This window comes from Medicago truncatula, chromosome 8 (assembly GCF_003473485.1).
Source record: "Medicago truncatula cultivar Jemalong A17 chromosome 8, MtrunA17r5.0-ANR, whole genome shotgun sequence".
NCBI lineage: Eukaryota > Viridiplantae > Streptophyta > Magnoliopsida > Fabales > Fabaceae > Medicago > Medicago truncatula.
Genome location: NC_053049.1, coordinates 8,151,635 through 8,295,813, shown reverse-complemented (window position 1 = coordinate 8,295,813; position 144,179 = coordinate 8,151,635). Strand labels below are relative to the sequence as shown.

General features: G+C 34.3%; 10 protein-coding genes, 2 long non-coding RNA genes, 2 other non-coding genes and 1 pseudogene across 15 annotated transcripts; 10 read left to right on the top strand and 5 right to left on the bottom strand.

Annotated features, from left to right (window-relative positions):
• Positions 1-2,836: 2,836 nt before the first annotated feature.
• LOC120577766 (small nucleolar RNA R71) lies at positions 2,837-2,943 on the bottom strand. The gene has a single exon (XR_005643748.1). It is a non-coding gene; the product is annotated as a small nucleolar RNA R71 (small nucleolar RNA).
• Positions 2,944-20,563: 17,620 nt separating this feature from the next.
• On the top strand, positions 20,564-20,670 carry LOC120577814 (small nucleolar RNA R71). The gene has a single exon (XR_005643794.1). It is a non-coding gene; the product is annotated as a small nucleolar RNA R71 (small nucleolar RNA).
• Positions 20,671-23,130: 2,460 nt separating this feature from the next.
• On the top strand, positions 23,131-25,761 carry LOC112417300 (uncharacterized). The gene is made up of 4 exons (XM_024772846.1): positions 23,131-24,073; positions 24,360-24,497; positions 24,752-25,402; positions 25,487-25,761. Exons 1-4 carry the CDS (start codon positions 23,131-23,133, stop codon positions 25,759-25,761), a joined length of 2,007 nt encoding a protein of 668 aa, XP_024628614.1.
• A 9,882-nt stretch (positions 25,762-35,643) lies between these two features.
• Positions 35,644-39,412, top strand: LOC11445925 (pectinesterase 3). The gene is made up of 3 exons (XM_003627401.4): positions 35,644-36,528; positions 36,769-37,094; positions 38,465-39,412. Exons 1-3 carry the CDS (start codon positions 35,792-35,794, stop codon positions 39,148-39,150), a joined length of 1,749 nt encoding a protein of 582 aa, XP_003627449.1. The 5' UTR covers positions 35,644-35,791; the 3' UTR covers positions 39,151-39,412.
• Positions 39,413-43,021: 3,609 nt separating this feature from the next.
• Positions 43,022-49,631, top strand: LOC11444017 (alanine aminotransferase 2). The gene is made up of 15 exons (XM_003627400.4): positions 43,022-43,309; positions 44,239-44,289; positions 44,643-44,693; positions 45,390-45,455; positions 45,542-45,603; positions 46,322-46,400; positions 46,494-46,598; positions 46,686-46,796; positions 47,144-47,281; positions 47,391-47,465; positions 47,804-47,924; positions 48,025-48,179; positions 48,361-48,435; positions 48,573-48,776; positions 49,131-49,631. The coding sequence occupies exons 1-15, from the start codon at positions 43,145-43,147 to the stop codon at positions 49,245-49,247; spliced, it is 1,575 nt and encodes a 524-aa protein (XP_003627448.1). The 5' UTR covers positions 43,022-43,144; the 3' UTR covers positions 49,248-49,631.
• A 1,455-nt stretch (positions 49,632-51,086) lies between these two features.
• LOC11445924 (uncharacterized) lies at positions 51,087-55,362 on the bottom strand. The gene is made up of 4 exons (XM_003627399.4): positions 54,357-55,362; positions 52,917-53,418; positions 52,519-52,600; positions 51,087-51,381 (listed from the first exon to the last, which is right to left on the bottom strand). Exons 1-4 carry the CDS (start codon positions 54,940-54,942, stop codon positions 51,160-51,162), a joined length of 1,392 nt encoding a protein of 463 aa, XP_003627447.1. The 5' UTR covers positions 54,943-55,362; the 3' UTR covers positions 51,087-51,159.
• A 4,964-nt stretch (positions 55,363-60,326) lies between these two features.
• LOC120577677 (protein MAIN-LIKE 1-like) lies at positions 60,327-61,947 on the bottom strand. Its single transcript, XM_039829451.1, has 2 exons — positions 60,853-61,947; positions 60,327-60,770 (listed from the first exon to the last, which is right to left on the bottom strand). The coding sequence occupies exons 1-2, from the start codon at positions 61,294-61,296 to the stop codon at positions 60,705-60,707; spliced, it is 510 nt and encodes a 169-aa protein (XP_039685385.1). The 5' UTR covers positions 61,297-61,947; the 3' UTR covers positions 60,327-60,704.
• An 8,029-nt stretch (positions 61,948-69,976) lies between these two features.
• On the top strand, positions 69,977-71,203 carry LOC11446284 (uncharacterized). Its single transcript, XM_003627398.4, has 3 exons — positions 69,977-70,265; positions 70,680-70,804; positions 70,887-71,203. The coding sequence occupies exons 1-3, from the start codon at positions 70,098-70,100 to the stop codon at positions 70,993-70,995; spliced, it is 402 nt and encodes a 133-aa protein (XP_003627446.1). The 5' UTR covers positions 69,977-70,097; the 3' UTR covers positions 70,996-71,203.
• A 269-nt stretch (positions 71,204-71,472) lies between these two features.
• On the bottom strand, positions 71,473-72,472 carry LOC120577288 (uncharacterized). 2 transcript variants are annotated; one of them, XR_005643357.1, is made up of 2 exons: positions 72,317-72,472; positions 71,473-71,846 (listed from the first exon to the last, which is right to left on the bottom strand). It is a non-coding gene; the product is annotated as an uncharacterized lncRNA (long non-coding RNA). The 2 variants fall into 2 exon arrangements; XR_005643358.1 differs by having other exon boundaries at positions 72,310-72,460.
• A 1,642-nt stretch (positions 72,473-74,114) lies between these two features.
• On the bottom strand, positions 74,115-85,815 carry LOC11446911 (1-phosphatidylinositol-3-phosphate 5-kinase FAB1B). The gene is made up of 12 exons (XM_013589039.3): positions 85,343-85,815; positions 83,827-84,670; positions 81,983-82,717; positions 81,223-81,376; positions 80,790-81,134; positions 79,798-80,658; positions 79,381-79,712; positions 78,244-78,367; positions 78,002-78,172; positions 75,918-77,417; positions 75,273-75,539; positions 74,115-74,756 (listed from the first exon to the last, which is right to left on the bottom strand). Exons 2-12 carry the CDS (start codon positions 84,459-84,461, stop codon positions 74,421-74,423), a joined length of 5,460 nt encoding a protein of 1,819 aa, XP_013444493.1. The 5' UTR covers positions 84,462-84,670; positions 85,343-85,815; the 3' UTR covers positions 74,115-74,420.
• Positions 85,816-99,730: 13,915 nt separating this feature from the next.
• LOC11445045 (protein LURP-one-related 11) lies at positions 99,731-100,898 on the top strand. Its single transcript, XM_003627394.4, has 3 exons — positions 99,731-100,025; positions 100,236-100,466; positions 100,570-100,898. Exons 1-3 carry the CDS (start codon positions 99,792-99,794, stop codon positions 100,702-100,704), a joined length of 600 nt encoding a protein of 199 aa, XP_003627442.1. The 5' UTR covers positions 99,731-99,791; the 3' UTR covers positions 100,705-100,898.
• A 4,296-nt stretch (positions 100,899-105,194) lies between these two features.
• On the top strand, positions 105,195-106,184 carry LOC112417019 (uncharacterized). Its single transcript, XR_003007448.2, has 3 exons — positions 105,195-105,245; positions 105,365-105,419; positions 105,899-106,184. It is a non-coding gene; the product is annotated as an uncharacterized lncRNA (long non-coding RNA).
• A 1,047-nt stretch (positions 106,185-107,231) lies between these two features.
• On the top strand, positions 107,232-111,567 carry LOC11439840 (uncharacterized). The gene is made up of 3 exons (XM_003627393.4): positions 107,232-107,978; positions 109,966-110,129; positions 110,243-111,567. The coding sequence occupies exons 1-3, from the start codon at positions 107,360-107,362 to the stop codon at positions 111,326-111,328; spliced, it is 1,869 nt and encodes a 622-aa protein (XP_003627441.1). The 5' UTR covers positions 107,232-107,359; the 3' UTR covers positions 111,329-111,567.
• A 1,248-nt stretch (positions 111,568-112,815) lies between these two features.
• Positions 112,816-116,335, top strand: LOC11440383 (translation initiation factor eIF-2B subunit alpha). Its single transcript, XM_003627392.4, has 5 exons — positions 112,816-113,217; positions 114,020-114,172; positions 114,264-114,405; positions 115,282-115,523; positions 115,908-116,335. Exons 1-5 carry the CDS (start codon positions 112,882-112,884, stop codon positions 116,112-116,114), a joined length of 1,080 nt encoding a protein of 359 aa, XP_003627440.1. The 5' UTR covers positions 112,816-112,881; the 3' UTR covers positions 116,115-116,335.
• A 4,637-nt stretch (positions 116,336-120,972) lies between these two features.
• Positions 120,973-141,975, top strand: LOC11444633 (protein MOR1-like; annotated as a pseudogene).
• The last annotated feature ends 2,204 nt before the right edge of the window (positions 141,976-144,179 follow it).

Genomic DNA, 144,179 nt, shown 5'->3' with positions numbered 1-144,179 from the left:
TTAAATTAATTATTTAATTTATCATTTCCAAATAATAATATATATATATATCAATATATATTTTTTCTCTAGTGCTTATTTCGTTCACATAATTATGTACCCCCGTTAATTAGAGGTACACCCCTACTATATAAACACTACTAATGTGTGATCCATCCGATGTGGGACTTTCACTTTTTTCAATTCACACTATGCTAGTTCTACCCATTGTGGGAATTTGTGTTTAGTCAATTACTCAATTTCCACATATGTTCCAACAATCTCCCACTTGAATTTAAAAAATGATTTCAACAATAACGTCAAAGACGTTTCCATAAGGTTGCTAATAAACAAAGGTGTTGCAAACAAATTGAACCTTTGCATAGCGGATAATACTCTGACTTGTCAATTGTTTCCTATAGCATTGAACTCTATCTCAGACATAGAACTCGCACACAAACCTTTTCCTTAAGGTGTATTCTATAAGTCGGTGTGTTTATGGCCTTGCACGTGTATCCCAGTTTTAATGAACACTATAGGAATTCTGCCTCTAAATTTCATAGGACCGGCCTCAGTTCCACATTCATATAGGTGAGTTTATCAAGGGTACTCTTGTAACTAGGTACCCCACTCAACATAGAGTATAGACCTCATTAAGAGTTTCTATTACCTCATCCTTCTTTCGCTGCAGGATCATGCTTTCTTAAACCTTATCATAGTATGTTTTACCACTTCATGACTTGTTATTACCCATTGAACCTAGGTCTTGGGATCTCCAATCATGTAGGTCGGATTCCCATCACTTAGTGATCTATAAGCATTAGTCCCATCCTATTGGATGTGTTTAGGACTTTCTTTCTAGTAATTCCTTTCGTCAAATGATTTACTAATTCTTTCATCAGTACGTACATGATATACTTTAACCGTTCCTTTTGATAGTAGCTAGCTCTCTAATCCTATGTGTTCGTGCCTTAATAATCGCCTCTTGCCATTGCAATAACGATTCTCAATTTTGTAATATGTTGTGATGAGTCATTTATATGTTATTTTAATATGCTTTTTAGTTTAGTTTTAATTAGATTTTATATAATTTTATATTAGTATTATTTCCTTTTTAGAATAGTTTACTTTAAAATGCAATTTATTATATTTCAGGGAAGAATATTGGATGGAGAGAGTCTTGGAGCAAAAGAAAGGGGTTTGGAGCAGATTGGACACAAAAACATGAAGATTGGGAAACAAAATATATCTCCCACAAGTCAGAAGCCTGGCACGGCCCGTGCTAGCCTTGGCACGGCCGTGCCACCCTCCAGAGACCTTTTGCTGCTTTTGCTTTGACTCCAAGCTATTCTATTTTGGCGCACAATCTACCGAGGAATATTCTTGGAATATACTTGCTTAGATTTTAAGTCAATTGTGTACTATAAGTAGAGTAGCTAGCCATCACTAATATTCATCTTTACTTGGAATACAATAAGTGACATTTGCTTTTCTAAATAAAGTTCTTTTCCTTTCCTTTATTTTATTGTCTTTTACTTTCATGCTTTCTCTCTTCTCCCCCATGTCTACGATGAACATGAGTGAGTAGACTTCTTCTTGTCTTGGGATTGTTGGATAAGTCTAAATGACATAATCCTAATCAAACCAAGCCCTAAGCCTTAATCTTATGTAACCCTAATTTCTTATCTGAATTCACCGTCTTAACATGGATTAACCATTATCAAACTGTGGAAACGAAAGTGGAGGGTTTGATAATTGTTCGTCCATTATTCCAAATATCAATTCATAAAACGAAAGTGGAGCTTTGATATTCGAACAAGTGAATTCAGACAAGGATTGCAAAGTCAGCGAAATAGGCTTTGCAATCTTTGAGACATATAGTTTCGATCTTCAAGGGAACTAATAACAATCAAGTCAGCGAAATAGGCTTGGTTGTTAGAGGAACCAAAATCCAATAGTAATCAAGTCAGCGAAATAGGTTTGGTTGCTAGAGGAACTTAAGAGAAACTGTCTTGAGAAATTAGGTCCAACATAACATTATAAGCTTATGGTTTTGGTTTGAGAAGGACTTGTCACTTAGATGAAACCAACGATCCCAAGGCTCTTTTATTATATTGCTTTCAACCGTTTAAAAACCCCCAATCTACAATCTCTTCTCACTTTTAATCATCTCTAAAGGTTAATTAAATTGAACTACTCCCTGTCGGAACGATACTCTTTATTACTACTTCGGTAAGACCGTGCACTTGCGGTTTTATCTCATCAAGTTTTTGGCGCCGCTGCCGGGGAGTAAACTAATTTAATTAACTCTTTCTTAGTGATTAGAACTCTCTTCTCTTTTCTCTTCTCTTCTATTTTTCTTTCTTTTGTTTTTACCACTAACTTCTTGGGTTCTCGGTTTCTTATGCGAAGAAGTAAAAGTCTCGGAGAATTTATTCCTGAGATCGAAAGGTTTTTGCATAAGAAAAAGAGAGAGGCACAAAATAATACCGCTATGGCTGAACGTACTCTCAAAGAGTATGCTACTCCTTCAACGGAAGAGCCACAAGCTATTATCGTGTACCCAACGGTTGCGGGTAATAACTTCGAAGTCAAGCCTGCACTACTCAATTTAGTGCAGCAAAACCAGTTTTCTGGATCACCCACTGAGGATCCAAATCTCCATATTTCTTCCTTCCTTAGACTCAGTGGCACCATAAAAGAGAACCAAGAAGCCGTAAGACTTCATCTCTTTCCCTTTTCCTTAAGGGATAGAGCTGGCGCTTGGTTCCATTCCCTAGAAGTCGGTTCCATTACTTCATGGGACGATATGAGGCGAGCATTCCTCGCCCGATTTTTCCCCCCATCTAAAACAGCTAAGCTTAGAGACCAAATTACGCGTTTCAATCAAAAAGATGGGGAGTCTCTCTATGAGGCGTGGGAGCGTTTCAAGGAAATGCTTAGACTTTGTCCCCACCATGGCCTAGAGAAGTGGCTTATAGTCCACACGTTTTATAATGGCTTGACATATACCACTAAAATGTCTGTTGATGCAGCTGCAGGTGGAGCTCTAATGAACAAAAACTACACGGAGGCTTACGCTTTGATTGAGGACATGGCTCAAAATCACTATCAATGGACCAACGAAAGAGCGGTCACCACTCCTACTCCCTCTAAGAAAGAGGCAGGTATATACGAAGTCTCTGAATATAACCACCTTGCTGCTAAGGTTGAGGCATTAACACAAAAAATTGAAAAACTTAATGTTAATGCTGCCCCACCTTCTCCTGCATCCCCTACTTGTGAAGTCTGTGGTATAACTGGTCATACAGGTGTTGATTGTCAGTTAGGTAGTGCTGCCAATATTGAGCAACTAAATTACGCTCAATACAACCAAGGAATGAGGCCAAATCAAAAATTTTACAAAAATCCTCAAGGTTCCTATGGGCAAACAGCACCACCTGGCTATACAAACAACCAGAGAGTAGCTCAGAAATCTAGTTTGGAAATAATGTTGGAAAATTGCATGATGAATCAAAATAAACAACTTCAAGAGTTAAAAAACCAAACAGGATCTCTGAACGACTCTCTCTCCAAGCTCAATACCAAGGTTGATTCCATCGCCACACACACCAAAATGCTTGAGACCCAAATCTCCCAAGTGGCCCAGCAAGTGGCCACCTCTTCTCAAACACCGGGAGTCTTTCCCGGTCAACCTGAAACAAACCCCAAAGCTCATGTCAACGCTATTTTTCTGGGGGGTAGTAAGATAGAAGAGACTGTTACTAAGGCCAAAAATGTCAAGAAGGAGAGTGTTAGGTGTCTAAGTAAGAATGGTGTGATAAAAGGTGAGAAACAACTTGATAAGAACAAAGCCCCAACACCTTTAAGGCCTACTAAGCTCAACTCGGAGGCTCAATTCACTAAACTCTTTAACATAATTCGAAACATTTGCGTTAAAATCCCCTATGCTGAAGCCTTGTCTCGTATGCCTCTATACGCCAAGCTTTTAAAAGAAATTTTTTCAAAGAAAAAGGCTATAGATCATAATGAAACAATAGCTTTGACAAGGGACACTAGTACAATCATCAAGAAGCCACCTACTAAGCTTAGAGATCCCGGAAGTTTTGCCATCCCTTGTATGATAGGGAATGAAACCTTAAACCATGCCTTGTGTGACTTAGGAGCTAGTGTTAGTCTGTTGCCCCTACCCCTCTTTACAAGGCTGGGGTTGGGCAAGCTAAAGCCTACCGACACAACATTGAAGTTAGCCGATCGTTCTGATATACAACCTGTCGGATATGTCGAGGACGTCCCCGTCAAAATAGAAGGGATGGAAATCCCAACTGATTTCATGGTGCTTGACATAGATGAGGACAATGCATGCCCTATAATCTTAGGACGACCCTTTCTCGCAACTGCGGGTGCTATAGTAGATGTTCAAAATGGTAGGATTGTTTTTCAAGTGAGTGATGAGTTGATAGGATTTGAGTTGGAGAATTATATGAAAGGTCCCGCCCTCTACTCTTGTAATATGATCAAAGGTCATAAAGTGAAAGAACGCTTATTAGCGCCATCTACACAACATGACCTCTTTGACCCATTCTAAGGACACTTTCTTATAACGTCAAGCTAATGACTATAAAGAAGCGCTTCGTGGGAGGCAACCCACGTATTTAACTGCTTTCGTTTTTGTTTTTAAGTTATTCTGTAGGTAATAGTCCGAAGGTGATTCAAGCAAAACGAGAAAAATTTTGAGGCCACTGTCCAAAACCTTGGCACGGCCCGTGCTCACACTGGCACGGCCGTGCCAGACCTTAACCATCCAAATGCCAGTTTAAATCCAGAAAGTTGGCACGGCCCGTGCTAAGGTTGGCACGGCCGTGCCCGACTACAGGTAAGGATAAACCCACCTTTTCATCTTCTTCTTCCCTCATTCTCCACCACAAACTTTCTCTCCATTTACACTTCTCTCAAAAACCTCCATAACCATAGAATTTCAAAGCTTCCATATCTCCCCCAAAACCTTACCATTTCACATAATTTCTTCACCCAATCATTCACAAACCCATTTCAATCATAACCCATCAATCAAAAACAACTTTCCTCCATCCCTCCCAAATATCATCAAATTCGTAGCCCCCATTCACCTACCTAAAAACCAACAAATTCTTCATCAATTCACCCAATCCAACTCCTAACACTTACTCAAACCCCAACCCCATCACCCAACCAACCTTTTCTACTCAAAACATTTCTCAAAACCCAACCCTCACCCACAACACAAACGGTCAACCAAGGTTCTGGATAAAATGGCATCTAGGAAAGGTGGAGCAAGCTCTTCCGGAGGACCACAACAAAAAAAGAAAACTCAAGCCAAGAATCATGGAATAATCTTTAAGGACACCAAGCAAAGGGACAGGTATAAAATTCTTCTCTCTAAACCTTTGCATCCTTGTCGATATCCAGATCCTTATACTTTGAGTGTGCTAGGACTAAGGGATAATGTGTTTAGCTTACTAGGAAATTTAGGATGGGTTGACATGCTTAGACCTATGAAGGGCTTCGAAAATTTCACTTATGAATTCTTAAGTTCTATTGAATTTACGAAGGATAAGGTGAATTTTGACAACCCCGATCATAGAGTTTCCTTCCGACTTTTGAATATGGATTATGAGATGTCTCTTGAAAATTTCTGTTTAGAGATGGACTTTGCAAATGCGGGGTTCATCCATGACTCTTGGAATCCAAATTTAAAGTCGGAACACTATGACCCCGCTCTCTTTTGGAAACGCATTACCGGGTTAAGGCAATACAATCCTCGCAACAACAAGGCTAGTAACATTCACAACCCCGTGCTTAGATACCTCCAGAGAGTCATGGCTTGTACAATTTGGGGTAGAAAAGAAGTAGGAACAACTAGGACGGATGAACTTTTTATGCTTTGGGCAATGCTTAATAACAACCCCGTTAATACTTGTTTCTACCTACTTGACTACCTTTCCTCCATAGGAGCTAGACCTGACAATAGAGCTGAGATAGTAGTCGGTGGTATCATTACCTTCATCGCTAAAAAGTTTGGAGTAGGTGAGGAAGATGGGATAAATCCAATTGAGGGCAACAATAGACTTAATATTGAAACTCTTGTTGCTATGAACTTCATTAAAATTCACCCACCCATGACTTATGCACTTCAACTTCGCATACCACTTTTATTTCTACTTCCTAACCCATCTCGGACTAACCCCGAGGTGGAGGAAAATTTGTTGTATGTTGGTGATGGATTACAGGTACATGAAGAGCATAATCAAGGTGACGAAGAAGGTGCCCAGATGCACCATGAGGAAGAGCCCCATGACCATAACGACAACAATGAAAGATGGGCATGGATGCAAACCGAGGTACAAAGGATAAGCACCGAGCAACAAAGGCAAGGTGTTGAATTATCTGGGCTAAGAAATGATGTCCTACGAGGCAACCGCATATCCGAAGAAAATAACCGAATGCTTCGGAACATGATGCAACACTTACACCTTCAGGGCCCTCCCTATGGACCTCAATAAAAATGTGAGCTTTCCTCTTCCTCTTTTTCACCTTATCTCTTCCATCTCTATCTCACTCTTCCACCTCTCCTTCTCTTTTATTTTTCTTTTCCCTTGAATCATTGAGGACAATGCTTCTCCTAAGTGTGGGGGGAGCCTAATAAAGTGTCTTTAGTCGTAGTGTTTCCAAACTCCCTTGAACTTCATTCTTTTGTTTTGTTTTATTGTAAAAGGCATAGTTAAGCAGCTAATTTTTATTGAAAAAAAAATCATGACACAAAATTTTTCATTGTCTCCTCTTATTTTGTTGATTCTTGTACATGAAAGCAAACTCTTGTGTTTTAAGTCTTCTTGATATAACCACATCTTGTTTTAAAGTGAATAAAATTCTCCAATAAGAAAAACACAAAGTTGCTTCCCTTGAGTGAATGTATGAATGGGTATTTTAAGGAAACGCGTTCTAATCTTAGTGGTACATTAACCTTTAAAAATTCTCAAAGCGCCAGTAGTATAAGTGAGTATAAGGGAGATCATAAAAAGCCAAAAAGCCAAATAATTCCAAGATCTCATCACTGAATCTAGATTGGGGAAGGAGGTAGGCCCTCCGACTTCCTACGTGAAGGTGATTGTTATCTTGAGAAAAACTTTAAAAAGCATCGTTGAAACTAGATTGGGGAAGGAGGTAGGCCCTCCGACTTCCTACGTGAAGACGATGTTTTAAGGAATATCATTGAATCTAGATTGGGGAAGGGGGTAGGCCCTCCGACCTCCTACGTGAAAATGTTGTTCCTTAAATAAAGAACTTAAAATGTGCATATGGCAAAAGAACAAAGATTCTCAAAAAAAATCCCATATCTCTTATGTGAATTGTAGAAGGAATTTTTCTTGGTTAGTTTAGTGCTAGGATTAGACCATGTTTCCTCATAATACCTATCTTATACAGGAGCAAGAAAAGGGTTGGACTTCACACACACACTCACTTGAAACTTGATCGTTGGGTAGAATAAAGATTTCAAGAAATACTTGAGTTTGTGATTAGTGTACATTTTGGGATTTAAGCCCTTGAGGAGACATGTGCTTTAATTAATTTGTCATTTGATTTAACTGTCGATGCTACTATGTTTATGCCTTTTGCTTGAGGACAAGCAAAGATTCAAGTATGAGGGAGTTTGATGAGTCATTTATATGTTATTTTAATATGCTTTTTAGTTTAGTTTTAATTAGATTTTATATAATTTTATATTAGTATTATTTCCTTTTTAGAATAGTTTACTTTAAAATGCAATTTATTATATTTCAGGGAAGAATATTGGATGGAGAGAGTCTTGGAGCAAAAGAAAGGGATTTGGAGCAGATTGGACACAAAAAAATGAAGATTGGGAAACAAAATATATCTCCCACAAGTCAGAAGCCTGGCACGGCCCGTGCTAGCCTTGGCACGGCCGTGCCACCCTCCAGAGACCTTTTGCTGCTTTTGCTTTGACTCCAAGCTATTCTATTTTGGCGCACAATCTACCGAGGAATATTCTTGGAATATACTTGCTTAGATTTTAAGTCAATTGTGTACTATAAATAGAGTAGCTAGCCATCACTAATATTCATCTTTACTTGGAATACAATAAGTGACATTTGCTTTTCTAAATAAAGTTCTTTTCCTTTCCTTTATTTTATTGTCTTTTACTTTCATGCTTTCTCTCTTCTCCCCCATGTCTACGATGAACATGAGTGAGTAGACTTCTTCTTGTCTTGGGATTGTTGGATAAGTCTAAATGACATAATCATAATCAAACCAAGCCCTAAGCCTTAATCTTATGTAACCCTAATTTCTTATCTGAATTCACCGTCTTAACATGGATTAACCATTATCAAACTGTGGAAACGAAAGTGGAGGGTTTGATAATTGTTCGTCCATTATTCCAAATATCAATTCATAAAACGAAAGTGGAGCTTTGATATTCGAACAAGTGAATTCAGACAATGATTGCAAAGTCAGCGAAATAGGCTTTGCAATCTTTGAGACATATAGTTTCGATCTTCAAGGGAACTAATAACAATCAAGTCAGCGAAATAGGCTTGGTTGTTAGAGGAACCAAAATCCAATAGTAATCAAGTCAGCGAAATAGGCTTGGTTGCTAGAGGAACTTAAGAGAAACTGTCTTGAGAAATTACGTCCAACATAACATTATAAGCTTATGGTTTTGGTTTGAGAAGGACTTGTCACTTAGATGAAACCAACGATCTCAAGGCTCTTTTATTATATTGCTTTCAACCGTTTAAAAACCCCCAATCTACAATCTCTTCTCTCTTCTAATCATCTCTAAAGGTTAATTAAATTGAACTACTCCCTGTCGGAACGATACTCTTTATTACTACTTCGATAAGACCGTGCACTTGCGGTTTTATCTCATCATGTTGCAGCAATGAATTAACACTTCTGGAAACATTTCACCCACTAAGGTTTTTCAACTAACAAGCATCTTCTCAACTCGCTTCTTCACTAGTTTTCTCTAGTGTTTTCATCTCAGATTCATTCCATAGTGGATTGAGTCAATATCATTTGTTTCAACAAACAACTCCTCCAGTGATGCTCAATGTGCAGCCACTGTCGCTTACGACTCATTTGAATGATGTTCTATTTTGTATCTTGTATCTTCAAGTACGATATGATACTTCTCATTTGTATCTTGTACTAGTCAAGTACAATATGATACTTCTCATAAGTATCTTGTACCATTCAAGTACAATAGGATACTTCTCATAATGTAATACTAGAGTCATAATTTTCTTAAGGCACCTCATGACTCTTTCAATAGCATGGCAATGCTTCTCATGCGTCTACTAGTAAACTTGAAAAAAAGTTTCACGACGTGGCCAACGTCGAGTCTAATACATTCAATGACATACTTAAAGACTGCCAATGATGCTCACATATTCTGTTTATCTAACACCATCTCAAGTGTTCTTGAAAAGTTTTACACTTGGATCATAAAGTGTGCTAGCAAGTTTACAGTCAAATAATTACATTTCCTTAAGATATTCTCAACTTTGTGAGATTCATCGAAAAAGTTCTCTTTTCTGATCTAGTAATCTTGAAACCAAGAATTACTTCAACTTTGTCTAGGTCTTTCTTATCAATGTTGTTGATAAACAATGATTTCACATATGATCGTGCAAATATTATTTACATATTTGTTGTAAATACATTTGTCACTTTCATTCACATCATACTCATTTGTTAACATTAAAATGTCAAATTTATCATGTGATTCCTTAGAAGTTTATGTTAGACCTCACAAAGAATTGTTTAACTTACAAACTTCGTTTTCTTGTTCATGAATCACAAAACCTTCAGGTTGTTCCATATAGATTTCTTCTTTTAGTTCACCATAAAAAAGGAAACTTTCACATCCATTTGGAGTACTATCGAGTTATGAATTGCGGCTAAAGGGACTAGTACTCTTATGGATATGGTTCTAGTGACTCGTGAATGAATGTCGAAGAAGTCTATATTTTTCTATGTCTAAAACCTTTTATTACAAGGATAGCCTTGCATTCATAAACCATACCATTAGGTTTTAGTTATTTCCTCCAAAATTCAATATACAACTGATTAGTTTGCAACCATGAGGCAAGTCAACTAAGTGTCATGTTTCGTTAGACTTTAGAGAATCCATTTCATCGTTTATTGTTTCTTGCCATAATTCAGCATCCAATGAGGATATAGCTTCTTTAAGGCTTAATGGATCTTCTTCCAACGTATAAACCATAAGGTTCATACTCTTTAGCAGTTCTTGCTTTCTTACCTCTTCGAGGTTCTATAACATCTCATATGATGTTTTTATAACTATTTATGATTACTCAAATGTGATCAGATATAGTGCCCCCACTGGTTCTTAATACAAGGGGAATTTAGTTTACCCCCACTAGTGCCCCCACTATTCTTTAATTTACAGGGGTACTAGCTTCATAGAAATCAACATAATTTAACTTTATGATCACTTTAGCATTTAAGTCATAAAACCTATAAGCTTCCCTAATTATAGCATATCCAATGAATGCACATTCATAGGCTCTACTAGTGAGTTTAACTCTCTTGGCTTCGAAATCCGAACTTATGTCAGACAATCCCAAGTTCAAAAATAAGACAAGTTGGATTGTCTTTTCTTCAAAAATTTCTTAATTAGAATTTTTGTTCTTAGACTTGGGTACTCTATCCAACATAGATTTCAATTTTCATTATAGAAATTGAACATTTTAAGCATATCAATTTTATTTTTCAAAATTCGCAGTCACCAATAAATTTGATAAAATATCGTTTTATCATTTCTAGGTTATGTGCCATCAAGTTTGCACATATCATAATTTATTAAAGTTTAGAGATTCAAATTCTCTAAACACTGATTTATATGAACTTTTGGTTCATTTAACTTGACTGCAAAAAATAAAATTGTTTAATCATATAACTTTGGAATTAAGTCAAAGTTACTCAAGTATAAAATTAAAAGCTTGTTCTCATAATAAATTTTGATATGTCAAATATTAAAATCACACAACTTATAAAATAAGGAAGAATTTAATTTTGAACATATTATCAAAGGCGCAGTCTTTTCGCACAAGAATGCATGGTACACATGTCTCTCTTTTAAGTCTGAGTCAACTCAGTCTTATCCAATAGAAATCTGAAATACAGATTCTTTCATATCTTTGGAGCATACATCACGTCCTATAGAATATTATTTTTCTTTCCGGATGTGAATTGCAACTTCATATCTCCAATGTCAGCTACTTTAGTGGTGTAAGAAGATTCTAACAACACTTTCCTAATTTAGAATGCACGTAAGGTGTTTGATGAAATGTCTAAGTGAGAAAATGTTGCTTTGTTTGTGTAATTTTTTTTTCAAATATGTTCAATTTTATAATGTATATATGTTGTAATTATTATAAACTTGGATTTTTAAATTTTTTGGCAAGTTTGGAGAATGACATAATGTGATGTGTTATATAAATGCCTAGGTTGTTGATTGATTGTAAGTGTGGATTTGTATGAATGCCTAAGTTTAATTATTGATATGTTACATGTTACTTGCTTGGATTTTTATGCTATGGTCAATGCCTTAAAAGTATATAGTTTTTAGGAAATCCCTAAATACATTGTTCACGTATTTATGTTATTTTTAATTTGTTTTGTACAGATGGCTGGGGAGGAGGATGCGCGGGAGCGGCGTATTAAAGAGGGTAGGGTGTGCAAAGGTAAATCTGCTATGACAAATAACACTCGAAAGGAGATTGAGGTTGAAAACCCGTATGTTCCAAAGACCCGAAGACGTAAGGACTTGAGGATAGGTGGAGGAGATGGGTCAGGTTCACATTCACAGATGGATTACTCATCCCAGGTGGTTGATCCGACACCGACGCATGATGAGGATGTGTATGAGGAGGGTTTTGTTGGATATGATCGGATGGAGGAGAATAGAATGTTTCATCAGCCGGAGGACGAGGCAGAGGATGAGGAGGTGCCAGAGGATGTTGTGGCAGATTATATGGAGGCAGAGAATGTTATTCCTGAGGGTGACCCTGAGCCTCAGACTCAACGACGTCGTCGTCTTCCACAGTTACCGCCATATCCTCTTGGAGAGCCTCCCTATCCTGGAGGACCTAAGACCACGTCACTGTTGTCTGACTACGCGATGCACGTGGCGAACCCTCTTTGGGTGAACCATCATAATGTAAGTGTTTAAATTATTTAAAATTCTTTAAATGCTTTAAAGTGATTATTTAAAATAATGTAGCGTAAATGTTTTAATTATTTAAAAGAATGCAGCGTTAGTGTTTTAATTATATAATATTATGTAGCGTAAGTGTTTTAATTATTTAAAAGAATGTAGCGTTAGTTTTTTAATTATATAATATTATGTAGCGTAAGTGTTTTAATTATATAAATCACTGACAATGTAATAATTAATTTGAATATCAGATGTGGCATGATCAGACGGGTTACAAGTGTATAAATGCGGGGGAAAAGATGAGAGAGCTTGGTAAGCCGGAGGCGGGTTTGAGGTGGTTTTGGGAGCCTGTGGAGGGATCTGGCCTGCATGATTTGATATACACGGGGTATAAATTTTATTATCATGTTAGATTATTTTTTCCTAAGTTAGACTGCATTTATTTAGGATTTAATTTAAATTTTTGTATGAAGATTTTATAATATATTTTATTTATTTATTGTAGGGATGGATTTTGGAGCATTTGCCAGGTCTGTACCCAAGGAAGAAAAATAGGGAGTGGACGCCGGAGAGACCATGTGCTGGGAGATGGCTTACAAGCAAAGGACATAAAGATGTGCACCATTACCGCTTACGCCTGGATCACTTGGAGGTGGATGACGTCAGATTTTCTACTTATGGTGATCACAGAGACGTGCACTCATTCCAGCTTATTGTCACTAACTCGGGATGGCTGATGTGCGGGAAGGAGAGGGTAAACCGTCATTTACCTGAGCGGGTAACGATACAGCTTTTCTATGTACAAGATGTTCCCAGACATCCGCCATCTGTCGCTCAGGTGCTTACAGATGATATCACCACCGTGCTGCAAAACGCTCAGGCGTGATTCTTCACTGCTTGGGGAGATGCTATTGAGAGACCATGGCATCATGCTCCTGGCTACATAGCTTGGTATCCCAAAGTCTCTCACCCTCGTATTCTCCCACCTGATGAAGGATCTCCTCCCAGGGCGGCGAACGTGGACCAGATCATAGAGGAGGAGCATGCCAGGGAGATGCTTGACACACTGACGATCATCCGGGATGTGGTGCATATTGCTGACGATATTGTGGCCAAGCAAACCGAGATCACTAAATAGGAGATTGTCCAGGAGGTGATGCGGATAGCTACTACTAGTCGCCCTGCCCTTACTTATCAGATTGCCAGGCGGCGCATGAGGCAGAGACATGCTAGGTAGCAGGGTTGATTGTGATTAGGCTTTTCTTTTGTATTTTTTGACCAGGCTTAAATATGTATTTGATCCTTGCAATTAGGGGTCGTTTAAAAATTGGTCCTTGTAATCGCTAATCCTGGCAATTTACCCTTGCATTGTTTAATCATTTAAAATTTCGTCCATCTCCCCACTTAATCACTGCCACGCCACATGAAATATCAATGTTACCCCTGTGTTTCCAATTCTTTCTTCAATATTTTGTCCTCTTCTTAAGGGCAAAATTGGAATTTCATGTGTGGCAGTGATTAAGTTGGTCAAAGGACGAAATTTTAAATGATTAATGATTGCAAGGCTAGTTTGCAAGGATTAACGAATACATGGACCAATTTTTAAACGACCCCTAATTGCAAGGATGAAATGCATATTTAAGCCTTTTGACTATGATGATGATAATGTATTATTATGACATTTTTGTATTTCTATGACATTTACGTACGTACGTTTTATATTATTTCTTGCGTTTTAATTTTACCATTTTCGTGTTAAATATTGGATGAATATGTTTAGGTATCAATTGATTATTAGATGAAAATTTTAGATGAATTTTCAATTGGTTATTGGATGAAAATCTTAGATGAATTTGTTTAGGTACCAAAGGATTTGGTTAGGAAAAACACTGGAAAATGAGTCTCTGGAAAATGATCCAGACACGTAGCGGTAGTTAACATCCGTTGGACGCCAGCGGCAGTTAACTGCTGGCGCATGGCCTAACGGTTGTTAACGGCCGTTGAGGACATTTAAGTATTTTACTTGTGTCAATGTGAACTTATCAATGTCAGAAAAGCAATTTTCCATGGACTCATCATTGGGTCTATTGGGTTGGCCCATTCATTGGTTCAGTTACTATTCTCTTTGATAATATCTTCATTGGTTATGATGATGCTCATGAACCCCTTTCAAACAGTGACTTCTAGAATTTTTATTATTTTTTCTTCTTTTTTTATTGGATGTAGTTTGGTCCTCAACATATTGAGGGATGAATAATTGGTTAATAGGTTTTTACCCCCTGTATTATAGATCATTTCTAGTTTCCCCCCTGTAAAATTTTTATTTTGATTCACCCCTGTAAAATATTTTTGTTTTGATTTACCTCCTAATAGGCCAAATGATGAGATAAAACCGCAAGTGCACGGTCTTACCGAAGTAGTATAAAAGAGTATCGTTCCGACAGGGAGTAGTTCAATTTAATTAATCTTTAGAGAAGATTAGAAGAGAGAAGAGATTGTAGATTGGGGGTTTTTTAAACGGTTGAAAGCAATATAATAAAAGAGCCTTGGGATCGTTGGTTTCATCTAATTAACAAGTCCTTCTCAAATCGAAACCATAAGCTTATAATGTTATGTTAGACCTAATTTCTCAAGACAGTTTCTCTTAAGTTCCTCTAGCAACCAAGCCTATTTCGCTGACTTGATTACTATTGGATTTTGGTTCCTCTAACAACCAAGCCTATTTCGCTGACTTGATTGTTATTAGTTCCCTTAAAGATCGAAACTATGTGTCTCAAAGATTGCAAAGCCTATTTCGCTGACTTTGCAATCCTTGTCTGAATTCACTTGTTCGAATATCAAAGCTCCACTTTCGTTTTATGAATTGATATTTGGAATAATGGACGAACAATCATCAAACCCTCCACTTTCGTTTCCACAGTTTGATAATGGTTAATCCATGTTAAGACGGTGAATTCAGATAAGAAACTAGGGTTACATAAGATTAAGGCTTAGGGCTTGGTTTGATTAGGATTATGTCATTTAGACTTATCCAACAATCCCAAGACAAGAAGAAGTCTACTCACTCATGTTCATCGTAGACATGGGGGAGAAGAGAGAAAGCATGAAAGTGAAAGACAGGAAAATAAAGGAAAGGAAAAGAACTTTATTGAAAAGCAATTGTCACTTATTGTATTCCAAGTAAAGATGAATATTTAGTGATGGCTAGCTACTCTATTTATAGTACACAATTGACTTAAAATCTAAGCAAGTATATTCCTAGAATATTCCTCGGTAGATTGTGCGCCAAAATAGAATAGCTTGGAGTCAAAGCAAAAGCAGCAAAAGGCATCTGGAGGGTGGCACGGCCGTGCCAAGGCTAGCACGGGCCGTGCCAAGCTTCTGACTTGTGGGAGATATATTTTGTTTCCCAATCTTCATATTTTTGTGTCCAATCTGCTCCAAATCCCTTTCTTTTGCTCCAAGACTCTCTCCATCCAATATTCTTCCCTGAAATATAATAAATTGCATTTTAAAGTAAACTATTCTAAAAAGGAAATAATACTAATATAAAACTAAATAAAATCTAAATAAAACTAAACTAAAAAGCATATTAAAATAACATATAATTGACTCATCAAACTCCCCCATACTTGAATCTTTGCTTGTCCTCAAGCAAAAGGCATAAACATAGTAGCATCAACATTTAAATCAAATGACAATTAAATTTAAAGCACATGTCTCCTCAAGGGCTTAAATCCCAAATGTACACTAATCACAAACTCAAGTATTTCTTGAAATCTTTATTCTACCCAACGATCAAGTTTTAAGTGAGTGTGTGTGTGAAGTCCAACCCTTTTCTTGCTCCTATATAAGATAGGCATAATGAGGAAACATGGTCTAATCCTAGCACTAAACTAACCAAGAAAAATTCCTTCTACAATTCATATAAGAGAGATGGGAGTTTTTGAGAATCTTTGTTCTTTTGCCATATGCACAATTTAAGTTCTTTATTTAAGGAACAACATTTTCACGTAGGAGGTCGGAGGGCCTACCCCCTTCCCCAATCTAGATTCAATGGTATTCCTTAAAACATCGTCTTCACGTAGGAAGTCAGAGGGCCTACCTCCTTCCCCAATCTAGTTTCAACAATGCTTTTTAAAGTTTTTTCTCAAGATAACAATCACCTTCACGTAGGAAGTCGGAGGGCCTACCTCCTTCCCCAATCTAGATTCAGTGATGAGATCTTGGAATTATTTGGCTTTTTGGCTTTTTATGGTCTCCCTTATACTCACTTATACTACTGGCGCTTTGAGAATTTTTAAAGGTTAATGCACCACTAAGATTAAAACGTGTTTCCTTAAATTACCTATTCATACACTTACTCAAGGGAAGCAACTTTGTGTTTTTCTCATTGAAGAACTTTATTCACTTTAAAACAAGATGTGGGTATATCAAGAAGGCTTAAAACACAAGAGTTTGCTTTCATGTACAAGAATCAACAAAATAAGAGGAGACAATGAAAATTTTTGTGTCATGATGTTTTCAATAAAAATTAGCTACTTAATCATGCCTTTTACAATAAAACAAAACAAAAGAATAAAGTTCAAGGGAGTTTGGAAACACTACGACTAAAGACACTTTATTAGGCTCCCCCCACACTTAGGAGAAGCATTGTCCTCAATGATTCAAGATAAAAGAAAAATAAAAGAAAAGGAGAGGTAGAAGAGTGAGATAGAGTTTGGAGAGATAAGGTGAAAAAGAGGAAGAGGAAAGCTCACATTTTTATTGAGGTCCATAGGGAGGGCCCTGAAGGTGTAAATGTTGCATCATGTTCCGAAGCATGTGGTTATTTTCTTCGGATATGCGGTTGCCCCGAAGGACATCATTTCTTAGCCCAGATAATTCAACACCTTGCCTTTGTTGCTCGGTGCTTATCCTTTGTACCTCGGTTTGCATCCATGCCCATCTTTCATTGTAGTCGTTATGGTCATGGGGCTCTTCTTCATGGTGCATGTGGGCACCTTCTTCGTCACCTTGATTATGCTCTTCATGTACCTGTAATCCATCACCAACATACAACAAATTTTCCTCCACCTCGGGGTTAGTCCGAGATGGGTTAGGAAGTAGAAATAATAGTGGTATTCGAAGTTGAAGTGCAAAAGTCATGGGTGGGTGAATCTTAATGAAGTTCATAGCAACAAGGGTTTCAATATTAAGTCTATTGTTGCCCTCAATTGGATTTATCCCATCTTCCTCACCCACTCCAAACTTTCTAGCGATGAAGGTAAGGATACCACCGACTACTATCTCAGCTCTATTGTCAGGTCTAGCTCCTATGGAGGAAAGGTAGTCAAGTAGGTAGAAACAAGTATTAACGGGATTGTTACTAAGCATTGCCCAAAGCATAAAAAGTTCATCCGTCCTAGTTGTTCCTACTTCTTTTCTACCCCAAATGGTACAAGCCATGACTCTCTGGAGGTATCTAAGCACGGGGTTGTGAATGTTACTAGCCTTGTTGTTGCGAGGATTGTATTGCCTTAACCCGGTAATGCGTTTCCAAAAGAGAGCGGGGTCATAGTGTTCTGACTTCAAATTTGGATTCCAAGAGTCATGGATGAACCCCGCATTTGCAAAGTCCATCTCTAAGCAGAAATTTTCAAGAGACATCTCGTAATCCATATTCAAAAGTCGGAAAGAGACTCTATGATCGGGGTTGTCAAAATTCACCTTATCCTTCGTAAATTCAATAGAACTTAAGAATTCATAAGTGAAATTTTCGAAGCCCTTCATAGGTCTAAGCATATCAATCCATCCTAAATTTCCTAGTAAGCCGAACACATTATCCATTAGTCCTAGCACACTCAAAGTATAAGGATCTGGATATCGACAAGGATGTAAAGGTTTAGAGATAAGAATTTTATACCTGTCCCTTTGCTTGGTGTCCTTGAAGATTATGCCATGATTCTTGGCTTGAGTCTTCTTCTTTTGTTGTTGTCCACCGGAAGAGCTTGCTCCACCTTTCCTAGATGCAATTTATCCGGAACCTTGGTTGACCGTTTGTGTTTTGGGTGAGGGTTGGTTTTTGGGAAATGTTTTGAGTAGAAAAGGTTGGTTGGGTGATGGGGTTGGGGTTTGAGTAAGTGTTAGGGGTTGGATTGGGTGAATTGGTGAAGAATTTGTGGGGTTTTAGGTAGGTTTATGGGGGCTACGAATTTGGTGATATTTGGGAGGGATGGAGGAAAGTTGTTTTTGATTGATGGTTTATGATTGAAATGGGTTTGTGATTGATTGGGTGAAGAAATTATGTGAAATGGTGAAGTTTTGGGGTGGATATGGAAGCTTTGAATTTCTATGGTTATGGAGGTTTTTGAGAGAAGTGTAAATGGAGAGAGGGTTTGTGGTGGAGAATGAGGGAAGGAGAAGATGAAAAGGTGGGTTTATCCTTACCTGTAGTCGGGCACGGCCGTGCCAACCTTAGCACGGGCCGTGCCAACTTTCTGGAGTTTTGGCTGGTTTTGGATGGGTATGGTCTGGCACGGCCGTGCCAGTGTGAGCACGGGCCGTGCCAAGGTTCTGGACAGTGGCCTCAAAATTTTTCTCGTTTTCTTGAATCACCTTCGGACAATTACCTACAAAATAACTTAAAAACAAAAACGAAAGCAGTTAAATACGTGGGTTGCCTCCCACGAAGCGCTTCTTTATAGTCATTAGCTTGACGTTATAAGAAAGTGTCCTTAGAATGGATCAAAGAGGTCATGTTGTGTAGATGGCGCTAATAAGCGTTCTTTCACATTATGACCTTTAATCATATTACAAGAATAAAGGGCGGGACCTTTCATATAATTCTCCAACTCAAATCCTATCAACTCATTACTCACTTGGAAAACAATCCTACCGTTTTGAACATCTACTATAGCACCCGCAGTGGCGAGAAAGGGTCGTCCTAAGATTATAGGGCACGCATTGTCCTCATCTATGTCAAGCACCATGAAATCAGTTGGGATGTCTATCCCTTCTATCTTAACGGGGATGTCCTCGACATATCCGACAGGTTGGATATCAGAACGATCGGCTAACTTCAATGTTGTTTCGGTAGGCTTTAGCTTGCCCAACCTCAGCCTTGTAAAGAGGGGTAAGGGCAACAGACTAACACTAGCTCCTAAGTCACACAAGGCTCGGTTGAAGGTTTCATTCCCTAGCATACAAGGGATGGCAAAACTTCCTGGATCTCTAAGCTTTGTAGGTGGCTTCTTGATGATTGCACTATTGTCCTTTGTCAAAGCTATTGTTTCATTATGATCTATAGCCTTTTTCTTTGAAAAAATTTCTTTTAAAAACTTGGCGTATAGAGGCATACGAGACAAAGCTTCAGCATAGGGGATTTTAACGCAAATCTTTCGAATTATGTTAAAGAGTTTAGTGAATTGAGCCTCCAAGTTGAGCTTAGTAAGCCTTAAAGGTGTTAGGGCTTTGTTTTTATCAAGCGGTTTCTCACTTTTTATCACACCATTCTTACCTAGACACCTGACACTCTCCTTCTTGACATTTTTGGCCTTAGTAACAGTCTCTTCTATCTTACTACCCCCTAGAAAAATAGCGTTGACATGGGCTTTGGGGTTTGTTTCAGGCTGACCAGGAAAGACTCCTGGTGTTTGAGAAGAGGTGGCCACTTGTTGGGCCACTTGGGAGATTTGGGTCTCAAGCATTTTGGTGTGCGTGGCGATGGAATCAACCTTGGTATTGAGTTTGGAGAGAGAGTCGTTCAGAAATCCTGTTTGGTTTTTCAATTCTTGAAGATTTTTATTTTGATTTGCAATGCAATTTTCCAGTAAAATCTCCAAACTTGATTTCTGAGCCACTCTCTGGTTGTTTGTATAGCCAGGTGGTGCTGCTTGTCCATAGGAACCTTGAGGATTTTTGTAAAAATTTTGATTTGGCCTCATTCCTTGGTTGTATTGAGCGTAATTCAGTTGCTCAATGTTTGCAACACTACCTAACTGACAATCAACACCTATATGACCAGTTATACCACAGATTTCACAAGGACGGGATGCAGAAGAAGGTGGGACAGCATTAACATTAAGTTTTTCAATTTTTTGTGTTAATGCCTCAACCTTAGCAGCAAGGTGGTTATATTCAGAGACTTCGTGTATACCTGCCTCTTTCTTAGAGGGAGTAGGAGTGGTGACGGCTCTTTCGTTGGTCCATTGGTAATGATTCTGAGCCATGTCCTCAATCAAAGCATAAGCCTCCGTGTAGTTTTTGTTCATTAGAGCTCCACCTGCAGCTGCATCAACAGACATCTTAGTGGTATATGACAAGCCATTATAAAACGTGTGGACTATAAGCCACTTCTCTAGGCCATGGTGGGGACAAAGTCTAAGCATTTCCTTGAAACGCTCCCACGCCTCATAGAGAGACTCCCCATCTTTTTGATTGAAACGCGTAATTTGGTCTCTAAGCTTAGCTGTTTTAGATGGGGGAAAGAATCGGGCGAGGAATGCTCGTCTCATATCGTCCCATGAAGTAATGGAACCGACTTCTAGGGAATGGAACCAAGCGCTAGCTCTATCCCTTAAGGAAAAGGGAAAGAGATGAAGTCTTACGGCTTCTTGGTTCTCTTTTATGGTGCCACTGAGTCTAAGGAAGGAAGAAATATGGAGATTTGGATCCTCAGTGGGTGATCCAGAAAACTGGTTTTGCTGCACTAAATTGAGTAGTGCAGGCTTGATTTCGAAGTTATTACCCGCAACCGTTGGGTACACGATAATAGCTTGTGGCTCTTCCGTTGAAGGAGTAGCATACTCTTTGAGAGTACGTTCAGCCATAGCGGTATTATTTTGTGCCTCTCTCTTTTTCTTATGCAAAAATCTTTCGATCTCAGGAATAAATTCTCCGAGACTTTTACTTCTTCGCATAAGAAACCGAGAACCCAAGAAGTTAGTGGTAAAAAAAAAAAGGAAGAAAAGTAGAAGAGAAGAGAGTTCTAATCACAAAGAAAGAATTAATCAAATTAGTTTACTCCCCGGCAGCGGCGCCAAAAACTTGATGAGATAAAACCGCAAGTGCACGGTCTTACCGAAGTAGTAAAAAGAGTATCGTTCCGACAGGGAGTAGTTCAATTTAATTAATCTTTAGAGAAGATTAGAAGAGAGAAGAGATTGTAGATTGGGGGTTTTTTAAACGGTTGAAAGCAATATAATAAAAGAGCCTTGGGATCGTTGGTTTCATCTAATTAACAAGTCCTTCTCAAACCGAAACCATAAGCTTATAATGTTATGTTAGACCTAATTTCTCAAGACAGTTTCTCTTAAGTTCCTCTAGCAACCAAGCCTATTTCGCTGACTTGATTACTATTGGATTTTGGTTCCTCTAACAACCAAGCCTATTTCGCTGACTTGATTGCTATTAGTTCCCTTAAAGATCGAAACTATGTGTCTCAAAGATTGCAAAGCCTATTTCGCTGACTTTGCAATCCTTGTCTGAATTCACTTGTTCGAATATCAAAGCTCCACTTTCGTTTTATGAATTGATATTTGGAATAATGGACGAACAATTATCAAACCCTCCACTTTCGTTTCCACAGTTTGATAATGGTTAATCCATGTTAAGACGGTGAATTCAGATAAGAAACTAGGGTTACATAAGATTAAGGCTTAGGGCTTGGTTTGATTAGGATTATGTCATTTAGACTTATCCAACAATCCCAAGACAAGAAGAAGTCTACTCACTCATGTTCATCGTAGACATGGGGGAGAAGAGAGAAAGCATGAAAGTGAAAGACAGGAAAATAAAGGAAAGGAAAAGAACTTTATTGAAAAGCAATTGTCACTTATTGTATTCCAAGTAAAGATGAATATTTAGTGATGGCTAGCTACTCTATTTATAGTACACAATTGACTTAAAATCTAAGCAAGTATATTCCTAGAATATTCCTCGGTAGATTGTGCGCCAAAATAGAATAGCTTGGAGTCAAAGCAAAAGCAGCAAAAGGCATCTGGAGGGTGGCACGGCCGTGCCAAGGCTAGCACGGGCCGTGCCAAGCTTCTGACTTGTGGGAGATATATTTTGTTTCCCAATCTTCATATTTTTGTGTCCAATCTGCTCCAAATCCCTTTCTTTTGCTCCAAGACTTTCTCCATCCAATATTCTTCCCTGAAATATAATAAATTGCATTTTAAAGTAAACTATTCTAAAAAGGAAATAATACTAATATAAAACTAAATAAAATCTAAATAAAACTAAACTAAAAAGCATATTAGAATAACATATAATTGACTCATCACCAAACAAAAACCAATTTTTTTTTTCAAGGAATTTTCATTTTTGTTTGGCCTATTAGGGGGGTAAATCAAAACAAAAATATTTTACAGGGTGAAAAACCAAAAATGTTCTATATTACAGGGGATAAAGACATATTAACCATTCATTCAATGTAGCTTTAAAATGTCAAATGAATGCATGTGTCATTTATTCTGCAGCAGAATTAACATATTTTGTTTAAATATTCAATATTTTTATTGCCTAGAAGTGATTACAAAGATTTTTTCATTACATTATAGTTCCAAAATGTCTATCCAAATGGGCTGCACACACAAGCATGTGTATATGTTGGTCTCATACAGAATGGACAAATGTTGGTTACTTATAGAATTTTTATGTGCAAGAAAGAGAGTTAAAAAATAACAATGTTCCTTTCAAATTTATTAAGAATGACAATGTTCCTTAATTTGCTCATTTTTTCTTTGTAACAATTATTTTAGAAAATACATTATTCAACACGTGCGAAGCACGGGTTTGTAATTAGTTTAATCAACAATTAAAAATAAAATAAAGGGGAGGAGTCCAACTTATTGGAAGAAGAAACTCATGAAATTCGTGAGTTGTCTGTCAAATTACATTCCTTGTCATGTGTGCATACTAGTATGAATTGGCAGAAGGCGATGATGAATTGGGTTAGAGAAGGTGATGCAAATTCTAAATTCTTCCATAATATGATGTCTAACAGACAGCGTCGAAATTCTCTTCACTTGATTCATGTTGATGGAGTACTTGTCGAAGGGGTTCAGAACATTCGTGCGGCTGCCTTTAATCATTTTGCCAATCAATTTCGTGCTTCAGAGGGTAGCCGACCTGGAATTCAAGGTTTAAATTTCCGGAAGTTGTCTTATGCTCAATCAGATAGTTTGATTCGTCCTTTTTCTGTTGATGAAGTTAAACAGGCTGTGTGGGATTGTGAGAGCTTCAAAAGTCCCGGGCCGGATGGTATTAATCTTGGTTTTATTAAAGATTTTTGGAATGAGTTGAAAGATGATTTTATGAAATTTCTTCTCGATTTCCATCGTAATGGGAAGCTGACGAAGGGTGTCAACTCCACTTTTATTGCCCTAATTCCAAAGGTGGCCAGTCCCCAGAAGCTTGGTGATTTTCGACCTATTTCTCTTGTTGGTTGTATGTATAAAGTGTTGGCAAAGGTTCTTGCAAATCGTTTACGTTCTATCTTGAGTTATGTGGTGTCTGATAATCAGTCAGCTTTTGTGCGGGGTAGACAAATTCTTGATGGCATTCTTATTGCAAATGAGGTTGTTGATGAAGCAAAGCGTCAGAAAAAAGAATTATTATTGTTCAAAGTCGATTTTGAAAAGGCTTATGACTCGGTAGATCTTAATTATTTGAATTCAGTGATGCTTAACATGAATTTTCCGACACTTTGGCGGAAGTGGATAATGGAGTGTGTTGGAACAGCTACTGCTTCGGTTCTTGCCAATGGGTGCCCGACAGAAGAGTTTCCTATTCAGAGGGGACTTAGACAGGGGGACCCTTTGTCGCCTTTTTTATTTTTACTAGCGGCAGAAGGTTTTGATGAAGGTTGCGGTGTCGTCAAATTTATTTAATGCTTATGGTATTGGAACTCATCGTGAAGTCAAAATTTCACATTTACAGTTTGTTGATGACACTATCATTATTGGAGAGAAATGTTGGTTGAATGTTCGCACTATGAGGGTGGTATTGCTATTACTTGAAGAGGTGTCGGGGTTGAAGGTAAAGTTTAATAAAAGCATGTTGACAGGTGTAAATATTTCTCATAATTGGTTGGTGGAAGCGGCTTCGGTGTTGAACTGTAAAACTGGTACAATTCCCTTTTTGTACTTAGGATTACCTATAGGCGGAGATAGTAGAAGACTTAGTTTCTGGAAACCGGTTGTGGACCGAATTGTTCCTAGATTGTCGTCGTGGAATAATAAATTTCTATCGCTTGGTTCTTCTGAAATTTTTCCTATCCTCTCTTCCGGTTTATTTTCTTTCCTTCTTCAAGGCACCTGCAGGTATAATTTCTTCTATCGAATCGAACTTTAAAAAAAAAATTGGGGGGGTTGTGAGGTCTCTAAAAAAATTGCTTGGATTAAATGGGATATTATTTGTTTACCTGTGAATCGAGGTGGTTTGGGGGTGCGGATGTTAGGTGAATTTAATTTATCTTTGTTAGGAAAATGGTGTTGGAGGTTGTTGATTGACAAAGAAGGATTGTGGTATCGCGTTTTAAAGGCACGGTACGGGGAGGTTGGTGGTCAATTCAGGAAGGAGGGAGAGAAGCGTCTGGTTGGTGGAGTATGTTGTGCAAGGTGAGGGATGGGGTGGGATCAGGAGTAGATAACTGGTTTGATGGTAATGTTAGGAGGGAGGTAGGAAATGGCAGTAGTACTTTCTTTTGGACTGATAAATGGCTAGGAGGAGTACCCTTAAAGATTCAATTTAGTCATCTTTATGATTTAGCGGTGCATAAGGAGTGTTCGGTGGCAGATATCGAGCGTTGGGGGTGGGTTGAGGGCGGCAATGGGTGGGTTTGGAGACGGAGGTTATTAGCCTGGGAGGAGGAGAGCATGAGGGAGTGTATCACTTTGCTGGTTAACATTGTTTTACAGGTTAATATTCATGACCGTTGGCGGTGGTTACTAGATCCTGTTCATGAATATAGTGTTGGTGGGACTTATCGTTTTCTCACAACTTATGAAGAACAGTTGACTGATGAGAATTTTATTGATGTGTGGCACAAATTAGTTCCGAAAAAAGTGTCGTTTTTTGCTTGGCGGATGCTACAAGACATAATTCCTACAAGAGCAAATTTGGTGTGTCGTCTCATTCTTCAACCAAACGACAGTGTGTGTGTTGGAGGGTGTGGTTTATCAGAAACGACAGGTCATCTCTTCATTGGATGCGAATCTTTTGGAAGAGTCTGGGTTTTACTTTGTCACTGACTTGGGTTTTCTTTTGTTTCTCCAGGTTCTATTAAGGATCATTATATTCAGTTTACTCACTTGGCGAGTTTGCCTAGATCTACTCACGTGTTTTTTAAGGTTATTTGGCTTGCTTGTGTTTGGGCAATATGGAAGGAGAGAAACAACCGTGTCTTCTCTGATACGATTATTGATCCGTTACATATTGTTGAAAAAGTTAAGTTAAATTCTTTTCTCTGGCTATCTTCGAATGTTGAGCCTATTTCTTTTGGCTTTTACGATTGGTGGAGACACCCCCTTTTTTGTATGGGTGTGATTTAAGTTGTTTTCGTCATTTATGTTTAGGTGGTGGCATCTTTATTTTTAGGTGCTATGGTGTTGTAACAGATATTAGAGGATTCATCACTTTAGCACACTTTGTGCGGGGTGAATTACGCTGTTTTTTTAGTAATATATTCCATTTTGATTTGTTAAAAAAAAAAAAAAAAAAAAAAAACATTAAACCATAACAATTAAACCATTGTTTTACTTTCCTATCACTCAGCCCACTTAATTAGACTTATTTTATGATCTACACCCCACTAATTATATATACTCATATAACCAATATTATTTCTAAAATACTCATATGAGAATTATTAATCACTAAATCATAATAATATACATAAAATAGTCACGACATACAATATATATATATAGTTAGGATTCATTGACACCAAATATCAACGGATTCGTTGACACCTAATCTCAATCGTCTTTTTTTTTTAGATCAACGGCTTAAAAATATTTTAAAGTTAACCCATGCTAGTCCTGAATTTTGACCTCGCAGACATCTTGAATTTTAATGGGTTAATAGTGTTTTTGGTCCCTGTAATATAGTGCACTTTTGATTTTAGCCCCTGTAATTTTTTTTTTTAGATTCCACCCTTGAAAAATGAAGATTCTTCAGGATTGGCCCCTCACTCCAATGAGTCAGCAGAATCTCCTACATGGCAGGGACGTGTCAATTTTTTTTTCATGCCACGTGTGTAAATGAACGCTACGTGGCATTTATAATTTTTAAAAAAAAAATAATGAAATATTAATAATGATTAAAAAAATATGGAAAAATTATAAATATAATTTTAAAAAACGTGAAATTTAAAAACGAAAAAATCTTAAAAAATTAAAACAAAACCTGGAAATTTTATGAAAAAATTTAAAAATTCTGGAAAAATTAATAAAAATAAAAAATATGGTAAAAAGAAAAATAATGAAAAAATTCAGGAAAAAAAAAAAATCTGGAAAAGATTAATATATATTAAAATTTTCTAAAAATTAATATATTTAGAAAAAAAATTAAATTTTAAGATTTTTTTAAATTCCGATAAAATTAAAAAATTCTGGAAAAAATTCATATTTTTATTCTCAAAAGTAAGAAGTTTTATTTAAATCTTTTCCATAATTTTTTTCGAAAAGTTAGTTTTTTTAAATATGATTAATTTTTTTTCCAAAATTTTGTTCTTTTAAATATGATATTCTGGAGAAAAATATTCGAAAATTTCAATATATATTCGAAAAAAATATTCGAATATTTTTTTCCAGATTTTTTTTTTCCCAAATTTTTTCATTATTAGTGTTTTTGGGTTAATAGTGTTTTTTCATTATTTTCCTTTTTACCAGATTTGTTTAATCATTTTTTATTTTTATTAATTTTTCCAGAATTTTTAAATTTTTTCATAAAATTTCCAGGTTTTGTTTTAATTTTTTAAGATTTTTTTCGTTTTTAAATTTCACGTTTTTTAAAATTATATTTATAATTTTTCCAGATTTTTTTAATCATTATTAATTTTTCCATTTTTTTTTTAAATTTTTGATTATTTTAAAAAAATCATAAATGCCACGTGGCGTTCATTTACACACGTGGCATGAAAAAAAAATTAAAAAAAAGAAAAGAAATTGACATGTCGCTGCGACGTAGGAGATTCTGCTGACTCATTGGGGTGAGTGGCCAATCCTGAAGAATCTTCATTTTTCAAGGGTGGAATCTAAAAAAAAAATTCTACAGGACTAAAACCAAAAGTGCACTATATTATAGGGGGCCAAAAACACTATTAACTTGTGTATTCAGGAAACAAAGATGGAGGTTATTGATGATTTTCTCTGTACTTCGCTGTGGGGCCCTTCGAATCATGGTTTTTCTTATAGTCCGTCTGTGGGGGCGTCTGGATGTCTGGTTACGATTTGGGATAGGTTGGAGGTGGAGGTTTGGTTAACTATTCGTGGTGCGCACTTTTTGATGATTCATGGCAAGTTTATTAATTCTAACGAGGATTTTTATATTTTTAATGTTTATGCACCTTGCAATCGGAGTGCTCAACAAGAGTTGTGGAATTTACTATCCTCGAGGTTGCTTTCTTTAGGTAATAATAAAGTGTGTGTTTGTGGAGATTTTAACACTGTGCGGTCAGTTGAAGAAAGGCGGTCGGTTAGGGGTTCTCAGGTGGTAGCTGATTGTGCACCTTTTAATGATTTTATTGAAGATCGAGTTTTGATTGATTTACCGCTAAGTGGGAGGAAGTTTACTTGGTATAAGGGGGATGGTCGTTCGATGAGTAGGTTGGATAGGTTCTTGCTCTCTGAAGAATGGTGTATGGTGTGGCCTAATTGCATTCAGATAGCTCAGTTAAGAGGTTTATCTGATCATTGTCCCATTGTGTTGTCTGTGGATGAAGAGAATTGGGGGCCGAGACCGGTGCGTCTCCTGAAATGTTGGCAAGATATGCCTGGTTATAATGATTTTGTTCGTGCAAAGTGGGGTTCTTTTCAGGTGTCTGGGTGGGGTGGTCATGTTCTTAAAGAAAAATTGAAACTTCTGAAGGTATCTCTGAAAGACTGGCATGCTGCAAATACGCATAATCTACCGTCTAAGATTGCTGAGTTAAAGATCAGACAAGCGTCCTTAGACAGTAAAGGGGAGGAGGAGGAGTTGTCTGAGGAAGAACTCGGTGAACTTCATGGTATTTCGACGGATATTCATTCTTTGTCTCGTCTTAATACAAGTATTTGTTGGCAGCAGTCAAGATTAAATTGGCTCCGGGATGGTGACGCTAATTCCAAATTTTTTCACTCTGTCTTAGCCGCTAGAAGAAGAACTAATTCGTTGTCTTCGATTTCGGTGGACGGGGTTGTGGTGGAGGGTGTTCAACCTGTTCGTCAAGCTGTGTTTTCTCATTTTAAAAATCATTTTCTTGATCCAAGATTGGAGCGGCCGGGTGTGGGACACCTCCAGTTTCGGAAACTCTCTTATCTTGAAAGGGGCGGGTTGACTAAACCCTTTTCTGAGGATGAAATTAAGGCAGCAGTGTGGGATTGTGACAGTTTTAAGAGTCCGGGCCCTGATGGGTTCAACTTGGGTTTCTTTAAGTCTTTTTGGCCTGAGATAAAAACAGATTTAGTGCGATTTGTAACCGAATTTCATAGGAATGGAAAATTAGCGAAAGGCATAAATTCTACGTTCATTGCCCTAATTCCTAAAGTTGCAAGTCCACAATCTCTGAATGAGTTTCGGCCTATCTCTTTAGTGGGGAGCATGTATAAAATTCTGGCGAAAATTCTAGCCAACAGGTTGAGGCAGGTTATGGGGAGTGTAGTGTCCGAGGCTCAGTCTGCTTTTGTTAAAAACAGACAAATTCTTGATGGAATTCTGATCGCTAATGAGGTGGTAGATGAGGCTAGGAAACTTAAGAAAGAACTTCTGTTGTTCAAAGTGGATTTTGAAAAGGCGTTTGATTCTGTTGATTGGGGGTATCTTGATGAGGTTATGGGGAGTATGTCGTTTCCGGTAGTGTGGCGTAAGTGGATAAAAGAATGTGTTGGTACCGCTACTGCCTCTGTCCTTGTGAATGGAAGTCCTACTGATGAGTTCCATCTTGAACGGGGATTGCGTGAAGGTGACCCTTTATCTCCTTTTTTATTTTTATTGGCAGCAGAAGGTTTGAATGTGTTGATGAAAGCGTTAGTAGACGCAGGTATGTTTTCGGGGTATAGAGTGGGGCGTGCGGATCCGGTGGTTGTGTCTCATCTTTAGTTCGCTGACGATACGCTTCTTATTGGGAATAAAAGCTGGGCTAATGTGCGGGCGCTGAGGGCTGGTCTTGTTCTGTTTGAAGCTATGTCGGGATTGAAAGTTAATTTTCATAAGAGTTCTCTGGTAGGGGTCAATATTAATGATTCGTGGTTGTCAGAAGCGGCATCTGTGTTGGGGTGCAAAGTAGGTAAAATCCCGTTTCTCTATTTGGGGCTCTCGATTGGCGGCGATCCTCGTCGACTTTTGTTTTGGGAAGCTGTTGTGAACCGTATTAAATCTAGATTGGCTGGTTGGCAAAGTCGGTTTCTTTCCTTCGGTGGCCGTTTGATTCTTCTAAAGTCCGTCCTGACTGCTCTACCTGTCTATGCACTTTCCTTTTTCAAAGCTCCGGCAGGTATAATCTCTTCCATTGAATCTTTGTTTAATAAATTTTTTTGGGGAGGGGGTGAGGAAAAAAGAAAAATATTTTGGGTTAGGTGGGATACTTTGAGTATGAGGAAGGAGTATGGAGGGTTGGGGGTTAAGAGGTTGAGGGAGTTTAACATTGCTTTGTTGGGTAAATGGTGTTGGAGGTTGTTATTGGAGAGGGATGCTTTGTGGAGAAAGGTGTTAGTGGCTAGGTATGGTGTGGAGGATGGCGGTTTGGAGGATGGGGGCCGGAGTTGTTCTTCGTGGTGGAGGGAGATCGTGAGGATTAGAGATGGGATAGGTGAGGGTGGCGAGGGATGGTTTGGGTCTTGTGTTAGGAGGAGAGTGGGAGATGGGGCAGATACTGATTTTTGGCGTGATTGTTGGTGTGGAGATGTTCCTCTTTGTGTCCGGTTTAGGCGCCTTTTTGACTTGTCTGTTCACAAATCAATCTCAGTTAGGAATATGTTCCTGCTGGGGGTGGATGTGGGCGGGGAGGCGTTGAGGTGGCGTCGGCGGTTGTGGGCTTGGGAGGAGGAGTTGGTAGAGGAGTGTAGGGCTTTGTTACTAACAGTTTCTTTGCAGGAATCAGTGTTAGACAGATGGCTCTGGTTACCTAATCATGATGATGGGTATTCTGTACGTGGAGTCTATGACATGCTGACATCACAGGAGTAGCCCCAATTACACCATAATTTGGACTTAATTTGGCATAAACAGGTCCCTCTCAAAGTATCTATCCTTGCTTGGCGACTACTGAGGGATCGGTTACCTACAAAACTTAATTTGGCAAATCGTGGCATTCTATCTGTGGAGGAGCGATTATGTGTTGCTGGATGTGGGATTGTCGAAGATGTTACTCATTTGTTTTTGTCCTGTGCAACTTTTGGTGCATTATGGCCGATGGTGCGGCATTGGTTAGGAGTGGTAGGTGTCGACTCTCAATCAACTTCAGATCACTTTGTGCAATTTATTCATTATGCAGGTTGTTCGAGAGGGCGACGGTCTTTCTTCCACTTGATTTGGTTGCTTTGTGTTTCGGTGCTGTGGAATGAAAGGAATGATAGGCTTTTTAGAAATAGACATAGTACTGTGCCTCAATTGCTAGATAAAGTGAAATTAACTTCGTTGTGGTGGCTAAAGGCTAGTAATGTTGTATTTAGTTTTGGCACTCATCAGTGGTGGTCGAGCCCTCTTTTATGTCTGGGTATTGACTGATTTGTTTCTAATTTTTGCTTAGACTCTGACATTTTTGTGATTGTTGGGCACATCTTGTGCGGTAACAATTGCGGTGTCCGTATTAATATATCTCATTTTTGCATCTTAAAAAAAAACTATTAACCCAATTTTAATCATATACTTTTATTGCTTCTGAAAAAATTATTCCCCTCCACTCATCGATATTCTATAGTAATATCTTTATTCTTCTTGGGCTAATTGACTAATTCTTCATATAGATAGATTAGATTGCAACAAACAATTTAGGTCAAAGTATGAAACCCTTCGTAATTAGGGGAAAGTAGTATTTTAAATGATTGCTTCGATTGGTGGAATTGCAGGTGTGGAAATTGAGTTTTTGATGTGCTTGCTTATATTGGTGGAATATTTTGCCATGATTAATAATTAAAGGCTAAAATATGGTTTTGGTCCCTGCAAATATGTCTCGTTTTGGTTTTAGTCCCTGTAAAAAAAATTTGTTGTTTTTGGTCCCTGCAAAATATTTTGTTTTTGAAAATCATGGACTATTTTCAAAAACAAAATATTTTGCAGGGACTATTTTCAAAAACAAAATATTTTGCAGGGACCTTTTTCAAAATCAAAAGATTTTGCAGGGACTATTTCTCTAATAAATGGGTTCAGTCATCATGTGCCACGTGTGCAAATCATCACAAAAGTGGAGTCAGGGACCAAAACCAAAATGAGGCATATTTGCAGGGACCAAAAACAACAAATTTTTTTTACAGGGACTAAAACCAAAACGAGACATATTTGCAGGGACCAAAACCATATTTTAGCCATAATTAAAAGCAATTGCATATTTGATTGTGTGATAGTTGTGATCATACGTAGTTCTTCGATGAGTTTTGTAAAATAAAAACCCTTCAAAATTAAATTGAATTGGTGATTAGTTTTTGATAAACAAGAAATGATGTGTTGTGTGGTTGAGATCGGTAAGAAGACAGATGGTTTCATGGATGTTCTTTAAGACTTTGTTCTGTTAGAGCAAATTGAACAGATAAAATATGATGCACTGTTAAGGAATGCCGGTGTGAGGTAAACCATGGGATTAATTGAAATAGACGGTTGAGATTTGGTGTCAACGAATCCGTTAACACCTGTTGTATATTCTATTGCACTGCACTTACCATCAGTTTGTTGAGAATTCATTCAAATTTTAGTCAAAATAACTTAATTACTTTTGACACAAGTAATGTAATAATAGAGTTTGTAAGATTATTTGATGCGCAATTAACATAGTGATAGAGCTTCAAAATTCTGTTTTTACAGTTGGAAGTTAGTTATAGTAGTTTGTTACTCATTTTGAGAACTTGTAGCTCTTATATAAGACCAAAAGTGGTGATTGAAAAATTTATAGGAACTAAAAGTCAAAGAAATTTTTTAAAGAGACTAAAACAAAAGGTTAATATATTTATAAGGATCAAAAAGATATTTAAATCACTATTGAAAAAATTGTTTAAAGTTACAATTGAAATAATATAAAAGTCAACTCAAAATCCTTTATTTATTTAATGAGTAAATTACACTCCCCTCCCCTCTTAAGTTAAAATATACACTTCCATCCCCTCTTATTCAAAACATATTAGAAAAAATTTCACCCTCTTCCCCTAAGAGAAGCTTGAATTACATCCCCCTCCCCTCTTATGTTAAAATCTACACTTTACTCCCTCAATATTCTATTTTATTATTTCTAATAATCTAGCAAAAAATAATAATTTAACACACTTAAAAAAAATATTATTGTGGGTCTATTTTAATATAATAAAAAATTGAATACATATTTTTCGCTATTTTTTATTCACAATTTCATTAACATGTAGTTTTAAACTCTATTATAAAACATGAAACAACCCAAAACAAAATTAAAATATGTGAAAAATTACTAAAATCATTAAAATATGATTATTTAAAAGTTAATTTTATACTCTAATTTATAAAATCAATAGCAATATATTTAAATTTAATTATCATGACATTTAAACTATAAAGAAATAAATTAATTTTTCTTAAATGGTGATTCAAAATTAATATATATATATATATATATATATATTATAAGAATATTTATTTATGTTCAAATAGATTAAAGTGTAGTGCATATTTAATTATTAAGGGAGGGGTTTGTAATTCAAGCATCTTATAAGAGAGGGGAGTATAAATTTTAACATAAAAAAAATATTGAGGGAGTAAAGTGTATATTTTAACTTAAGAGGGGAGGGAAGTGTAATTCAAGCATCTTTAAGGGGAGGGAGTGTAATTTACTCTTATTTAATTTATATATAGTATAGATTAACAAGGTAGATATATCTATATATAGCATAGATTACCAATGTAAATATCTTTTTTTTAGGGACCATTGTAAATATCTTTTATCAAACGTATTTTGTTTTTGAAAAAATCAAACATATTTTTTTCTTGAATCATACTACCTAATTTGAAAGTCATATAGTATGGTTTGTACAAAAAAAAAAAAAAGGTAATGTATCATACTATCATTTGTAGTTGGTTTACAATATAATAAACTTTCGCAATCAGTCTCTAAAATTATCGAGTTTACACGAAAACTTTTACAATATTTTTTTTTTCTTACTCGAAAACTTTTGCAATAATTGCTCAAAAAAACTAATGAGAATAATAACATGTAGACAGGTGGGGAACAAAGAACCAAATGGCATGCATTTTAGCGCAATTACCGGCTATTTGATTGATTCTTGTTTCTGCTACGGCCTGCGATTCTCAACTTGCCATTTGCCCATTTCCATTTTCCACTACTATTAACTTGCTAAAAAAAATTGTATTAACTTTGCTTAGAGTGTTTTCTAATGATAATAATAAATTGTTTGGTAAAAAAAATGATAATAAATTTATAGGATGCCTTTCAAGAAAAAATTTGTTAGGATATATTTGGACGGTTGATATATACTATATTATATATATATACACACAAAAAAACAAAAAAGACTTGCTAATTTCCTCACTTTGATCCAAATTTACAAAACGATTTCATAATGACTTCAAACAGTGAAAAATGATTGAAATAATGAAAATGTGCACACTCCCTAATTTACACTAGATGATATTAAGTGGGTGTAAATTATCGGTTCCCGTATGGATATAAAGTTGAATAAAATTTCATTAAAAAAAATTAATGGATTGAGTCTAGCAGAAAGAGTTAGATTAACATCATGGCGTACTAAAATTCAATTTCTAACTTAGAGATGTATCCTGATTTGTGTTTAACACATCTCAAATATGATAACCTCAAATGGAAGAAACGCATGTGAAAAAAATGAATTTCATACAAAATTTGGAATAGAATTATACACAGTTGATTCAGTTTTTTCTTTTGAAGGACACAAGTTGATTCAATTGTTAAATAAGTTGATTTATATTCCATAAGGTGTGTGTTCTACTCTTTCATCCTGTATCATTTTTTTAGGGGAAGCGACTTAATTCATATCATTGATAATGAGAGTACTAATACAATTGAGTACATAAGTGGAAACCCGCTAGAGATGTGGCTGTCTTTACTAAGGCATGAGCAACCACATTGGCTTGTGTTCATTCAAACTAACTCAACACAAGAATAGGGAAAAGTAGAATTACATGTACGTTTACAATCTCAAATGATATCTCCAAGCTTTCAAACAATATCTATCTCCTTGCTTTTGAATATGTTTACCATCGTTGGAGAATCGAGCTCAAAAATCATATCTTTCAAACCGAGATCATGAACCCATTGGATGGCTCGAAGGAGTCTACCTTAATCATCGAAGATACAAGTCCTAATTTCAACTTTATTCATAATTTAATAATAGAATGAACATTTTTAAATTTCAATTTATAATTTTTCCTAGGTAAATTTAAGAATATCATTCTTCTCTTTACTAATAAATTTGAATGGCTATTCGTTTCATACAACCCTAGAAAGTAGAAACCACCCCTACATAAGCAGGTACTTTTAAATAGTTTGATGGTTTGACTAAAACTTGCTGCCTGAATTGAAAGAGAAAGTCCTTTTCTATGAACCCAAAACTGTTGTGATAGTAACTATATGATCCATACAACACATACACAGCTCAGCTTCACTTAGAAATGAGCCATTAACATAACCAAACCGCGTACATTAACAACTTTACCACAAAATCAGCTTGACTCAATCACTCCTAACTAAACTAAGAGATAAATACACTCAACCGAGTAATATTGTACAACCACAAGTGTCCAAAATATTATTTCTTTTTGTTAGCTAAGATGCTGAAATGGATTAATTATGTGCTCAATTAACCAAACACTATGATGTTAACTTGTCGACCCATAAATTATTAACAAAAGTTTTTTCTTTAATACTCTGAGCTAGTCATTACATTACTCAAGATCTTAACAATGAAGCATCGTAGAAATAAGTCATGAACAAGTCAACACGTTCTCATCATCCCATAAAAACCATTCATTCATAATAATACAAAAAAGTAATTTATATCTTAACCTAAAAACCTGTCATCTACTTACTTATCTTATCTTTCCCATACTCCTATATAAAGTGCCAATGCCAACCAAAGTTACCAAAAACCTATAAACAACAGCATAACAAGTTGCAACTTCAAAAAAGACACACAAAGCAAAACAACAACAATGGATACTATGAAATCTTTCAAAGGTTATGGCAAAGTAGACGAAATAGAACAACAAGCATTCCAAAAAAAGACACGTAAACGCATCACAATCATAATCATCTCCTCCATCATTCTAGTAGCAGTCATCATAGCTGCAGTTGCAGGAATCCTCATACACAAGCACAACACTGAATCCTCTTCCTCACCTAACTCACTCCCCAACACCGAGTTAACACCCGCTACCTCACTCAAAGCAGTTTGTGAGTCAACTCAGTACCCTAACTCATGCTTCTCTTCCATCTCTTCTCTTCCTGATTCCAACACCACTGATCCTGAACAACTCTTCAAACTCTCACTCAAAGTCGCCATTGATGAACTCTCCAAGCTTTCTCTCACGCGCTTCAGTGAAAAAGCCACTGAACCGCGTGTTAAGAAAGCTATTGGAGTTTGTGATAATGTACTTGCTGATTCATTGGATCGGTTGAATGATTCAATGTCGACGATTGTTGATGGTGGAAAGATGCTTTCTCCGGCGAAGATTCGTGATGTGGAGACATGGCTGAGTGCGGCGTTAACGGATCATGATACTTGTTTGGATGCTGTTGGGGAAGTTAACTCCACGGCGGCGCGTGGTGTTATACCGGAAATAGAGAGGATCATGAGAAACTCTACGGAGTTTGCTAGTAATAGTTTGGCCATTGTGTCCAAGGTGATCAGATTGTTGTCAAATTTTGAAGTTTCAAATCATCACCGCAGGTAATTGATGTAATAGTTAGTTGCTATAACTGCACTTGTTAGATTGCTTGGAGAGCTACACTCCTCGGATTAGGTGTGTCCAGGTGTCAGATATGTGTCATGTTTGACACCGACACATATAATTACACTGAATTACGTGATGGTATTCAGACTTCATAGTCGAAGAGTAATCTAGTAAGCATTGCTAATTTGATGTATAAGCGTTGTTGTATACTAATTATTGTTATTGTTACCAATTAGGTTGCTCGGAGAGTTTCCGGAGTGGTTGGGAACGGCAGAGAGGAGGCTGCTTGCGACGGTGGTGAATGAAACAGTGCCGGATGCGGTGGTGGCGAAGGATGGAAGTGGACAGTATAAGACAATAGGCGAGGCGTTGAAGTTGGTGAAGAAGAAGAGTCTGCAGAGATTTGTGGTGTATGTGAAGAAAGGGGTGTATGTAGAGAATATTGATTTGGATAAGAATACATGGAATGTGATGATTTATGGTGATGGTATGACGGAAACCGTCGTATCCGGTAGCCGGAATTACATCGACGGCACACCAACCTTTGAAACCGCCACTTTCGGTAAGTGTTTACTTTTTTATTCATTAATCTTTACAGTTGTGTGCAGCCGATTCACACTAAAATTAAGCTAATATATAATTCCTGCTATTGATTTGGTTATTTCATCTGTTTAATACTCTGCAATGGTTTTTTTTATTAAGCACCCTGCAATGAATTTGGCTCTGTGTGCAAGATGTGATTTATCGAAAATGTATAAAATTGAGTGATTTTTTTAGTACTTTGTTTATAATAAATGCAAGTGATATTTGTTTTTACTTAATAACAATTATTTGACTCGTGGATTTATTACAAATTCATTTATTTGATTGCACCTCAAAGAGTTTATAGAGAAAAAACTTGTTTATTGATTAAGATAAAAGTCTTACAGATAATTGAACAAGAGGATATGTGTCTTGAATACTCAAGTGTGGGATGATAGGTTTAGCATATGTTTGGATTGACGATAAGTTTTGTAAAATTATAGTGCGCCATTGTGATTTTGACAAAAGTTATCCTACAAAATCACGGTGGCACCATGAATTTACCAAATTCATCTTCAATCTAGACATACACTTAGCTTAGTTTGAATTTGTACATGATGGGAGGAAACTGTTAGGAATCAATTAACTTGCTTGTTATATTATCATGGGAATCTAAACATATATTATCATGCGGCATGTGGTTTAGTGGGAAATGTCTTTTTTGTGTGTCTGGGAATCACATGGTATCATCATGTGAACTTGATCTGATAGCAGGTCCACAAAATTTGTTGTCTGTCCCCTCTTTCGTTTTCTGAGCCACCTATAATCATTGATGTTTTGACTATGAATAAGATATTTGGTTTGGATATCTTTCCTGACTTCAATGTGCATAGCCTCCCATGTGGATGCATGTTATACATCTAAATCAATAATAACATCTTACCATATATCCACGCATTAGTGCATGTTTAGATTTGTGGTGAGTTTAACAAAATTCATATATGAATGCACATCTGGATTTGCAGTGATTTTAGTAAAATCAAGATGACACGGATATTTTTGAAGATCTAAAGTGTAGTTTTTGTCAATATCACAGTGGCGGTTCTGTGAAAGTCACTGTCAATCCAAACATTAAACATAGTTTTGTGTTTTAGGAGCTGACCTTTTCTTTTGTTTGAAACTATGATGTTGATGCAAAATCCTACAAATATTCCTGTAATGTTAATTTAGTGAGCATTTTTTTTAGCAAGAAAGAAACTTAGTGAACATTTTATTTGCAGCATTACCTTCAGATGAGATTAAATTATACCCACATTGCACACCATATAGCATATGTACTATATCATACAATAGTTCAACATAAGATCTTGTTGCATTGATACTAATCTGGATCATGTTGATTCTTTGCAGCTGTTAAAGGCAAGGGATTCATTGCCAAAGACATACAATTCTTGAACACTGCAGGTGCATCTAAGCACCAAGCTGTGGCAATGCGATCCGGCTCAGATCAATCCGTGTTCTACAGGTGTTCATTTGTTGGATATCAGGACACCCTTTATGCACATTCAAATCGTCAATTCTACCGCGACTGTGACATTACAGGCACCATAGATTTCATATTCGGAAATGCCGCTGCTGTGTTCCAAAATTGCAAAATCATGCCTAGACAGCCTATGTCAAACCAGTTCAACACAATAACAGCTCAGGGTAAAAAGGATCCTAATCAAAACTCTGGAATTGTGATCCAGAAATCAACTTTCACCACATTACCTGGTGACAATCTCATAGCACCTACTTACCTTGGTAGGCCATGGAAAGATTTCTCCACCACTATTATCATGAAATCAGAAATTGGCTCATTCTTGAAACCAGTAGGGTGGATAAGTTGGGTTGCTAATGTGGAGCCTCCAAGTAGCATCCTCTATGCTGAATATCAGAACACTGGGCCAGGAGCAGATGTAGCCGGGAGAGTCAAATGGGCCGGTTATAAGCCCGCTCTCGGAGACGAAGATGCTATCAAATTCACTGTGGATTCCTTTATCCAAGGCCCAGAGTGGTTGCCAAGTGCTTCTGTGCAGTTTGATTCTACCATTTGATTTTAATACATTACTGACCCAATAGGCCAATACCATCAAATTTATTGTATTATCATACCCTTGTAAGTTGTAACTTATATTGCACTCATTTTTTTTGACCTGCTTTGGAATGGTTTGTAAAATTAGTAGCTAATGTGGTTTGGAAAGGGATTTCAAATCCAGAATATGAAACACCTTTTAAAAGACTGGTTTGGCAGAAAGACTTGTATACTTTAAATGATCGTGTAAAAATGTAATATTGACTTATAAGAGTTTTTGAAAATATTTTTATAATCAAATTTTTGTTTGAATTTTTACAAATTTATATCATAACAATTTATGACATTTGTGAGTATTTTATATATTTACAAGACTATTGTAGTCTTTATTTGTTTTTAAAAGTGATATTCATTTTTAATATATCTAACAAATTCTCAACTAATTCGATTATGATTGCATGATTCACACCAAGTTCCTAAAGTCCAATCCACCATCCACTTTATGCCAACATAGCTTCTCCCAAGTGAAATTTTTGACTTTCATAGCATCAACAAGCATGCTCCATACAAAGTCTCTACAAAAAAACTGCAACTTTCATTCTAATATTGGAATTTGCATTGGTCAGATAACATACCAAAGAATATTAATTAATTAGGCAGGCCTGATCCAAAGTTACCTAAAGTCAAGGACTTAGCTTTTCATTGAGGGAGTTTTTTCTTCATCTTATCAAAAAAGGATGGAGAATAAAGTTTTGAAAATTCTTTGGTGGATCATTAGGGGGACCAAGGTACATAACTAAATTGAATACACTACTTTTCAACTATTTTTCTTTTTTTATATTTGTTGTTTCCTTAACAAGTGTTATAATACATTTTAACATTTTCCTTAAAGTAATACCAAAGTAAAGATTAAATAAAACATAATGAATTAAAAAGGACAATAGCACCCAAAAAAAGTAGCAGCACCAATAAAAGTTAAAAGGGTAAGATTGAAAGGAGATAAAGAAAAGGTAACCGTGTAATGAGAACCAATAAACCATACAAGCAGATATATATATATATATATATATATATATATATATTCGACTGTTCCCAAAAATGATATATATTCGATTCTGATGCATTGCATGAAATGGACAAAATTTGATAGAATAAGGTGGACATGTTAAAAAGTCTCAAGTCTCAACAAGTTCATAGGTTGTTATATGCTGCAAGAGTGTTTCACATTAGTTTTTTTTTTTTAACTATGCATATGACACACCAAAAACCGGTTGAGATTACTAATTCAAACCAAGTTTGTTTAGTGTAAATAGAAGTTTTTAGTTAGTTTGTGTTTGCAATTAATTTTTTTTCCTCGTTTTTACTTGTTGCATAAGTAACTGCATTAGGAGTAGTATTTTTCTTGGTTAGTAAACTTATGACCCAAATCACATAAATCATGATAGTATTAAATGCCAGCCAAGAATTTTTCGAAGAAAAAAAAACCCTAGCCCACCAAACTGCAAAACAATCAACATCAGAAGTGGCCGTTGAGAAATCTAACCAACCGAAAATCAAAGATCAAAGTCTCTCATGCAAATCACATTTAGTAATAAATTATCTATATCTTCAAAGCACCCACAATCTGCCAAACAATCAACATGAGAAGTAGCCAAAATATGTGCCTAAGCAAATCAACCTTAGTTGAAATCCGATTCAGAAACAACCGCGAAACAAAAATGTTGATTTTAAGCTGCACCACTTTAAGCCACAAAACATGATTAAACCCATATTAAAATTTATTTCCACCATAGTCAAGTTGTTATAATCACTTGTGACAGTATACCGTTGATAAGAATGAATTTCCAAACCCAAAGATCCGCCACATCAACCTGCAAAACAACATAAGTCAACTGATCCACACATCCCCCCACCAACTCCTTGTCCAAAGCAAACAACCTTTTGCACCATTTTCACGCTTCACCATTCACTCCTCACCCTAAAAATGCATATCCACAAGAATTGCCAATATTATCCGCTAACTCAAAAAGCCTTCTAAATCTAAGGTCTAAAGAAGAGCCATCAAGCCACGGATCTCGTCAAAACAAAGTAAAGGACTCGTCTTCCACCTCACGATGAATATTATCCAACAACCACCCCTCATATAGCATACCAACTTCCACTCTAATTTTATTTAGAGTTTGCCACCACATTGAACATTGATCCTCTACATTCCCCAAAACATAACCTCTCTTCTTCCTCATCATACCTCACACATAACACTTTATACCAAAAACTCTCCCTTTCCTCCAACACCCTCCAACCCATTTATCAAGTAAGGATAAATTAAATTCCTTCCCCAGCCCTCCATTTTCCCTTTCCAAGCATAATGTATCCCATTTAATCCAAGATATTGGGGCGACTTGACAGAGGAAAGAACATATACTAGTATGGAGGGCAAAACAGACTTGAGAAGAATCACATGTCCCCCACAAAGAAAGGTTCCCACTTTTCCAGCCCGACAATCTACTTCTAATACGCGCAATTAGGGGATACAAAAAATGCAGCTTTCTAAGATCACCATCAATGGGCAGCCCCAATACAAAAAAGGAAAAGGAAGGTGGCCATGTTTAAAATTCATTACCGAAGTCACATCACGCAACCATGACTCACCAACATTAACACCAAACAACATACTTTTGTGGAAATTTACTTTTAAAGCATAAATCTCCTTGAAAAGAAGTAAAACAACCTTAAACGATCTAAGATTGGCCTAACTTTTAGTCCTCACCAACAAAGTATCATCAGCGAACTGTAAACAAGAAACAAACACAATGGCTTGCAACCCCACACCAAAACCAGTAAACAAACCATTATCCACATCAACAAACTTGTATTAAGAGTGGTTTTTGAACTCTTCCTTTTCTCTTTTAGTTGTAATTGGTTGGTTCTTGTTGCGTAGATTGCACATTGTACTTTTCTTCGCCTTGTGGATTTAGTACTTCTCTCTCCTTTTCTAATAAAATTTTATTTTTCCGTTAAAAAATAAATAAAAAGATTGGGAAAGTGACACACATTTACTCCAAACACATTTCATTATCAAATTAGTTTATACACGTGATATGCGACGTTGTCAGACATATCAACATTGAACATTGCACAACATTGTGTTTAGCATTTACACTTGTCGAAATGACTCATTTGATTTATGTGGAAAAAAATTGATAAACAATTTGACTATTTCGACAAATTGTAGGACAAGACTAACCGATGGTTACAAATTCCGCCCCCGATTCATTACCATAGTGGATTCACATAGTTCCACACTCCAATCTCGACTGTTTTATTTGAGATTGAACGATTCAGATTTTAAACACAGTTTGACACATTAAGATAATCTTAACCTCATAATTGAGATTGAATGACCAAAATCTATTTCAAGAATGAGTCTATTTCCTAAAAGGGTACCAATGAAATGAGGTAAAAAAAAGGCTTAGTTGCACTTTTGGACCCCTATCTTTTCAAAAGTTGCGGTTATGGACCCTTAACTAATTTAAATACAAAATAACCCCCTATGTTTTGATTCTTTGGCAGTTTTGGACCCCCAGTCCATTGTTGACTCGGTCAACGCTGACGTGACACCCTAAGTGAGGTGCCACGTGTCATTTTTTATTTTATTTTTTTGTCTTGGGGGTCCAAAACTGCCAAAGAATCAAAACATAGGAGGCTGTTTTGTATTTAAATTAGTTAGGATCTATAATCGCAACTTTTAAAAAGATAGGAGTTCAAAAGTGCAATTAAGCTTAAAAAAAAAAAAAAAAAGTAACAAGGTATGGTGACAAGAACAATTCAATATTCTATGACATAAAAACGTGGGCGCTCGTGGACAATTGATACGTCTCAACAATTCATAGGTTGTATTGTTTTCTTGTGCTACAAGAGTTTCTAGACGCACACACACCCACGTTACTTTTCAACTTCGCATCAAAAAACAAAACCATCTTTCTCACAATATATAAACCCAAGCACACCACACAATGCGGAAATCCGCTGCAGATAGATTCAGACATCTTTTCAACCGTTCGCTTGTCTTTGTTCGGAATCAAAACCAACAATATCACCATCCTTCTCCCCTTCGTTCTTTGTCTTCAATGGCTTCTGATTCACCTTTCCCTGTTACCGCTCAAAATATTAACCCTCAGGTTTTGTTTTTAATTGCCCTTTTATTCTTGTTTTTCAGTGGTTTTTAGTGATGCCCTTTTTGTTTTTAGGTCTGTTTTAGTTTAAAGTTTTGAATTTTATCAATTTTTTTATGTGGGTTTTTTATCATGATTTATTTGATGCTTATGTGATTGATTTCAGTGATTTTTAGTGATGTCCTTTTTGTTATTTTTGGTTTTTAGGTGTGTGTTTGAGTTTAATTTTTTGAGATTTATTTGATTTGGGTTTTTGATCATGATGAATTTGATGCGTCTGTGATTACACAAGGGTTTTGGGTTTGGTTCGTTTGTTTTTTCTTACTTTATAATTTGTTTGTCTGTTTGCATGCAAAATTGAGGTGTGGTGTGGTTGTTGATCAAAGGGTAAACTTTTGATTGAATTATTGGGTTTTTAATTTTTTGGTTTATAATGACTGAGGTTTGGCTCTGATATTTTGATTTTGCTTTGGTTTCTGTTTGGTTGTGTGACTGAGGACTGGTTCATAGCTAATTTATGTAGTATTATGCTCAATTAAGTCCTTTTTGCTTTGTTTTTGTTTTCTACCATGGGATCAGTGAATAGTTTGTGGCAGAAGACATGTTATGGTTAAAATTTTATGCAAATTTGATAAATAGTTTGATGGCTTAGTGTATATTTGAGTTCGGTGAAATCATGGTAAGTCTCTGAAGCGCAGTTTTTGCTAAAATTGCGGTGGCACACCGTGATTTTGTTGAACCCGTTGCCAATTTAAACATGCATATGCACTTAAGCTATTTAAGTAAATTTTCTGAAACTTTTCTTATATCAACAAAAACTGTTCTTTATTTGTAACGTACAATGTTTTTGGGTCTGAATACTTGCTCCACTTTACTTACACCAATATTTGATCTTCAGTTACATGTCTGAAACAATGGTTTTTTTTCCTGCATAGGTTCTGAAATGTCAGTATGCTGTTCGAGGAGAGATTGTTACACTTGCTCAGGTACTGTAATTTTCCTGTATATATTAAGTTTGTGCCATTCATTGAAAACAGTTTTGTTAAATTGTGGCCTTGGCAGAATGGTGTTGCGGATTTTTTGACAACCATATTAGGCAATCTGTGAAGGGATGCCTGCCATAGACCGCAATGGCATGTTTGTATGCAAATGTTTGACTTCCGTCATCAAAACACTGATTCAAAATTTTGTTCTGACTTGGCACATTTCATAGATAATATAGCGAAAAACACTTGCTACAGTGCTTTGAGTATAATACAGTTTGAAAATTGAAATATTCTCTGCTACTTAAAGTTTGAAATTGACGACTGTTATAACTTACAATACCTTAATGTTGCAGAACTTGCAAAAAGCTTTGCAAGCCAATCCAGATGCTCATTCGTTTGATGAGGTACTTCTCTTTTACAATTTCATATCTTCTGGAGTATTTGGTTTTTTATTATCAGGATTCAGGATGGCTTTTAAAAGGCATCATGATGATGCTATAAAGCTCCTAATAGGGTCACTGGAAGGGTTGGACTCTCTGTGTGGGGTTATAGTAGGCAGCCTTATTTTATGGACACAATCCAAAAGTGTGAGGCTGCGACTCTAGAATATATCATGACAACTCAAACTGTTACGCCGAAGTCATTGAATCTAGAGAATACAGAAAAGACAAGGGACACAAATTCAGCGCGTCACGATGGAGACGAGGATGTGACTGAAGTTAAAAATTATACGATGCAACTTAAAATTAGCTCGAGTCGTTTTAGATATAACATGTTATCATTTATGTTATGATTATGATATTCCAATCTAGATAACAAAATGCTGTCATTTATCTTATGATTCCGATATTCCAATTTATCAATTGGTGTAGAAGTTAAAAAAATAGAAAAAATATAAAATATACAACTAGAAGCATCTGGTATGAATGTGAATACTGTGTTAAAATGGTGTGCTTCTATCTTTCGGGATTTGTTTGAAAAACTGACCAATAAAATGAACCTGCTGCATAGATTTTCTTCAGCACTTCTACTCGATGAAGTTTTTTCTATGTTTGTTGTTTTTGTTTTTCTCGTCTGACTACTCTTTTATCTGAAAATAGATAATTTACTGCAACATTGGAAATCCTCAGTCTCTGGGCCAGCAGCCAATTACTTTTTTCCGAGAGGTTTGTTTCTTATAGTTCTGTATGGTGAATGCAACTGTCTTGATACAAATTAACCAATTCTTATTTTACAATCTCATCTCTGTCAGGTTCTTGCTTTATGTGACTATCCAGCTCTTCTGGACAAAAGTGAAACACAGGGTTTGTTCAGGTATTGCAATAATATAAAACTAAGTAGCATCATTTAAATTGCGAATCATAGAGGATCAGTAATCTTAGTGGTTGTGTCGATGGAAAATGTATTTGGGCTTGAATAGTCTCTCTATCCACAATATCAAAATTGTAATTGAATATGTCAATGAATATCAGATTGGGTTTGTCTAACATGTGCAGTATTGCACATGTTAAAGCAACTAAAAGTAGTAACTTTTTATTAAAAAAGAACAATTATTTATTAAAAAGACCACCTATTTAATATAAAATACACAAGTTCCAAGTCGAAGTTGCTAATTTAAACTTCTTAACATGTACAAATTTGCACATGATAGAAAAACCCTATCAGATTTATAATCCATTTTTACAATGCTGTAGTCTATTCTCTGAAGCAAAGTAAACTTGCTTTTGTTACCGATGATTTTGGTCTATGTTGTAGCCTCTAATCAGTGCTGTCAAATAAAGGCTATAGTGGTGCTACGGCTCTCTAGCATAGTGGAATTTGAACAAATCACCATTGTTCCGCGATACGCTTTTTAGTACAAAGTGTTGTTGGATAGTAGTTATAGTGGCTCTATAACACTGCAGCGTTGCGGAATATGAACAAACTGCTATTTCCGTGATCCACCGTTGACAACATTGGTTTTAATATTCCTCTTATTGTCTTCACGAATTATGTTTTTCCCTGTGTGGTTGACCTTTCATTTATATTGCAGTGCTGATTCAATAGAGAGAGCTTGGCAAATTGTGGATCAGATTCCTGGAAGAGCAACTGGTGCCTATAGTCATAGTCAGGTATTGATTTGGTTATCTAATTTGGTTTATTTGATTATTGCTCCTTTACTATTCACTGGGCGGTCTATGAAACTGTTCATATTTCCATATCAGGGTATTCAGGGTTTACGTGATACAATAGCCGCTGGAATTGAAGAGCGTGATGGTTTTCCTTGTAATGCCAATGACATTTTCTTGACAGATGGTGCAAGCCCAGCAGTATGTTTCTATTTTGCTTTCGAGATTTTTTTGTTAGTTTCATATGGTTACAGTGTATTTAAAGACTATCATTTCTCTATTTTTTAGGTCCATATGATGATGCAATTACTCATTAGATCGGAAAAGGATGGTATTTTGTGTCCCATCCCCCAGTACCCTCTCTATTCAGCCTCAATTACCCTCCATGGTGGCCACCTGGTAAAGTTTCTTATATAGAATCACGCAAATCATAATTTAGGTCACTATTTAGTTGCATTTCAGCTCAAGTATTTAGCATTGTTGTCAAATGGCGGCTATAGCGGCACTACAGTACCAAAGCATAGCATTCTTTGGCACAAAGTGTAGTTAAGTTGCAGCGCTATAGTTTGCAGTTTGGTACTGAGTATAGTCAAACTGCTGCTATAGCGTAGCAGAATTTGAAAAGGCAGCTATTCTCCGCAATCCGCAATTGATAACAATAACATTGGTATTTAGTAGGTTAGCTATGCTTTTATATTACGGGGATTGGTTGGAATATCATATTGATTTTGTTATTGTTTCTAAAGGTACCATATTATCTTGATGAAGCAACTGGTTGGGGGCTGGAAATATCTGAACTCAAGAAGCAGTTGGAAGATGCCAAGTCCAAAGGCATCAGTGTTAGGGCTTTAGCTGTTATAAATCCCGGCAATCCAACAGGGCAGGTAAGCTGCAAATTACTATGGAGTGTTAATATAGGAGGATGCATAATGATTAGAATATGAAGCTAAGTTGATCATATTTGATAATATGGAATTTCTGTCATGTCTGTAGGTTCTTGCTGAGGATAATCAACGGGCTATAGTAGAATTTTGCAAGCAAGAAGGTTTGGTTCTTTTGGCTGATGAGGTAACCTGACTGTTTTTAAAGTTCATGAAAATTGAAAATTGAAGTTGTTGAATAGTATCTGAACTTTTTCTGATGTCAAGAGACATACTTTAGTCTCACTCAGTGTTGTTAAACAGTACCGCCGCTATACTGTATCAGAATTTGAACAAATAGCTATTGTCTTGTGATATGCGATTTATTACAAAATGTTCTCAAATAGCGGTACTATAGTGCACAGGGGAATTTGAACAAACCATTATTTTCCGCAATTCTCTATTGACAACGATGAGCAACTTTTTTTTGTTGAAACCATTTGGCAGAATAGCATTCTTATTCTGTGCACGGAATTCATTTTTTAGGTTTATCAAGAAAATGTTTATGTTCCTGAGAAGAAATTTCACTCTTTCAAGAAGGTATCTCGATCCATGGGATATGGTGACAACGATATCTGCTTAGTATCTTTTCAGTCCGTCTCCAAAGGTAAGTCGGTATAACGATCAACTTATTGGATCAAGAGAGAATAGACTTTTATGCTAATAGGTAATCCATACCGATTGAAAATGTCTCTGTTTGGCTTCAGGCTATCACGGGGAGTGTGGAAAACGAGGAGGTTATATGGAGGTGACTGGGTTTTCTCCAGATGTAAGGGAACAAATTTATAAAGTGGCATCTGTGAATCTTTGTTCAAACATCACTGGTCAAATTCTTGCAAGTTTGATCATGAGTCCGCCTAAGGTTAACCCTTTTGCCTCTTAAAGAAAATTTTCTTTTTGGTTATAACTCTCCAGTTTGTGTAAACATAACGCTAACCTCAATTAAGATGAGTTGGGACAAGTACTAAGAAGGAGGACATGCGTTACTAGTTTCATATTGAGTTCCACATGTAACATTGAGTGAATTCCATGGATGTTTGCAGGTTGGAGATGAGTCTTATGAGTCATTCATGGCTGAGAGGGGTGCTATTTTATCTTCCCTTACGACGCGTGCAAAGGTTAGTTATCTGGCAATTCTTGTATACATTATGAAGCCACAACTATAAACAGTAAAGTATTTACAAATTTTACCATCCCATACCGCCAATGAGTAAAAACATTAACCAATTTTGTGTGATTTATATTATGTGCATAGGCACTGGAAGAGGCTTTAAACAAATTAGAGGGTGTAACCTGCAACAAAGCAGAAGGAGCAATGTATCTGTTTCCACGGATTCGCCTGCCTGAAAAGGCTATCAAAGCTGCAGAGGCTGAAAAGTCCGCACCTGATGCCTTCTATTGCAAACGCTTACTTAATGCCACTGGAATTGTCGTTGTTCCTGGTTCTGGTTTTGGACAGGTTAGTTCATATACTGATTTATTAGTAAATGCATTGCAAGGTTAATTCTACATATGATATATACCCCATCCTCTCATTTTATCTACAATTAGGGTAGATTTTCATCAAAATATTTTGATGTATTGACAACTTTGTTTTTTGGTCAAATATTGAAAAAAAATTACACTGTCGAGCAATTACAACCAGTGACTTTTAAAAGATTTTACACTAATATTTGATCAATGAAATTGCAAGTAAATAGTGATTTTCTTAAAATGCGTGGATTATCTTGATCATTGGTTCCTACTAAGTTGCATTTTCAATCCTTTTATTGATTATAAACTAATTGTATAATTTAAATCATTGTCTTTCAAGGTTCCTGGCACATGGCATTTTAGGTGCACCATATTGCCTCAAGAAGATAGGATTCCGGCCATTGTCACCCGCTTGACAGAGTTCCATCAAAAGTTCATGGATGAGTTTCGCGATTGAGTAGTCCTCACTTTGAGTTTTTCCCCCCTATAAATTTAAGGGGTGTGCCCAATTGATATATTTAACGTTGATGGTTTTGTGCTTTGAGAAACTAGGCTCTTAGTTTTGTTTCTTGATGAATAAATTTTGTTACAATTCAACTTTCAACTTATAGTTACATGCTGAAAGAAAACTAGGCTCTCTAAATTGTGTCTCTTGATGAATAATTTTTTTGTTACAACTTTCAACTTATAGTTGCATGTTGAATATGAAAGACTTGAAATAATATGGTCTCCCCTGTTCTTTTCTGTCCTTAAATTAGGTCCTATTAAATATTAACAATGACATATGGGAAATGAATCAAAATTGCAGTTGCCATGTGACCTGCATTATTTAACATGCCAATATGATGAAGATTTGAGAATACATTTATTGAGCCTTTGACTGGAAATTCAACGTTTCTATGTGTGGCAATTTTAGATTTCACATCCATGATATTAGGTGAAGTTTGTCAGTGATATCAATTTTTTACTAATGCGATCAATCACTTTTAGGTTTTTAAGAAAGCATTTAATTGAATGGAAGTCTGTGGTCCAATTATTATAGGTCAATTAGGAAGATTCAAATGGATAATAACTGTTGTGTATGCTTCAATAATCATATTTTGCAGATTGTTTTCTTCTAGTTTTCATCAAAATTGTTTCATCATTCAAGATGAGACTGTAGCAGCTAAGGCCATCCTTTTAGTGGAATGAACTAACCTCTTGTAGCAGATATGGAGACAAACTCACCCGAAATGTTGTAGGTTTAACTATCATCGCATGTGTGAGGTTCTCTTTGGAGGTAGTCTATAATCAGTTTGTGATCCTTGAGTTTTGAGGTCTACTCTCACTCTAACTCTAGTGAATTCTTGGAGTCCAACTCACATCTTAATGTATTCCAAAATAAACTTGTGCTCTTTACGTGTCAGTGTTGCTGCTTCAACAAGCTTAATTTGGCGTTTCATTGCTTTCAATAGAAACAGAAATCTGAGATGTGTTGAAATCAAAACAAACTTAGCTTTTTATATTCTATTTTTTGAAAGGTAAATTAAATTAAATTGAAGTGAAAATGAATGTCACACTCATATATGTGACATAATAGACACCACGAGATCTAATAGTTTATTACACGCCTCTCTGCATGGCAGTGAATAGCCATGTTCATGTAATGTAACCTCACTAGTCATGAATGACAGAAATCTGAAAAACAGATTACACTTTATATCAATTGTGAATATTTTACCACTCAGTTACTATAATCCTTATAGAAAACGACACATGCATGAAAACAAACACATAAAAACAACAATAACCATCACTTTCTCTCTGTAATTTTTATGCTTCCAGAACCATACTGTTCAGTCCATGAATTAAATACACTCTACCTTACTTGGATTTACCTTCTTACTCTCAAATTCTGCATTTATTGAAATTCTATAAATATTTTTTACAGTGTTACAATTGGAAGAAAACAAAATTACACCGGTTTATCACATGGGGGGTTAAAAAGTCAAAACATGAAGCGCTAGTGTCAATGAAATTGTTACATGTGTTAGTATCGTGTCAATCACTAGACATGATTTCAACATGAAGTGTAATAATCAATATTCTAATTTTTATCTTATTGTTTGGTTTCACATCTTTACTTCCTAGAAGCACTTTTAGACTAGTCAAACGTGATTCGACCATAAATTGTATGTTTATAGCATCCAACCTTAGAACTAATTATAATCATAAAATCAATTATATCCAAAAACTAATATTTAAAAATCACTTTTTTGAAATGGATCAAATATAAATAACTTTACGTCTAACTCAATTTCAACAAAAATCAACTTCATAAAAGCAATTCATTCAAAATCATTTTTTATCGATGCAGAACAAACACATGTTTAATGGTTGTTATTGCAAGGAAAGCATCCACATGAACTGTGCCTAGAAAATTGTGAGTTATGCCTATGAATAATCTTTTTAGCATGTTGAGTTGATTTCTCCATTTGCTCTAAGTGTTGTTGTCTAGCTGTTTCTCTCCAATCCTCAGCTTTCCTGTGAACCACTGACATCCTCTTCATTAACTTCTCTTCTAGGTTTGATCTCATCTTTTGGATTTTCACCTATAAATTAATAAAGCATGCTTAGTTAGTTTCAAAGATTTTCAACTTTCAACATTAAAAATTTGCTTGGTAATGTGTAATATATATTTTTTTAACACATTTGTGGTTTTCAATGATTTTGTGGACTTTGAAACATTTTATAGTATTCTTAAGGTTTGAAAAGAATATGCCTAGTAGTTTTCAACTTGGATTTTGTTTTTATTAACATTATTATCATTATTCTTATGGTTTAAATAAAATAGTAGATTGATTCCCTAGATTACGATCTATTATCTAGCTGTCCAATACATAAACAATTTTCTTTAACTAATAATAGTGGAGTATATTTTTATATTTTTTAACAAATCACTATGTGAAAAAATAAATAAACATGACTATATTTATTGGTTTTCAAGGATATTTTTATTTTTGAAATTAGGGAAGCATGTTGATAAAAAATCAGAAATGGACTATAGTATTGACTGGTCAAGAAAATAATAATTAATAAATGGTATCCATAAATTGAGGGTGGCTCGAGGAAATAAGCCAGCAATATGCCCGGCAATGCATTCTATTGTAGTCAAAAGTTCATACCAGAAGAATCTCATGTACTATAAAACTTGTATAATGTACACTGTATATGGCCTTGGATTCTACATACTTTAGGACAACATGCTATCCCATCCCATGTGCATTACACATAAATCTGCCACCTATAAACAGTTCAAGCTGCTTGCAAAAGAGTGAATTGCTGACTTTACACTATCATTACATCGAAAACCGTTGGATCCCGATCAGGCGGTCCATATTTTAAGTTTGGTATTTCAGATAAAAAAATCAACATAATTTGTTAACTATATAATATAATTTAGAGGGTGAGGGTGAGGGTGGGTGATAGTAGAGGTTGAGGACTAGTAATGTGGTCAAAGGTTCTAATGAATTATAGAGTGAGCAACCATGATCCATTAGTAAACTATCATTAACAATAATGAACAATTTATGGTTTAATACATTTATTATTGATTGCTATTTATAGCTTAGAATAGCTTTTTGTATCACATTAATGATATTTTCAAGTGGATTTTGGTGGATAGGTTAAGTAAAAACCATTTTAAACTAACCAAAGTTTATGAGAAAATAGATTTGGCAATGAAATACCTCAAGCTTTTTTGACCTGGCTTCTGCTTTAGCATTTTGGAGGTTTATCCATGCTTGGATTTTTGCTTCTTCTCTCTGATACCTGCATCAATTCAAACTACAATTTAGTGCTAGCCAATGCAAATAAGATGAATGCATGAAACTATATGATAAGTTGAAGTAGAGAAGGTAAGGTGTCAGTTCATCGACGAAAATGGTCGTTTTAGCAGTTAAATTGTAAGCAATGTTTTAAAAATCAAACCGGCATCAGGTCAATGTTCAACTACTTAAAATCAGAACAAAATCACGATTGAACAGCTAAAATAACCTAAGTGAAGAAAGTGTGGTTCACGGTTCAACCAATTGAACTTTTCGATTAAATTTTTAAAACATTGGTTTGTAAGGTATAGTTTAGTTACCTAAGACAGCACTTGTTCTTCTCATCTTCTTCCCAACTGGCAGCTATACAATCAGAATCGGCTTTCAAACTAGCATTATGTCTCAAACTTTTCGATATTTCCTTTTCCTCCTCTTCACTTGAGCTCCAATTTGGTGCAACCAAATCATACTTTGTCGTTCCAAATTGCAGTTTAGAAAAATGACACTCTTCTAGCTGAATAGCATCAACACTGCATCCATTGCTGTCAATGTTAGATAATGCCAATGGTCCTGACCTACTAGCAGGAGTGTTATGGCGCGCAGGCGATGAACTCTTGAATGGTGTGTGACATCTTGAAGTTGTGGAACTTCCTAATGGAGTCATTTCTGTGCCAACATCTTTGTGTTTAACTTCATGAATCACTTCTGTGTAAGATTCATGCATTGCCTCACAAGCTTGATTTCTGAATAAGAATCCTTCTTTTGTTGGTTCTGAATACCGGAATTTTGGTAAAATTGGCTCTATGCTGTCTGTGTACTTATCTGCAGTGTAAACCAGTTGTTGAATTAATAAAATTTGAAATGTGATACATTGTATATCAAGGATTGTGGATTGCAATACAGCTGATTATTGTGATACACAACATTATTTACATCATTCAAGAGGGTTTTAAATAAAGTCGCCACCTCAATATGGGCTGGCAACACAAGTGCGATTGCGATTGAGGCCACATCCGGTGTGATTCTCTGCAATATCAAAGATTGTGACACGACCGCAACCATTATCGTGACTGTGTTAAAACCTTGTCATTAAATGGCCAAATAGCAAGAGGAAGTTGGGTTCTCTTCCAATTTTCATTATGGGCTAGTGCCAGACACTAACAATCTGACTCAAAAGCTCGAAATCTATGAATCATGAACACAAACACGAACTCAAGACCCGACACTACCAATGATACGAACACACCGACACAATTGATGTCACGGGGCCTAACTCAACATTACAAAACCGGCTTGTACAGTGAGAAGTGTCTCCTCTTTATAAACTCTTCTCAAGAATCCTATCTATCCAATGTGGGACTAAATCCTACTGGTAATAATTTGCAAAAATGATTTTCTTATAATGTGACAACCGCATACGTGTGGGACACCGGACACGCCAGTATAAGTGCTACATAACTCAGAATACAAGGAGATAATAAACTTGAAATTTTTTTCATCTTCAACAAACCTACACTCTTAGGTCAAGTCAATGGGAACTAATAAACTCATTATATTGATATGAGGTTCCAAAATCAGAATGAGACTTAAAGCAAATGAAACTATTAAAGATGAAAAACTTTTCAGAAGAAATAATAAAAATTTGGAATTCAATAAAGACAAAAAAGAAAAAAGAAAAAAAAGTGTAGTTTGTAAATAACAAAGAAAGTAAATCAAACAATGAAAAAGTTCAAATTTTGGAGTTAAGACAATGAACTCACCTTTTAGTACTATGTCTGTTGGTGGACATGAGATACCATTGAAAGCTCCAACACTGTTATTGTGGTCCAAACTTGAAGAAGAACTTTGAAAATTAGTAACACTTTTTGACAACACTTTTTCTTCTATGACCCTTGATTTCTCTGAAAACCCTTCTTCCATTTTCTGCTTAAAACCATTATCACAATGTCTTGTTCCAGATTCTAAAGATGAAACACCTTTCAAAGTGTTGTTATTATGAGCTGGTGAGTCATGACAAGAAGTGCTTATAAGCCATTTTTCAGCATCATCCCATTTAGAAGGAAAACTCTTTCTTGGAAGGTTTCTACCAACAATGCTTGAAGAAGAAGAAGAACTGAAGCTGAAAAGTGGTCTACCAGGTGTAGAAGGAGCTTCTAGTTTTCTCATTTGTGTTACAGAATCATTGCTGAGTCTTCTGTTTTCTGCATTGGTGTTTGAAACTGGTAAAGATTTGACAAACTCAGAGGTTTCTTTTAGGTTCAGCTTGCAAAGTGGATCAATGAAATCATCAACAAAAGGGTTGTTTTTGTTGTTGTAATAGTCCTTGTTTTTGCTATACATGTTCATGTTGCTCTCAAGACAAAAAAGATAGTTATAATAAGAAAGTGTGTTGAAATGCAAAAGAAATAAAAACTATGGAAATGAAGCTAAATGACATGGATTTTAATGTGTGTAAGATGTTTTTGTTGTTGTACCAAGTAAGATGAAGGTTGAATGAATTTGTGGCTAGGGATATTCATGGCCTTATTTTAGAGGGTCATTGATTAGAATAAGGGAAAATGGAGTTTTTCTCAATGGAGGGAAGTTACTTTACTTTGGCTGGTTTGGTTTAGTTATGTCTATATTGTTTATTCTCTTTCTTTATTCCGACAACACACATCTGAGTTATATTTTATACGATGTCAGATACAATGGTCGTTTTTTGTATAAAAACCTCATTTTAGCGTATGTTTGAATGTATATTTCAAGCAGTGTCACGTTGCACTCTAATTATAAAGTAACTATTTAAAGCTTTTGCATTGTCGCGGCTTTTTGTCATAAATTTGACGTGTATCCAAACATATACTTATTGATATAAAATTATTGATGATTATTAGTTTTTCTAATTCTCTTCTTATGCTTAATAAATGTTTTTATTTTTGGCAATGACCAATTAATTTTGACAGCTACTAAAATGAGTATTCACTTTAATATTCAAATTGTAATGATGTAAGAAGTTTGAACAGTGAGTCAGCAGAAAGTGACTATGAGAAGCAGTGGAACAAGATACTGAAGAAAGAAAAAAGGACATAGACTTAGTTGGAACCAGAGACTAATAAAATGAGTCACATGTAAAGGGACCAAAAACACAGTCCTGTTTTAGACTTGGTTTGTCTCTCTTTCCTATATCTCGAGGAGATGGATTAGATTGGATGAGGAACAAGACGAAATTGTACATTATCAAAAGAAGAGGGATCTTTCTTTAGGACAAATAATAATTTATTTTTATAAAAAATAAGAATAAGATAAGAAATAGCATCATCATCATGGAATTGGATGGCTGTCAATGTCCTAGACTAATTGCTCACACATAGGATGATATAGAATTCTCAAAAATCAAAATCAAAGGAGCTGAAAAATGTGAAAGAGAGAATAAATCCTAGATTTTGGAGTACAATGTATCTAATCATGTCTTTCTTTTTTCTTTTGGTTACAAACCATATGTTATCATATATAAATTTTAATATTAACAATCTTTATAAATGACTTATTGAGAATTAATATTTAAAACTTCAACCACGACATATGTCATCTTTTAATGGTAGATGTTAATGATTCTTTTCATTTTTATGTTTAAAAGTAATGATTTAATTAATGCTCATATGATTTAAACAACGAAAAATAAATATACGGTGTATATTGAACTGACATCAATCAAATTACTTTTTTTTTTTTTGAATTGGCATATATAAATGAGTGCCATGCACCAGAAGTGCTAAAATGGCCAGCTGATACAGAACAAAAGAAAACCACAGCCTACTGCCACAAAGCTAACAAGAACAATAAGCTAGTGCAGAAAATAAGCACAGCTACAGGAAGCATGAAGCATGAAACATGAAAAAACATGAAACAAATCCCAAAAACAAATGTACATTCCCATAAGCCAAGCCATCAATAAAAAACCTGCACCGACAGCTGAGGTATCCGAGCAACTCAAACACCTATAGCAGATCCAAAAAACAGTGCCGCTTAGACACTCTCTAGGATTCCAAATCCACTCATAAAAGAGGAAAGAAGCTATCTTTAATCTACTCGTCGTCCAAACCCAAGAAACCGCCTTAATCTCATCCACTAACTCCTCCACTTCTTTCATTTGATTGTTAAAAATCCTTGCATTTCTTTCCTTCCAAATCGACCAAATTGTCGCATGCCAAATCAACCAAAACCCCTTTTTAAGCCTTTTGGAGGGAACCTCACTATTCCAACAACCCAAATGCACAAAAATCGTGTGGAGTAATAAAATTGATCTCAAACCAATTCAAAATACCACGTCAAATTAACGAGGTCACATCAAAATGCAAGAAAAGATGCGTAGATGTCTCAACATGCCTATCACACAAGACACAAAGGAGCGAAGATTCCGGATTTAAAATATGTCGAATATCAAGATTTGCCCTTGTAGGAATACGATCAAGGAGTAAAGACCAAAAGAATGCCACCACTTTGGACGGAGCCGGGCTCTTCCAAATAAAAGAAAAAAAATCCCCTCATGGAAAGCACCTCCATCATCCGGTAGCCACTCCCATCTATCCTCCTCCCCACGAAATCTAACATCCTCCAAAAGAGCCATCAAATTAGCAATTAGATTACCCTCCCAAATAAACGGATTTCTCCTCCATGTTAAATTCCAAACACGTCCCCCTTCTTGTACCAAAACCATCTCTCCCACCTTAGCATCCTTTTGGTTAGAAAGAGAAAAGAGCCTCGGGAACACATTATATAATGGGCGCCTCCCCTATCCACCTATCCATCCAAAAACTAGTTGTACCTCCATTACCTACCTTCCTCCGCACCCTATTTGAAAACCAAAGCTCTCTCATCCCATCCTCCAAAGTCATTAAATTTCTCCACCAAAGAGAGGTGAATCTCGGCCACCTACCTATCTCACTAGGTACCAATCCTCTAACATGATCACCATATTTATCCTCCAAAACCCTCTTCCAAAGAGGTTGCTCCTCTTGAAGTAATCACCATTTCCACTTAGCCAAGAGACTCAAATTTACCAACTTCACATCCCTCACTCCTAGACCTCCATTACTTCTAGATTGACAGTGTAATTATGAGAAATGTCTTGAGTCTTTATTTTAGAGTAGTATCATTGATTGTTGTTGAAATTTTTGATAATTTTAAGTATTGATCCACGGTGAAAAATAACTTATCTGATGCTACAATATTATTTTATATATTTATTTTTCGATGGTGATCTTGAAAGTTTAAAGCGGATTGGAAACCTAATTTAGATCTAGATGACTTAGAATTCAAGTGACACAACGTTTGTTATCCAATGTCATTCTAGAAAGATTTTTGACAATCCTTACGTAGTATAAGAAGTACTCGACACACTCATATTCTAGAACAATAATTGTATCGTCATTGTTTTCATGTTTAAGAGCACATCAAAGGTGCGACAAATGCAAAGCTACAACTTGTGCTTCTACAATATCACGGTGATTTTGGTCTATTCTATTAGGTTTCCGTTAGTTTTAATAAAAAACGTTAAGTGTGGACACGTGTCACCTTTGAGATTATTTTTTTTTACAAAAAAAAAAAAAAATTATAAAAAAAATCCCAGAATCAATTACAAGGTGACACGTGTTAACTCTGGGACACATGTCACTTTGTCATTGGTTCTGGGATTTTTTTTAAAAAATATATATATTTTTAAAAAAAATAATAATTTTTTTCGTAAAAAAAAAAAAAAAAACTCAGAGCCAATGACAAGGTGACACGTGTCCAGAGTTAACTCTTTTTTAAAACCCTAATGGAAACCTAACAGAAGGGACCAAAACGAGACTAAAAAAAAATTTAAAATCTTCAAACAATTTTTTTTTTAATTAAGGGACCAAAAGAGCATTTAAGCCTTTAGAAAAAAACAACAATGATAAATTTGCAGTGGCTTTGCTAGAGCACAATCAATTTTCAACAATGGAGTCCATTCTTGTTGTAATAGTGGAATGTTTACATTTGTATGTTCCATCGTCACAATTCAGGCCTTTAAGAAAGCTTTGACTTTGAGTAATACATGTGATGTTACTTTAACCCACTCCTATAGACAATGGTTCCTCTACCATATTTAAGCCAAGAAGCTGATTAAGATGAGTAAGAAGCAGAATTTCTTGAGGCAAACAGTCAAGGATTTGATGAATCAAAAATTATTCATGAGACAAACATGTTCTTCAAAGTGTAAATGATTATGGCTCTGTTTGGTGAAAATAGCGGATAGCTGATAAGCTAGCTGATAAGCTAACTGAAGTGTTTGGTAAAAATAGCGGTTCAACTAGCTGATAAATGTAAAATGACATAAAGGGTATTCTTAATTCATAATAAAAATTATATCATTAATTTAAGTATTTGTAATTTTGTAAACTAATTTTTCTTTAAAAAAATACTTTAAATTTATTAATTTAATATATCCTAATGTATTATAAATTAAATTAAATTTTATTCACTAAAATTTTATCTTATATTTATTATTATTTAAGTGTTTCTACTTTATAAAGAAAATAACATTTACCTCAAAAACAAAAAAAAAGGTAGCACTAATAGAGTAATACTAATAACGGAGAATAAAGAAAATAACACTTACCTCAAAAAAATAAAAATAAAAAGTAACACTAATAGAATAATAGTATTTTGTTTAGTAAAAAAAAAAACGAAGGTATATATTTTTTCAAAAAAAAAAAAAAAGGTCAGCTGATATATATACAAAAATTGGAATAAATGGATAGTAGTCTTTATTACGTAGCTTATTATAAAAATTATAATGGATAAAAATACAATTTAAATGAAATAATAAGGGTAAAATTGGAAGAAAAAGTGAGAAGCTATAAGCTATAAGCTCAAACGCTACTTGGAATAGCTTCTGAAAAATAGCTTATAAGCTCGTGAAATAAGCTATAAGCTCATGGTAAAAAAGTGTTACCAAACAGAGCTTTTTTTGTCAAACGAGCTTATAAGCTATAAGGTAAAAACTAAAAGCTCTTTTTTTTTTAGTTTCCCAAACAGACCCTATAACAATCGCAAACATGTTCTTCAAAAAGGCATTTGTAACATAAACATGTAGTTGTTTCAACACTCGTTATAAGCTTTCTTATTTGTTTCAATGTATTTTGGTTTATGTCCTCCAATCTTGTTTATTGTTCATGATTAGTTTATTTGAGGAGTAACTCTGCATAAAATTTTCTGTTTATAATAACTCATTATAAAAAATTATATTTCACAAATTTAACCATTGATTTAAAAGTTTTTATTGAATAAATTCAACTTTACAAATTTTACAAAATTTTAATTTGAATTGAATGTATAATAAGTTTTTTTTCAAAATACAAGTTATGTCGATTATTCAATTACATAACTATTATTGCCATTTCTTTTGTGAAAATTTGTGAAGTTATTAAGTTGAATAACTATTTCGTCCAAAGTTTAAAAAAAAAAAAAAAAAAAAAAACTATTTAGTCCAAAGTAGAATAACTCTATGTAGAGTTGTTATTAATTTAATACTATGTCATGTTGAGTATCAACCAAGAGACTCATTATAAAAATAAAAATAAAAATAAAAAATCCTTTTTTTTTTAGGGAGTAAAAAAAAATAATTCCTTTTGTAAGGTCTATTTATTTGTTTAGCATCAAGTTAATTTTTATTTTTCTTTCAAATTTCGATATTGAATTCCAAACATGGTTGACTCACTCATCCAATGGTTAATAGACATCTCACATATTTGGCCCAAGAATGAATCTTGTAATTCTTTGCTTCATACTCCACAGCAAGATCTCAAATTTGTCGTACGTAAAGCCACTTGAGAAAACATGAACAAACATATGTCATGATATAAAGGTTCAAGGGTGAATCTTGTAAAGCCTTTGCTTCAACCTCCCTAGCAAGATCTCTAATTTTTTGTAAGACCACATGAACAAACATTGAATAGAAAAGACCTTTAACATTACGAGTTTTTTTATAAAAAAATTATTACTGTTACTTTTTTAGATCCAGCGCATCCAGGTAACCTCTGTACTTGTTTGGTGTAGACAAACTCATCCGTGGTGCAAAAAACATGGCGCGTGGATGCTGATTATCCCGATATCCACCCCACGCATCCTTGCTGCTTATACACGCTGAAGTGCTTATAAACCCAAGCCTACAACAAAGACAACCACATATAAATATACAAACAATCAACACTTATTGATGAAAAATCAAACATAATTATTTATTTATACCAGCAACAAAGTCAAGTATCCTAGCAGATGCTTGCAGTTCCAATGGGCAACATGGTTAAGCTCCCTATACAAGTGTGATAGTGCAGCAGCTCCCGACGAATAACCAACAACAACCTCCAATTCTCTAAAGTACCTCAGATAGACAACATCCACATAGGTGGTGCTCTTGTCAGTGAATAACGTGATCCCCACCAAGTACATCAAATATATGCGGAGAGTTTGGTCCCACAACTTTTGCACCTCCTCCTTCATACCACCCTCATTATCAGCCTCCAAGTGCTGCAAAAGGCGCCCCTTGAAAATCCTTCTCAAGTAGCTAAATTGTGCATGTGCACCTCTAGTCTCATTCACCTCATCAAGAGCATCTTCCGGAGAAGACCCCAAATACTGCATCATCATCTCCACCGCATTGTCCCTTGCCATACTCTCGTGTGACAAAAACATACCATCAATGGTAAGATGGAGCAAACATGCACATCATTAAGTGTCACTGTCATCTCCCGAAATGGAAGATGGAAGCTTGATGTCTCCTCGTGCCACCTCTCCGCAAATGTAGAAATCAGGTCGTGGTCAATCCGGTTGTAGCTGGTATCCTTAAGCCAAGAAAGACCGGTGGCACTCAGTCCATCACGCCACCACTGTGCATTCATGATAGGCCTGGTATCCTCGTCATGCATCGAATCAATCTTCTTCCCATTGTTAATGCATTTTAAATTGGCTCGCCACAAAAAATTAAAAACAAAACATTAACATTAGTTTCACAAAGATTAACAACAGTTTACAATCATTAAAGTTTCACATTAATATGTACCTCGCCCTCAAACACCTTCATGGCCACATGCACATGGTACCTCGTCAGTAGGGTAATGTCGTGTAGGCCACCTGGATAGTCATCCAAAGGCTCAAGGTCTGGCGCCGGCACACGCTTCCCCCTCCGCCGCCGCTGCTACTGGCCATCATCCTCCATTGCCTCAGCATCATCCTCCACCTGATGCTCCACGTCCATCTGATTGTACTCTAGCTCATCTTGAACTACACCCTCTGCCTCCGACTTTTTCCGACGCTCACTCCTAACAGAAGTGTGCATAGCCTCAACCTCACCCCTTCTGCAATCAACAAGGTCCATACTTATAACATGCATATTAGGGTAATCAACATAAAACGCACAACGCATCACAAAATAGGGGGAAAAATTACATAGGTTCATTCCGAATTTCATTTTCCGAACTGCACAAGTTCATCTACAAACCTTGATAATGATTTCGATTTCTTGATAATGATTTCATTTTCCGAACTGCACAGGTTCATCTACAAACCTTAATAATGATTTCATTCTGGATTTTATTCCTTGTGGTCATCTACAAACCCCTTTCATTGGTGGTTTAGTCATGACATTGTTCTATTTTTCCATCCCAACATCGACTGTAATTTCTTTGATTAAAATAGTGAATTCTCAAATTGATGGCTTCTTAAAAATGGTACTCAAAAATCTTCTTTAGATATTATATTTATAGAATCTACATAAATATAATATCTAAAGAAGATGTTTGAGTACTGTTTTTAAGAAGTCGTCAATTTGAGAATTCACTATTTTGATCAAGGAAATCACAGTCGATGTTGAGATGGAAAAATAGAACAGTGTCATGACTAAACCACCACTGAAAGCGGTTTGTAGATTACCACAAGAAATCGAAATCATTATCAAGGAATAACATTCGATCTCTACAATGAAGCTGCAACAATTTTAGCAGAAATTAGAAGAAAATAGATTAGAGATAAAAATGAATACATGCAAAATAATAATAATTGAGGAAAGTGGAATTAGATCAGATCTAAGGCATTTTTGTGTGCAGTTAAACATACCAAGGGCTCTCTCATGGAAGATTTTTGTCTACATTTGGTGGAATGGAAGGAACAACAATACGTGAAAGTAATAATTTGTGAGAGGGTTAGGGATGGTAGCCGCAAATCAGATAATAGTGTGACAGTGAGTAGCAGCGGCTAATGAAAAGAGGTACTTTGAAAACCCTAATTATCTATTATATATAAGAGTCGTTATTGCACAATCTATAGTGTCAAAATGGGCTACATGTTTGTTTTGGATTCGAATTTTGTTGGGTTAGACCAGAAAGCCTTATTTAAATACGAAACATTATACCATGTACTACTACACTTATACTTTCACCTCTACAAAGGACAAACTATAAAAAAAAAAAAAAAAAAAAAAAAAAAAAAATCACTTTACCCCCTCTTATCATTTGACTTCACCCCACAAAACATTTTCTATGCCAATTTTTTTTTTAATGAATTGAATAAATGACAATCAAATTTATAAATTGGAAAATATAGAACAAATGTTTCAAAAAACCTCCACTCTCCGTCTGTGTCCAAGCCACTTTATATCTCTAAAACACTTGATATAAATTAACAACTTTGTTAATTAATTATAACATGTTCTTCCCTATTAGTGAAATGGTGAATGGTGATAATAATTTATTGAAACCAAACACAAATTGTATTGAAATATAATTTTTTTTGAGAAAAAGATTGTTGATGCATAAAGAGAAATTATTGATCAATTTCGTTTTGAGACATTTAATTTGTTAACCATGTGGTTGTAATGCAAAAACTTGCATATGTACAAAGTTTATGGATTAATAAGAAATATTATTAGAATTGGTGGTGAAATGAGAGAAGAAAAATAGGAGAACAAGAAAATTGAATTGAGGAAAGACATGGAAGAGAGATGAAATTAGGTGTTGTGTTGGAATGGAGTTGGAAGAGGGAGACAGAAGTGTGACCACTAATTCTATTCTCAAAAATTCAACTAAAGTTTTTTGATATAATTTGTGGTGGTGAAGTCAAATGAGAATGGGATAAAATTGGAATGGTAAATCATTTGTCGGAGTAGCGGTATAAGTGTAAGGGTACGTGGTAAAACTTTCATAAGTATGAATTCTAAAAATACTACAAGAGCCTGGTCATATACAACTTGCAGGCTAAACAACTGGACTCGTAGTTATTTATTTTTATAAATTTATATAAAAGTTCCACAAAATTTCTTATAACCAATATTTTTTATTTATCCAAAAAATACACCTCCTCCGGAATGAAATATAGACAAAAGTGGTAGTTCAAAAGTCAATGTGTTGTCAAAAATTTAGTCAATGTACATCAACTTTTCAAATACACTTTTTGGAGGGACGCAACCACATTCAAGTTTACCACCATTCAGTTTAAATTTATGATCTTTCCTAGATTTATAATTCATAGAAAATTGACCTATTTTCTTCGTTCTAGTATATAGATGACAAAACTTGCATCTAGTTACAGGTGTAATGCTTCGGTTTGGATCGATTTTCATTCATGAAAATGTCTGAACTGATAAAATATACATCGATTTAGTTTGGTTCGGTTTTCATTATATTTTAAAAACGAAATCAAACTAACATGTTTGGTTCGATTGATCAGTTCATTGGTTCTTTGTATCTCAAAATCAAAATCTGAGAATTGAATTAAAACAAGACGGTTTAGATTGGTTCAATTTGATTTTGAACTAAACCAAATAAGGTTGGATACTTTTTCGGTTTGGTTCGATTTAAATTTCCAGTTTCGTAGGTTTTGTCTGAACTGCTTATACCTCTACATCCAGTAACTCTTTTATAATTTTAAAATAAATTTGAAGACTTTTTTAGTTCCCTTAGTTTGTTTGATTCACAATTTTAGTCCCTTCATTTTTAGACTCAAAAATATATTCAATTATTTTTTAAAATTTTAGAAATTTTCTCCATTACAACATTTGGAGCTTATCTTTCTTGATATGTTAATTTGAATAATGTTCGATTGGCCGGTCACATGATCGTGTGAGAACTCATATGTGGATTAAATATTATTATTTTATTTTCCATATCGTTAAATTACATTGTTTAAAAATGCAAGTAAAAATGTTTAAAATACACTAAAAAAATGGTTTTTCAGAAAATATGCATTGCTACATGTATACATTAACTATATAATGACTCGTAGCTCATTATTCAACAAGATATACCGACCAAAAAAAAATGCAAACTTCAATGGTAGAAATATAAATAGAGATATCAAAATCGTGATCATTGAAATAAAATGATTTTAAAGAGCATTAATAAGCACTAATTATTGATGAACTAAGCTCTCTTTCGGGATGAACCGTGATAAATTAGACCATTTGTTAAGTTCAATAAGAGTATGCCCTCGATTGTTTAAACGGTTAAGCATTTTTTTTTTTTTGGTCAAGTAGCCTAGTGGCTAGAGCTCACACAATTAAATTGTGGAGAAGTGGAGTGTCCGGGGTTCGAACCCTGACCCCTGCATATAATATGCAATATCCCTACCAACTGAGCTAAGCTCACGGGGATAGTTAAGCATTCTGTATAAGGGGAAAACCAAACTAATAAACCAAAATGGTCATGAGGGTATTTGAAGCTCTCATGTTGCTCTTACTAGTAATTTCTCGTGTGTCTGTGATCTTTGACAACTCTATTAAAATTTGAACAATTGAGCCTTGAACCAATCAGTCAGAAACCATTGTTTTGCATTTGCATTAATAATTATAGTGAAGGTTTTGGTAGACTGCTTTGATGCAGTCAATCCATGCACCAAACATTTTTTGAAGGCAAACTACCCCACTGAAATTGATATTTAGGAGAATTGAACCTGAGATCTTTAGAGAATTAAATTTTAAGGTTCTAAGTCAACACCTCCAAGACAACCCAAACGAGTTTGCACCAAAAATTAATAGGTTAAAATTTATTTCTCCTCGAGCTTTAGGGATAGAAATGAGGTGAGCCGTTGAACATTGTTTAGTTCGATTTGAATCGATAAAAATTAACTTGGTTGAAAACTCGATTCGAGTTCATCGTGAACTTTTTTCCAGCTCAAATTTGATTTAATTCAAGCTCATTAACAACTCAGTTCGCTTGATAACTCAAATCAAATAAGGAGAGAGAGTGAGTGAGAAGGAGATTTAAAATGAGCATAAAAATAGCATAAACCACCTAAAACCCACTTAAAAGTGGGTACTGATCTTAATCAATTAATTAATTAATAACACTATGATTATGGATTCCCATAGTACATGAGTATGAACGAGTAAGATAATTTGCTCCTTGCCCTCAACAAAACTTCCAATGGGAGACTAATGAAATTGCAACCTTAAAACCTGCTACCTAGTTGTCGAATAAACTTACATCCTATCAGTTCTCTTTATTTTTTACTCAAGTGGGCATTACCTTTGGCTATTTGATTTAATTCCTTTTTATTAACAAAAGTCAAAATGAAATTTATTTACGATATTAAAGGTTCTTCCTAACACAAAAAGGGCACAAAAATAACACATAGTACAAACAGATAACTACAATAACAAGAGATGATAAAAAATCCACAAAAGTAACTCAACTAAGTGGTTAAACCCGCATACAATAAAGGATTAACTCGTTAAAGATAAAGATCAAAAAGCTAAATTTGGATTTTTTGATGTCAGCCACCAAAATAATAGTAACTTAACTTTATCGAACAAGTGAGCAATCGTCTCCTCCTTTTAAAGAAAACAATGGTAATTTCTTTCCTTACAAATTACTCATACATAAGCGAGTCAAACAAGATTGATATAATAACTTATTTTCTTTGAGCATTGTGCTAACATACTAAAATGTAAAACATGGTCAGACAAATGTAAAAGGGTCAGTGAATGAATACACAACCATTGTCTAACTAATAACCAAATGCTCCCAAACACATCACACCTCAAAAACAAGTGATTTATGCTTTCTTCAATACCACAACATCTAACGCAAACATTAAAATTTGGTTGAATAATCCCTCGTCTTACTAGATTGTCTTTTGTTGGATTCTGGTTTCTTAGCAGCCGCCACGTAAAAATAGACACTTTTAACATGACTGCTTTGTTCCAAATAATATGTAAAAAGCAATCGTAAAAATATCCTGGTTTCTTAGAACTCGACTCTACCATCTACTGTTGTACCTGATGTGTAAACAACAACCGCAACATCGCAACTTTAAGTAATAACGCAGCAACCGCAACTTCGAATAAACCGCGGTCACCGCAACTTCAAATAACACCGAACCAGATTCTGCAAAACAAACTAGAAAGTAAACATGTAAAATCACGTTAGTATTAACCTGAGGCGTCACGAAGACTGTCCTTGGAATTTATCCGCCTCAATGTGCGCAAATTCCCCAGGATTCAACAGGTCCTTCTCCAAGTTATGGTGGTTACAGAACAGCAAGAATGATAATTTTATCAGGCATATGTTTAGCTCAGGAAGTAAATTTGGAAGAGAAGAAAACAAAGTTGTGAGGTGTTGGTTTTAACTTTTTGTTGCTACTGATCAAAAAACTTGAGAAGAGCAGTGCTTAACTTATATGTTTTCACACATGAAAAGAAGTTTTAATATATCAGCAAGTACCTGCTTAGTCATGCTAGAATAAAGGCATAATAATAGCTCAAAGTTAACGTTGTGAAGAAATGGTAACAGCCTTGACTTAGTAAGCAATTTAAACGTGCTTTAATAATAGTTATTTGCAATGACTTAGCAGATAATTGCTCAAATGAATTATTTAAGAAATGGCAACATAGTAGCACATGATCGGTATGACAATATAACTTTTGAAATATAAATAATATTCTAAAAATTACAACATCTACAACATGTGATAAACCCCACTAACGATGCAACCTTTGTTAGGCGTAACTTGCCAAGTCCACCTATCTTCCACACTGATCTGTAAAAAATGTTAGATAAAAGTTCACTCCACTCCCCAACATCTCATCCCTCCAAGCAAACAATTGACACCACCATTCCAAGCATCTCCCTCTAACCATCAATCTAAAGCATACATCTCAAAAACAGTGACCAACCAATTTTCCACTAAGTCAAACAACCCTAAAAAATAGTGACCAACCAATTTTCCGCTATGTCAAACAACCGTCTAAACCTATCATGCAAAGTCCCTTCATCCACACGGTCTTTGTGTTTTTACCACCCAACCTCTAATCGTGACCCACACATCTGAGCAAAAGAACATTTTCATTCCTTTTGATTTTATAATTATTAATAAAGTAGAAGAAAAAAATACGCAAAAAAAATATTTCCTTTAAAATTAGTGTAATTAATTTAACAATGAGTAATAGTTTGTATATCGAATTAATTTATGAGTCAAACAAGTCCAACTATATATTACTCAAATTAACTTATTTATTTGAAGAGCTTAATTTTAAACTCAAATTTAACTCATTTGATCAAAGAACCAGGTTGAACAAATTAATCACCAATTCAAAACTCAAATTATTTTCAAGTAGGTTTATTTATTTATCAGCCTTATGAACTTTCAACACTCCTCATCCATTTTTCAACCCCTTCCCTACCCACTCTATACCGATGACACTCCTATAATGGACTAATAAGCATGGACGTGGAAAGTTAAATTACGCCACTTACTATATTTTTTTTAGATGACACTAACTAGTTATTTTATTTATTTTTTTTGAAAGAAACTAGTTATTTATTTGTCTAGTCTGACCTACATAACATAATTAATTTCATAAATTTTAGACCAAGTTCCTCTCACTATTTTTCTTTTGAGGTTCTTATCAATATACACCAAAAAAAGATACTATAACATATATCTCGTGGCTGGAAATGAGTATTACCAATATATGATAAAATGTTTGACATAAAAAAAAAAAAAAAAAAAAAACAAAGATGACCTCACCAGATAATCTTAAATATTCCGTTGAAAAGATTGAAATTTGATTTGGGCTTAATTTATTCTTGTAAGATGATAGCTGCCCACCATTTATATAACTAGGATATTTAGGTTATATCTCATTTTATATGCGATTCTTAACGCATTTTCATGTCGTAGATTGACATTTTTGGACATTTTAAACATGACTTTAGTGGGTTACTCAATAATTCTTGAATAAGTTGATATCATTTTAGTATTTTAGATTGGACGTTATCCTTACAAAATAAATTTGTGATGTGAAGACAATCTTATTTATAAACACTTAATGATAAGATTTACTATTCATTTTTTTGTGTTTATTTATTTTAACTTGCATACTCCATTTATTTTCACAAATAAAAATGATATTACTCAAGGCATAGTACCTATTTTAGTATTTTGGTAACGTCTGGGAAGCAATAATTAAGATGCAATGCTTCTCATACAAGAAATGATTAAGAGAGAAAGCTGCCCCAAACTGACTAATAAATCAGAGAATCTTTTTGTTTTTCTAATTCTAGGAATAAAGAATCTGTATTTCTCACAAATTGATTCCTCCTTATTTTTGCACGTAAAGTATACAATCACTATCCCACCACACCACACACCCATAATAAAAATTAGTATTTATTTAATTAATACATATATAGTGATATGCTATGCTGACTATATATTGCGTTAGGTATACAAATTCACTTTCAAAAAAACATAAATTATAAATGCCAAGTGGAGTAAGATAATACGTGCTTTTATATTTCTTCCTTTCCATTATTTCAACGACTTTAGTGCACAATAAACAATCATATGCACTTGCTTACAAATTTGGTTTTCCACTAATTTCCTAAGAGATTCAAGGTATGGTATACAATAAAAAAAACATTATGTATCTATATATAAATGATAAGTAGTCGTCATTAGTATTGCCAATGTCGTTTCTTATTTTTGAAACAAAAAATGTTAATTAGATCGTTATTTTTTTATGTTGAGAATGGAGATTAAATCAATCACTAGTTTATCATCCATCAAATTAACTTATATAGGTATAATTAATTTTCAAATAAAAATATCTAATTATAAATTATTTATTCAATTTAATTTAACCTATCAACTTTAACAAATTTAATTTAATTAAAAATCATCCGAATCAAATATAATTGGCCCACTAACCAAATTTTATTTACTATGGTTCTTATACTATGGGAATGGAGTAAGAAGAGTTCCCTGGGAAACTCATAAGAGATAAATAAATAATGTTGGCCCTACGACTTTATCTTGTACTATAACAATTAATTTAATACATCGTGACAAGACATGATAATCCACAATAATTGATGTGTTATTATATAAACAAAAGTAGATAAAACCGATGCTCACTTTTATAAACACTTCCATTTCATTTTTCCTCCTTATTATCTCATCTTCTTCCTCTCCATCTTTCTTGTTCTTGAAGAATTAGATTAATGGCTGTTCACTGCAATTCTTTAGCTCAAATCCCAATTCAGAAATATGATAATTCATTTGTGAAATATTCAAACAATTTGTTGATGTCCAAACGATGCTATGCTCCAAAGAAAAAGTCAACAGTTGGTCCAGTTCTATTGAAAATCACAGCATCCATCAAGAACAAGGTTAAAATCCTATTATCCTTTTTCTTTTATATACTCCCTCCGTCTTCAAATATAAGCAAAACTTAATCAGCAAAGGTTAAAGTACTTGGTTCAAAATTTGTACAAAATATATCAATTATGTTGATCTATTTTCGATTATATCTTGAGATGGAGGAAGTATCTATTAAAAAAGCTGAATTAGTTTTTAAAAAAATAAGTTGAATTAGTTTGAAAATTTAGAGACAGAAAAAAAAAAAAAATCATCTCTAATTATATCACTAACTATTAAGTATGTCAAAATTGGAGATCAGATACTAATTTTAATAAATAATCTTTATTGGTTGATTGATGTATATATTTATTTTAGTAAAATCTAGACTAGGACCAAGAATAAGGAACTTTCTCTTAATTAATGTCTATTTTGATGCAAAACAGGTTGTTTATGAGGATGAGTCTCAAGGCATAATTTGCTACCAAGATGAAAGTGGAGAAATAATTTGTGAAGGGTATGATGAAGGGCCATCTTATAGACAAATTTCAAGACCAACCCATCACCAAAGGTAGATAATATTCAATCAAAATATTATATTTTCTTATTTTATATAAATTTGTCTTACCAAAGGAATTTTTTGTTGTGCTTAGGGATGTTGAAATTGTGAATCTTCTAAAACAAAGTTGGTTTCAAATTGCAAAAGGGAAAGAAATTGATGATGCAGTTGAAGGTGGTCGTTTGCAAGAGGATTTAATTTGAATTGCAATAAAATGGTTTAACTTCTTTAACTAATCAATCTTGCCTTTGTCACACTCATAGCTTTGAGGTTTGAAGAGTGTAATAGTATGTAAATTATAAAATGTGAATAGTGTATCCTATAGCACATGTGTAGTAGGTTAGTTCCTGCAGCACATTTTTCATTTTACTTGCAAGTTGTACAAATTAATAATAGCAATGTTTTTATCAATTGCTTTTTCCTCTCTAATTATAGTTGTATACAATTTTACATTATATAATCTAATTATAGTTGTATACAATTTTACATTATATAATCTAATTAGGGGTGGGTATGGTTCGGTTAACAAAAAAATCCAAATCGAATCGAACCAAATATTTGAAATGGTTTGAGAAAACCGAACCAAACCGTTTAAGGTTTGGAACTAACCGAACTGAAAAAAATTAAGGATGACTTCATAATTACATAGCAAAACATTGTTTAGGAAGCCTATAATGAAATTTGAAGCAAACAATATTTTTGCTATTTTAAAATAATATTAAATTTAAATTATCCAAAGGGAATTTATTTGAACTTTCATCATACTTCAGGATTTTCATGGGAAACAACTAGTGTTGGGTTCTCTACTCATACCTATAAATTTAGTTGTAGGGATAATGCAATATATGCGGGGTTCAGGGTTTAAACCCCGGAAAAAAAAAAAAAAAAAAACCTGCTCAACAATTAAAGAAGCAGATACAATCAATATAAAAGCCTCCACAAGAGCCATATGTTGCATACTCCCATTTGATGCACTTTGTACTACAATCTGAGTTACTGGTGCAACGCCCCGACAATGTTCTACTTTTCCTTCCACAAAGTGTTGCTTCCACTTCTACACATAAAATGAAAAATAATAATGTAGCAAATTAAGAATATAAATAAAGATTCTTTAAATATATATATATATATATATATATATATATATGGGTTTGTTAGGATACACCCACTAGTTTTTATTAATGTGTGTTTTAGCAAAGATATAACTAAAAAATTGTTAAATACACCTTAAGGTGAATGTTGCTAAAACATTCCTTATAAAAAATAAGTGGGTGTATGTTAGCAACTCCTATAGGCATTTGCTAGAATACACCCACTTATTTTTTAGAAGAAGTGTTTTAGCAAATTATAACCAAAAAGTAGTTAAATACACCTTAAGGTGTAGCTTGCTAAAACACTCCCACATAAAAACTAGTGGGTGTGTTATAGCAAATCCATATATATATATATATATATATATATATATAAGGATTAAATTTGAAGAAGCACAATAAAATAAATATAGGTTGCATTGTTACTTTGTACCCCATGTGGAAATAAGGAGAAGACAATGAAACATGAAGATGATGTAGAATTTACTAGCAGTAGAGAGAGTCATGATTTCTAAAGCAAAAGATGCTGAAAGGAACCATGAAAATGTTTGGTTATTATCTATAAGTATATATAGAAAGCAATATACACTAGTTGAGGTTTTATTCTTTTAGTTTACATGCATAGTATTTCTAGGAGCCAATGTTTGACAAAGTATATTGGAAAGAATATCAAACAATTTGGAGTCGACATGTGTCGTACTGTGTAATATTTTGGGATTTTATTCATTTATGATGTAAAGAAATATTACATTTTTCAAGTAATGCAAAATCTCAAGAGCATTATTTAGTTAAGTGTAAGTGGGGGATGGAAGAAATTGACTTAACCTTCGTACAACATAAGAGATGTCATAGCAATTATTTAAATAGAAAACCTTATCAATTAAACTTCATTAAGTTGAAGGATCAGACAGACAAGCATATGATTTAACCTTGGCTAAATGTGTTTTCAAGATTTTTATATACACAAATTTCAAGACCAACCCATCACCAAAGGTAGATAATGTGAAATTCTTTTACCACCCTCTACGTATCTCCCACGACCCTTGAAAATCCGAAAAAAGATTATCTATGATAAAAGAAGAAATGAAATTAACAATGATTTCATGATTACATAGCAAAAAAACTTGTTTGAGAAGCCTATAATGAATCTGAAGCAAACATTTTTGCTTTTTTGAAATAACATTTAGAAAAATTCTAGTGATGTGTTTGCTAGAAATAAGACTTAACTCGTCCAAATATATCCAAACTACAAAATTTTACAAAAGAAGACAGTAGCAAATAAACACTGTCTAGAGGAGAAAGTGTTAAAGTTTGCATCCATGAAGGAGATGAATTGAGATACTAACATCTATAAATTTTCTTTATTGTGAACGAGGACATCCATTGGAAATGCCTCATGGAGATTGATACCAACAGACATTACCTAGTTTTCATTGCTTTGTTTTTCTTTTTAATAGATTTCATTGATTTTTTTTAACAAGTTAGCTAAGTCAGAACCTCCTTGTATCATCTTGGTTAGGAAAATTGTTTCCTCTTTGGATTCAGGTTAACTCTCCTTTAGGTTGTGGTCTCTTTTTCAAATCGTCGATCCTTGTGTCGAGGTCTGCAAAGCAACATTCAGAGTAGAGAACGATTCTATCTAAGATTGCTATGTCAGAAAAAATTCAGAGCAAGGTGCACCTTAGCCTAAACTTCTCCTACCATAAAGACATTTTTCACCTCAAAGTTAGCCATTGAAGTTATAATAAGCAATGTGAGTCATCATGCCTAGTAGTGATCTGCATACAAATTAGGCAACAGACGAAATTAGCACTGGAAAAATTAAATAAAAACCGTTAAACCACTGCCAACGGCCTCCACTCATGTCTCCCAAAGTCTCTCTCGCCCAATTAGCACCTCTGCTCCTCCCGCCACCTCTTTTTGACTACTTCGACTCCCTCAACGACGGCCTCTGATTCCCAATCGCTGAAACGGGGTCCTTTGCTTAGCCTAGACCCACAATGACCATATCACTTAGCAAAAATAACGTCAACTTCCTTGACCGGGTCCTTACCTAGTTGGCCTGCATCTGCGCCAACATTCATGACCGATCTGATGTTGTATCGAAGATCACTTTGAACTTATTCTTCTTCTCATTGCCTAGCCCATCCCCAAAATAAACAAGAAATCATAACACTTTATTCCCATTGCATCAATAAGAATTCCCAACAATATTTAAAGCCAATGCATGGTGATGACAAAAGAAATTTGAGATACTGGAGCACTTCTGAAAAAGTATACATGTATGTAACTTGACACAAATGTGACTATATGTGTTTTGTACATAAGATTTCATCCAGAGGTCATCAAATACCATGTGGCTTCTAAAAGCCCCCCTCTGTGTGTATCTTTCTAACAATTTTTTTTTATAATATCTATAGTTGACCAACTTACAATTGAACCAAAAGAATTCCTATATAATTTTCAAAACCAAAAATATGGAGGGAGTTGATGATTCCCCAAAATCGAAGTAAAATTTACAAAAACACAACAAAGAATCATTCAGCTAAAGTCCTAGACTGTGCATTGTTTTCTTTTTCTTCAACTAAATCAGACTGGGAAAGACTAGGAATAAGAGATGGTGGGGACCACTGATCTGGAAGCATGAGAAAGTAAGTGGTCATTGCTTTCCTGAACCTTTTCTTATATTGCTTCGGTGATATAACTGTTGGTGATGCGTTCTTTGGCCCTCCAAGGATTCCTGAAGCTTTCACCCATGTTTCAAGATGCTTGTCCCATGTATACTGCCTCATGAAATCAATTATTCCAAGAACTAACTCATGCTTTTCTTCATCCACCCCAACAAGTAGTGAATAGTCCATTACATCAACTGACTGCAAAAAGAGGAAAAACAGATGCATCATGCATGTGAAATGAACTTAAATTTAGTTGAAAGATTCCCCCACAAGCCCCTCCTACAGGTCTGTTTGGATTGGATTGCCTGAGTTTATCAACTGGCATAAAATCCAAATATGGTTTATGATAGACCAATATGGCGTAATTTGATCCATGTAGCCGAGACACCACTTAGTGGGATAAAGCTTGGTTGTTGTTGTTGTTGTTGTAGTATCAACTGGCATAAACACTAGCCAAACTATTTGAGAGAACTTATGGAAACAACTAATGACATGTGCATAAGTTGTTTTCACCTTATTTCCTTAAACTACCTAGGATAACTTATGAAAACATCTTATAGATTTATATAAAACATTTTGAATTTATTTATCTTTTGGTAGAGCTTATACATAAGCGCTTAATGAAGTTGTTTATCCAAACTGATTTTAAGTAAGAAACAAGAAAATGATACAGTTAAGTGAAAAAAATGGTGTGGATGAAGATTTGAAACTTACTGCAAGAAAACCAGTATCATTCCAAACACCTCTTTCTAACAATCGTTTTGCTTTATTTCCCACAAAAATAGGAGAAGTTGGCATTGCTTCAATCAAGTTTTGGTCCAGCAGAACTTTGTTTTTCCCTGTACTATCTGGATTATACCGAGACCTCGACGACCCTTTGAGATCATAAAGTCGTGTTACGGTCCTCCTAAATAGAAGATTCTCCATAACCAGAACATCCATCTTGGACTCTTTACCTCCTTTGAGATGCTTTGACGTAACCTTTTTCCAATAGAATGCCATCCAAGAATTAAGAAGTTAAGATGATATATATCCATCCAAGACAAGTAAAGCAAAATACAAAATTATAAGTTAACAAACCAATACACTCATGGAGATGATTTATTGCATGGCCATTTCATCTTTTGAAGGCACCATTCAATTTAAGATATTAAAAATCATTTCAAATTTCTGTAACTTGAAATAAAGCACCTCCCGAAAATCAGATGAACAACAAAGCAATTATTCTTCTTTCTTTTTTGGCTGAACAATCTTTTTTTGAAAGTATATAATGTTTTCATCCTTGCCAACGAAATATGATGACTTAGTTACTTTAACATTTTGGTGCTATAAAAAATGTAAGGCATGAAAGACAAGTACCTGGTATATGCCAAGAATTTTTGCCAGGCATGTTGGACTTCCTGTTGCTATGGATTCTGAAAGGTACTTGAAGTATTCTGGACCAAATTTGATGAACGATTCAAGTTCCGTTTTGGTAACTTGTTTGATGATAAATCGATCATCCAAGGTTTTTGCAAAGAATACATTACTCTTCCCACCTTGAGCTCTCCATTTCTTACAGCGACTGAGAGACCTTATGTAGTCGAGCTCTGAAGGACAACAGACTCTTCTTAAGGCCTCAAATCGCTTCGCATAGTAACCGGTCACAGAATATTTTACCTTACCAAGGAGACCATCTTCTCCAAAGGAAACTCGGGCATGCATAGCTTTTGTATGCGTCACCGGGTCCAACATTGACGAGTTACGAGTCCCAGACATGGACAATATCATATCCTCGATTGATCCGAAACTTTTCTGAGAATCAAAAGCGTCATCAGCAGATGAAAAGGATTGGAAGGCACCAGAATCTGAAAAATACGATGAAGCCAACTCAGAGGATCCATCTTTTGGTCTCTCTCCATCATCAGATAATTGAAAATGATATTCTGGGGACATCAAGGCATAAGCTATAATACTTGAGGGTTCATCATCATATATTGGAATTACAGTGTCATTTATACCAATCGGAAGAAGCATCCTTGCACCACCTTGGAGTTCCAGCTTCCCGAAGGACGATACAAAAACAGGATTGTAGTCAACTAGTGTTTCAAACTTCTGGCTACTAGCAAACAAGTTCTTGTTAAATTGGCGATAGAAGTTTAAAAAGGGCATTCCTAACCAGCTTAAAGAGTCTTCCATGTTATCATGACCTTTAGGAGCAGAAAAGATACTCTTGTAGCCGTTCTGGTCTTCTGTGCGATCTCCGAGATGGTATGCTTCTCTTTGTACAGTGGCCGTCAGAGCATCTGCCGTAGATGTATCAGGGTTTACAGAAGTGCTATCCTTTTGAGTTCCGATTCCTGACTGGTTTTCACCTGTCCATTTAGCATCAAGTGTTTCAGACAAACTAGGTACGACAGGAAATGGCCCCTCAGAGAGAGCTCTGCGAACACCCAATTCAGGTTCTAAAAGGTCAGATTGGTCATTTATACTTTTGCTGATCGAAAGATTAGGTTGTTCTTCTTTCTCGTTTTGTTTATTTTTGACCATGTCAACTTCTTGATGAAATGCATCTGACTGAGAACTTTTAGCATCAACTACTCCACAAATGGAGTCAACACTACTGAATCCCCTTCCTGCCAAGGAGACATCAGTCGTCAAATTTTCATCGATAGGTATTTCCATATCCTCTGAAATTGAACTGCTTAGTCCAGTTTCATTGTTGGAATTAGCTAAGCTGTCTGCATATATAAGGCGGTGATCCCACATATATGATTGGAAAAGTAACTGCCTCCACAATCGATTAACTTCCAGAATGTCAATCCCAGTCCCAGGTTGGCCATTTCTCTTTTCTTGGTTCAAAATCTTTTGAAGAGTTTCCTAAGGAAACAAAAGAGAGAACCATTAACCACAAACCTTTCAAGATATGTATGTGCTGCTTCAATAATATAAATTAATAAAACTTGCACCATATTATTAAATGTGTGTTTGGTTATGCGATGAGAAAATATGATTTTAAATGCTTTGATTTTGTAAAATTGATTTGGATTGAGTAAAATGTAAAGTGGTTTATGTTTAGATACATGCATGTAAAAGTGGGTTGAACAGTAAATTCAAGGCAAAACATCAAATGAAGAGGCAAACGCTCCAAATTGTAGCTTAAAGTTTAGAATAAACTCTCGAAGCAAAATCAATTCTACTTAAAACAGCCAAACATGTCAAAATCAGTTCTACACCTCTAGAATCAATTTCGGCCCAAACATACACTAAGACTGCTAACATAATAAATCTTTTGTAACAATAAAAGGATAAACATTATAATATTCTAAAACAAGATTGATCTTATATCTCATAAAACTATAAGTGAATGATAACAAAATTAATCACTGTACAGGGCCACTACAAGGCAGGGAACTTGAATAACATGTATCTATGAACTCAGGTATATTTACCAAGAACCTCACCTCAAATTCGAGTTTCTCTCTTTGCAACATCCCCTCCAGTTCAGCAACTTGACGTCTTATTTCCGGTGTTTTATGGCCACTATTGATTTGAGATGCACTAGATCTCTTCTCTCCAATTTGACCAAGACCATTGAGTATTTCAGAGAATAAAAGCTCTGCACGGTTGACCACCTGCAACAACCATAAATTAGGTTCCCTGTCACTAAACCAACTTTAAAAATCCAAGACTTCAAATATTGAACCTCGTCTGTTTCTTTTTGTATCCAATCCTGATTCCCATAATCAAAATTCAGTTTGTGTGGGGGAAGGTAGACTGAGTGAACATCAATTGATGCATATCGAAAACAAGCAACCATTTTCCCAAATCTGCAAAAGAAACATGAGAATGGTGAATTAATGCATCCAACAAAAGAGGTTATAAGATTCCTTCTCTTACATAATCTGGTTTTAAAAAAGAGTTCACCAAATATACCCCGACAAATCAAATTTACAGACGTTCAGACTTATTTCACCATCTTACCAGTGTAAATATTTTCATACTCCCTCCGTCCCTAATTATAAGACCCTTTTGAGAATTTTTTTTGTCCCTTTTTATAAGACCCTTTTGTTATTTCCAACTACATTAATTATTTTTTTACATACATGCCCCTATTTATTATACATCTTTTTCTTCAATCAACAATAAATAACATGTTGAAAACATAAACTAACCTTCTTTCTTAAAGGATAAAATTGTAAAAACAATAGTGATTACAAACAACTTTAATACAAATATCCACTATCTTAATTCCCGTGATTTTGGCAAAAGGGTCTTATATATAGGGACGGAGGGAGTAATTAATATTATCATGGCAAGATGGTTAAACATGACTAGATGACTGCATATATGTGCGTAAATGTTTTTTACACTGTCAATGCATAATTTATTAAACACGCTTTATTTTTCAAATTCAACCATTTAAATCTTAAATCGTGAAGTTTATTACCAATAAAATGGAGATCAAGACCACATACATGACAAATTTGTTATAAATGGATAACATATACTCCCTCCGGTCCTTATTATGAGAAGAAAAACCAAAAAACATCAAAACCAATACACTCATTAATTAGTGTAGTTTTTTGAATATTTTTACAAATATACCCTCATAAAAAATTGTGAAGCATTAAATAAACTCACTAATATTAAAAAGACAACCATTAAATAATGGGGAAAAAGGTCTTTTAAGCAATAATTACACCTTAAAAGTTGTGATATTTTCTTATAAATAGGACCAAATATTTTTTTTAAAATTTTCTTATATATTGACTGGAGAGTATAAAACTTGGATATGATTATTGTTTAGTTCAAACATAAGGATAGGGGAGATTATAATCACCCATAAAAACGAAGACAGTCTCGGTGTAGAGAATGGCCACAGCTTGCCACCCTGCTGGCTGCAGCATGGTTTGAGAAACTGAGCTCCAAAAATTTTCCGAACGATAAACCCCAAGCGGCATCAGACATTACTATTCTCTGTGTAGCAGGAGGAAAGCCACTGATTCTTGGACACCGCAAGCACCTGTGCCACATCCAAATCTTTCCATCCTTTTCACCAGGAAGGATAATTTCTGGTAGTTTCTTGACCGATATGGTAAGTGTTCCCTGTCGATGTGTGTAACAATGCACATGTGCTTCCGATGGCATATCACAAGAATGGCATCGATAACTCTGGAAAGTAAAGACATACATTATTTGTAAAAATCATTGTCGTAGTTCTAACAAATGCACATTTATTCCTGTAACAGACAATTACCTGATCAAATAAATGGTCCCGTAGAAACCGACCCAATGGTTTGTCAAAGCTTCCATAGTATTTAATTCGAAATAGATGGGACCTCTCACACACAGTTCCCTTCCACACACACCGGGAGGACAACGACACCAAAATGCTTTGATGGTCAGAGGGTGATGGAGGAAACTCTTCTTTCTGAGGAACTGGTTCTTCATTTGTGATTACAGGCTTCTCGGTATGGTTTTGAGCATTAGTTGGAGATAACGACTCCGAACCACTTAATTGATTTGCATAGATTTGGCTATGACCATTTTGAGACTTTCCAGCCAAAATGCCTTGATATATCTTCTCTGCAGTATCAGAATCATTTACAGAGGGGTCATCCACGACAACCGGAGTGTTATCCACCACAGTAGTTTCTTTCGCCAGAGGTTGTGTGGAAAGAAGCTTCTTATGGTACGACTCGGGAATTTCATCTCCTGAAGCAACAGTGGAGGAGTACAAGGCACTTGAATGGTTAAGATTTAATCCAGGTGGCAAAGATTGAGAAGAACCATTACATAAGGATCCTGTATTGCAAATTGCTGAGGCTAGTTCAGCAACTGTGACACTTTTGGTTCTCCGTGGTTCAGCGTTAGGTTCATGAGCCTGAGACTTTTCATTGCCAGGAACACTAAAACCAGGAACTGTTGAGATGGACCTTTGAATGGAAGACGACTTATTTGGAAGGGCCAGACTGTTTAACGGAAGTTCTGGAAGGGAGACTCCTTCATCGGCAAGAAAAGATGTCTCCATAGCCAAATGGTAAGCTGCAAAAACTGCATACTGAACCACATGCTTGACCTTTTTCAGTTCATCCATATCAGCTCCTCTGAGTAAAATCTGTTTAATATAAACACGAGAACAATGAATTCTTCTTACAATAGTAGAAAGGTTATATAATTTCAAGTCAGAGTTGCCTGCATATTTTCTTCCTATTATGTTCAAATTACATAAAACAAATAAAGACTTACTGTGCAACCTAATGGTTTTGGGCAACCTTGGAAAAACATCAATGTTTTCACTGTTTTTTTGGCACCCTGACCAGCACTAATTAGATCTTCAAGAAACTTTTGAACATGAAATGTTTCACAGTAACCCAACTTTTGTGATGAAAGATGGTCGACTGAAGGCACTATTTGAGTGCCTGTGCAACGTGCTATGCGTTCCAAAAGGGGTCTCTTTACATTGAGAACCAGAGTTATATCTTTAGCAAGAAGATATTCCTGCGCATATCGTGAAACTGATTTCTCTACCAGAAGGATATTTGGCTGGTGTGAAGCTATTTTTGCCACTGCCATCTTCAGATGATCCATTTCCTACATAGAGAATATAAATCATTACTTCATTAGCATAGAAAGTGGTACACTAGAACTTTAAACTTAAAAAGTGGTGCACAAGAACAACCTGCTGCAATAGGGTATCTACACTCGACAAGAGATTGGTAACGCGCTGGTATTCAAGAGCTCCTCCAAGGATCAACATACGAGGTTTATCCACTTTTGACGTCATTCGCCGATGAGCCACATTTTTCTTACAAACAACACCTTTAACCACCACACTGTAAGAACATATATCCAAGAAGTCAAGCAAATGGAATGCCAGGACTATCACATAAAAATTTCGCTGACCATTGTTGAGTTTAATAATATATTTCAGGTATAACGGGCAATAAAATCAAGTGATCAACATAAAAGCATAAAAATTAAAATTAGGTATCCTAAATTCCTTATGGTGTAGATTTTAGTGAAAATTAATAAAATGACTTATCCTCAACAACTTTTTATTTCTACTGCTCTCGTGTTTTGAAATAAAGAAATAAAAAGATATAGCCTAGATTTCATTTTTCAGCTCCCATTTGATTGCAGCTCTTTTTCTTCTAATTTGTTTTTTTTTAATACCTTAACAAATTTCCAGAAATAGTATAAAAAAAAAGCAATCACGCCATTCCTATTGAATATTTTTGTTTAGCAGGTTATGAAAGGTGATTTTTCACATTGAGACACACTGTATTTATGTGTGAGAGACATGATCGTGAGGGCTTAAAACCTGTTGCTAAAAGCCGTCAAGAAATACAAATTGCAACAGCTGATCTAGAAGAACATGAAACAAAACTAGATACAAATTAGAACTTAGAGGTTAAAGTCATAAAAAGAATAGCATTTACCTTTCAATGCGGCTCCCGCAAGCTATGCATTTGACTTTCGAATAACCAGCTGGGTCCATCCCTCCACCTTTGCTCATATCTGGTTTCAGTAAATTAGCAGCTTCCCATGACAGAGATATGATTATTTCCAACCAACTGTTTTTGTTGTTGTCTTCAACTGGTAAGTTCTCAACCTGTAATAGCTGCGATACCAAAGCCCTAAAGTGCCCGTCAACTACATTCTTCATTACCTTCTTGTGCTCCTCATTTGACCTATCTCTGTGTCGAGACTCCCCACTACCAAAACTGCTTGAACTACGCAGATAACCCCACTCTCCAGTACAATTCCCATCATTATCATCATCGTCATCGAACAAAATAGCTTCTCGATCATCTTCTTCATCTTCTGGTTCTGGAGGGAGCCACAAAAGTCCATTATTTTCAAAATCAACAGGTTCAGCATCAACGTCCTCTGAAACATATAACGAGGAAGGTGCTTCGTTTTCATCACAGATATCAGGTTCATCTTCATTTTTTGAAGTAATTGGTGTTCCTTCTAAACCATGTGCATCAAAATTGTAGTTTGAAGAGAGTTTTGCATCAATGTTTTCTCCACTAGGATGCACTTTCTGTGAGCCATCAACGTTGCTTATCCCATCAAGCACAGCTTGTCCATAGTAGCTATTCACTTGAGGATATTGCCTCATATCTGAATCCAACCGATATACACCATAATCATCCTCATCATCGTCACTCCTGAAGTAAGATAAACCCGTATGATCATGAAAATTTCACAAACAAAAAAAAGAGTAGCAGCACTCGTCGAGTAGGCAGACATTAAATATACTACCATCATTCCTTTCTAATCGCTGTTTTTACTTTTTATGGAATTGTTTTTTTCCTATAATACCATTTTTATTTATTATCTCATTTCACATTTTTACCTCTTTGCAAAAAAGTAATCAAGGACAATTTTGACAAAACAATACTACTTTGAACTTTGAAAACGAAAAAATAAAAAATGAAGAAAAACTTCTAAAAAAACGAGGCTTACAAAGGAATGGAGGGAGTAAAAATCGTTGGTTCTTAGAGATCGCTGGCCCTAGTTCAATAAATTACAGATCTTTTCGTAAATAACATCTACACATTGAGATCTAGATAGTCAATCCCGGATAGCGGCGCGGAGCGGCCGACCCCAAAAGTGGGATAGTTTGATCACCGGGATCGCAAAGGATATATTGTATAAGAACAGCGGAGAGATTGCATAAAAAACAGAGAATAAAAAAAGATATGATAAAACAATTACTAGTTAGAGAGAGAATGGAAATGAGAAGAGAGAGAGAGAGAGAGAGAGAGAGAGAGAGAAGGATTAGGTTTGTGCAAAAAACCCAAATTGCCCTTCAAATGGTTCAAATTTTAAGGGCAAAATCGTGATTTTCCTGGAGTGGGAACCCGGGGACCAGAGCACGTGAACCGGGTACCCGCTCTCCCACCTGGAGTGGGCACGAACCAGAAGTGGGCTGGGATTCACATTACTGTCGGGGTTTTTCATTGAGATGCGCTGCTCCTCCGGGATCCCGCCAGGATTGGCTGGGATTGACTACCTATATTGAGATTATGTATTCCTAAATCCTGATGACTCTGATGCCGATTAGACCAAAATAATTTATGTGATCACTTATCAGATCTCCGTCAAAATATGTTATAATAAAATATAATGTAAGGCTGTGAAACTCCTTTGAATTTTCAATAAGCACAATGGAGAATATGATTTATTAAAAACAATATAAGAAATAAAAATATCAATATGAACAACCAAGCATTAGTTCTCTCTATCAATGAATGTAAGAGAAATAGTGCAATACCTGCTTATCGAGAACCCGTATTGCTTTGGTAACGGGTCTTCTATAAGATCAATATTCCTCCCTCCTAAGGATGATAAACCTTCCCGATCAGTGTCTTTTCCCCTCTTAGGTGATTGAAGTAAGTTGTTCGCACACGAACCCTGTTGTATTTGTTTATAAGACCCAGCTGAATAAGGCGCGGAGCAAAGAGTAATGTTACTACTGTCAGCAGTCGCACTGGTTTTACTACTAGCAACACTCGAAGCTGACATTGTACGATCGAGATTTGAAACCTGACCAGTGTTATCAAAAGAAACTATGCCCTGCTCCCATTGCTTGTAACAATAATTGCATACGCGAATCTTTTCCCACTCGTCCCAAGGATTCCTTTCGCCACTGAACGGGGCAGGAATTGAGTTTGTTGTACACTTTGAACAGAAAATTCGTCCACAAAGACGGCAATGGTGTCTGCGATTAAATAAGGTGAACTGCGAATCACACTCGTAGCATACTCTACAACTGTGATCTGGCATCCAAAAATCACGAGACACGTTTGCTGGCTCAGATTGCCAGGGAATCCATGATTTAATGATGCTAACAAGCTCAGAAAAGGTCTTGTCTATTACGTCCATTGACAGACAATCTAGCTTCCGCATTCATCATGTTTTTCCCATTTGTCACTCCTAACAGACCATGTTCCGAATCGAGAAACAGAAACAACTTGGAGATCCTAAGCTGATATACTTATAAGTCACAACTCAAACTTCTGAAATCAAGCTCTTCAATATCCACAAACAATTCCCAACCACGTTGATGCAATATGTGATTCTATGATAACAACTTCATCTATGAATCGAATCCACACCTGAATAAAGATCAATCAATTTGTAGGGTAGTCAAAATCGAGATCCGACCTAAGATCAGAAAAAGTAATGAACATAGTAAATTGCGAGTAACACGGACTGCCAGAAATTATTAAAATATATTTTACTATAAACATATGATATAATTAATTAATAGTGCAAAAATGTAAATATAATAATTTCAGTAAGAATATAGTTAATATTTTCTATTTATTTTACTACCGCACTTGTTCGGTCCACAAAACTCGGTCCACTGAACGAGCCTTTTAAAAAGAAAGAAAAAAAAGCTAATAAATCATCAATTTAGTCTGTAAACTATCACTCCCTCTCCGATTTAGTCCTAAACTATATAAAATCCGTTAATTTAGTGATTATTGCTTGGATACATTCATGCAAAAGTTGATTAAACTATAAATTTGTGTATAACAGTCAATTCTAGAATCAAAATCTACAAAGCTTAAGTAAAATCAATTCAAGAGGCGAAATCAATTTTAGTCGAAAACAACCAAACATGTATTCTACACACTACAGAATCAATTATATTTCTCCTACCACTCAACAATTCAATTCCAACAAATCATTACACTACTAAACAAAAGACTGCAACAATACAACAATAATATTATATTTCAAATAACAGAGTCAAATTACCCTAACTAAAAAAATAATCATACCAGAATGAAAACCTTTATGCTGAAAAGGTCAACCCAATCTACAAAATTAAAAAACCTAATTTCATTTTGCTATCTATTCAATCTGTTGCTCACTGCTGAGAATCTCTTTTCTTTGAAATCTGTCTGATCTTTGCAACGATCAGGGTGAATTAAAAGAAGGGAGAATTGAAAAGGATAAGAAACGAAACAAGAAATTAAGAAAATCCAAATGAGAGGGTATGGAAGATCTCAATTCATCGCAAATGAAATTGAATACTCCACGTCAGAGATTTTGTTTCATTGATTGCATGATAATAATTTGTTGTTGATCATAAATGAAAGTATTTTGGCTGTGTTTGAAGCATCTTACAGAGGGAGGGGATGGAAGATTAATTTGGGGAAAACATGTATGTGTTGATGCACCAGGAGAAGAAGAAGAAATCAGGAGAACAAATTATTGTTGATGCACCAGGAAAAGAAGAAATTTAATTAACATTAGCAAAAAAATAAAATCATTATAATTAAGGTGGTATAAAATTATTTTGTTATTTTTTTATCAAACGAAAAAAATGTATTGTATTGAAGAAAAAAAACTAATGTCAAAGAAATATATGAGTCAAAAAATACAAAGCAACTATAAACGTAAGAAGAAGAATTTGTACTAAAAAAAAAAAAACAAGTATATTTTTTTATGCATGAGAAGAGAAAAAAAACCTAAGTCACGTTTCCGTAGCGTCGGCTAACAAAGTTGAGGAAAGACACGATGGTGTCTTGTGAATCGTAATCAAGATATTTATACAATGAGCTTCTGACTTTGCAGAAACTTCCCTAAAAAAAAAAAAACTTTGATAGAACTAGAATATTTGCATAGACATTTCCTTAACTAAGAGTGCGACGGAGGCTGAAATTCCAAATTTTCTTCGTGTAATCTACAATGATCTCCAGCATATTGGCATAATGATGAAAGTGACATGTGTCTATAGTTAATAACTGCACAACGTGAAGAGAATCAGATTAACAAATGACCTTTTGAAAGTCAGCTCCAACAAGGAGAGTTCGGATTTGTATGAATCACATTCAAACAACCTATACTTTCTTAGAAATCAAATTGAAAGGCTTCGCCATAATTACACATAATACCTCCAAATCTTGTTTTCCTTGGATTACTCAAAGATCATCGTCTACATTGAGCACTAATGTTTTTTTATCCCCTTTCTTCCATCAAACTCGCACACAAGAAGAGTAGGAGAAATATTTAAGTCTGCAAAGGCTTGAAGAGACGTTTGAAATTCAACAAAAATAGAAGATATAATTGAATGTCGAACTGATTGTAACTCTTCAAAAACGATTTTGTTTCAAGAGGTCTAAATGTTCTACACGATCAAAGGGACATCGCTACCAATATTAGTCACTACTTTGGCAACCAAATGCGAGATGCTATCGGACCAAAGTGATGAAACATTCTAGAAACCTCATTCCACCCAAATCTAGTCTACAATTCACCCGCACCAGGGAAAAAAAAACAAACAATCAAATGAATATTTTTGAAATATAATTTTTTTATACTTTTATCATAATTAATTATATATATATATATATATATATATATATATATATATATGGATCCTTATGGTTTGATGTTTATCGGGAAAATACTTGGGTGACATAGAGTTGGGTGACATTGGTGACGTTGGTCAATCACAATGCCACAATGCTTGTGTTTCTCTCTCTTTCACAAGCATTGTGGCATTGTGATTGATCAATGTCACTCAACTCTATGTCACCCAAGTGCTACCCTGTTTATCGCTGGTTAGGCATTGTTACAGTTTGACCCCCAAAATTTGACGGACCACTTACATCAGCTTGATTTTTTGTTGGTATTTCTAAATCTCATCGAATCTTGATGGTCGTGATTTGGTGTGCTTGCATCTGGATTATTTGGAAGACATGAACAGACGAATTTTTTATGATAAACATGCCTCTGTACTTGAGCTTATTAACCACGTTAAAATTCTTTCTTTTTGGTGGTTAAAGACAAAAATCACAAACATTACTTTTGATTATTGTAGGTGGTGGCTTAGCTCTCCACTGTGTATGGGCATATGTTAATTCTACCTTATTATTTGTTTTTTTAACTATGTTTCTATTGTAACTTGACTTTGTGACCGTTTGATTTTTCTCTAGCACATCTTGTGTTTGGGAAGGTTAATCTAATTCATTTTGGTTTCTTAATATATATATATATATATATATATATATATATATATATATATATATATATATATATATATAATGATTTTTTTGAAAGAATATATATATAATGATTTTCTTGACCAAAAAAAAATATATATAATGATTTCTTTTGACTCAAATATAAAATTACTTTATCTTTAAAAAAAAACTTTTATTTATATGAAACGGGTGGATAATAGTGTAAATGACGTTTCACAAAAAAAAATAAAAAAATTGACGTCTACAAGATTAAATAGAATTTTTTCGACGTCTACAAATTACGTGAGAAAATAAAAATACACACATAGTACTTTATTTTCTTACATAACCCTTAAATTATGTTTTGTTAAATAAAAAGTTTTTGTCTGTATTTTAAAAAAAATTATAAAGTCAAAGAAGAAACATGGCACCGTAAGATTTGTCGGACAAAGTTCGTAACAAAAAGGCAAGAAAGTCAAAACATAAGATTGTCGAACAAGCACAAAGTTCCATGAATATCCTTTTGTCGTATTGAGTAAAAAATGAGTTACTCCATCATGTCTTTTTTATACGAAAAAGTTGACTTTTTAGATTTATACTCCCTCTAGTCCTATTTATAAAAGAAATTTGATTTTTTAGATACATTGAATAATGTATGTATCTAGTCAAGAACCTAAATCAAATACATAAATCATTTAATGTATTTAAAAAGTAAATTGTCTCTTGTAATAGGACTGGAGGAAGTAGAATAATTAATGTATCGTATTATAAGTAACTTATACAATGAACCAAAAAAGTCAACTGTTTCTTATAATAAGAACCAGAGAGAGTACTATCGATGAATTGTTATGAGTTTGTTTTATGTGCAGGATAAAATGAAAGAATACAATAAAATCATTATATCTTATTTAAATTTATTGTTTGATGCAACAATAGAAAATAAATATATTTTCTATTGACAAATGATTTGGGATACTCTTTAAAAATTTTAAATTTAGAAATTATTCGTTCAAAAAGTTAAATGTGATAAACTGCAATGAATTTAATACACAATTTTTTTTTTTATAAAAATTTACTATTAAAGATATTTGTCCTAAGGGCACTCGTTGGTATTTCGTATTGTTAATTTAGTTGTTTTCTTCTTATTTTTTAATCAGTCCTCCACTTATACACCATCTTAAATTTTATGTTCTGATATTGTAACTAAATTTTTAAAAGTCTAAAAATACTCTTTTCAATTGAATGATTGAATTTAACTGGTTAATGAACTTTATCAAAAGACGAATCATTTAAAAGAATCTAAACATGATTTTTGGATATAACAATTCTAGTTAATGACACCAAAGACAAGAACAACGACACCAAAGCTAAAGGCACCCCAGCACAAACTTTGGAAAACTGCATACTATATTTATATAGAATAAAAAACTATATATCCACAATATACAAATTGAAAATGGAAATACCTGGTGTACCTTCCTTGTTTTAAAAAGAAAATATTGAGGACATTTTTTTATCAAAGAAAATATTGAGGACTTTGAGAAATGATAGTGACTTGAGAGAGGAACAAGGTAGGCACGCACATCTTAAACATTATCCACAAAACAAACCGCGTATGCTTCGTGTGTTTGAATATCCATACATAGAACATTGCCCCGCAAACCATTCAACAAGTAATCTTCTTTTTTTAATAGAGAACAGCATTTTTTATTACAGAAGGCAACACAACATTGCTACCTATAATTTTATATATCTATTCTATATTCCATATAATAATTAAAATAAATGAATCGTGTTTTGTATTTTTGGCTCGGCCTAAACCTAATCCATCACGAACTTAGCTCAATTAACAGGTCAACATACGGTCAAAACTTCTTTACCAAGCCAGCAACGGCTAGACGAGGCAGCTACTCCGACAAGGACATGGACATAGATAGAAGCCTAGCAGATGTTTATGTAGTTACAATTTTGGCCATTAATGTCCTTACTCCTCAAAAATCTTCACATCCTCCTATAAATACCTCTTGAGACAAAGACAAAGGTACACAATCTTTATCTCACTTACCTCATACTTTCACTCCTCCTGTTTGACGTTGAGTGATCCAAGCTGATTTTTTTTTTTTCTTCACAAACCCAGACCAGAACACAAGCACACTATAAACACTTTCCCCTCACTTCTCCCTTTAGCAAGCCCTTTTCATTCTTCTTTCCCTTAGCAAGCACACAATACAACACAAACATAAGCAAGTGCTTTTCATTCCTATTAAATTTAGGCTAAGTCATATATTGTGAATGGCTTGGCATGTGTAATCATCTATCTCATGGATGAAGAAGTTTTCAAGTTAAAAAACTAAGTCATTAAAACTTAAACATCTTATATCAGATTGAGTGTGAAACAAATTTTCAAGTTAAAATAATAATAATTAATAAATGATTTGAATATCATAAAATATGAAAAGAAAAATTTAATTAAAAATATAATATTTTACTAAGATATTACTATGCATTTTGAATCTCTAATAAAAATATGTATTATTTTTTTACTATTACTTTTTCCACCCTGCTGCCTCCTCGCGCGCCCTACAAAATTTACTAAAATATTTCTGGTCCGGATTACATAATCCGGACCGGATTGTTAGTTATTTCCTGAAACAGAAATCCGGACCAGATGTTATGTAATTTTTTGTGTCTTTCTTTAATGTCAAGGGTCTCTGTTGACCGTTATATGAACCCCACACAAGCTGCAATGCATTGCAATTGCAGGGTTCATATGAACGGTCAACAATGATCATGACACCATCGACACCCCTAAAAAACTAAAAAACATTTGAAGAAAATGGAAGAAAAAAGGTGAAGTGAAGAATGAAGGTATTTGTTGAAGATGGAAGCCTATTTATAGCCTAAAACAAGTCCTATGTTATTAATACAGTTAATGAAAACGTGTTAGTGGTTGTAACCGTCCAAACCCACAATAATGGCTCTGAATCTTTCCGGAGTTTACATTTCGGAATGTCCTTAGCCCTACAGGAAGTGCCAAGTTTCTCTCGTTCACCACCATTATCGCATTAATCCGGAAAATATATTCCGGAAAATAGGTGTGCATTCCGGATTTTATATTTTGGAATGCATCAGTCATGCCCGGTGGTCTGCATCACACTTTTTTGTCGGTGGTCAAGTAAAAAAAACGTGGTAAAATACGTTTTTTGACTGCATTTATGGCCTCCGAACCGTTTTTGACCCACCCCTCCCTGTAAATAGCCTTCCAAACCCCACAATTTCTCACACCATTCTCTCCCACCCTCTCCTCCTCTTCTTCCTTCTACAACCATGGTTTTCCATCATTGGCCTTTCATAGATAAGGGTCTCATTGAAAACTTTAAGGGTTTGTATGAACGGTCAATGAGGATGGAACCGCGCTGCAACGAAGTGCGGTTCCTCTAAGGGTCATGTGGGTCAATGTGGTTCTTAGCTTGGCCTGTCTGGGCGTAAGTTTGAGCACCCCCCATCTCCCTCAGAGACATTGTTTTCTTCTTCCCGCCCTCCTCTTCCCCCCTCCTCCGGTTTTCCTCCAATAGGAAAACTACTGGTATGTCCCATCACATACCAGTGGTTAGGCTCTTAGGAGATTAGAATTAAGCTCATAGGAGATTAGAAGTAGATTTAGGATATTATGTAATAAGCTTAAAAAGCTTGAAAATTATTGTAATGTATTGTTCATATATTAATAAAATGAGTTGTTTTTATGTTTGTGTCTTTTTATTTCTGTTTTTTATTTTATTTGCATTTTATTTTACGAATTTTGAAGATTAAAATTGCAAAAGTTCTGGTAAAATATTATTCTGGATTTTCAAATCCAGAAACATCTGCAAAATTCTAACAATGCAATCCGGAAAACGAAATTCGGATCAGGGGTAAAATTGGAAAAAAAATAGGGCGCGCGAGGAAAGGGATAGGGTGGGAAAAGTAATAGTCTTATTTTTTTTTTGTTTTATTTCCAAAAAAACTTTTAAAATTGTTGGGCCAGCTATGCAAAGGCCCAAGCCAATCATCATGTTGCTATTCTCTCAAGAAAAGAAAATTACTTTTCTCCCTTTTAAAATTGCTCACGCTCGGTATTTTTCAGTGGTAGTTAACTCACAATAGCACTTTTAAGATCGGTTGATCCGACTAAAAAAGTGATTGAACTGATCTAAAAAGTGTCAGCGTGAGTTAACTACCGCTGAAAAATATCGAGCGTGAGTTAATTTCTATTTGATCAAGGGAATAAGCAAGGGAAAAGAGCAATTTTCTTCTCTCAAAGGCTCAAGAAGGAGCAAGATATATATAATATATAACAGTTAAATAAATTGTTGGAAAGGAAGGAAAAAAACAGTTAAACAAATTCCTTGAGGTTTTTAAAAAATTGCAAATCAACGTCCCATTTGTCGAGGCTCTAAAAAAAAATGTCTCCATATATTTACAAAGGAACTCTTATCTAAGAAGAGGAGGATCAATGGTGATGAAAAAACATTCACATTATTTGCAGTACTATTCTATAGAAGAAATCCCCCCAAGCTCATGTATCTCAGAAGAGAAGAAGTAGGCAATTGGTTAAATTGTTTCTAACTTGAGGACTGAGACACAACGAAGTAGTCGAGCTCTTTGCTAAAAAATGTGTGCTAATATAGTATCGAATGTGAGCACGAATTAAATGTATGTTTGGTCTCACATTGAATTTGCTCAAATCAGGGTTAGTCTCTCTAATTTCGACAAACTTAAAATGATACAAAACATGCTCGGAGATCAACTTGGAGTGTCATGAGATGGAGAGTTTGCTCTGAGTATAGGATATTAGAAATTAATGTTGGAACAATAACTTGTGCATAAAGAACAAGTACATCTAAAATTGTATCAATCAAGAAGCAGAGGAAACCAAAAACATGTATACAATCTTAAATGTGCAACCGGGCCAAAATTGAGGATAATGCTATTGTTCTTTCCGACAGTGGTAATGTATCAACATGCTGGTACGATCTTAATTAAATAATGACTTAGTTGCCTCTTAGCTTCATTATTTTTTTACCAAAAAATAAATAAAATTATCTTCTTGTAGTTTTCATATGGTTTAACAACGACGTTTTATTCTTGCAATTCTTTACCCAAAATCTTTCAGAAAGAGTTTGTTGAATCCCGGTGAATAATTCTTTTAAGACAATGTGCATTTGCACACCTAAAACCTATCATTATTTTATAAGTATTTTCTAATTGTGTGTATTTGTGTATTATAGATTTGTGGTTTGTGATTGATGATTACTCGTGATTCTTGATCGGTAATACATACATAAGATAATAACAATGATCGTGATGTGTGCGTTAATGAACAATATTTTTAAGTAGAGTCCCCTCTGCCTATTTATTTAGTTATTTATCTTCCTACAATTGGTTTGCTCATCCCTAGATTGTTAGTCCATATGCTAGCTATTGAGCTGCAAAACTACTATGATTTTTTTTAATATAATTTTCTTTTTTGCCGTCATAAAGATACTTATATTATCGGAGATGGGTGATTTTGAATCATTTTTTAGTTTGAACTCATCTAATCTTATTTTCTTTTTTCATTACTTTCAATCTGAAGAAGTGATTTTCATATAGATCAAATTTTTCTTTTGTCCTTTTATGATTTTGTCGTTTGAGCGTGGCTCTGTGTTGTTTGTTGTCTTGGTGAGATGTTGATTGTTCTCCCGACTTGGTGCAACATTTGTATTAAATTTAAGATTAGCTTTGAATTTGATCAATCAATAACTTGAATGTCAATATTTTAGATTTAGAGGCTTGAGTATTCAAGTCAACGGCATAGCTATAAATGATTTTGTGGGTGGGCTAATTCTTTTAATGTGTGTAGATTTATATTTTCTTATTACTTAATTCAAGTGACTATTAATTCTTTTAGTCTGGAACATGGTTTAAACTGATGTTTAAAAATACTTTAACATAAATATTATGTAATTTGTATTACATTAAACATATGCTTTTAATTGAAAAAAGAATTGTGTTTTATTCATACAAAAATTGGTGAGAGATATAGCATTTGAATAGATATACAATTAAGTTCAGAATTTGGACGATCATAACTGAGGCCTTGTGCAATAGCTCACATTACATATAAGTTTAGTCGACTCTTACATATATTATACACTGTCCCTACTAATTTAACTAAGCTCACGAAGATAAAATATGAAGGACTAAAACACAATAAAAATGCTCCAACAATAATATAAACTACCTTATTTACTTACCTCCATGTAATATTGCCAATCTGATTTTGAGGGACGGTGTGGGGAGATATACAAAAACTATCAACCATGGTCTTACAATCCGATTAAAAAATTACAGATTACATGGTTCTTGAAATGGCTAATTGGATAGCCTCCAAAAGCGCTATGGCTTCTGTCTGTGTAGATGAAATTATATAGTTCACGTAGCTTGACACAGCAAGAAGGAAAAACCCCATGGAATCTCTAAGGCACATGTCATATCCCATGGTTGAATTGTTATTCCCATGGAATCTCTAAGGCACATGTCATATCCCATGGTTGAATTGTTATTGAAGAGTGCACAACTCATATTACACTTTACTGTCGGATGAGGGTTTAATTCGGCTAGACTTTTGTTTGCGAGTTTGAAGGGGAATAGATGAGAGGGTTTAGGAAAAATAGAAGGAGGGAGTGGAAGAAATAAAAGATATTGAAAGGGGAGAACTTTGGAGGGTTTATTTTTCTTGATAATAGAAAATCCTTCGCATTTATAGGAACTCAAAAATTGTATTGAAAGCGGGTTATGAGGGGTTTGGGAAGGTTTACACGAATTCTTTATATTTACTTTATGTTGTTATAATATTTTTAAAAATAAAAATATAATAATCATGAGTATTTATTTATCATTCTCTATAAAAAAATACTATTTCAAAAATTGTGAAAGTTTTCTCTATTTTCTTCTATGTTTCGCACCCTTCAATGTCCTTCCTTCCCCTTCTTTCCAAACTCCTAAACAAAATCTTAGTATCATGAGTTGTACCTTGAAATCAGAGTTTCGCCCATTACATGCAGGACCATTCTTTGAAAGAATCTTTTGTTCGGTTGACTATAAATTGAGGAGATGTATCGACACCTTCCCATAGCTTTGTGTTGCGACATTTCCACAAACTTCACAAGAGCATGGTTGTCGTTGCTTGTTGATTATGAGACAACTTGTCAAATAAATAAAAAATCACAGTCATAGTTACATAATTCATAATTCGCGTTGGTACACGTGGTATAGGTTTCCGGTACACGAGATATGAAGAATTTGTTACATATAGAGGTATAGAGCTTCAGTACGTGTCGGTTCGTAATATTATTACTAACTGATCAAGTATAATAAGCTATCAATAAATTTTTAAGAAAAATATGTTTTTTTTACCAAATGAGAGTCTTTTCAACTCCACTACGGTACTCAAAATCTTGTAATATTTTACTCTCTCCATTTCTTTTCTTTTGATATTTTAGATGATTGCACATATATTCAGGAATCATTAAAATATAAGAATAGTTGTAAAGTTTAGACTATAATGCCCTTATTTATGTTTATCTAAAAATTTCAATCTCCTTAATTATCACACTCACCACACAATTGAAACTTCAATTGCATTTATTATTGAAACTTTCAATTAAATGGTGTGTTTTTCAACAAGGGTAAAATTGAAGAAAAATATTAAAAATCTTAAAACATCAAATGTTTTGAAATAAAATTGAAGTCCTAAAACATCAAAAGAAAATAAATGGAGGGAGTATCAGTTAAATTAATTGATAGTGTGAAAAACTAGTGGCCACTTACCAAAACTTTTTTTGATATTCACTTTATTTCTTCTTATTTTTTATCGGTATTATTTTGCAAAAGACATTCTCTTTCTCCAAGTTTCAAAGAGATTTTATGCAAAATTTATTTGCATCACCGTATGTTTTCCTTTATCTTTTATCTAATACTCAACCTCATCTTCCTCTTTCTTCGATCATCACTTATATCAGTTTAGCTCGGTTTGTCAATTTTGATGAATTATAGGAGAAATTTGTGAAAATCAATTCACAAATGTACCACGAACCAGTACATAAGTACCAATTCGCAGTTCGCAACACGCCAAGAGAATTATCTGACTATGAAACAATAGTAAAAATGTTAACGTGGAGAAGGTCATGAACGAGACTATCAAGATTGATTAGTTTCCAACAACTAGTAGCTTTAGGACACATGAAGAAGTGTGCATTTGTGTTCTCATGAGCTCGTAAACCACACAAGTGTCGTCACAAGGAGTTTCTCACGAGGTAAGGCGTGAATGGATACAAATTTGGTGTTGTAACTTTTCACGCAGTTTTATTTTGGGTTGTTGGATGGGTTTGTGTGACAAGACTTATAATTTTGTAATCCAATCAAATGGCTTAAATTAAAAACTGTGTGATAATTCAACAGCAGCAAATCCTGGTTCGGCATGAATGGGTTAGCTTACATTTAATATTCTTTTTTACATTTCTTTTTAAAGAATCCTTTTTAACTTTTTGTAGGTCAGCAGCAAAATGCTCCAAATTGAGCTAAAAAACGTGTCATCGTATTACAAATCGTGACATGATCCTTCTACAACATAACCATTGATTATCTTAACCCAACAATCTTATGGTGCTCACAACTCACAAAAGATTGATAAATGGTTATCACACACTTGAAAAATTTCTAAACTTTTAATCAAAATCGCTATCAGATTACACACATTAAGACCAAATTATGGTGACAAAAATCAATTTGATTTTTTGACTCAAAAATCAAGTTGAGAGGTAGAAACCAAACACCTATTTTTCCACTAAAATCAAATTGATAAAAGTTAAAAATAAACTATTGTATAATATAGCGTAAAACTGAACACTTATAGTACGTCACGTACTAATTCAAAAGTACCTAAGCCAATAAACAATATGAGATATTAAGTGTATCTACTTAATCTATTCTTAATTGATATGAGATTTCATTATCATACTTAAATTTTCAACATGCCACTTGGATCAGAGTTGGCAATTGCCATAGTTGCCAAGGAGTTTGTAGCATGCTTGAGCCTGGTGTGTTTGGCATATTCAAATTCGGAACATGTTTGTTTTTTTCTTTCTTTCAAACACTAAAATTAATTAATATAAGGATTATGCTAACAAGTTTATTAAGGTATACTTTGATCATGTAGTTTATAAAAGAAAATTTTGGTACATATGTAGTTTATTAAGGTATACCATTTTTTATAAAAAAAGAATTATCTCTTTTAATTTTGAGTTTAATACCTACACCGTCAATATTTAAAAGCTGTACACATATATCCAATGATTTGTTGCTACTACATCATTTAACGGGTTAAAAATACGTGAAATGATATTTGTACAATCATTTTTGTACATCTTTCTCTCTCATACTCCTATTATCTTCTTATTTTCTCTCTTCTTTTTTCTCTCTCCATTGTTTTTGACCAATGAGAAGAGAGAACAACAAGGTTATCCAAAAAGTTGTACAAAAATAGATGTTCAAATATCATTACTCTAAAAATACATAACTTGTGATACTTCATTGATTGATGCTATGACAACACGTCATTATATATATGCAAAAAAATTGTACAATATAATTTAAGAGTAACGATATTTATATAACTATTGACTAATAACGTTTTTGACTACCTTCTTTTTTTAATTTCTTATTGTTCAAAAACAATAGAAAGACAGAAAGAAGAAAAAATTAAATTAAGAATATAACATGAATATTAGAGAGAAAATTGTTTAAAAGTTAATACATGATTGTACAAATATATTTTATATAGTTAAACTCTTTTATAACTTTTTTAATCAATATTTTAAAAACACTTATTGGCATTCTCATTCAAATTATCATGACCACACAGTAGTATGATGGGTCGCAAACTTTATGAGTTCTTAATTTATTCTCTCAACACAATTAACAAGCATATCACAAAACGTGAGTCATTTTGGCGGCCGATAAGTTTAGTGCCTAGTTAAGAAATTGGTTTTTTGGTCAAAAAATAAATAAATTGCAAAATGAGTTTGGAATAAGATATTATATTACAGGTCGGCTCATCATATTTAGATGTTTAAAATGCATTTGACATTGAGAAATTTTAAAATAAAAAAATTAAGAATAATAAAATATAATAAATATTGTTTCATTTACAAAATAATTAATCTAGTTTTGAACCTTGTCAAAGAAGGAAATGAGGTCTACCTATTAACCAAAAGACTAGAAAAACATCTATAATTAATTTATCGTGTTATATATTTATAAATAAAACAAACTTTTTAGGCATTTATTTATAGCCCAAAACTTTGAGACCTAAGAAAACCCTAACTTAGATTATTTGGCCCTTGGACTGGCCTTGAGGACAACACGATGAGATTTTCAATTTTTAATATTTCTCCTTTAGTATTTCCTTACAAAATACTTTCAAAGACTTTTTTTTGGTATTAACTTTGAAGGATTAAACTTAGTAAAAATATTTTATGTATCAATAATGATGTATTGTAATATTACTTTGTGAGTATCATAAATAAATCATTTATTTTTAAATTTATTAAATGGTGTGATAATACATTATTAGATGCATGTGAAAAAACATTTTACACTAAGAATGTATATAAATTAACCTCATACTTTAACTTATACATTAGTTTTTTTAAAATAAGTTATAATGAAAAGTCTTAAATAATATTTTAGTCTTTGCAATCCCTATTATGGTGTTTGGACGGTGGAGAATAAAAGAAAGTAGTCGTAGTCCATGTTACATCATTAATCATAGGTGGTATTTTTTTTTTTTTTTTTTTTTATATAAAAGAAAAATCTAGATTGAATGGATGATACCCTAATTCAAGACAAATAATACTTACGAGCTCAAATATGTATAAATGAAGAATTTACAGTTACATCTTATGGTAATATAACATATACTTTAGTCATATCTCAATTGTAAATAAACTTAAGGATTAACAAATGATTAAATGGGGTTAGATGTGAGGATGAGTGTTAATTTTTTTTTATTGAGACTAAAAATTAAAAGTCTTATATTTTACATAAAAAATTAAACCTAAAACAATACCATACATTTACGAAGACACCATCCTGAAAATTTTTAACTTGAAATTTGTCTAAATCTTACTAGAACTAAACTAAAAACATATTTAGGCTTAATTTCTATGCAGTAGTAGCCTGCCATTAGAATAGTGAAATTTCCTCGTGTGTGAGATAACAACAACAACAACAATGTGTAAAAAAAAATCGTATATACCTCGTATTTTAAAAGAGAAATAGATAAAGAGAGTGATGTGATAGATTAATAATATGATAGAAATAAAAAGAAAACGATAGAGATAAAATGAAGATTTGGACCACCGGTTGCGGGGGAGAACTGTAAGTATGGTTTCGTGAGTATGAAGGAGAGAGACAAAAAATTAAGAATAAAGAGGTGATAATGAGAAAAAGAAAGATAGAGACATAAAGTAACAAGAGGGGATTGGTCTATGATCTAGATCCATAAAATACGGTTTTTATGACCATAGAGAAAAATTAGGTTTCCAAATATCATGGTTGTAAAAAGAAAAATCAACAAGAACCAAGATATTTTTTACTGAGCTGGATCAATTACATGAATCAAAACAAAAGATACTATAATTTTATATAAAAAACCATTAAGTTCCATCAAATGACATAAACTTTTAGAGAAAAATATTTAAAGGAAGCACCAATGATAAGCTTTTACAAAGCAACTACAAATAAATAAATAAAACTAAGTTGAATGGTATAAGATCAACCCATATATTATATGCTCTTCAAAATCGGCCACAAGTGGGACCATATTGATAAGGTTGAATGGAATTTGTATTAAACTACTTATGGTTGCCGGTGTGGAATTTTGGTTAACTCCAACTAACTTGTCAAGATATTATTTCGAAAATGAAGGACAAAAGCATAGTAGACAAGATATTGTAATTTAATTCATACATATTTTGTTTAATTATTTTGTTTTCTTGCTTCATCTCAACCACTAATAATTATTCTCGTGCAAATATAATTATTAATGTAGACTTTTGTTTCTTAAGCCACTAATGATTCATGATATGTTTAAATACTTTCATGTGGCTAGGGTTAACCCATACATTAGTATATAAAAGCTCTTTTATTTTTGTATATCCTTATAAAAATTTTAACCATGGGAAAAGTTCATCCCCAAGCCTTAGCTTCCTCTACAACTTGCAATTTCACTTCCAAGCAAGAGAGTTTCACCCTATGGATGAAATCTCTTGTATTGAATGGAAAGGGGTGTACCGTCTTTGATTCCAATGGTCAAATTGCATATAGAGTTGATAACTACAACTCAAATCATAGAGATCAAGTTCATCTCATGGATCAAAGAGGAAATACTTTGTTTACTATTCTCAAAAAGGTAAGCAAAATTTCATAACTGTATGTCAATACCTATAAATTTGCCAACTTTATTCACCACAATTGTGGCCGCGACATCATTTTTTTTATCACGGCCACAATTGCGGCTACATCAGTTGCATTTTACTATAATTTTAAAATTTTGAATTTTTTTCGTTTTTTTAGATGAATCGATCAATATTAACATGTGTATGTATGTTTGTGCGTGCAGCAATATAAGTTGTCTAGGTTTTGGGAGGGTTACAAGCTTCCGGCGACAAGGAACGACCAGAAAGGACCATGCTTTCGAGTTGGTAAAACATATAGCATCTCTAAATGGGATTCAAGTTATGAAGTTGAACTTGGATTGGATAAAAACCAACCATATAATTATAAAATAGAAAGCAGCACTTGCAAGCCAGCTTGCAAAATAATGGACAAGAATGGAGTGATAGTTGCAGAGGTAATTAAGATTTCTAACATTTTTTCAGCAAAGTTTGGTAAACAACATAAACATATATAAATGCTTAAGTACATGTACTAATTTATGTTTTTTCTATGAGCAGCTAAGGAGAAAGAAGTCAACTTGTGGAATTGATCTAGGAAATGATGTTTTCACAATGGTGGTGGAGCCAAATATTGATCTTTCTCTAATTATGGGAGTTGTTGTAGCTTATAGTCTTATTAAAAGTAAAATGTAATTAAGTATATTGGAAAAAAGAGAGTAGTGAACAACAATGATTTGAATCTTGTGGAAGTCATTTTGGTATACAAAATGTATTGCTAAGCCCAGATTCAAGTTTAAGCTTTGGAAATGGCTTGTGATGCTTGTAATCTAGTTAACCATGATGAATGAATCCATTATCCAATTTCAAAATCACTTTGTTTAGAAAAATGTTTCTTGCACTTCTTTTAATTATTATTTGTTTTTGGTGAAAAATGCTTCCACTTATATTCTATAATAACTCATAAGGCTATAGTGTATAATACAACAAATCAAGCTGCTGCAGAAGTTGGTAATTTTGGCTACATGGTTGCAAGTTGTAACATGCAAGTGTTTCTCTTGGTCGACCTAAAACATTTTTTTATATTAGTCATAAGCACTTTTTTTGTGATACTTTTTTTTTTTACTTAACTTTTCTGTAGTATCTAGAAATCACTTTTGTGTCAACAATTTTCTTCCCACTTGTATAAGTTTTCTTCCCACTTGTATCATAAACACAAATATATATTTCTTAGATAAAGAAATCAATTTTTGTGCTAGTTGTTTACACTTGATAGTGATTTTGTAAAAATAGATTATTGCGACTTTGTTGAATGATATATACTATTTTTTGTTAGATTATCACGAGAAAAATTGTGGTGAAATACTATATATATATATGTATATATATATATTTATCTTTTCTAATCTACCCTTATTCCAAATTAGCATTGTATATACACTATTATCCTCAAATAGGATCGTTGCAATCATTTTTGTATAAGACAAACCATGTATTTAATGAGACCAGAGCTTGCAACAGAATTATCAAGCACAACCCACACAAAAAATAATAACAATACAAGAAGAAAAACTATAATTAAAAACATCTCAAATTTAACATAGAAAACTCTTTCTCAATGTGTGAGAACAAAGATCACGGAACTAATCAAGTCAAAAGCTTTTACGAGGGTTTTCTTTGCAAGTTTAGAGGGGGTGGAAGAGAAGACTTTGAGAGATGGAAAATACGAGGAAAAATGGAAAAATCTTTTAATTTTTTTAAAAGAGTAGTTTTTTAGAGAATGATGAATTAATGCATATGATCATATGCATTAATCACCTAAACCATGTTGATAAATTTAATCACAACATAGATTAAATTTTAAATTTGAAGAATTCATATAAACCCTCCAAAATCTCCCCAAACCTCCCCAAACTCTCATCCAATACGATTTTTTAGTTCCCCAAATGATGAGGGTTTTGTATTATGAAAAAAAGTTAACCCCTCAAATCACTTCCATCCCATTTTTCTCTATTTCTTCCACTTGCTCATTCCTTTTTTCTCAAGCATTCCCCTCCATTCCTTTCCAAACTCGCAAACAAAGCCTAGAAGTCTAGAACTATAATGGACTCAAGTAAGTGTCTTCTTAACATCCCTAGAGATTAACAAAGCATCAAAACTATCACCAATTGTAAAAACTAAATAACAAGCAAACATCTCCTCAACAATACAAACTAGCTAAAAGGGAAGGCAAAATTACTAATAAAAATATATTTAAATGGTTAACTGGACGATAGAAATAACATACTAAATTTTCAGTTTGAGCATGTTTGCTAAACTCACTTCCCTCATAAATTAGAATTTCAATTTCTAATTCCACTTTCACATGTTTGCTACGTCTGCATTGTCATAATATTTAACACCTAAACTTGACCTGTATCTTATCATAGAAGGAAAGTGGAAAACAAGCTGCGCCGTTAAATTTTTTTGGATAGCAAAACCATTCCTCGTAAACACAACATTCATGGATCTAAAAAAATACAATCATAATAACAAGAATATAAAATATTATTCATATTTACTTAAGTAAGTCACCTTGGTAGGTCTAAAGGAATTTTTTTATAGCTTGTGACCTACCGTTTTTAGCTAAATAAGCTTCTTAAAAATCTTAGTCTTTTCTATTTAAAAAATTTCTCCTGACCTAGACTTGACATAGGCTAGATTTTAGGTTATGTAGGCAAGGCTGGCATATTCCCTCCCCTACCTGTAATTTTGTTTACATACTCGTGAATTTATCCTTATAAATTTGCATTTACGTTGTTTCTTATTTTCGTTCTTTGTTATTAAAAAATTGCTTTAGTCTTGTCATTCTATGACAAATCTCAAGGCACTCATCTTTCTTATATCTAGGGATGTAAATGGATATCCATGGATGTGGATAGTGTGATATCCGTGTCCGCTCCGTTAGATAAATATGAAATCCGTACTCTATCCATATCCATGCGGATATCCATTTAGCGGGTAATCCGTGGGTTTATACATATATCCATGGATAACATTTATAAAAATAAAATAAAAAATTTGTTTAATTTTTTTTAGCTAAAATTTAGAAACAAAAGTTCTTCACACGCATTTTCTTTTCTACTTAGCAAAACATAATATTCATACATTACAATAACAACAAAGATCATTGACTAAACAAAAACATAAATAAAGTCCCTTACATTTAATAAAAATAAAGTTCTTTGATTTAACAAAAACATAAGTAAAACTCATCATATTCAACATAAACAAAGTTTTTGCTTCAACAATGTCAACCACTTTCACTTCCTTTTAAAGGAGCGTAATAACCGATGATAACACTCACAATACTTAGGGTGTTTTCTTAGGAAGTTGAATGATATTGAGGTTATTTATGTAATTTACTCGGTTTAATAGCGGGTATGAATATCCGCGGGTGTGGATACCATTAAATCCGCATCCGTATCTATTAATTAGCGGGTAGTTAAAAGATCCGTTTATTTTATCCATGTATATCCATTAAGGTATCCACTCCGTGCCCGTGACGGATTTTATCCGCGGATATCCACGGATGCAGATTATTTTGCCATCCCTACTTATATCCTTGAAATTATAATATTTTTGGATACATATTAACTTTAGATGTATCTTTCTTCAAAAAAAAAAAAACCTTTAGATGCATCTTCTATATATATATATATATATATACCTATTAATAAAGGCAATACATTGCTTTGATGTAGCCTATTTTCCTACCTATTTTACCCTTCAAGTTAAGAAACAACAATTGCAAATAAAATTTGAAAAATGAGAATTGGGTGGTTTATTTATTTAAAACAGTAAGTTATAAACAGAATGAGATGGTTAGACATCACAAAGAATAAGTCAATAACTGATTCATGATAGTTTCATTATCCTCAAACTTGCGTTCATGCAATAGACATCACTCATAATCATTATTTCTAAAATTTCTCAAGGATATCTACTTTCTTACATAGACAAAACGTTTGGCATTTACCCCCTTGGTTATCTTCTTATAATTTGTTTTTGGTGAACCCTTCTGCTTACAATTTCTACAATTGATTATTGATTACTATTTTGCAGTTCCAATTCATAGACACACCACCGGTATATGCAAAAGTGAAAGCACAAGGGTTCAAAAGTGAAAGGGTTTGCTTAAAAAGAATAGTGGGGATCAAATTATTGTTTAAATATAGATTTTTGATTTGGTTTAATTTTATAATGTTTCTTCATCCCAATTTATGTTATGTTTAGTGATCGGTAAGGACTCGCAAATCAATGGCTGAAATGCAATAAGAGATGAAAGGGTTCTTCAATCAAGTTTAAACCATATGAACAAATGATGATCGTCTCACACCATTTATCGGCTGCAAATTGGTAATTTTATTTATCAAATTGTCAATTTTTTTAAATGATTTTCATTCATTGGTTTTTCTTCTTCTACATGATCATTATAACCACCCCGTCATTGTAGGGCCTAACTTCGGTATATAGGAGTACAATTTATATAATTTACACTAATTGAACCCACACATCTTTTAACTTCAACTTACATTATTTCTACTTTCAAAATGGTATGCTTATCCTTCATAACTGGAAAAAATGGCTACCCTTCATACTCACTCACTCGATTCATAAAACTATAATAATGTATACACACAGGACATGAAATGCAGAAATCGGGAATAACGATGGAGCATGGCAACAACCTTAATGTAAAAAAGGAGATTAGTATATGCGGTACATGCGGCAGGGCTGCAATAGCTGCACATATTCGGTGTTGGAATGTTGTGTTTTCACTTTCAAGATAGAGAGGTGAGAAAAAGGGGAAAGGTAGTGGTGTCCTTTGCCACCGTTGAAAAGAAGCGGTGTGGTGGATTGGCCACGGAGAAGTCATTGTGAGCACAACAAGTTATCACATAGGTGACGATGCCACCATGACGACAGTAGGGATTTCTTCAATTTTTTTCCTTTCTTCTATTCTTCTTATTCACTTTTTTATATGCTCATTTTTGTTGATTTTTGTTACAACCTGTTATTCTTCATCAAAAAGAAAACCTCTCATACCAATTTTGTTTCACTTATTTCTTCTAAGTCAGTTTCTTATTTCTATGATTCTTATGATTATTGTTATCATGTTTATCTTTTCACAATTTATGAAATAAGAATAAAGGATCATGATTCCAGATTCTTAAGCAAGAAGAAAGTACTCAAAAGTAAGTTTTTATCAATTTCCTACAAGGATTTAACAAAATATTCAATACCATCAACTTTTTGTTTTTTATTTTAACTTTGTGGCTGCTTTGTTCATTGTGCACTGAAATGGGAACTCGAGAACATTGCTTTGAGTAGAGACCATGAAACACAAGGAGGAAGATAAAGCTGAAAAGGTAACCATACATGTACAAAGAACCTTATATGAAATTCTTAAACTCTTAAATTTACCTGAAATTCAAGAGTAGAAAGAATTAGTAGCTGCATGGATATATATTAAAATTACTATGCTATTTCTTATAAGGTTAATACACCACACCTAGGAATTCTAGGCTACACCCAAAAAATTTCTCTTATTAAAATGTTCAGACGGGCACAGGGTTCTTTCTACTATATATTAATTCCCACCTTATATGAACAGGGATTTTCATATATTTCATTAGCGCAGTATATATATATATATATATATATATATATATATGCTATGCTTTTTTTATCTTGAATGTATCAAATAATATTTAAAAGTCAATATGCTTTGTAAATGATACTTACAAATTCACATTCAAATTTTGAAATCATCTTAAGAGTAAGTATATATACTATGCTTTTTTTTATCTTGAATATCCTATTTCTATCCCATATGAGGAATTTATAGGTTCAATATCTCCTATATCAAGTGGAAGGGATTAGAGATTGAGACGAGTGAAGGAATTGAATAAGAGAGCAGAAGAAGATCGAGTGGAACGAAAAAGAAGAATTTGAAGTTATCAAAAAATGGTGCTACATTATCGACAACAAAGCGTGAATGAAAAAAAGGAAAGGGGTCGTTGCATGCAGGCGCTCTTGCCTTCTATTTCTCCAACATTTATCAAACAACAACATCAATTATATGCCCCAGTTTAATTAACATTCCACTTGCTATGTCACATTGACTTTTTCAATCAAAAATATCGCAAAGTATGAGAAGTGATATGACTAATGTGTAAATATGCTTTCACTCCTTTTGAAATGTCTTCGTCCTTTGAAAGACATAAATGTGTTATCAAAGTTTTGTTCTTATTTCTTCTATTGGTTTTCCTTCTATTTTCCTAATTTTATATTTTGTGACAAACTCAAATGGCTTGATAAATAATATAGAGCATATGTTTACTGTTTTTCTGTAAAATGTGTTAGCGATGGAAAAGATTTAATATCTTCATCAAACCAACCCTCATAACTGCCACTCATGTTTCATGTATATTCATCCTCCATAGATAGATGATTATGCATCACAAAACTAAATATATATTAAGTAACTCCGTGTTAAAAAGTGCATGAATTACCTATCTTACATTTTTTATCAAGTTTAATACTTCTCTTTTTGATCAAGCTTGATCATTCTTTTAATTCTAATAATTTTCTTCAAGATATATCAAGAAAAACTAAACAACATTGATGTTAAAAAACATACTGTTTATGAGTTACATGCGTTAGTGCAGTAGAAAGAGCGGACAGAAGGGCACGGGAGTGCCCGTCTGGACGCTAGTATATATATTATGAACTTACAAATTTATTTATTTCCCTAAAAAAATATTTATTGTTACTAAATTATACTCTTAAACTTGGTCCACTAAGCTTATTTTTTAGCTCCATCCATGAACACTTTATTAAGTTATGGTTAAATAATTTTTTTTTCCTATAAATATATTAAATTCCGTTTAGCTCTCATAAAAAATAGTGACATATTAAAGTCTTTACAATTTTTCAACACAAAGTTTTAATCTATGTTAAATTCAATTTTTTTTTAACTATCCTTAAATTTTTTAATTTTTACATGGTATTTTGCAAGGAGTTTTAAACCTTATAAAAAGTTCTTTTACAAAAACTTTTTTTTGAGGGGAAAAAATTTAATTTTTTAAACATGAAATAAATCAAAATTTGAGCCTTTTAATATATATATCCAAATATAAAAATAATGAAAATCCAGGGAATGTAGCTTTGTACTGTTTTGCAGTGATTACATTGACTTGACGTCGTTTAACAAGTTTCACTGTCGTTTTAGTGTCCACTGAGATCTATCTCCTGATTGATTCATTCATCTCAAGAACCCTAACCTGCAAGCAATGTTTTTGAATCAATGGTGGGACCCAAAAAGCACTTCCTTCCAATAATCTTCATCACACTCATTGCATTCATCTTCTATACTTTTCACAACTCTTCTCTCCCATCTTCAATAACCGAATCAAACCCTAATTTCACAGTAAAATCCCCAATTCAAATAAACCCTAATTCAACAATTTCCCCCAATTTCACGTTCCTTATCAAAGTTCTCGCCTTTAACCGCCTCGACTCCGTTTCTCGCTGCCTCCGTTCCCTCGCCGCCGCAGATTACCTCGGCGATCGCGTTCACCTCCATGTTTACATTGATCATTTTGCCCCTTTGAACAATTCCGATGTCGATTTGAAATTAATCGAATCGCATAGAATTTTGGATTTTGTTGATGTGTTTGAGTGGAAATATGGGGAAAAGGTGGTGCATTATAGAACTGGGAATGTGGGGTTGCAGGCACAGTGGTTGGAAGCATGGTGGCCTGGTTCAGATGACGAATTTGCTTTTGTTGTAGAGGATGATTTGGAGGTTTCTTCGCTTTATTACGAGTATGTTAAAGCGTTGATTGTGAATTTCTATTATAATGGTTCTAATTACAGTCCTTCCATTTTTGGTGCTACATTGCAACGTGCAAGGTTTGTTCCAGGTACCATTCTGTTTTTGTTTACTTTGCTTTAAAATGAAGTAGACTTGTTACAATGGTTGGATTTATTACATTGTCATTTATTGCAATATGCAAAGTTTTAAATTGCTTTTGGGATTCTTGGTATTGTAGAGAATTATAGTGATATGTAGCTGTTAGAAATTGAAGATAGGGTTCATAGTTGTAGGGAAATATCAAAGCTCTTTGAGCTGAATCTATTGATTGTGAATTGTTGAATGATTACAATGATCATTGATTCTATTTATAGAATGCTATGCTATTGAGCTCTAACTACCGGTAACTAACTCTTAGAGTTAGTTACAGGGCTTTACTAGTCTACTGCTTGTCTATCATAAGAATGGTGCAACTGTAACTAAGTCTTGTTATTTACATTTAGTTACATAGCGATATGCTACTCTATGTGTTATGTACCATTCATAGTGGCCACTGTAGTCTCAATGACAGTTGTGTTAAGGTCGTGGAAACATAAATAAACAATTTGGTCACAGTCTTGGACTTTTTTTTATAACCTTGGTTATAGATTCAAGTCATGCAATCAGTCATTATTAAATACAAGATCATTAGATTAGGCTTTCAATACTATTCATGAGGAGTGTGACTCTTATGTTGATTCTTCCATATCAGGAATTTTATACAATAAAATTGCCCTTAATTTTTGCTTTAAAATAGGCCACTTGGGTGTTGATATTGATAGCAAATGGAGATTAGATGTTGGACGAGTTAGGTAAGCGAATACTTCATGGATGGGGATAATGTGTTGTTTGTTGGCTGTGCTATGTGTGAGAGAGATAGAATAGAAATGGCTTTCAGAGATGCTTGTATTTGTGAGTAAATTGAATGTATAATGTATCCCTAGCTTTTTTACCATTTTTTGTATCATATTTGAAGTGAATTACTTAGCTGGTGTCCTCATATAGTTATTCATCAATTCTGCTAATGATATCTTGGGGAAGGAAGCTGCAAATACCTACTGTTTCACAATGTTAGTTACTAAATACCTCTGTTATAGTGGTAGTGGTAGTTGGGTGGGGTTTTATGTGTTAGTCTTCCTTGTTGTCATGGTTGTCGGACTCAAGTTAACTCAAAATCATATAAGTCTACAATTTTAGTATCAAAATTAAGTTAGGCTGATTAAAAGTTGTTTTTGTTTAAACTTAGGTACACCCACATAGACGCGTTTGACTTGCATAGGTTCACAAGCTTGAGGACAATTGAATGAGGCTACATAATACTTAGCTTTCCCAGAAATGACAATGGTTCAGTATATATATATTTTTTTTTGACAAATGGTTCAGTGTTTTTAAAAACCCATAATACACCGGCTGAATTATAAGGCTCCATAGTGCACTAAAAATCAACTTCACAGTTTTAGCACTTGAATCCATAGATTCATCTGACACCTCAATGTGAACCCTGAATCCCATAGCTCCTAAGATAAACAAAGTCACGAATGAGAAAACACGAACAACCCTATTATTGTAGCTTGCAATGAACCCAACAGGTCAATGAGGTAAGTGAACCCAACAAACTGAAAAAACTCAGCTTTACTTAGCTGAATCCATCTCCAACAAGGGGAACCCGATTCCACCATCTTTCGCTCTTCATTAATTTTGAACCTTTTGATGATTTGTCATTACATCTATCGATTTGAACCTGTTATGTAAGTTATATTTTTTGTGCTAAGTTGTAAACATGTCTTGTGATGTGTGAATCTATCCAATTTTAAATATGGATGCTATGTTTTTGTATTCTGGTCTGGTCGTAACTAAAGTGCCACCGAGTTGAATCCTTTTTTTGTGTTATGGTCTGGTTTTGTGTGGTTGATTAGCTACAAAAGTGACACCAAGTTTAACCCCTTTTTTGGTGTTGTTATGTATTTAATTTTGCATTTGTAATTGTACTATGCTTTTCCGCTACTTTGTGAATTTGTTTACAGTTTATTGATGATATAATTGGTTTCTGGTTGCAGGTAAACATGGCAACAAATTGCAGTTGGATGACCAGACACGACTTTTCTTATACCAATTGGTTGGTACGTGGGGACAAATTCTCTTTCCAAAGCCATGGAAAGAGTTCAGGTTGTGGTATGACAAAAACAAAGCGAAGGGAAATAAACCATTTCTTGAGGGGATGGTAATAAAAATTTCAAAAGAAAAATTGTTTCTTTTTCTTCGCTCTTATTTGATTCTCAGGCAGACACCATCAGTTCAGTTAATTCCTAAATTTAGTTTTGAAAAATTGTACAGGTGACTACAGGTTGGTATAAGAAGATGGGGGAGAGAATATGGACACCTTGGTTCATCAAGTTTATTCAATCCCATGGTTACTATAATATCTATGCCAATTTTTTGCATGAGAGAGCATTAAGTGTCTCTCACAGAGATGCTGGAGTGAATTACGGGAAAACTGCTGGACCTGATTCTCAGTTACTAGAGGAAAGATCTCTAGATTTCAATATTTTGGAAATGCAGCCTTTGAGTAGTTTAAAATGGTTCGATTTTTGTTTCAGAGAAGTACTTCCAGGAAGATTTGTGAGGAACTTGGAAGAACTTGGAGCTTTGCTTCACTCTATGCAGAAACAAGATAGTGTCTTCTTAGTAAATCTTTTAGGGGTGTCAGATGCTGTAGCAAGAAACTTGCTATGCCACTTTGAGAGGCTAAATATAAGGAATTATATACTTATGGCGCCCCCTTCTGATTCCTTATTTGATCTGGCAAGGAGGGGACATCCTGTAATTAATGTAGACCAATTTGTAAGTAGTATTGGAACAAATAAATTGAGTTCACAAGGTTCGAGTTTTGAAACCATCAAGGGTATTGTGGCAAAGGCTTATGTAATTAAAAAGTGTATTGAGAATGAGTATAACACATGGGTTTTGGATGGGAGCTTGCTTCTTACTTCCGATGTATTGCTCGAGTCTAGAAATCCCAACGATGACTTCTGTGTTGCAAACAAGTTGGAACTGTTTTATGCTAAAAGCTCACCGTCTAGTGAAAAAATCTGGACTAATGGCTTTGTGTCAAAAATTGTAGCCATGGCAGACTCTTTGGGAAGAAAAGACTCATCAAACCAAGGTAGCCTAAGTTTTGTGTATATTGTAACAAAATTACTGGAACAGAATGGTGCAAGTATTAGAAGAGTTGACGGAACATCTTTTGGCTTGAAGATTGGGTCAGGTGGTGTTAGTAAATCTTCTCTGGAGGATAAAAAGTTGGTATATTGGTCAACTGAGATGGAGCTGGATTCGATTCAGAAACGGCTCGAAGAGTTGAATTTGTGGAGTATAGACAATGAGTTATCCTGCACTGCTGTGGTTTGTCACAAGTCATAGCTTTTTAGGGTTGGTAGAAGCAGTTCTACATTTTAATTTTGTTCCTATATTTTTTTTTTGGGTACCAATTTAGCAGTTCTACATATTCTTTGTATTCATTTTTTATTATTATCTTAAACAAATTAAGTTGCAAATGTGAGGCTTAAGATAGATTGGAATTAAACAGTGAGTTGAATTTTGTGTTCTGGATTGAAATATTTGTTTTTATAGTAATCTCTTCCACGACAACTTTTGTTGTATGTTTTGCGATTATTACTTTAAATTTTATCTTTTGTTATCAAATCGAACGATTTGTTATTTACACACAAAAGTGATTTTGTTTCTAACAAGCTTATACACTAGACTCTCCAATAAGTGATAGCAAAATCAAGTTTGCCTTGATGAATGATGAGGATTCATAAGTTGATTCATGCGCAATAGATCTTTGTATTGAAAGCATTTGCGACAATTCAGTATAGCCCAACATTGTGTTCTATTAATTAGTAATAGTGTCATGTATTTGATGTAAGAGACTCATACAAAAAGGAGAGATTGGTCGGTTAAGTGTGTAGTTATATAATGATAAAACTTGATTGAGTTCTGTTTGTAAAATTGATTATATTTTTTTTTTTTTAAACTTAAAATTGATTATAGTTAAAAATGAGTTTAAAATAAATAATTTAAATTTGGATGTTTGTTTATATGAAAATGTATTGAACAATAAATTTAAGAGTAGACATTACTTTTGAAGGCAAAATCTATAAATTTAAACTTCAAGTTAAAATTAATTATATTATATTTTATTTTTGAAGCAAGTTATAATTAATTCAAAATCGAAACATTTATTTTCTATCATTGTTACAATTCTATTCAACATTAGCTACCCCTACATTTTAAATGTTGAGATTTCGGGGTTATATTATAGTTTGATTTGAAGTTGTGTTATACCTCTAACTATAAGAAGGTGTTACATCTCTGACGCAAACACTACGATTGACCTCGTTCAAAAGGGCATGCATATCTTTCACAAATATGAATATTTGATATGGACTATTAAACTTCTGCTTAGAGATTGAGTGGTTCATTTGCAACACACTTTGCGTGAAAGTAACCTTTTAAAATATGTTCTTTTAAATTGATTGGTAATGATCTCGATGTCTTCCATGAAGTCATTTCGACATGACATATGTTCTTTTAACGGGTGTCATTGACATTGACATTGACGTCAAGTTTGTTTGGTCTAACCATCTAGTTAGAGTCTTTAGTTTTTTTTTTTTTTTTTTTCCCTTTAGAAAAATAACAAAAATCAATTTTAATCTTCTCAATTACTTCTAACTCCCAAAAGAAAATTCAAACATATCCTAAGATCTTATATTATTTATTTATTTTAAGTTGGTTCATTACAAGTTTTTTTAATTTTTTTTTTTATGGAGTTCATTACAAGTTTCATTAACAACAAAATTATGACACTCAAATTTTAAGTTTTTTTGTTTAAAAAAAACAAAATTACGGCACTGAAATTGAAATTAGGGATCACTAACAAAGAATCAAAACGCAAGAAAAAACCACAACGCATGGAAACCGAAGCTCCATCAATGGAGAATCCCAAAATCTCCGCTTACTACCAGACCCGCTTAGCGCACTTTGGTGTCGTCAGCACCGAATGGTTAGCACAAGCTCAATCTGCGACAAACCCTAACCCACCACTACCATCATCTTCAACAAATTCTCACACTGATAAAGATACCAATTTCTCTGTAATCGATGAATTCAACAGGTGGCGTAATCATCCTGATTTGGCAGAAGCAGTTGCCGCAATTCGGGCTCTTGCTGCTGTTATTAGTGCTAGTAAAGCTTCTACAATGATGCAGCTTGAAATTGAACTCAAAAACGCTTCTGATACTCTTAAAGTATGTGTTTTTCTCATTCTTGATTTACCTTTTTTTAACTTAATTTCATGCTAAAACCTAATGATAGTTTCCCAATAGTGGGTTTGGTTTGGATTGGTTTATGAACATTTATTTGGATTTATTATTATTAGTTTGGCTAGTCTTTGGGAGGGAGAGCTTATAGAAATAGACACGAGAAACGATATTGACACTCACACATAGACAACGATAATAATTTTAGAAAATAGAAGGAATTGAATGTAACTACATGCGTTAGTATGAGATGCTTCGTATTTATGAGCTTGTGCAAAATAGCTTATGCAAATTAATAAGCTTTTTATGTATTATTCATAATCTTGTCTAAGGTAGTTTATGAAAAAGTAGGTTATGAAGATACAATTTTCGTTAGTAAGAATTTGTGAATTAACATAGAAGTGTAATTTGTGAATTTTTATCTTTTGTTATATAAATGGCTTATACATAAGTGTTTATCATGATAAGTGTTTATGCTATAAGTTGTTTATCCAAATAGGTTCATATTCATAATCTATTTTTGGTAGTTCAATGAGTTTTTCAGGATAGTTGATAAAAACAACAGTTAACCACGTTTTGTATTTGTTTTGATTATAGAAATAGATTCATATAAGCACCTGTGTGATGAGCCCTTTAGTCGGTTAAATGTATCCCAAATGAGATATGAAAATAAATAATGTTGTAAAATAGTTAGCGGTAATTTTTATTTCTTTTATATTTTTGAATTATTGATTTTGTTGATCAATTTGTTATGTTGAATGTGGGTTTAATCTAACATTTATGCTGACAGGCATGGGATACAACCTCTATATCATTAACAGCGGCATCTGACCTGTTTATGAGATACGTGACAAGGACCTCTGCTTTGGAATTTGAAGACTTCAATTCCGCTAAAGCTCGCTTGATTGAGCGTGCTGACAAATTTGGGGAAATTTCCTACAAGGTTTGTTTGTGTGTATGGTTGGTTGTGCTGTTAACTCTTTTTTACTCCTGATGGTGCCTGATGTGTTTAATTGTTTGTTTTGTTTTTGTAGGCTCGCAAGATTATTGGAATGCTTAGCCAAGATTTTATATTTGATGGTTGTACCATTTTGGTACATGGTTTTTCGAGAGTTGTCTTTGAAGTTCTTAAACTGGCTGCACATAATAAGAAGCGCTTCCGAGTCTTCTGCACAGGTTTTTTTTTTCTCTCTTTCTAAATGACTGAATGCATGTTTGCACATTAGGATACATTCCATAATGAGTGGTTCACATTTTATACCCTGTTTTGAATCTTTTGATAATGGCTTACAAGTCATGGCTTGATCCAATTGAAACCGTCTTTTTCTTACTTCTTCTAAAACTATGGTTGAGGCTCAATATCATGTTCAGATACCAGTCAATGTGATTGTTTAAAACAAGTTTGTGGATGGAGTTCAGTTTGCTTGAAATCCAAATATGCAGTGAATGTGATGAAATTCACTGTTTGTTAGGAACGACTAATGAGTTAAGTGAGGATAAAACAACTATACTAGTAACTAGACTCATTTAGGCTTTTTTCAAGAGTTAGAAGGGAAAGGAAGTAGAGGTCTACGGGGGAGGATGGGAGAGAAATCGCTCATCTAATTTGGGAGAATGTTTTTGGAGGGGAATGAAAGACTTATGACCAATATTTTATGTTTACGGTGTATTATAAGAAGGATAGTATTTGATCATGTTTTAACCTTTATGTCACTTCAATTTCCTTAACATCTCATGGTCTCCCCTCTACGGGGAAAATTATGAGTTTTAGATACAAACGACTAAACACTAACCCCAATTTATAGGGATACAAGACTCCTAAACCTAAATAAATAAGGAAATCAGGAAGGAAAAAAATGATCAAAACTAAGTAATATAGATAGATACTAATCTTAGTAAATATTCTAAGATAAGAAACACATCCTACAAGATAAACTTTAGATACTCTAACATACTTATTAAGATATTATAAGATATTTTCATATATTAACATATTTTCACTGCTACCAATTTGCGATTCAAACTTCTTAACTGTTTTATCCAACATTGCAGAGGGGAGACCAGACCGAACAGGTTTAAGGCTGTCCAATGACCTGGCCAAGCTCGATGTTCCTGTGAAACTTGTGATAGACTCTGCAGTGGCTTATACTATGGACGAGGTGGACATGGTTCTTGTGGGTGCAGATGGAGTTGTTGAAAGCGGTGGTATAATTAACATGATGGGGACATACCAAATTGCGTTGGTTGCAAAGAGTATGAATAAGCCAGTTTATGTGGCCGCTGAAAGCTACAAGGTGCATTTGACTATTCAATACTTTATCGATCAAATATTTCAGTTGTTACCCCTCTGTTCTTAAATATAAGGCTGTTGACTAATTCATAAGAATTAAGAAAGTTGGTGGTAATATTAAATTTGTTGACAATTCATGTGTTACAAGTTTACCCTTTATAAATGATAACTAGTTTATGTTTTTATCATAGTAGTATATTTATTACATATGTTTTTATCATAGTAGTATATTTATTACATACGTTTGGAAAATTGAAATGATCCCACAAAAAGCTACAAGGAAAAATCACAAGAGTACTTTAGAATGCATGCATTATTCTGCTAAGTGTTATATTTATTAGCAATGGATCTCGACTAATTTATATGTTCTGTTTGTGTTACCCTGCAGTTTGCTCGTCATTACCCTCTGGACCAAAAGGATTTGGCACCTGCCCTACGACCAGTTGATTTTGGTGTCCCTATTCCATCCAAGGTTGAGGTGGAATGCTCTGCCCGAGATTATACTCCTCCTCAATATTTGACTTTGCTTTTCACAGATTTAGGTGTTCTTACTCCATCAGTTGTTAGTGATGAGCTCATCCAGCTATACTTATAACCATCCCCGTATAATTTTCTTCTGATTTTTTAAAAAAGTTGGCCTCAGTTCAAGATAGTCTCTCTTATTAAACAATTTTGTAATACAATTATGTGCAGTGGCAACTTCAGTATAACTGAGGAAAGTTTCTATTGTATTTGTTCGGTTAAGTTTCTGAGAAATGCAAGGGCTGCAAGTTCAACCCATATAATCAATCGCATTCCCTTCAGTTTTTTCGGTTTTCACTATTACCATGCATACACTTTTAGCTATTTTTTTCTTTCTTTTTCCCATGGATTATCACAAGACTGGTAAGAGATTATTTGATGCTATCTATGGTTACTAGTAGTAGTGAGTATCATTTAGATCAAAACGTTTGACTATTGAAGTTCATAAAAAATGGTGATGGTCTAACATATTTCCTAACTCACATATCAAACACCTTCTACACTTTCTTTGTTTCATCACCGTGCATCTCAGTCTTCATGTCAAGCCACTTTAATTTTTTTTACTGCCTTTAGTACTTAAATTGGTATCACAAATCATATATTATTTTTGTATAATATTTACAGTAAGTTGTACTTGAACTTACTCTTGCAACGTAATTTAAACATAAATATTCATTTAATAATTAATTTGTTACATTATTTATTTTATAAAAATTTATTAAAACCTTCATTAATTTATAAAATACATAACATCTTCACAAATATCCATGTAATGAGATTTTATGTATTTTTTTCTAGAAAACACTCCATCTAGTTTTGGCAAGGTAAAACCCACCAGATCAAGCTACCTCTAATTTAGATTTATTGTTTTGGCAAGGTGGAGAAGATTACTATTAACTCTCACTAGCGTCCCGTGCCCGTCTGTCCGCTCTTTCTACTGCGCTAATGTGTTTATAGACTTGACTATGTTTCTTGTGAAAATATTGGTTTTGTTTTAAGTTTGCATGTAATTTATATATTTTTCATGAACCTACAAATAAAATAATATACAGCAATGATAACCAAACACAAAAATATAGACACAATACCGACACCGTATAGAAATATGGTATTTTTCCCTTTTTCTATCTTTTTTTCTTCTTCTCTCTCTACCTCGTCCCCCCTTTTCAACAACTCTCTCTCTAGCCATGTCTCTCCATCTCACCACCGTCTCTTCCCTCTTACCACCGCCACAACATCCGCTCTCTCTTTCTCTGAGATTTGACCTCCTCTCTCCACCGCCTCCTGCTTCTCAGATCCGACCTCCACAACCACAACAAACAGTGAGCTCGTCCCTCCCTCCATCCTTGTCGCCTCCTGTAGCCATCGTTGTCTTCTGTGACTCCGACCCCCACCATAACGCCCTCCTCCTGCGACCACCATCCTTTCTACCCCGGTCACAATTGCCTCTTCCTTCTTCTCGACCTAACCACCACCAAAGTCAGGGAAGAGAGATAGCAGAGAGAAGAGGGAGACTGACGTACAGAGAGAGAATTATTCAGCTGAAAACTCGATTTTGCCCTTGTACTTTAATAAAAATTACAAAAAAAAGTAACTGCTGTCGTATTTGTGTCTAAATATGTGTGTTCATCTATCATTTCTGAATAATATATTACAATTCTTTATATATTACAACAACACCATACAAAAACCATGAATGCCACAAATTTCTCAAGTGACTTAAACAAACAAAAATGGTAACCATAATTTATGGACTGTTCCAAATCGTGTGTCATAATACTTAAGCATGATATTTATCCTCGTACTACTTGGTCTTTTCATCCCACTATGTGGCTTTGTTTCTATATTTTTTGCACCATCTCTTGGTACTTTGATATTTCTTGTGCCCTCTTTTTCAAGCTTGCTTATACTACTACTTCCCTCTTTGATTCAAAAAACCTAGCATTATTCAATACATGAATCAAAATTGTTAAATATAGAGTTCACCATCAAAGTGTAAGATGTGTTCATCATCTCAATTGACACCACACTCTCAATGTCCATAAAAGAAAGAGAAATATATTAAATTTAAAGGATGGAATGAATCTCTTTCCATGTTGGCTTACTGATGGATGTATTGGGTTGTGTGCAGCTTTCCTTTCGATGTTTTATAGCGTAGACTCGTCATAGGTGTAAGGTACCCTGGCGGTGGAGTGTCAAGTGTGGCATGCTTTATTACATTCTTCGGTGGCGGCATGCATGTGGAATTCCTCTTCCATCTTCGTCGTCTCTTGTTTTTTCATAATTTTTTTTCTCTGAAAAATATAATACAAATAGAATGACAACAATTCAGATAAATATCATCTAACAAACATCCATTAAATGTTGATGAAGGAAATGAAAGACTAATAATTTTTTTTTTTTTTGTAAATATATACCAGAAGATATAATCAAGACAATGACCCTCACTTTGATTCATGTATATACCTCAATTTTATTTTCTCTGATAATTTTTTTTTCATTTCCAATTTGATATGTATTTTTTCTTCTTCGCCACCATTGTTTGTCGCCAAAGTATAGATATTTGAATGCTTTAGACGTTCATTGTTCTCTATTTTTTGTACAAATTACATACATATTTATGCAAAGATACAAAATCAGGATATAGAACATAATCTAAAGCAGCACAAAGTGTTAGGAAGCTTATTAGGACCATCAATCAACTCTTGCAAGAGGTAGAGAGCCCCTATGGATAAAAAAGAACACCATCATTATTAAAAAATAAAATTAACATAAGAACTCATCAAAGCATAACTTGCAGATACATACTCTAACTGTTGCACCTAGAGGATTAACCAAAAAAACACATTCATGATGGTAATGTAATTCGTTGTCGAGGAATTCAAATGCATATAAGGAAAAAAAAACACTATACAATATCTACGAAGCCACTTCTACTATATATGTGTCCACGGTAGTCTTAGTTCTTAAGTAATTGCATCCTTTTGGTTGTTCTTGTACAATCCGCCATCAAGTAAGATTGTGCAACCAGCAAATGAGAGTGTATTGCAACATTAGAATGAAAACGTTAATTAAAATAGATTGAAATTGAGAGTGAAACATACAGTCAAAATTCTGCAGAGTTTAATTAATGGAAAAAAATTCAAACAAATTATAAAAACTTCTAACCTCGATGCTCCTTCAATTGTTTGTCTCTCTTGGGAAAAATTATGGAACCACATAAAACTGCTCAATTCTAAGTGGGATTGATTTATTAATAGCAACAATGACATTTTAGTTTACGGTAAAATGGGAAGTAAAATAGGTTACATCAAAACAATGCTTTGGGTTTATATATGCTACAGATAGATAATGATCCAATCAAATAATGAACTCGTCTGTGATATAAATTTAGATACCTTTATTTGCAATGATGCTTTCCACTCACTTTGATCTTCACTATTCTTCAATTATTTTGATTTCTCTTGAAGCAATCTCTTTCCATTTCACCAATTTAATTTTGAAGTGATGTGAATAGGAAATAATGTTTTTGAGTAGATAATGGGAGGAAAAGATAGAAACAATATTTTGTACACTTTCTTGTACCACCCGCAAAAGTTTGGGATAGTAAATTGCCATGAATCCTAGTGGTTTGATGAAAATTTAAAGTTGAATAAAAATTTGTGTTAAGAGGGGATTTTTTTGGAAGTTGATATGAATGTGCTCTCTTTGATTCAATAAAAAAAATTGTTGTCTTTCATAAAAAAAAACTGCTGCCTTTTGATTTAAAAAAAAAACTGTTAAAATTGGAAGTTACATAATAAGTGGAAGTTAGAGGATAAAATTGAAATGTAAAATAGGCTACACCAAACCAAAAAGTAGTGCCTTTATTAATAGATTAATAGATATAGACAAGTGGCTGTAACCATTTACCTTTCTTGCACGTTCCGCTAACCTTCATTATATTCTTACTATAATATTTAGGAGAAAACTTAAGTACAATTCCTTAGATGTTTTTTGTATGATTCTTAACCAAATTCATCATGATTTCCTCAAATCCATAATTTTCTCAAAGTTTGTTATATCCAAAAAATATATATATTTAGTTAAGAATCATACGAAAAGCACCTAAGGAATTGTACCTAAGTTTTCTCCTAATATTTATACCTAGGAAGATGTTAAAGAACACCATTTGAGGTCAAGAGAACAAAAATATAAATATTGTAGTTGAAAGTGGTGAAAATATAAATATTGTAGTTGAAAGTGGTGAAAAATGATGAATTCAACTTTTTAAAAGTTAAAAAATTGTTGTTTCTAATACATAATAACTAAAGTTTTAACTTTCTTTAACAAACAAGTTTTCTTAGAAAGTATACTAGAAATGGAGATTGTGACGCCCTTCATACTGAAATGTGGGGTATGTACATGGAAATGCAAATGACAAATAAGAAAGTTTTACTCATCTTATAGTTGAGAGTGACTCCAAACTTCTAATCGATATGGTAATAAGGAATTGTAAACTTAACATACACACCCCTATCTTAGTCTACCGTATTCATGATCTCGCTATCTTACATGATAATATTGCTTTTAAGCACACCCGATGCAATGGAAAAAAAATGTGTCGATTGATTGACTAATTTTAATTTTAATCATAGTTTCTATGATGTAAGAATTTTAGAATCTCCTTTATGAAGCGTACAAACTTATCTTTTTGGAACTTGCATGCCAAAAAATGTTATAGTAACTTTGTAGTTTGTTTGTTATCTCAATTTGTCATAATTTATTATTATTTCAAAAGTTTAATGAGCCGTTTCCCCTAAAAAATAAGAAAGAATTTTAATGAGTCCGTTATAATGTTGCACTCTTCGCGGCACAAATAAAAAACGATACCAACCTCTCTCTCTCGTGTTCTCAATTCGGTTACGAATTGAAGAACAACAACAATAACAATGTCATCATCGGAGGAAGAGAAGCTGTTAAAGGAAGCGAAGAAACTTGCATGGGAGGATCGTCTTTCTCACAAGAACTGGAAAGTCAGAAATGACGCCAATATCGATTTAGCTTCTCTCTTTCACTCCATCACCGATCCTAACGATCCTCGCATTCGTCAATTCGGTTAGTTTCTGTTTCTGTGTTTTTCGTTTAACGCTGGTTTGTTATCAATCCAATAATGCTGTGTTTAAACTTTGAATTTGTTAGGTCATTACTTTAAAAAGACGGTGGCGGATTCGAATGCTGCTGTTCAGGAGAAGGCACTTGATGCATTGATTGCTTACTTGCATGCTGCAGATGCTGACGCTGCGAGGTGATCATAATTTCATAGTTTAATTGCCTATTTTGTTTGATTTTCTTTTTTGTTTTGTTCAAGTTACAGTTGATAATAAATTCATTTTCTGATATGCGTATTGTTGACTCCTGGAGTGATTTTGAGAATGAGTTTAATTTATATACACCAAGTGCACAACAATTTTACACATGCATGTGTGCCGTACTTCATTAATTAAGTGGACAACACATCTTTGAATGCATGTGTAAAAGTTTCTTACACTGGTAGAGTTATAAATTAAACTCTTTGAGAATATAGCTTAATTTAGATACATTGTTAGACTACAACAATTTTAGACATGCATCCATTGACATGTTGCCAAATCATTTAATAGATCGTAATATACATTTCCTGTTATGCGTATTTTGGTTGTTAAAGTGATTTCGAGAACGAGTTTAATGAGAAATAAATCCTCACAAGAAAAATATAAATCCTCACATGAATTGTTATACTTGTAAAAATTTTGTGCACTTGACATTCTATATGAATTAAATTCTCGAGAGTATAGGAACAGCATTCTTATGTGAGGATTTTTTTAATTTTACTGTTCTTGTGTTATTTGTTCTAGTGGTTAGGTTTATGTATTCCAGACTTCTGTTTTTATTTTTTCATAAATGAATTTGCACACTTAGTTAAAGTAAAAAAAGTTTCCGTTTGAATTTGAATTCCGGGGCAGGTTTGGGAAGGAGGTTTGCGATGCGGTTGTGGCTAAATGTCTGACGGGAAGGCCAAAGACAGTAGAGAAAGCTCAGGCAGTGTTTTTGCTCTGGGTGGAATTGGAGGCCGTCGATGCGTTTTTGGTATTCTTCTTCAAGTGTATTTGATTTCATTGCCATTGAATGTTTTTTTTTTCCTTTCTTTCTGTCAGGGTGTGTCTAGTGGGTTGTTCACATGTTTTGTTTCAGTAGCGAGGGTTGCACTTTTCGGGTTATTAAGATTCTTTGGGGGTTTAGTTTACACATCAATAACTTCGCATCTACTAGTCATGCTTTTCATCCTTTCATTATTAAGCTTTTGGTAATTTTAGGATGCAATGGAGAAAGCAATAAAGAATAAAGTTGCTAAAGCAGTGGTGCCTGCAATAGATGTTATGTTTCAAGCTTTAAGGTTTGGAATCTCGTTGCAAAATCTATAATAGCTGTGTCTGTTTTGTTGCTCTCATACAATGGGATAATTATATGCCTTTATATTGCTAGTGAATTTGGAGCTAAAATTGTGCCCCCAAAAAGAATTTTGAGGATGCTTCCGGAACTCTTTGATCACCAAGATCAAAATGTTCGTGCATCCTCTAAAGGGCTGACTCTTGAACTTTGCCGCTGGATCGGTAAAGAAAATGTAAAATCAATCTTGTTTGAGAAAATGAGAGACACGATGGTAAGCTTATCTGTTCGTCTTAGTTATTTGGTTTATTATATTTTCCTCCTAATGTAAATCGTAAAGTAAATTTCCCTTTTTTTCTGTAGAAAAAAGAGTTGGAAGCGGAAGTTGTAAATGTTACCGGAACAGCAAAGCCAAGCCGCAAAATAAGGTAGATATCTGAGTTTTCAGTGCAATGAGAAGATCCTTTTTATGCTCACTGGGCAATGCCGTAATGTTGTGTTGCAATCCACAGCTAGGGGTTTACCATAGCTGATGACACGAGCAACTGGATTGTAAACACGCATTTGTTTAATTTGAATCTTTTGCTTATTATGTTGGTGTATAATTAATAGTAAATCACCGTATGAGTGTAATACCATCTTAATATGTATTCCACCATTTTTTAGATCTGAGCAAGACAAGGAACCTGAACAGGAAAGTATATCTGAGGTTGTGGGTCCTGGCCCTGCGGAAGAATCTGGGTCTGATGGTATGTAATTGATGATGCAGATGGATCATGGCCTCTTTTCTCAGATATGGTTTGTTTTTTTATCTCTGACACTAACATACCTACCTGTTTGCAACTCTTACATTGTCAGCTCCTCAAGAAATAGATGAATATGAGCTTGTTGATCCGGTTGATATTTTGATTCCTTTGGAGAAATCAGGATTTTGGAAAGGAGTGGTCAGTTCTTTTCTGCCCCATCTCTCTCTCTCTCTCTCTCTCTCTCTCTCTCTCTAGCAAATAATACTTTCACTTTTTATCACATTGAATCTGTCTCAGTTATTTTTCACCCTCTATTACTCTTATTAATCTTTAGAAAGCTACCAAATGGCTTGAACGGAAGGAGGCTGTTGGTGAGCTAACAAAGCTTGCATCAACCAAAAGAATTTCCCCCGGTGAATTTTCTGAAGTTTGTCGGACCTTGAAGAAGGTATTACACATGTTTTATGACAATGAAAAAGTTTGGCCTTTTTCTAGTCAAGCTTGTACATAGTATGAAGGATCTATATTTCCACTCAAATATTGTATCTGATTTCTAATGACTTGGAAGATAATTATGATATATGTTGTGTTGAAGATCAAGTGAGATTGGCCGCTGAAGCATGTCATAAAGGATTGAGACATAAATATTTCTATTTAAGTCGAAGTCACTGCATCATTTTTCTTTTAGTTTAATTATATTTATGTTTAGCTTGTGTAAGTACTCTGATATTCTGTACATTCTCTTAATTTAATTTAATTCTTTTTGAGCCCTTTCTCTTCGAAAGTTAGCACTTGTGTGTTAATGGAAGCTTTGAACTTGTTTGGGCTGAAGTACATTAAAGGTTGTTTGTGTTGAGTTACACCATAAAATCGGTAGCAAAATATTTTATTCTGTTCTGGCTTTTCATGCAAGACACAAGTTATTTGAATAATAGTGAACATCATTCTTGTTGCGTTTGTACTTGCATTTCCTCGGTCATTGATGCATGTTTCTAAAGCTAAGGCATTATTTTTTGCTTGCAGCTTATTACAGATGTGAATATTGCTGTTGCTGTTGAAGCTATCCAGGCTATTGGCAATCTTGCTCGTGGATTACGAACCAATTTTTCTGCGAGCTCTCGTTTTTTATTGCCTGTTTTACTTGTAAGTACTATTTGACAGCCATTGTTATTTGGTTTTTTCTAAATTGCCTTGGGAAAGAGGTGGGTAAACTGCCCATCTTGACGTGGCATCGCTATAACATGGACAACAGTAATCCACAATAAAAAATTGACGAGGAGATGGGTTTGATATATTGACCCGGTATACTTTTGTTATCAGCAGATTGACCCATTAATTGATTTTAAAAAAAAAAATTCCAGATTATTTTCTTCTTCTGCATAACTGTTTTCTTCTCCAATATCAAATAACTGCTTTCTTCTTCTACGTTTTCTTTTAGTTTTTCAACCCAACTATTTCTTCCTTCAATCCATTCATAATTTGGGAACAAAAATTGATTCATCTATCCGACGAAACTCTCTCATTCAACTTATTCTGCGTTTTCATCTTTCAATTTTTCAACCCAACCATTACTTCCTTCAATCCATTCGTAATTTGGGAAAAAATTGATTCATCAACATCAAATTCATCCATCGTATTTACTCTTCACTTATACCGTTTCTTCTCTCTCATCTTTGGGGAAAATGCCCTAAGAAACTCATCTCTGTCACGAAACCCATCCCTAAGTTTTTTTCGTTTCACTCTCTCACGGTTCAATCTCTCTCCCTCTCTCTGATGAAACTCCATAATCTCTCACGGTTCCATAATTTGGGGGAAAACAAAATTGATTCATCTCCACTCAAAGCCTTTCATCCCTCTCATTCAACTTATTCCTCGCGGATTTGCAAGTAAGTATTTCTTGTTTTAATTGCTATTTAAATGGTTCAAATTGTTTTGTTTGATTTGGGGGTTTAGGGTTCTCCATGTTTTAATGAATATTGAATTATTCACTGGCTGTGATTGTTTGATTTGGGGTTTATGAATCATGCTTGGTCTGATACAAATATGTTATAATCCTTCTGCATTTTTTTTATTCACTCCTCATGCTTTGTGCTACTTTGTTCTGTGTTATAAATGGAGAAGTTGCTTGAAATCTGCCCCATTAGTTGTTTTATTAAGTAATTATTTTAGTTGGAGTTCTAGCAGAACATGATTGACTTTTTAATTCCTTTTAGAGGCTATACAATAGGGATATTAATAGCAATAGCAATAGCAAGATCTTATTCTTGTTTAGATCAAAACCTTTTTCTGGATAAACCATAAATCTTTTCTCAATGTTCATCATCTGGATCAAAACCTTTTACTAAAAGTTGTAACTGTGTTGGAGCTTATTGAAAATGTTTTAGTGTTTCACAAGCTATATATCCTTCAGTCATATAATTAATATATAGTGCCTATTTTATAGAGGCATTTGGACGGAAATCCGACATCATTACGATGAAACCCTAAACCCAACCATTATATGACTGAAGGATATATAGCTTCTGAAACACTAAAACATTTTCAATAAGCTCCAACACAGTTACAACTTGTAGTAAAAGGTTTTGATCCAGATGATGGACATTGAGAAAAGATTTATGGTTTATCCAGAAAAAGGTTTTGATCTAAACAAGAATAAGATCTTGCTATTGCTATTGCTATTAATATCCCTATTGTATAGCCTCTAAAAGGAATTAAAAAGTCAATCATGTTCTGCTAGAACTCCAACTAAAATAATTACTTAATAAAACAACTAATGGGGCAGATTTCAAGCAACTTCTCCATTTATAACACAAAACATGAGGAGTGAATAAAAAAAATGCAGAAGGATTATAACATATTTGTATCAGACCAAGCATGATTCATAAACCCAAAATCAAACAATCACAACCAGTAATAATTCAATATTCATTAAAATATGGAGAATCCTAAACCGCCAAATCAAACAAAACAATTTGAACCATTTAAATAGCAATTAAAACAAGAAAACTTACTTACTTGCAAATCCGCGAGGAATAAGTTGAATGAGAGGGATGAAAGGCTTTGAGTGGAGATGAATCAATTTTGTTTTCCCCCAAATTATGGAACCGTGAGAGATTATGGAGTTTCATCAGAGAGAGAGAGAGAGAGAGATAGAACCGTTAGAGAGTGAAACGAAAAAAACTTAGGGATGGGTTTCGTGACAGAGATGAGTTTCTTAGGGCATTTTCCCCAAAGATGAGAGAGAAGAAACGGTATGAGTGGAGAGTAAATACGATGGATGAATTTGATGAATCAATTTTTTCCCAAATTACGAATGGATTGAAGGAAGTAATGGTTGGGTTGAAAAATTGAAAGATGAAAACGCAGAAGCAGAATGTAGTCTGGACAATTTTTTTGAGAAGATAAAACTTAATTAATGTTTGGGTAAATCTGCAAAATAATAAAAGTATATGGTCACAATTTATAAAACTAAATAATAAGTATTTCAAATACAATGAATACGTGGCTGCTTTTTATTATTGTTAAGTTACATGGGTAAATTGCCCATGTGTTTGTAAAGGTAGGCTAGGCCTCACCTTGTTATTTTGTTTTTAATATTACCGATTAAGTACATTTCTCTACAAGATTTAGAAACTTAACATGTCTTTGTTGGTTCTCTACTGTATACCCATATTGATGTGTCTTGCTTACATTTCTGTGTAATCTATTTGTTATTTATTTTCAAACAATTGGTTAAGGTTATTGGTTTTGAGAGAGTATGATGTTTTCCATTTTGGTTTGAATCGCTCACCGGCTTACATCCCCCCATGCATTACCAAGTTGGATTTGGTTTTGGCTTTGAGAGAGTTCGTTGTCTTCTGTCTTGAAGGCCTTTAGAGGTGGTAATAGGGGAATTATACATCTACCATTCATGGATGTGTTTGTTACGTAAATAGTTATTTTGTTGTTTACATGATGTCTACTTAACATATTTATTTCTTGAATAGGAAAAACTGAAAGAGAAAAAACCTACCATGACCGAGGCATTGTCTCAGACTCTTCAAGCGATTCATAAAGCTGGATGCATTAGCCTTGTTGATATTGTTGAAGGCAGGTTCCCCCCATCATGATTATTTTCGAGCTTTATATTTGGCTTGGAATTTAAGTTTCAATTTCTATTAGTTAAATGATTTGATTTTTGAATTTACAGAAACTCAGAACCCGCTGCTTTTTTATCTTTACAAACCTTGTCCATGATTTTGCCCTTTTTCCTGATGAGAATTAGTTCTCAACTGAAGATTACATTATTATTCCTACAATTAACCCCAGAAATCAGAATATTTTCTGTTTTTGATGCATGTGAACCATGGAAAACATGATTGTAAATTCCTGTCTGTAGGTCTTTTTGCCGTAGAATTATATTGCTACTTTAGTACCTATATCAATCACTCCTAGATTCTGATAAGTGCTTCATGTTACTGTTTGTATTCTATTGGTTGAGTTGAGCTATAGTTTATTGTGTCATTAGTTTCTGTTAGTGTTATACTTTTGCTTATTGAGTATTTTATGTTTGATTTGTTACAGATGTTAAGAAATCAACAAAAAACAAAGTTCCCCTTGTGCGATCATTAACAATGACCTGGGTCACATTTTGCATTGAAACTAGTAACAAGGGTATTATTACGAAGGTGCATAAGGATTATGTGCCAATCTGCATGGACGTGAGTTTTGTTTTGCTGTATACTTTTTGTTCTGTTTACATGTTATGTTTTTCTTGAAATATATTGTTCAGCAGAAGTTGATATTAAGCCTGCTTGATTTAAATGCTAGTTTAATACCCCTCCTTTTCTTAGTGTAGGACCATTTAGAAGTTGACGTATAAATTGTTTGATTAAAATTGTGTTCATATGTCTTGTGGCTGGTAATTAAGTTCTATGCTGTCATTGTTCTATTCTAGGATCTAATTTTCTTCAATTGTGTTTCTGTTGAACACAGAAAACCGTAACAGTTTTTGTCTGGTACTTTTGTTCATTAATTTCCAAACATTGCTGACTTGAATCTTTCAGTGTCTAAATGATGGAACTCCTGAAGTGAGGGATGCCGCATTTTCAGCATTGACAGCAATAGCAAAGGTAAAGTTTTTGCCATTAAATTTGCTTGCATGTTTATTAAATAGCTTTTCCTGTTGAGGTTTTGAGCAATTGTACTGTTCATTCTCTTGCAGTTGGTTGGCATGCGACCTCTTGAGAGGTCACTGGAGAAACTTGATGATGTTAGAAAGAAAAAGCTTTCAGAAATGATTTCAGGTTCTGAAGATGCTGTGCCTGGTGGTTCTTCTACAGGTTTGTAACTTTTTCTCACAAGAAAGTAAATACAATTGAATGGGAAGGGAAAAAGGAAAAAGAGAACAATGTTACCCATAGGGATGAGAATAGGTTAGGTTGCCCGATAGGGGTCTATGCCCTAGTCTACAAGCCATACTCATTTATTACATAAACCAGGCCAAGACTTCCCAAAGTCTATTATAGGTAAAAAAAGCCAGGCTTCAGGCCATCCAAGAAGTTGTCCGTAGTACATGTTGATCTCTTAAAGTAAATGTAAATAATTATAAATATATAAAAGACTTAAGAAGTTTATTGAACTGAAAATTTATGACTTATTTGAAGACCGTTGTGCAAAAAAAGGCTTTTAAGAGACTTTTGTGTTATACCAGAATTTCAAAAGGTTAGGATTGATCTTGGTCCTGTATTAGATAAATAAGACAGACCGTGACCTTTGAATTATTATCTCAGCCTAGTCTATTTTGTGATGTGTCTCATGCCTTTGAGTAGTACTTGTTTGAGTTTTGTAGTTTGATGTTTATTTGAAGAATTTATTTTGTTATTTTTTTTTCCTTTAACCTACTTTTAGATATGATGAATGACATATTTGAATGCCTACATATGAAATATGTCTTTAAATTGGCTAACCGGTTAGACTGTGCTCTTAAATAAGTTTGGCCAAGCCTAAGATAAACCTATGAAATGTAACAACAGGCATTGTCTTGAACTGTTAAAACAGTTCATCCCTATTCAAGCAAAGCCTTGTTTGGCCAAGCTTACATCCATCCATCACAAAGAAAGGCTTGGGAGACTGGGGAATCCTATGCAATTCAAAATCCTTGTTTACGAATTGGTCGAGCAAGATGTGGAATAATGGATTGTGTATCTGAAGTGAATACAGATGGGATTTAGTCTTTTAAATCAAATTTGGGGTGCCTTCCCCATCATGGGCCTACAAGCTGAAGCAAAACAATTAAGCGAGAGCCCCCTTAGTGGCAAGAACTGCAAAGAAATAGATTTAAAAGAGAGGCAGAACAAGAGACCACCACAAGCCCCAAGTTGCCCACCCACCTTAGTGTGAAGTATCTTTTCCGAACACTTAAGTTGATTTTAGAAGCTGTATATTATCGTACATCCCCTGCAATATGTGTTATGACACACCACCTGATGTAGCTGAGTTTGTTGTCAAAATAAGGGGATGAGATTCAGAGGCATACTATTACTTACTAACTACCTTAGGCTATTGAAGTATATGAGCCCAAGTCCCTTTGATCACTTTGTGTGCCTTTTCTTGGGAGCACTCAAAGCTGGAACAAATTGACCTATACTGTGCCCTTTAATCCCTATTGAGTGATGTTATTAATAAGTTTTAAATTCTTAAATTTATTCTGATCATCACATTTCAAAGTATGCCTCAATATGACATTAGGTTCTTGTGAATGCGTAAGGCGATTCTTGTCAAATTGTCAGCAACATTGGGAAATGAATTTCACTAAATCTTGCGTGACTGGGATTTGTTTTAAACTCCCTAATTTATTTGATTCTATAATATGGTTGATTTTTATTTGTGATTTAATTTATTTTTCTCCAAACTTAAAGTTCTTGTTGGAGTTTTTTGCTGACACTTGATAATGGTCTTTCAGCTTCTGTGCAAAATATACGTGCAAGTGCCTCATCTGCAGAGGTGGTTGTAAATTTTATCTTTTAGTTTCATTTCTTCAATGCAATGTACCGGGTGATTAATTTTTAACTTGCTGTTTTAGTGATTGAATGGATACTGTTGCCTTGTAACATGCAAGATGTTTGTTTTTCAATATGTTGTTTTAAAGTACTCTTCTGCCAAACATCCTTTCTTTAGTTACCCACCTCTCCTCTAAACTTGTTAACCATAAATAAAATGTATTACAAGACTTTTCTGTTAACTGTACTTGGGAAAACAAATGCTAGTTAGTTGTACAGGAATTTGCGAAACATTTTAAAGATAGAAAATATACAATTTATTGTTGAAGTTTACAAGTTGAAAGGTTTCTTTGTAGACATATAGTCACTGTTCCTTGATTTACATACAGTCTAGTGCACCTATTAAAAGTGCTGCAAGTATGCTTCTTGGAAAGAGACCTGTTCAGGCGGCAGTGGTAAGTAACATCTTCTTGCGTGTGATTAAACATTTTTGATGCATGTGATGAGCTAGTCTTTTGAATATTTTACACATTCCAGCCCGTCACCAAGAAAGGGGGGGTTGTAAAGTCTGGTACAAAGAAGAAAGTAGACGGAGTTTCACAAAAGGCATCAAAATCGATTGAAACACCCGAAGATGTTGAGGTAATATAATATTTTTATGTCTGCTGTCTCTCTGATTTGAATCAATTGCCACAGTTTATCATGTGATTAACTAATACCAGTTTATACAACCCTTGTGTATCTAAATGAATGCAGCCCACTGAGATGGGTCTTGAAGAGATTGAAAGCCAAATAGGTTCTCTTATACAGTCAGATACCATCGCTCTATTAAAGGGTGCTGGGTGGAAGGAGCGTCTTGAAGGTTAGAAATCATCTATTCAGTCTTAGAGGAGGAATAATGTTAGAAGTAGGATCGGTTACTTGGTTGAGGATCTAACCTCCAATATCATCATCACAACAACCTCATATTAATTTAATCTATGCTTTTCTTTTGTAGATCTTGGTACATTTCCCTGTAATTTTTCTCAGGTGTTTTTATGATTTATAATCGAGGAACTGGATTATCCTAGGCCTTTCTAGATAATGATTAAATGATTGTGTGAAAGTGTCTTTGGGGATGTTTTTGGCATTTTTCAGTCCATGTTTTTAGGCCTTGAAGTTGGTTTTTAAGTTGGAGTACTAGACTGTTTTCGCATTTATATTTACTTCAATTTATTCGTTGTTGACATCTATTTTAAGTCTAGCCGTCTAGGGTATCTATAAATAAATATTTTTTATTGTTTTTTGAGTACGTTGAATTTGGGTCTGTGTCTCATCCACTCAGAACTTTATCTTCTGACCTTCCTACAATGTTTTTTTTTGTAAATGCCATATGAGTAAGGGCCCTGACGTTAGATTTTTGCAGCCATTTCTTCGCTGAAACAGCAAGTTGAAGGCTTACAGAACCTTGACCAATCCGTAGAAATATTGATTAGATTACTTTGCACCTTGCCTGGTTGGGGGGAGAAAAATGTTCAGGTTCAGAAGTATTTCCTTTTGGATTTTGAATGATTTATATTATTAGTACTAGTTCAAAACAACATGGATAGTACAAGAAGTCCCTTAGCGCTTGTCATTCTTGAGCAGGTTCAACAACAGGTTATTGAAGTTATCACTCATATAGCTTCAACTGCAACTAAATTCCCAAAGAAGTGTGTAGTACTTTCTCTTTTGGGTAGGTAATGTAATATTATTTTTTTTGCTTTTACCAAATAATCACGTCCTTGCTTTATGAATGACTGTTATTCTGATTTGATACCACATTTTTGTTTCCATTTGTGTAGGACTAAGTGAACGTGTAGCAGATATTAAGACACGGGCACATGCTATGAAATGCCTCACTACTTTTTGTGAAGCAGTTGGTCCAGGATTCATTTTTGAAAGAGTAAGTATGGTTGTTCTTTAGGGGAAATGTCTTCTAGTTATTGGGCAAAAGTTTGATCCGAGCTTGTCTATTTGAAGAATTTATGTTCATGGATCGAAACACATGAATTTTTCCTTTTAAAAGTTGTATTTTAAATATGGTAAATTTATGTGAAGAGGGTTTTCATTCTTTATTTCATAATTGCTAATTATCTGTAGATTTATGAGGTGAATCTGTCTTTAATACATGACTATGGTTATTGCTTCTGCTTAGAATATAATTTTTTTGTTGAAGTGCATACTTTCTTATTATTTTTTAATAGTATAAATTGTTCCTTTTTTTGTTGAAAGTTGAAATGTGACAGTTTATCCCCTTGCTTTTGCTTATTTTTTATGTGTAAACAAATATATTTTGAAAACTGTTATTTTTAGGCCTACAAGATCATGAAGGAGCATAAGAATCCTAAGGTTCTTAGTGAGGGGATTATGTGGATGGTTTCTGCTGTTGAGGATTTTGGTGTATCATATTTAAAGCTTAAGGTCTGTTATCTGTTTTTCTCTTGGCAATTTAAGTTATCTTATCTGTAATTGCATGTTTTTTTAATGTCTTATCTGTGATTGCATGTATTTTAAACACTTTGATTTCATACTTTTTTGTTCATGCAACAATTTCTATGTTTTGATGCAAGTCCTCTTTTGCAGGATTTAATTGATTTTCTTAAAGAAATTGGGCTGCAGTCAAGTGCAGCTGCTACTAGAAATGCTACAATTAAACTCTTAGGTGTTTTGCATAGATTTGTTGGTCCAGGTGACTTTGCGTTGACTTTAAATTTCCATTTCACTATTTATTTGTGTTGGATCTAATGCTTTTTTCCCTTCTAGACATAAAAGGGTTTCTTACCGACGTTAAGCCTGCACTGCTGAGTGCTCTGGACGCAGAATATGAGAAGAACCCATTTGAGGTATGTTGTGTTTGGGGATGTAAATTCTATGTAGTATCATGATTCCTAATATTAATTTTATTAATTTGTTTATTTGTTTTGTTTCAGGGAGCATCTGCAGTTCCCAAAAAAACTGTCAGAGCATCGGATTCATCTTCATCCGTGGTGGCTGGTGGGCTGGATAGCTTGCCTCGTGAAGATATTAGTGGAAAGATTACCCCAACTCTCTTGAAGAGTTTCGAAAGCCCTGATTGGAAGGTTTGGTTAAAACAATTTTGTATTAACGTAAAAACAAAACAACTTGTATTAGATCACCTTTTGTTTTGTATTTTAAGCTTCTTGTCAACTGCCAGGAACTTAGCAAGTAGTGCAATTGCATTCCATTTTGCTTAATGTAGGTTCGTATGGAGTCTATTGATGCTGTGAACAAAATACTGGAAGAGGCTAATAAGCGCATTCAAGTAACCGGAACTGGTAACTCATTTCTGTTGGTACTTTGTGCGTTTTAAAGTTTTAAATTTGACTCCGCCTCTCCCGTCTTTTACCTCTGCTTCATGGACTTACTAAGTGATGATTGTTATTACCAGGTGAGTTATTTGGTTCTCTTAGGGGACGGCTTTATGATAGCAACAAAAACGTAGTCCTGGCTACCTTGACAACAATTGGTAATCTTGCATCTGCAATGGGTCAAGCTGTAGAGAAGTCAAGCAAAGTTAGTGAATGCTCTTCTACTTTTGTATTTTCTTCCCAGTTTTTATTGTTGTATTTCCTTTTTCAAAAGTTTAAACTTCTTGAAATGGTTTATTGCAGAGCATTGTGTCTGATATATTGAAATGTCTTGGTGACAATAAGAAGCACATGAGAGAATGTGTACTGAATACTTTAGATTCTTGGCTAGCTGCTGTTCATCTTGATAAAATGGTCTGTTCCGGCTCCTGATTTCGTTTGTATTCTGTTATTCTTGTCTTTTTGTATGGGCTGAACATGATGTAACTGTAGGTGACATATGTTGCAATTGCTTTGGTGGATTCCAAACTTGGTGTGGAAGGACGCAAAGATCTTTTTGATTGGTTGTCTAGGCAACTTTTTGGGTTAAGTAGTTTTGCTGAAGCTGCACAACTGCTGAAGCCAGCTTCTTCTGCAATGGCAGTACGTCTGGTTACTCAACCATGCCCTCACTTGTCCATCATTATCTATTCTGTTCTAATGCGTAATTTCCTCGGATTTAAATCTTTGATGGCTCCTTTCTAGGATAAATCCTCTGATGTTCGCAAGGCGGCAGAGGCTTGCATTAATGAGATACTGAGAGTTAGTGGGCATGAAATGGTATGTGTTTGACAAAAAATACTGGTTTTTCATTCCTTGTTTCCCTGAGATTCATGTGATACCAAGAATAATTAAATTGCTTGTATTTAGATTGAAAAGATAGTTAAAGACATTCATGGACCAGCACTTTTTCTTGAGAAGCTAAAACCATATGGGGCTTTTCATGGTGCGTTCTTTGGCAATAATGCTTATTTTGCTACCCATTGTCGATTGATGCTTATCATGCTAATTATTTTGCCTCGGAGTCATTTGAGCCAGCCAGAGCAGCTTCAGTGGGAGTAACATCGAAAGGTGTTACAAAAGTTAGGAAATCAACTGCAAGCAGTGTTTCAAAACCTGGAAATAGATCTGTATCTGCGGTATGTTGAGTTCTAATTTGTTGATAACTCTTTTGTTTGTTTGAATTTCTAACTGTACATTTCATCATGAAGCGGGCCGGGGCAATAAAGGGCACTAAATCTGAACCAATATCTGTACAAGATATAGCAGTCCAAAGTCAGGCCTTGCTAAATATCAAAGATTCAAACAAGGTATTCTTGGCTGAAATATTTACCAAACATTACTTAAAATCTTCAAAAGATGTATGGTTGAACTTCCAATTTTCTTGCATGCAGGAAGAAAGAGAGAGATTGGTTGTTCGAAGGTTTAAGTTTCAGGATCCACGGATTGAGCAAATTCAAGATCTGGAGGTGATCTGTTCTTTCAGGAATTAAGAATTATCACGCATAACTCAGGTTTCCTATAATTATTGAATTTTAATAATTGTTTGCAATTTACAGAATGAAATGATGAAGTATTTCAGAGAGGATTTACATAAGAGACTCTTAAGTGCAGATTTTAAGAAGCAAGTTGGTGGACTTGAAATTCTGCAGAAGGTGCTGCTTTTTTCACCTTCTTAATAAGTTGCGTGCCTTTCAAGTGTTGAATGTACTTGTAAAATATGTGAAGTCTGTGTAAACTCTCTGTGTGCCTATAATGAGATCACACTATTGTATTTATAATGGTGTTACAATAAGTACATGGAATAACCACTAGACTAGGAAGTAAATACACTGAATAACCACTAGACTAGGAAGTTCTGTAATCCTAGGAATATATAAAATCAGAAGCTGTTACACTTATAGGGAATATCTACAATCTATAATTCGAACACTCCATATCCATGCCTTCTTGCTTCAAGGAAACAAGATCAGAGACAACCTTGTATAATCGATTGACATCATTAGAGTATGTCTTCTTTGCCTTCACCAAAACGTCGTAACATGTCTTGATCCTCCGGCGTTTAGGCCATCCAAGCCTTCAGAAGCTGCATCTTATGGTTCCAAATCTGTCAAAAGTGTCTACCTTAGAGTGTGAGTCGTGTCAGTTCGGGAAACATACTAGGAGTTTCTTTCCCGATAGAGTCAATAAAAGAGCTGCGTCTCCTTTTGCTTTAGTTCATTCTGATATTTGGGGTCCTAGCCGTGTTGTTTCATGTTTGGGTTATCAATATTTTGTTACTTTTATTGATGACTTTTCTAGATGTACTTGGGTATTTTTGATGAAAAGTCGTTCAGAAGTTTTCTCAATATTTAAAACGTTTTGCTCTGATACCAAGTAAAATATGTGAAGTCTGTGTAAACTCTCTGTGTGTCTATAATGAGATCACACTATTGTATTTATAATGGTGTTACAATAAGTGCATTGAATGCTTAATTAGTAAGCACTAGCCTAGGAAGTGAATACTCAAGGAGTAATAACAATCAATCTAGGAAGTGGTACAATTAAAAGAATACCTAAAGACTCTTAACTTTAACAGTACTGTTAACTATACAATGTTCTATTGCACATCACAGGCACTTCCATCTACTGCTAAGGAAGTTATAGAAGTTTTGGACATTCTTTTGAGGTGGTTTGTGTTGCAGTTCTGCAAATCAAACACAACATGTCTATTAAAGGTACAATTTAGTTTTGCCTTTTGTATTCACCGTTACTTTCAGATTTCTTTTTCTCCTCTCTTCTTTGGTTATGAAGTGTATTATGGCCCTGTTTAGATAAACAACTTAATTAAGCCCTTATAGCATAAGCATTCATCATTTAAGTGCTTATGGATAAGCTATTTCTATAAGTAAAGTTAAAATAAAGTCAATCTGTTTTCTTAAGCTATCATGGAGAGCATATGGGAATAAGCTAAAAATAGGTCCTATATTGGTCCTAAGTTAACATTTATGCAATTTAATTACCCAGGTACTGGAATTTCTTCCTGAACTGCTTGACACTTTGAAGGATGAAGGGTATTCTTTGACAGATTCTGAAGTGGCAATCTTTCTTCCTTGCCTTGTAGAGAAGGTTTGTATTAACAAGTTTGATAGTTGGCATCACCAGTAGACATCAATATTTCCGCAAATCTGTGTTTTTGTCAGTTTAGTAATTTTTGGTTTCAGTATATAAGTAGGTATGAGTAGTTTACTTTCTAGGGTGCTACAAAAAATGATCAAGTAAAAGTCTGTTTGATATTTTGTAATTGTTGCAGTTAGGGCATAACATTGAGAAAGTACGCAAACAAATGCGGGAGCTGACTAAACAATTTGTTGTAGTTTATTCCGCATCCAAATGTTTCCCTTATATATTAGAGGGGTTGCGCTCTAAGAACAACCGAACTCGAATTGAATGTGCTGATCTTGTAGGATTTATTCTTGATCATCATGGGGCTGAGGTAACGTTACTAACACTTCCAGGGAATTATTTATTATTCAGTATTATTTTAGATATTTATTCCTGACATTATGTGGACAGATTAGTGGGCAACTGAAATCATTGCAAATTGTTGCAAGTTTAACAGCCGAGCGGGATGGGGATATTAGGAAAGCTGCATTAAATGCACTTGCCACTGGTTATAAGATTCTCGGTATGGTATACCCTGTACAAATCTATCTTCATTGCACCTGTAAAAAATTTGTTCCCTCCCCTTTTTATTATTTTTCTGAGGTTGAAATGGAAATTTATTTGGAAGAAGGTATATCTGCATCATTTAGTTGACTTGGGCTGCTGTGTTTCCTCTTCAATATTTAAACTACACGACTTATTCATTTGTCCTTATCTATGGATGAAGTGATTATTTTCAAGAATTTAGATGCAAAAATTTGGTTTAATTTTGATCATAATACATACCTTTTGGCCTTGCTGAGTTGTTTTCTTTCCGCCTTGCTATGCAGGTGAGGACATATGGAGATTTGTTGGGAAACTAACAGATGCTCAAAAAAGCATGTTAGATGATAGATTTAAGTGGAAGGTAACTTCTTACCTTTCTCGTTTCCCCCCTCTTTTTGGTATGCTGCATTACAGATGGAAGGTGGTGTCATTTGACAGATTCGGGAGATGGAAAAAAAGATGGAAGGAAAGCCAGGGGAAGCGAGGGCTATTTTACGGCGTTCTGTCAGGTATAATTGGCAAGTCTTTTCATTTTATGTTGTATAGTTAATAGTTAATGCATTATATATTTTATATGCTTTGATATCCTGATTGTGATCACCAAATATAAAATCAAAACAGAAATATAACTGGATTGTTTTGAACCTTGATATTTCGTTAATATATTTGGTACGAGGCCATAGGTAGCATGTGTGAAAAGATTGATTTACCTTTGTGACAATGAGACCGAGAAACAACCAGAAAATTTAATCTTGAAATCTTTTTTTCTTTTGATTTGTTAAGGTGTTAGATTTTTGTATAAATTATCAACTTAAGAAGTTAAAATATTCCGAAGATTAAGGAATAGAAGAGAAAAGGCTGGAAATTGTTCTCTTAGTTTAAAAATTCTGAAGATCAGATAATGGATTAAGTTAATCTCTGTTTCTAAGTTCAAAATTTAAATTTAATATTCAAGATGTTCTTGCTTGAATTACCAGGTCGGATGTCACAGAGCAAAGTGGAGGAATGGTTAGATCTCTTCCTGGTTTGTTATTGAGGTATGAAAATGTTTTTGTTGAGTTTTTTTTTCCTTTACCCCGCCGAAAAAAGTACACTGCTTCTTTTATTCTTAATCATCTTGCTAATGAATGTCAGGAGAAATTATGCTCAACTTGATAGTAACAGCGAGAGACAATTGATACATCATCCCGTGGCTGTTCCCAGTGGCCCCATTGATTGGAATGAAGCACTTGACATGATTTCTTTTGGTTCTCCTGAGCAGGTGGATGTCATAGCATGACCTCTTGTTATTATTATAAATATCTTCATCATAATTTGTGGGACAATAATTTATGCATTAGTCATCCACGTTGAAAATTGACAATTCTGTTCACAAATATAGATACATGATACATCATTGGAGATTTTTCCTTTTTTTTTTTGGTTTTGGAAAATGGAGCTTTTACATCAGTTTTCAAAATAATTTTGTGATGCAGTCGGTTGAAGGAATGAAAGTTGTTTGCCATGAGTTGGCTCAGGCCACTGATCCAGAAGGCAGTGCTATGGATGAACTCGTGAAGGACGCAGATAGGCTAGTTTCATGCCTTGCAAATGAGGCAAGATAGTTTTGTCAACAACTTTTACATCTGTTGGGAGAGAGCTCATGAAGTATTAACGTTTCTCTTGTTATTTCAAACAGGTTGCAAAAACTTTTAATTTCAGTTTGAGCGGGGATTCATCGCGGTCCTGTAAATATGCGCTCAACACTCTCATGCAGGTTTATTTTCCGTTTTTCCTTAGGGTATACTGATATTATTCTGTCTTTCAATAATTGTTTCTAATTACAAGCCCTATTCCCTTTACAGACTTTTCAAAATAAAATATTAGCACATGCTGTAAAAGAGAGCACTCTTGACAGTCTCATTACCGAGCTTCTTCTGTGGCTCTTGGATGATAATGTTCCACGTATGGATGATGGAAGCCAGTTGTTGAAAGCTTTGAATGTATTGATTCTTAAGATTCTGGTAAGAGACTTGATTTTTAATTGCTTTGTTTTTATTTTCCCCTTTGTTTGAAATTAAACTTAATATTGTGGTAGTAATGATAATGTGTGTTTTTATGATGTAAATCATAAGTACAAGTTAGTTGACTGACTAGTTGATGATCAATACAGGATAATGCAGATCGAACTGCATCCTTTGTTGTCCTAATTAATCTTTTACGTCCACTAGATCCATCAAGGTGGCCTTCACCTGCACCAAATGAGTCATTTGCTACCAGAAATCAGAAGTTTTCTGATCTGGTTGTGAAATGTCTTATCAAGCTTACAAAGGTAACTTTCCACCCTGTAGCAAAAATATTAAAGGGCATAATCTTAAGGAACATATAATCTCTTATTTGATTCTTTTTTAAAAAATTTATTCTATTGAATGAAATAGCTGAATACACGGGTTCTCAGTTGTTTCATTTGGATATTCACTATCTACATCACTTTCACAAGTACTAAAGCTGTAGATCTCTTTCTCTTCATATTCAGCCTTTTTTATTTCTTCATCTTCTACAACTTCTTTTCCCTTTCACATAGATGCAGCTTTCCTCTTCAAAAACGTCTTCTGCCTAGTGTAGGTTAAAGGCTCCCTAACCTCAGTTGCATTGGCAAAACTCCCCATCTGTTCAAGTCATTGTATCATCATTGAAAACCAATTCATCTTCTCCATCTCCACCCATTTCTCCCAGTAACCACTTATTACTATCATCATCATCATTGTCATTTAGGAGAGTGGGGGGTCAATCACATCATGACTCTCAAAACGTTCTTTACTAGCCAGGAAAATGAGCAGAATAGGATGTTGGTTTGTCGGAAACAGAAGGTACTGGCCTGGACTGGCCAGAAATCTACAGGCCCTGACTGGAAAGTTGCTAGGGAGGTTTGTTGAAAGCAGGTTTGCCAAAAATCAGCAGGCTGATGTAGTTTGAAAATGAAAGGATTTTTCTTCTCTTAAGCCCCAAGTGACTAGGAAATCCCCAACAGACCCTCAATCTCCCTCTGCAACATCTTATATTAAGGGTATTTTCAGGGTCCCTGTAGAGATACACTATAAAAAAACACTACAGTGCGCTATTGGCAACCTAGAGTCCAATGTTCATACTGTTTTTTCATATTAATCCATCTAATCCAGCATATAATAGTAGTGGATGTTATTGAACTAGCGAGAATATACATATTGGATATTCATTTATTAACTGTTTTATTAGATTTTAGACTTATATTACACGGTTCTATTGATAATTGACTAGGTATTGGTGAATCGTAAAATTTGGCTTCAATCATTCTAGAAATATTAATTAATATTTCATTGTCAAGACTCAGCTGAAATTTACAAAATTACATCCAGATAGACTTGATCTTTAAAATTTTGTCGCATTCTTTCACATACATTTTGATGCGATTCAGGTTCTTCAGAGCACCATCTATGATGTTAACCTTGATCGAATACTTCAAAGCATCCATCTGTACTTGCAAGACTTGGGAATGGAGGAAATTAAGAGAAGGTACGTAGCTACTGTTGGATTGAGTTATTTCTATTTGACTAGAATCATTTTTTCAAAATGTTTCAATTTAACAGGGCTGGTGCTGATGACAAACCCTTGCGAATGGTGAAAACTGTTCTGTTTGAGCTTGTTAAGCTTTGTGGTGCAGCAATTCAGGGTCATCTTTCAATGGTTCCTTTCGATGTGAAATCTCCACCCATCATCCTTGCTTACATTGAACTTAATCTTAAGGTAGGCATTGATTTTCTTTCGGGTGATTTTATACTTAATAGGTTAATATATATTCTTACACTTGAACTTCAGACTCTGGCTGCTGCATGAATGCTGACTGCATCTGGACCTGGGGGACCAAACCATTGGAGTGATTCATCAACCAGTGGTATCGAATTTTCAGCAATCAACACTTGAACTTTGTTTCTATCCTTGAAAATAAATAAATTTCAGCAAGAGTTTGCTGCAATATTTAAGAAGATTGGGGAGAAGCAAACATTTGCACAATTGGTCTATATGAACTTTCTCGGATTACTCAATTGTACCCAGAGGTATTAAATTCGGTGTATATTCAAGTTTCTTGTTACTTTTCCTCATGTTAATAGCTTCTGGCTTTATCATTTTATTTTGCTTATATTTGATTAAGGTTCCTGGTTTACCATAGGTTGACATATTTAATCAGCTACAAAATGTTAGTGAGGCATTTCGCACTTACATCAGAGATGGTCTTGCCCAGGATGATTAAAACAGAACCTGCATTATGTTTTTCTATGTTCATGATTGTGAGTACAGTTGAGCATTTGACAATTGACAATTGATTTTAACATTTTGGCAGATGGCGAAGAATGCTGCAGCTGGAAGAACTCCATCAAGTCTGCCAATGCCTACTACTCCCCCACCAGTATCTTTAAATATATCTTCTCCAGATTTTGCACCCCTCTCTCCTGTAAATGCAAATGATTTGAATGATGCCAAATAAAATGTTATATCCTAACCAACAAATTTCAATCTACCACCATCATCATATATTGAGTAGAATAGTGCTGAGAAGAGCATGCAATTAGCAGCTGTTGCTGGGAGCACAGACAGAATCTGGTGCTAGGCCATTGACAAGTGTTATCGACAACTTGAACCGTGGACTTCCTCATAGTCATATTCCTTTAGCATTAGAACATGTTGGAGCTGAGAATACTTTGTAAGGTGGCGGACATCCCATGGATGAAAAGGCTTTGTCAGGGCTTCAAGCACGGATGGAAATAAATGATGGCAAGTTGGAGAACTCTCTTATGATAATGTATCATTTGTTCAATAAAAAAATAAATGATGGCAAGTTGCCTATTGAATTGGCATCTGAGAGACTTGTAAGTTGTAAGTAGATCTGACAAGTTATTTTATTTATTTCTTTTCAAATCTTATAGTTTTTTTTTTTTACAAACTTTTCAAGTTTTTACATTAGCTAGTTTATTACCAATTATACTATTGGTTTATCAATTATTTTGCCTCTATATTAATGAAATGAAAGTAAATAAGTAAGTGAATCAAATAGAGGTATAAAATTTTGAAAGTTTAAGTTTTAGTCCCAATAAAATTTTTCATCAATTTTTTGTCTCTAAAAATTTTTCCGTCACAACTTTTGGTCCTTGCATTTAAATACAATTAAGTGTATCCTTTAAAATTTTGTATTATTTTTTTTATGGTCATGTTTAGTACGATATAAAAATCTCTCTTGCAAAAGTTTAATTTTTTTAACAAGTGATGAATTAAATATAAATTTTTAAGTTTTTAGCGCTTAAAAATTTATATTTTATTCACATCTCGTTAAAAAATTATTTTTTGTACAAGAGATTGTTATAATATTATAAACATCTCTATAAAAATTTATTTAAAAATGTGAAGTATGCACATGATTTGATTTAAAAATAGGGATCATAAGTGGCAGTAGAAAGATTTTGAGGGACCAAAAATTGATGTTCGTCTTCTATTTATTTTGCGACTATTTAATAAATATGCATTTACAGTTATTGCAGTTGTTTATCAGTGGCGGTCGGACCTGTTGTTTTGTTTGGATATTGGCTAGTGCCTGCTTTTTGTTATTGCACTGACAGACTCATTGTATTTTGAGCGACCTATTTAATACGTCTTATACTAAAGAGACGCATTGGTTTTTGTGAATATATACTATTTTAACTTCTTAAAAAAATAAATATGCATTTGCCTGCTCTGCCTTGTCTTTTTCTTTTTTAACTTTCAGTCTATACGAGTCTGATGAAAAATAAAAAAGTCGCAAGAAAAGCTGCGGGTAAGAAGCCATTTGATGAGGATGAAGATGGACCGTATGACCACAAGCTAATGGGTAGTTCAAATTACCTCCTTGAAGACTATTCCTAGTTTTTGTTACGGTTAACCCACTTAATTAAGCGCTTATAGCATAAACATTATTCATATAAGTGTTTATGTATAAAGCTATTTCTCTATAAAATAATTGGATGTATGATTGCTTGTTTATCCGATGCCTACATTAATCGTGTCAGTTGCAATGTCATGCTACTAACAATCTAATGTTTTTGAAAGCAAAAATAGAAGGTAAAGAAATAAAAAAAATGGACACATGTTTTTGTTTTTAAATTATTTCACAAGTAACTTGATATCCAACGTATGGTTCAATTATATCCAAACTCAACAGCATGTCTAACGTATGGTTCAATTATATCCAAGTTGCTACAAACCAATACAAGTAGATGGTCTTGGCTCGTTATGGGGACTTTAAATAGATTTGTTTGTCCTCTAAAACTAAAGATCGTAGCTACTATACTATGATAATATGTAGATTTTGTTACCAGGTCAGGTTTTTATACCCGCCACTTTCGCGGCTTGTTGGCTTACCCATGATGATTATCCTTTTGTAGTCAATGGTTCGAGAGGACTTTTAACTTTCAATAAAGAGGAGGTATTTAACAACATATTCAAGAGAAAAACAAAATAGTATGACTAATTCTTTCTCAATGCGACTAACTCAAAGTGTGGGTGGGCTTAGAACTAAGTCAATGCATAGTGGAACTCGTAACATGTAATTTTTTTTATATATTTATTAATAACTAATTCATGTTCAGCGTTTTTGTATATTTGTTAGTGACAAATACTTATCCTGCGTTTCATTATCACGGTTTTATTTTTATTTTTATATTTATCAGTAAAGAACATTTTTACCATGTTTTTAATGTACCAACGATATATATATATATAACATTTTTTTATATTGATTATTAACTAAAATTTGTTTAATATTTTTATATTAATTTGCGACAAATACTTATCTCATATTTTATTTTATATTTAGATATAAAAAATCAGTGTCCATGAGTTTATTTTAGAATATTTATCGTTGATAAAATTTGAATAAAAA

Excerpts from the sequence above, each read along its gene's own strand:
- LOC11444017 (XM_003627400.4), top strand. The coding sequence starts at position 43,145 with ATGCGGAAATCCGCTGCAGATAGATTCAGACATCTTTTCAACCGTTCG. Across the intron at positions 44,290-44,642 it reads AGATTGTTACACTTGCTCAG|AACTTGCAAAAAGCTTTGCA; the intron begins GTACTGTAATTT and ends TTAATGTTGCAG. Across the intron at positions 45,456-45,541 it reads CAATTACTTTTTTCCGAGAG|GTTCTTGCTTTATGTGACTA; the intron begins GTTTGTTTCTTA and ends CATCTCTGTCAG.
- LOC120577677 (XM_039829451.1), bottom strand. The coding sequence starts at position 61,296 with ATGTTTTTGTCACACGAGAGTATGGCAAGGGACAATGCGGTGGAGATG. Across the intron at positions 60,771-60,852 it reads GATACTTGACTTTGTTGCTG|GCTTGGGTTTATAAGCACTT; the intron begins GTATAAATAAAT and ends TCTTTGTTGTAG.
- LOC11445924 (XM_003627399.4), bottom strand. The coding sequence starts at position 54,942 with ATGAACATGTATAGCAAAAACAAGGACTATTACAACAACAAAAACAAC. Across the intron at positions 53,419-54,356 it reads AACAGACATAGTACTAAAAG|ATAAGTACACAGACAGCATA; the intron begins GTGAGTTCATTG and ends TTTACACTGCAG. Across the intron at positions 51,382-52,518 it reads CCAGGTCAAAAAAGCTTGAG|GTGAAAATCCAAAAGATGAG; the intron begins GTATTTCATTGC and ends ATTAATTTATAG.
- LOC11446284 (XM_003627398.4), top strand. The coding sequence starts at position 70,098 with ATGGCTGTTCACTGCAATTCTTTAGCTCAAATCCCAATTCAGAAATAT. Across the intron at positions 70,266-70,679 it reads CAGCATCCATCAAGAACAAG|GTTGTTTATGAGGATGAGTC; the intron begins GTTAAAATCCTA and ends GATGCAAAACAG. Across the intron at positions 70,805-70,886 it reads AGACCAACCCATCACCAAAG|GGATGTTGAAATTGTGAATC; the intron begins GTAGATAATATT and ends TGTTGTGCTTAG.
- LOC11445045 (XM_003627394.4), top strand. The coding sequence starts at position 99,792 with ATGGGAAAAGTTCATCCCCAAGCCTTAGCTTCCTCTACAACTTGCAAT. Across the intron at positions 100,026-100,235 it reads TGTTTACTATTCTCAAAAAG|CAATATAAGTTGTCTAGGTT; the intron begins GTAAGCAAAATT and ends TTGTGCGTGCAG. Across the intron at positions 100,467-100,569 it reads ATGGAGTGATAGTTGCAGAG|CTAAGGAGAAAGAAGTCAAC; the intron begins GTAATTAAGATT and ends TTCTATGAGCAG.
- LOC112417300 (XM_024772846.1), top strand. The coding sequence starts at position 23,131 with ATGAATTGGCAGAAGGCGATGATGAATTGGGTTAGAGAAGGTGATGCA. Across the intron at positions 24,074-24,359 it reads GGCAGAAGGTTTTGATGAAG|GATTACCTATAGGCGGAGAT; the intron begins GTTGCGGTGTCG and ends TTTTGTACTTAG. Across the intron at positions 25,403-25,486 it reads TGGTTTATCAGAAACGACAG|GTTCTATTAAGGATCATTAT; the intron begins GTCATCTCTTCA and ends TTGTTTCTCCAG.
- LOC11439840 (XM_003627393.4), top strand. The coding sequence starts at position 107,360 with ATGGTGGGACCCAAAAAGCACTTCCTTCCAATAATCTTCATCACACTC. Across the intron at positions 107,979-109,965 it reads ACGTGCAAGGTTTGTTCCAG|GTAAACATGGCAACAAATTG; the intron begins GTACCATTCTGT and ends TTCTGGTTGCAG. Across the intron at positions 110,130-110,242 it reads AACCATTTCTTGAGGGGATG|GTGACTACAGGTTGGTATAA; the intron begins GTAATAAAAATT and ends AAAATTGTACAG.
- LOC11440383 (XM_003627392.4), top strand. The coding sequence starts at position 112,882 with ATGGAAACCGAAGCTCCATCAATGGAGAATCCCAAAATCTCCGCTTAC. Across the intron at positions 113,218-114,019 it reads ACGCTTCTGATACTCTTAAA|GCATGGGATACAACCTCTAT; the intron begins GTATGTGTTTTT and ends TTATGCTGACAG. Across the intron at positions 114,406-115,281 it reads CTTCCGAGTCTTCTGCACAG|AGGGGAGACCAGACCGAACA; the intron begins GTTTTTTTTTTC and ends CCAACATTGCAG.
- LOC11446911 (XM_013589039.3), bottom strand. The coding sequence starts at position 84,461 with ATGCGGAAGCTAGATTGTCTGTCAATGGACGTAATAGACAAGACCTTT. Across the intron at positions 79,713-79,797 it reads GGGACCATTTATTTGATCAG|AGTTATCGATGCCATTCTTG; the intron begins GTAATTGTCTGT and ends TTTACTTTCCAG. Across the intron at positions 78,368-79,380 it reads GACTGTCTTCGTTTTTATGG|ATTTGGGAAAATGGTTGCTT; the intron begins GTGATTATAATC and ends TTTCTTTTGCAG.
- LOC11445925 (XM_003627401.4), top strand. The coding sequence starts at position 35,792 with ATGGATACTATGAAATCTTTCAAAGGTTATGGCAAAGTAGACGAAATA. Across the intron at positions 36,529-36,768 it reads GTTTCAAATCATCACCGCAG|GTTGCTCGGAGAGTTTCCGG; the intron begins GTAATTGATGTA and ends GTTACCAATTAG. Across the intron at positions 37,095-38,464 it reads CTTTGAAACCGCCACTTTCG|CTGTTAAAGGCAAGGGATTC; the intron begins GTAAGTGTTTAC and ends GATTCTTTGCAG.